Source organism: Battus philenor, unplaced genomic scaffold (genome assembly GCF_028537555.1).
Source record: "Battus philenor isolate CCGP_79_NKW_IND1 unplaced genomic scaffold, ilBatPhil1.0.hap1 SCAF_14, whole genome shotgun sequence".
NCBI lineage: Eukaryota > Metazoa > Arthropoda > Insecta > Lepidoptera > Papilionidae > Battus > Battus philenor.
The window spans coordinates 878,593-1,022,771 of NW_027181676.1; the positions used below are offsets into that span (position 1 = coordinate 878,593).

At 33.5% G+C, this 144,179-nt stretch overlaps 6 protein-coding genes across 6 annotated transcripts in view; 5 read left to right on the forward strand and 1 right to left on the reverse strand.

The window, feature by feature from the left end:
• The first annotated feature begins 7,669 nt into the window (after positions 1–7,669).
• LOC137918345 (organic cation transporter protein-like) lies at positions 7,670–37,482 on the forward strand. Its single transcript, XM_068761121.1, has 7 exons — positions 7,670–7,854; positions 27,130–27,331; positions 30,132–30,232; positions 31,075–31,229; positions 32,794–33,432; positions 35,249–35,430; positions 37,211–37,482. Exons 1-7 carry the CDS (start codon positions 7,697–7,699, stop codon positions 37,382–37,384), a joined length of 1,611 nt encoding a protein of 536 aa, XP_068617222.1. The 5' UTR covers positions 7,670–7,696; the 3' UTR covers positions 37,385–37,482.
• A 3,127-nt stretch (positions 37,483–40,609) lies between these two features.
• LOC137933861 (organic cation transporter protein-like) lies at positions 40,610–59,771 on the forward strand. Its single transcript, XM_068777937.1, has 8 exons — positions 40,610–40,693; positions 48,238–48,517; positions 50,612–50,840; positions 51,398–51,653; positions 52,494–52,816; positions 52,978–53,269; positions 55,500–55,681; positions 59,586–59,771. Exons 2-8 carry the CDS (start codon positions 48,288–48,290, stop codon positions 59,748–59,750), a joined length of 1,677 nt encoding a protein of 558 aa, XP_068634038.1. The 5' UTR covers positions 40,610–40,693; positions 48,238–48,287; the 3' UTR covers positions 59,751–59,771.
• A 1,469-nt stretch (positions 59,772–61,240) lies between these two features.
• On the forward strand, positions 61,241–69,007 carry LOC137918489 (organic cation transporter protein-like). Its single transcript, XM_068761311.1, has 7 exons — positions 61,241–61,449; positions 61,951–62,179; positions 63,397–63,652; positions 64,684–65,009; positions 66,230–66,521; positions 68,064–68,245; positions 68,846–69,007. Exons 1-7 carry the CDS (start codon positions 61,241–61,243, stop codon positions 69,005–69,007), a joined length of 1,656 nt encoding a protein of 551 aa, XP_068617412.1.
• Positions 69,008–75,335: 6,328 nt separating this feature from the next.
• On the forward strand, positions 75,336–86,314 carry LOC137918490 (solute carrier family 22 member 3-like). The gene is made up of 8 exons (XM_068761312.1): positions 75,336–75,571; positions 79,150–79,378; positions 80,755–81,010; positions 81,831–82,156; positions 82,727–82,735; positions 83,287–83,578; positions 84,027–84,208; positions 86,159–86,314. Exons 1-8 carry the CDS (start codon positions 75,336–75,338, stop codon positions 86,312–86,314), a joined length of 1,686 nt encoding a protein of 561 aa, XP_068617413.1.
• Positions 86,315–87,162: 848 nt separating this feature from the next.
• On the reverse strand, positions 87,163–107,769 carry LOC137918374 (organic cation transporter protein-like). Its single transcript, XM_068761156.1, has 9 exons — positions 107,695–107,769; positions 104,855–105,027; positions 100,289–100,529; positions 95,876–95,976; positions 95,280–95,428; positions 93,936–94,264; positions 90,704–91,013; positions 89,499–89,680; positions 87,163–87,659 (listed from the first exon to the last, which is right to left on the reverse strand). Exons 1-9 carry the CDS (start codon positions 107,719–107,721, stop codon positions 87,474–87,476), a joined length of 1,698 nt encoding a protein of 565 aa, XP_068617257.1. The 5' UTR covers positions 107,722–107,769; the 3' UTR covers positions 87,163–87,473.
• Positions 107,770–143,591: 35,822 nt separating this feature from the next.
• The window catches only part of LOC137918491 (organic cation transporter protein-like), a 14,052-nt gene continuing 13,464 nt past the window's right edge, over positions 143,592–144,179 (forward strand). The window contains exon 1 of the mRNA XM_068761313.1: positions 143,592–144,063. Within this exon, the coding sequence (XP_068617414.1) occupies positions 143,879–144,063 (185 nt within the window). The 5' untranslated portion in view covers positions 143,592–143,878. The remainder of the gene's footprint in view (positions 144,064–144,179) is intronic.

Sequence of the window (144,179 nt, forward strand, 5' to 3'; positions counted from 1 at the left end):
TATTATGAATAGACACTCTGATTTTATTTATTTGTATAGATTATATTAAATTACGAGTTAAGTTTAATTTCAAAAAGTAGTTTGACTTTAATTCTATTAAAAAGATTATGCTTCGGTAGGTCCACGTTAAATTACGTATTTTTTTCGATGATTAAAAAAGTTATAAAAAAGGTATGTCCACGTTATGTAAATACGACATATTAGATTTATCATTTTATCATTTCAAATCGATCCTAACGCATATGTATATAGTATGTATAATAATTTTCAATAAGTTTTTTGCGTGCCTGAAATTAGGTATGACTTTTATTAAACATATTTCTTTTATCGATATTTGTATATATGTAATGTTTTGTTATTATTATTAAATGTTGATTAAAATGTGGTGATAGAGAACCTTAAGTTTCTGGAGTAATGACATTGTTCAGACATCGCAACGTGGGAGTTCCACTCGTAAGGATTGAATGATGATGATCACTGAAAGATAGGCTCCATGACCTTAAGGCATATCCATCTTCTGGTTGACGTTCTAGTCGAACCTGATCTTCACTCCAGATTCCCGAGGCTTCACCAGGTGCCTGTTCACCGCGCTGTATCATGCCTAATGTCAGATAAACAACTTTCAAATCCATTAAGCTTTTTCGATTCCTAAATTGATTTCGAAGAGTAATTTCGAATTTTAAATATAAACAAAAACATCTCACAAAGGTATGCCATAATTATGGTACATGATGGTAATTATTTTAATTGCATACATTCCTTAATATTTCAAGTTATTTGCAGTTAAGCTATTTATTTTTGTATATATGTAAACATTTTGTTTAATATAGATCAAGGGTCGGCAAAAAAAGTCACCAAAACCAGTCAAAATTGTGTAAAAAAGTATCTACCATCTCTTTCTCTATAGTTCCTAATCTCTTTCTATCTCTTATCTATGATTTTTCAATTCTCTACATTTTATGAAAATGTAAATTTGGTGTGTCGTCTTGACATATGTTTCATTATCTAAATATATTTGGTATTTTTCAACGATACTTTAAGATTTACACGAATATAATGTTCATTTATAAATATAATTAAGGGTCAATAGTAGTGGTCCAAATATGGACCCTGATCCTGTATGTACGCGATGAATCATGCATGGACTTTTCCATTATTACCCTAGGGATTTGAAGGCATTGACTATATCCAGGCTTATCGATTAAGCCTCACCTTCCTTCATCGAAAGCCAAACTGGTTGTACGTTGGCATTCGTAACAATATTTCTCCTGAAGAGCCTATATTACCAGTTCCTACTACCAATTGGGTCTTTCATATAAAGTTTAATAGGGCTTACTCTTTCCTTTTCCTGTCTATGCTAATGTTCTGCAAACCTTTTATTATAATTCAACGCGCTTTCCACCCTAGACTACTGTACAGTAGACTATATGTCAGTCAATAACCTAAGTACAGTCAGTTACCTACTATTTATTAAATCATATATGTTGTCAGTCCACTTAGTGGGCAACCTACCCTTTTATCAGCTGAAAAGAAGTAGAAAAAACTCTTCTAACTCTAACAGACCGTATAACCATATATTTAATATATATAATAGATTTTTTATAAATAATTTTCAAACCAAATTTAGGATTGTCGTTGATTTATGGGACACACTTGATGTCAACTGTACCTTGTATATTATTTTGCCAATTTTTGCGAAACAATTGGACATAAATAGAATCTAGAGTTTTATTTGTATGAATACATGTTATTGTAAATTGTTTTCGTATTATGAAAAATTATTTCTTAAATATTTAGCTTTAAGAAATTATAAAAATATATGATTCTATCGCAATAAATATAATAATAAACTGCCATTCGCATAAAAATTTAACATAAATATATATAAAATATTGTATTTTTAGATGTATAATTCACGTCTAGATGAGTGTATATGCTATGTATAATTTATTACACACATGTATATTTTATTCAGTATTAAATATATATTTTTAATATGGTCCAATACATTTCATTGTAATTTTTTTTATAATAGTAGAAATATAAAGTCATCTCTTGTAACATATGTATCAAAAGTAACGTGAATGGTATCATATATCGCTTATGACATGAGTATCGCTGTCGCTTATAATTTGTGTCGTAAATATCGTGTGTATCTTTTATCGACTTGTTAATTATGTATCGATGTTATGTAATGTGAAAATGTAATGTAAATATGAAACCTATGTAAACTTTATAAATACGTTTATAAAAAAAATAATGTTGTTTCCCATATACACTTGTAGCGTTGTTCTTGCATTTGATGTTGACTGTACATATAAAGTTTGAAATGAAAATGTAATAATTATTATGTTACAGAAATTTTTTGTGTTTTATTTATAATTTAAGTTCGATATGATAGTTATTTTGGTGTCAGAACGTCCACTGTTAGACATAAGCCCAAGAAGACATTCCTTCCCACCGATGCTAACAAGGTTGTCTTTAAACCTTATAGGTTAGGCCCCAGCGGCCATTTTTTTATCCTTTTCGAGCTCAGTTTTTGACCTCTGTCTTGTCTGATTTAAGCGATGTTGAAGTATAAGATGGTTACATGCTTGCATATTCACTGCTCTTTTAGAAGTAAAAGGATCTAGTAATTTTAAATTAGATCTTAAAAAATCTTAGTAAAGCCGACTCCATAATTCATAGAGATTGAGTTTAAAAAAAATGTTTGAACACATCACGTTTCGATGCTGAAAGTCATCATCGATAACGCACATTGGTATGACAGCCAATAGTCTCCCGCTGCCTCGCCACGATGAACTGGCTTTGAATGACATTCGGCACTGACATATATAATATATATATATATGTATATATTTATGTGGGAAAGGTATTATATAAATACGAATTAAGAGTTGCTACACATGACCTTCTTTTAGAGGCAAAGGAAGTGCTCTTTTACCTTTTTTTTTAATGCTGACAGCGATTTAGCGCATCTATTGATTCTGGTAGCTCATTCCATAACCTGACAGCGACAGTAGTAAAAGATTTCTCCGTAAACAAAGTGGAATAAGCAGGCATAGTCAATTTCAAGTTTCCCGATGATCTAAGCAACTTATAAGTCACGTAAGAAAATAAATCTAGATTTAAGGCATAAGAGTAAGCGGGTTAAAAAGAAAAAAGAGAAGAGAAAGAATGCAGGTAAGAAAAGGAACAATATTTAGCCACTTCTGCATATGCAGTGGTAGTCGTGCAATGAAATGCACCGCCCGCCAGCCCGCTGATAAATGCGTATGCGGCAAACAATGCGAATCACACAACCGCCACCGCCAAATTACTCAACACGTGTTTCGCACCTCCACGGGGCATCTTCAGGAGTTATGTTACACAGATTAGTGCCAAACACAGAGTGCTATATACACGTGTTATCGGCAACCACTTGAGCTTGTTACTAAATTGAGAATATATATATATACAGATATATGTTTGTATATATATGTATGTATTTGTATGTACATACACCCTAAACTGCCTTCTCCTTCATGTCTCTCATCTCTATTCAAAGGTTGTCTGGTAGAGATCGCCTCGAGATATAAGACCGTCTCCTGTACCATATGAACTGTTTTTTTTTTCTCCGTTGTTTATTGTCTATGGTGTATAAATAAGTGTTAATAATAATAATAAATACAAGGATATTTGCAATCGTTTCCTTTTTAATAATCAATTAATAATTTAAGCGTAAGATAAGGAAAACGTTTTATTATTCAAGAACTACGAAGATATTAATGTATAATTTTTTATCTTTATTTTCCTTCGATAAGATAAAGTATTATTTAAATATTAAACTCAATTTTTTTATCTAACATCATCGAACCTTGGACTCGTATCTCGGATTTTAACATTTGAAAATCACTTTATATATATTTCTTAAATACGTCTAAATTAAACATCTTCGTATCTATGTTAAGGGTTAAATCATCCTGTATATAGTGTCCTTGCTACTACATTGTCATATAGTTATTTATTATTTTGGAGTGATTACTTGATACAAATCTCATTGGTAACAGGAGTAGAAGCTTTGAACGTTTTTGCCCACAAGTGAGTTATACATTCATCCCTTTAAGGCTTTTATATTTGCAATCGAACATCCTGTACTTAGATTATAATATGAATAGGAAAGCACATGAAAAAAATTTTAATTTTAAAATCTGATTAAGATGTAAATGTTGCATTGTCATATTTTACAACTCTACGATTTTTATTTGCGAAGTGTTGCCAGTCTAAAAAAATATTCGTTTAAAATATATACTAATAAAATAGACGATAGTATTAAAGAATTAAACATGTTAAAATAAAGGATAGCAGTAATAAATCTATGAGTTGGTAAATCGAGGCTTCGTTTTAAAAGTGCAAATAGCTGTGTTGACTTCCCGTGAGTTTTACTATGTCGTCAGTCTACTTAGTATGAGACTTACCTACGTCGGCTTATGGTCGCCATTCGAAGCTTCCAGACCCATCAGCAGTCATTCGCACGGACGATGTACACCATTCACTGCCACTTCAAATGTACAATTAATTTTTGCGTTTAAAATAAATAGTCACGTTCATCATAATCCTTTACAATCACTTTAACTCTTGAAAATATCTATGATTGATAAACATTGATAATCATAAACAAATATACAGTTATTAATGCAACAGTACTAACGTGTGGCAAACGCTTTGTATTTCTGGTTACTGCGGTATACACCAATACCTGACTTTGCGTCGTGGTTACGTCCAAAAAAACACGACGCAAATTGAAACGCCGCAAAGTGAATTAAGTTTTTCTATAGCAAACCATGTAAAGATCGAAGATAGGTTCCAGGGTCACGATAATACTACTTTTTAAAAAGAAAATTGAACAAAGTAAGCATTTAAAAAAACAAAAATATAACTCTGCCAATAAATAAATTGTAATAATATTAAACTTTTTTGTAACCAGAAACAACACGTAAAAAATTATAAAAATTGATAATTCTCTTTTAAAAAAAAGCACAACACACTATACTACAACACACTACGTAATTGAAACTGAACTCTTAAAATTATCAAAACGAAGTGAAAATAAAACTATATTCAAATTGCGTTGGTTTTTAATTAGAAAGGGAATCCCCGAGTTTTGATTGCATGGAGCAATTAGAAAAAAAAGTGTTGTCATCTTTTAGAAAAACAAAGAAAATTAAAAAAAAAAAATTACAGACTCGAACCCAAAACAACGCAACCTCGAAAATCTAACGACGCACAGTGAAAATTAGTACTAATTAAGCAGCGACGCAACTTCGAAAAAAACTTAAAATGATACGACGCAAAGCGAGGTATTGGTGTACTTCACAATGTTTAGGCCTAAGCGGCAAATCTATTCCTCGTGCTATGTCGCCTGCTTATTACAACTGCTTTCAGCACCTTTCAGCGACTTTCCAAAGATCGTCTGTACCTACTCCTTAGGATATTATTATATGACTCTCATTTTTGAGGACTTCTCGTTTTACGTTACAACTCGCGTAAATATTTTTTAAAATTTTATACTACTTTCTCCTTTCATTCTTCACAATCTCTTATATTACATTTTTCTTCCATACTTCATAATTTCTCTATCTTTGTTCACATTCAAATCGTCTCACGTGCATCACCTTTCTTCCATCATCTTCCTTCCTAGACGACAGTTTGTAGTATCACGGTTTTGACTAAATTTTACAAAATCATTTACATTTTACTTTTTCTTGTTTTATTACAGCTATATTATATCTTTCTTATTTACTAAACCTAAAAAAATATTTTGTAAAAATTATTTCCATTTAGTGTGAATTGCCTTCATTATCAAAAATCTTCTATAAAGATAGAGTAGTAAAGTATTTATTTTGATATTTTGGTTTTCGTCCTATGTCGTTGGTCCGCATCGTCGTCATTCGAGAATCTTTCGGCTCCAACGGCTATCCGATCTGCCAATTCTTCCGGTGATCCTGGTTCTTCGGACCTCCTCATTTTATATTCGACCTTACGATAATCCGAGCCTTCTTATGTTTATAATAAATAAATAATATAGCAAAAGTCGTTACATTAAATTTCAAAACCAAATAAAACGTTGTTGTATTTACTTTTTATTTCACATAACCTCAAAATGTAATTCTTAGACTTATTCAACTTACACGAAGCACGCAACACAAATGTTAATTTAAAAAAAAAGTTACTGCGACCATTAGGAACACAGAGTGGTTTAGGATTCTGACGTAAAGATGGGGCATATATGGGACATATATAAAATTACGATGTCAATACAATTGACAGTGTGATAATAAGATAAATTAGACAGTATGCAGTATATAGATCTTCCACGATATAACACATTCCATGTTATGTGGGGCATATGCGACCCTCGCTGCACCTTCCGTTCAGGACATTTGTAGTTCACATTGAAAAATAAAGGATTCTTAAACAAATGAATTGTAGGGTCGATTCTATATATATATATATATATATATATATATATATATATGTAAAGTATATGTATATATATATAAATGTAAAGCATATGTCTTAAGCGACTTTTTAAAATTAAACCACCCCACCCCATGCTACTTGAATGGAAAACCTTCAAAAATTGCCGTAAAATTATTTTAGTTGAGCTAGTAGGAGTAATGAGAGCATATTAAAACACATATTTTATTATCATAAATTTAACATAAACATGATTGTATATCGTAGCATTGTCGACACATATAATACAAAAAAAATAATAATTTTAATCTTCCACGACTCTTTTCACTATTCTGAATAAACTAGTTTTAAAAATAAATAATGAGAAGCATAAAATTAGCTGATTACTATGAATATAAATAGATCTCTTGATTTAATATAGAGTTGGTGTAAAAATTAAGTATATATATATATATATATATATATACATATTTCTAAACATATACAGTTTTCCCAATTTAATTCATAAAGGAACCAATTCGAAAGTATACAACACGAGTTTAATCCTTTCGTTTTTATATAAAATGTTACACAGTGGAGAGAGGGGGGAGCGTAAAAATTTTAGAAAGTGAGTTGGAGAATGACACGAAAAAGGTTGTTAATACCGGTCTTCTATCTCCTTTGATTTACAACACTTTGGTATGTGGATATATAAAAAAAATAAGTATATATTTACAAATAAAATAAAATTAGTTTTAAACGTACAAATTAAATCTAATATATAAAATTCTCGTGTCACTATGTTCGAACTTGAACTCCTCCGAAACGGCTTGACCGACTTTTACCAAATTTTACATGCGTATTCAGTATGTCTGAGAATCGGCTACTATCTATTTTCCATACCCCTAAGTGATAAGGGTGGTCCACACCTAAATTTTATTTTTAATTTTTTAGACAATTTTTTTGGTTTTTATTTTATTATGATACAGCATACAAAAATACATACAAACCTAAATTTTCACCCCTCTACGATCAACCGTTATCTTACATTTGTTAATTAAAAACTTAATTTTTTTTTGCAAAACAACGTTTGCGGGATCAGCTAGTATTAAATAATTTTGTAAGTGTCACGGCTTGCATCCCAAATGAGAGTTCGCGTATTGGGCTCACTCTGCCGATGCGGTCCGGTTTTATGTTTATCTGATCAGTTATCAGGCAGCCGCCGCACGCGCCGGTGCTATGTGACTGTCGGCAAGTCATGGGTAAAGGCGATGATGGACTGGACGCGGTGCTGTCCGAGCTGGGGCACTTTGGCCGCTACCAGCTGATGATATTCAGTCTTATATTGATACCAATTCTCTTTTCCGCCGTGTACAACAGCCAATATATATTCGCGGTCGCCGATGTAAATTACAGGTGAGCTTATTTTCTATTTATATTATAATATCAACATAGTACACATATATATATACCTACATATATATATCCTTTGTTTTCATCAATATGTCAAACGTCAATTTACTTCTTTTTAATAAACGTCAATAAAACTAACATTGCGTTTGGTTTTTATAAATATAACACCGTGTAAAAGTATATAATAAATTTTCTAAAATACAATTAATTAAATTTAATCTTCAAAGTATATTTTAATTATAAATATATGTATTTTCACTGTCTCCTTGATTTATATCACAGATCACATTTGTAAAATTATTTATTCAAAAAAACTGTCACAAGAACTTTTGAGTCGTAAATAAACATGAAATATCTGTAATATCTGTTTTAGAGAAAGCTTTCACCAGAAAGGCTAAGGAGTAGGTGGGCGAGATAGTTAACCCTTAATAGCCTAGAATTTCAATTTTGATACCAATCTTTTAAACCGAATGTTCACATTACTATTAGTATTTTTTTATAGGTTGGCTGTACGAATTTTACTGTTGTATAATATTCTTTCCAACGAAATTAAAAAAAAATCCATTTTTCCCTTCATCTAGACCCTCAAGCAAACACAATAATATTAGAAAATCACTTTCGTAAATCAGGCTACTAAGGATTAAGGCTTTTAGTTTTTGACCCCCTCTATTAGGGACTTTTCGTTCCCCCTATCATGTTTTTGAACGTTGACTGTTATTTCTTCTCCTTTTTCGTCCATCATGATTTCTGTTACTACACCTTCTTTAGTTCACATTTTCTTCTGTTCTCTTCCTTTCATAAAAGACAGTGAAGGTTTTGGGAAGTGGATGCAGGCAGTATTAGACCAGCCATCGTGGTTATCTTTGGTGGAAGTTTTTCTTTGCAGTAGGCATCTATCAGCTAATATCATAACAATGAACTACATTATCGATTTTATTATTTTTTTATATGAATTTGCGAAAATCAGTTCGTTCCCGTGCGCAATGAGATAGTTGAATATATTCTAGTTTATTACTTATTTAATTATTTGAATATAAGGCATTTTTATATCTATTATATAAAATTTCCATGTCACAATGCCAGTTACCGTACTCCTCCGAAACGGCTCGACCGATTTTTACCAAATTTTATACTATTCAGTAGTTTTGAAAATCGGCTACTATCTATTTTCCATGCCCCTGAGTGATAAAGGTTGTTCATCCTTAAATTTTTTTTTTAATTTTTTGACTAATTTTTTGGTTTTTAATTTTTTATGATACAGCACACATAAATACACACAACCCTAAATTTTCACCTCTCTGCGATCAACCCTTATTTTTTATTTGTAAAATAAAAACATTTTTTTTTGCAAAACAACGTTTGCGGGGTCAGCTAGTATTTTATAAATTTATAAAAGTTCTATGATACATATGTAAATGAATTATGATAATATAAGTTAGAAATTATAGAGGTTGGAATGTATATTTATTTTAAAGTTATTTATTGTTTACTGTTTCTGGAGACTTGGAAGTAACTAGTCTGTCGAAATTCAAACTTCTTTTTAGCTAATAGACGCCCAAAAGGCATAGAATTCTTCCATAGATCTTAACGATGACCAATCTTCATTCACTCAGTTGGATGCCCACCCACGTCATGTCTGCTGATTCTCATTCCAATAGGAAAAAATAACTAATTTAAATTATTCAAAATGATCATTTTATACAGAGTGAATGATGCAAATGTGTATAAAACATTTTGTTGACAAATATGTTATACATTCACCCTTTTAAAGATTTTACACCTATCAATAATCACTATATATATGTATATATTTATACCATTAGCATTTATAGTAAATATATATTTTCGGATTTTCTTTTATACGTTGTTTTCGGAGGTTACCAACCTCTGAAAGTCATTATTTAAAAGAACTACATAAGAGACATGGGAGATTTCTATCGTTGGTTAGATACATTTATGTACATTAAAAAAAAAAACAAGTAAAGTAAAGTAAATATCGTAGAGAAGAAACAATGAAACATACAATGATAACATGGTAATAAAAATTTTCAAACTTCGGAATATATATATTCTAATTCATTATAAAAATAGTTAGGGAAATTCAATACCGAACTGCATAACTCAAAAAGTTTTTTAAACCAGGGGTAAGCAACCTTTTTATTCAAGGCGAAATTTAAATTTTAAAATCGTTATGCGGAGCGCAAATAAAGTGTTATATTATTAATCAACAACCACTTTATTGATAATAAATGTTAGAATAAAAAAATGTAAAGTTTCAATACAAAAAGCATATTTGAACAAGTCGGTGGGTGAACTTGTCATATGTGTGTGATTGTTTTGGTTTAGTATGTACTACCACTTTATCAGGGGCGGCTTAACCTATAGTGCAGGGTGTGGAACGCACACGGGCGCCGCCGTCATACATTTCACTTCCATTTCGCTGTCCATAAAACTTAAAACACAAGATAAAACATGAACTATCGCGGTATTAGTTTCGCAACAGAGATGTGCTCCATGCATAAAAACAATGAGTGTTATTCTGCCGTCATAAGAAGAAAGGCCGTAACTAATACCGTACTGTAAGCTATACCTACTTATAAAATAGCTTGTTGGAATATGAAAAAACTTTCTTTGTTACGACGGCAAAGTTAATAGTTATAGCCGCAGAGGGGGTGGGGTCAGGCCTAGGGGGCGCCAGGGTTTCATTGCTCACGGGCGCTACACGGGCTAGAATTGCCCCTGTACTTTATTATAATAATTTAATGATGGAAAATTCGATGAAATAAATTAAACACTGTTGTATTTTATAATTCTAGAACTTTATTTATAGACAAAGATATTTTCAATGTTTTCCTTCCTGCTTCTCCGTTTTTATGATACAATAGACAATACTGCAGCAACACCTTCACCAAGGACAGGCATCGATAAGCAAAAAAATTTGAATACGAACAAAGTTTTCAAATAAATTATCAATTATTGAAAGTATTTAGATTATTTTAACAAGTACAAAGATATTATACACAATCTTGCGTCGTACGATTTTGATATATAAATCCATATCTTAATCTTAGGCCAGAAATTTTTGCAAATACACGTGGTCACTACCTGGAAAGATTACAATTGTCATGAATATATTTATTATGCGTGCAACTAAGTACAGTACCCGGTGATAAAAATTGCACATCGACCTTTGGAAAGAGACAATCGGCTAATATCGGCTTCGTATAGCGTTATTTCTGTTGCACGAAATACAAACAGTCTGGTATCTACTAGGAGCTGTTACAACAAGTATCATTTGCTTCTTTTAATAATTATTTTTATCCTTTGTTTAAAATACACCAATCTTTCTAGAAGTTCTCGATACAGGTTGTGGTAAAATAATATAAAAAAAAACATATCAAGTAACTGTAATAATTAACTGTATTTACCCATAAGATAAATTGTATATAAGATGCTGTTGTGATTCGCAGCTGGTAAAAGAAAGATCCGTATCAAAAAGCGGCATCCGTCCCCCGACTGTCTGCGGTCACTGAACGCGACAAAAAAAAACACATTGTAAACAAAACACATTAACGATATAAATTAGACTTTTAACACATAACTAATAATTCTTTTTAAATCATTACCGTTCTATGGACATTTAGAGTCATAGTTTAATAAAGAAAAGGACTAATATATAGCTACTTCCGCTATATAGCAGTAGTCGTGCAATAAAGTGCGCCGCCTGCCAGTCCGCTGATAAATGCGCGTGCTGTAAACAATGCGAATTACACACTGTGTTTGGCACTGGTCGGTGTAACATTACTCCCGAGGATGCCTCGTGAGGTGAAACACGTGTAGAGTAAATTAACGGTGGTAGTTGTGTTTCGCATTGTTTGCCGCATACGCATTTATCAGCGGACTGGCGGGCGGTTCACTTTATTGCACGACTACTGCTGCATAGCGGTAGTAGCTATATATTAGTCCCTTTTTTACTTAGGATGGACTACCGCAAAGTAACGCCTGAATCTATAAGATAGAGTTTAATATTACAAAGAGGTCTAAGAGCTAGAATAATAAAGCGTAAGAGAAAGTCTGTGATGAAATTTCTTTCATTCTATTTGATTTGATCACGTGACCGCCACGTGCTGACGACACGGTCATAAAGTGAATAATAGATGCAAGAAAAAGCTATTTTGCATTCTAAATACGAATTCATGATATTTTTAACCAATTTATTTATATTTGTGTTTATATATATATATATATATATATATATATATATATATATATATATATATATATATATATATATATATATATATATATATTATGGTAGTGATGTTTGGATCCTATGATCTTTTTATAGATGTTCCCCGTTTATGCTTCTTGTATCTCCCTCTCATATTGAGGATAGTATTTATTTCTGTTGTTTTCATTTCACTCTTCTCTTTCGTTCTCCACAATCTCTTTCATACATTTATTTATATTCCATTCACATCTTGTCTGTCTTCCATCGATACACCCTTTTGGTATATCACGGTACAGTTTTAATTTTGATTTCTATTTATTTATTTTATTATTATATTCTATATCATTTTAAATATTTTTAACCTGTGCCTTGGAGTTTGCGTCTATGACGATGATGTGATCAATTTTGTGCTTTTTAAAATTCTTCTCCCAGTTAAGCAAAACCAACGCTCCCATGACTTTAATGTCTGAAGTTTCTGAATGCCGGGATTTTTTTTTAATTAGAATCTATATTCCATAGATATTAGCATCCGTGCCTATGTTTTTATGATTACATTTAATATCTCTTATTTTTTTAATGCGTTACGTTTTTGCATGTAACTGTATTTACAGTCTTAAACTATTCCCTTATTTTTTTTCTTTTATTTGTTGCTGAAAGAAGGTTTCCTATCAGTTCTATTAAAAATTTATTGGAATGGCCTATATAACAATAAGATCTCAGCTGCCATCACCTGACCTATATGGCCTGCTCATTGTCACTTCAAGATACTGATTCGTTGGGCTTTTTCTGGTACTTACACTCGATCACAGATCTCCACATTCCTTATTTGATTTCGTAAATCCTGAACATGGACTTCACCACAAAGTATATAAATAAAAAGTTCTAGTGCGACTGTTTATTTATAAAATAAAAAAAAAAACACTTTTCTCTTGTAAGAAAAAGGCCAATATTTAGCCACTTCCACACATGCAGTGGTAGTCGTGCAACAAAGTGCACCGCCCGTTAGCCCGCTGATAAATGCGTATGCGGCAAACAATGCGAATCACACAACCGCCACCGCCAAACCACTCAATACATGCATCACCCCTCCACGGGGCATCCTCAGGAGCCACGTTACACCGACTAGTGCCAAACACACTTTTTTCTTGATCTATATATATAAATGAATGTTTGTCTGTATGTCCTTTATAGAATAGTAAACTATGCATTTTATCACGTGATGATCTGTAGCAAAGTTGTTGTGCATGAGCCCACAAAGGTTTCGAAGTTAGTATGATAAGTTTTTCAACAGATGGCGCCACTATCATTCCAATGAATTTCAAACGTCGCCGCGAATTTTCATTCAGGTTTAAATTGAAACTAGAACGTCGTACGAATTATGACGTATCTAGTTGTGGGTGACATGAGAATTTATGTGAATTTTGAAATTCACGTTCGGCTAACATAATTATCCCTTAATAGCCTAGAGTTTCAATTTTGATACCAATCTTTTAAACCGAATGTTCACATTACTAGTAGTACTAGTTTTTTTTATAGGTTGGCTGTACGAATTTTACCGTTGTATAATATTCTTTCCAACGAAATTAAAAAAAAACTATTGTTCTCTTCATCTAGAGCTAGACCCTCAAGGAAACACAGTCATATTAAAAAAAAACACTTTCGTAAATCAGGCTTTTTATTACTTCCACGCAAACGAAGTCGCGGGTCATAGCTAGTTATATTATTGAGGATAAAGAACTTATTTGTTTGTTATTGCCATGTGGTCGTACGCGCAACTTTGACGTCACATTTGCGCGTCCGTTTCACCTTGACCCTAACCAGTTTAACTTGATATAATCCTTAGCAAAAAATAAGTTGATTTGTTTTTTATATCTAAAACATAAATTAGTACATTTGTGTCAATAAGGTAAAACACAGTTGTATTAATTCTATTAATGTTATTAACAATGCCGAAAATACAAAAACCGTGAATACGGAATGGTATTTTACAAAATTTAGGGGATACGTTCATAGGTGACAATATTTAATGGAATCAGGCGTTACCTCGCGGAAGTCCATCCTAAGTAAGAAAAGGACCAATATTTAGCCACACAACACAGACTCTGTGTTTGGCACTAATCGGTGTAACATAACTCCTGAAGATGCCCCGTGGAGAGGTGAAACACGTGTTGAGTAATTTGGTGGTGGCGGTTGTGTGATTCGCATTGTTTGCCGCATACGCATTTATCAGCGGGCTGGCGGGCGGTGCACTTTATTGCACGATTACCACTGCATGTGGGGAAGTGACTAAATATTGGTCCTTTTCTTAATAGATGACAAATTGAAAAAAATATTTTAAAAACTCAATTTAATTGATGTTTTTCAACATTTTGTTTATATATCTTAGGGCTTGAACAATGGTTGGAAGAGTTTTGTAATTTTCTTTTGCTTGGCAGTTTTTGATGGCCTTCAACGCAGACTGACACGTAGCAGTCGCATTAGCAATTTGTTTTTTGAAAATAAGACTTCGTTCCCATAGATCAGAGTTCCCCAAACTTTTTTGTGTCGTAGACCTCTTGCCATGTTTCTCCATGTTAGGTAGACCCCCTACTTACCTGATATTGATTTCCTGTAAATTTCTAACTGTAGTGAAGTTTAGTGTTAAAAACTTAAAGTAAAAACACATGTTAATTTATACATTTACTAATTGAATTTAAATTAAAACTACTCGAAATAAAATTTTGTATCTGTTATATAAAATATATGTAACATATTAATAATTTTTTACTTCATACTTTTATAAATAATGTAAATGTTTTGATATTATAAGATAGTATGGTGTAAGTAAATAGGTACTATCAGTGTATGTGTTAAGATCCACTATCGTGGACCTCCATTTTCATTTCATGGACCCCCAATTTTTTTTGCTGACGTAGACCCCTTGTAGGTTGTCATAGACCCCTAGGGGTCACTTTGGGAATCACTGGTTTAAAGTAACCGTGTAAGTAACGGTTCTGTTATGTGTTCCTTCATAGGTGACACGACATTATGTGTCGTATACCCCATATGACACAAAAAAGTTTGGGGAACTCTGCTTCAAAAGTACTTTTAATTTATGTGTACTGCTACAGTAGGTACACCTAAATAAATAAATCAAATATCATTAGAGCCCAATTAAATAGAAATTACAATCACTTTGATCTCATCTTTAATAATATCCTTCAGCTTAAAATTAAGTTTTTAAAGTTACAAACGCACCGTGATCTTAGAAGTGCCCGCATTCAAACTCAGCTAGGGTTTTTGATGTGATTTTCATAAATCTTAACGCACACCTTACGATTCAATCGCGTCCTATTGGATATAAAAGCAATCAAGGTATATACACTTTATAGCTGATAAATGTGCTATACATTGACTTCTTTAAAACTTTTACATCTACTGCGCCTCCAGTGTTATTCAGCAGAGGCGCTTTCACTTTAATATTTAGTGGATTGCAGCGTGACAGCTCTCAAATAATCTCGCAGGACGATGCAGCATATATATTCGTTTATTAACATATTTATACAATGATTGACTATTAACTAAAGTTTACACATAATTAAAACTAATTAACACAAACTAATTTCTTCTTCTTCTTCTTGAAGTGCCTCTCCACCTAGTGGAGGTTGGCTATCAGCTTCCTGCTCTCTTCCTTATTTTTAGTTCTGCGTAATAGCTCAGCAGCGCTGGCGATTCCGGTCCACTCTCTAATGTTACGAAGCCACGACTTCTTTCTCCTACCAACCTTCCTTTTACCAGCGACCTTTCCTATCATGATAAGTTGAAGGAGATTGTATCGTTGGTGTCAAAGAACGTGTCCCAAGTAAGCGATTTTCCTTCATTTTACTGTGAGCATTAGTGCTCGTATATGGCCGATTCGTTTCAGAACTTCGACGTTGGTCACCTTCTGAGTCCAGCTTATGGACAGCATGCGTCTATATGTCCACATTTCGAAAGCCTCTATACGCTTACGAAGGTCTTCCTTTATGGTCCAGGCCTCACATCCGTACAGTATAATAGGCCAGATGTAACAGTGAAGCAAACGGGTTCGCAACTTGATGTTGATAATGCGACTACATAGCACTTTCTTCATCGCGTTGAAAGCGCCACGTGCAATTTCAATTCGTGTCTTTATTTCTAAGTCTCTATTCCAATCTTCGTTAAACCATGTACCCAGATATTTGTACTTTTGAACCATTTCCAGATTTTGGCCTGATACCGTGATGTTCGTGGTGGTGTCAGATGCGTTAGAAATGACCATAAATTTCGTCTTCTTACTAACTAACTAATTACGCTATGTTACAATGTACTGTATCTGAGAGAGATTGTCCCTGCACACGGTATCTCATTCTTAAATCTACTCGGGCTTATGCTGGTGGGAGAGATCGCCATCTTGTCATTTAGGCGAATCTCTCTCGCGGGGTTCCGGGTATGTACGTTCGTCGCAGGCCCTTTAAGTGCTAGGCGGGTTCCATATGATCAACACAACACCATCCGTAACAACATTTATGTTTAATCATCTTGAACATGGTGATCTAGTAATGTAGATGAAGGAAGGAGATGCAAGAAATAATATCTGCAAAGGAATTAATAAATGATAATGTGAAAGAATGAAGAGAATGTAGAATAAAAATAGAAAAGAAGACTAAAAAACTTGTATAACAAGAATTGTAGCATGTCCCATACAAAGAAAGACAAGGGTAATATAAAACAAACAAACACCCTGTATATACGTCTAATATCACTTCCGTCGAGTTATTTGAACCTTAATCTATCTTCACGTGATAAAACTTGAACGCATTGAATCGCAAATTCTTGTTTAAATAATGTCGTAACATTGTCTGTGCAAAGAACTTGTTTGTTTTACTCTAGACTATACGTCTACTGAATTAATAAGAAATGTAAACATTTGTTACTGCTATGTTTGGATTTTACTGGGTGATCAATAATTTAAGTTGCTGTAAAACTTCATAGACAGGACTAAACTAATATTATCAGCGATCTCAAGCTCCTTGGCTGCAGTAAAATCATAAATCTTCATCAGATGTGTCGGGGGGTCGAAAAACGTCACCACTTTGGAAAAACAGGATGTTAAACCCAACTTCTTTGTGTTCAATTCGCGTCGAGGTATACCAAAACGAGAAATAAGAAATGAACCAGTGAAAGCGGCAGCCCGATATCGACCTGAACCGCGCTGGAAAGTGTATTTAATAGTGATGTGATATAACAATAAGGAGATATCGAAAATAAAATAGAACAAATGAAGTAAATGAAAGAAATATATTTACATATGTCTGTTTAAAGTATGTCATGCAAAGGTTTCTTTTATGTTTTGCTTTTATGTTAGGTGATTGTTTTGATTATTTTAGACGCATAGATATATCTCATTCAATTAAAAGGAAAAGGAAATATATGGGTCTATCTACCTTTACTTAAAGTGCAAGTTTCAAGTCATTGATAGGTTCTACTTATAAAGTTTATCCCGGAATGTTTTATTAACGTAATTATTCTTTATTCACACCTATTTTGAATCACCTTATATAGAGTGATCACCTAATTTATTTTTTCTATTGAAATACGAAAGGTTGATGATTTCTGACAGTACAAATTCCACGTGTACGGATAGTAAACAATAAATAATTTATAACATAGATATAACAATTTTGAAAACGTATTTTCTTATATTTTCTTTTTGAAACTAATGTATAAGGCAAAAAAAAACAAGACAATAACTAAATCAATGATTAGATATATTTATTTATTTAATATTCTTTATTGTACACGATAAGATATATAATATACAGATACAATAATATAATAGAATAATATAAATTTAAATAATAGATAATTAATAATTTAAATAATAGATATATTTAAATTATTATCACATTGCGGTTAAAATGATGATAGTTACAATGGTATACTCGTTCTTTGTGTCTATTGTTTCGATCTAGCTTTATATAGAATTTTATTAACATAAAAATAGTATATGTATTCACTACGTAACAAAATTACATCATAGTCCGTAACCACTGGGTGGATTGAAGATATAAGGTCGCAGAAGGTCGCTGGGTACAAGTAGAGTTAGACCTGTCATCATTCTTGGGTGGAGGCCTATGCCATACAGTGGAAGTCCATCAGCTGAAAAGAAGAACAGAAGATTGGTCATTTGTAGTGTCTATGAGCAGGTTACATAGCGTGCAGAATAAATGATCACCGCCTTAACCCTTTCCACTCCAATGTCGAGTGTCACTCGACACTGTTTTTGTTCCACAAGCTCCACTGTCGAGTGATACTCGACATGGTGTAATACTTCTTTTTGCGGAAAATTTTAAAACAGGAAAGATTTTTGTTACTAAAATGTTTGAATCACGAATGAATGAAACATATTCTAGAATCGCAAGATAATATAATTCAATTAAACTTTTATCGATGCTACATAACAGCCTTGGAGTGGAAAGTGTTAAAATTCTGGAGTGAAGACTACGGATGGAAATGATCAGATGCTCACCAGGACAGATTAAAGTATCATCCAATTGAAGACCGCTTTCAACCCCTAATGGAAATCTATGGGGGTGGTTGAAAAAATCCGACACATGTCCACCTTGAGACATTCTATCTAATCTAATCCTTTGAGTCAATAAAACACCACATTACGATAGATTTGGACGGAATAAGGAAAGAAAAACTTAGTACAATTATATGTGGGAGTGAATCACGCAGGCGAATAATAGATGTAAATCTTTTTTCAAACACTTTAATTTTTCACGTCTTACATAGTTGACATCAACCGCCCGACCGCCATCTTACCCGAGAATCCCATAATCCATTCCTACTCTTCATTCATTCATCAATCAATCGCTCACTTCCTTTTCTCTTACGTTACGTTCCCACATATATATCTATAGCAATTGTATATATATCTTTAGTATATTTAATGGCAACAGGCGTTATTGCGGAAGTCCATCCTAAGTAAGAAAAGGACTAATATTTAGCCACTTTCGCACATGCCGTCGTAGTCGTGCAACAAAGCGCAACAGTGAACAGATGACTCTGTGTCTTTATCTGTGATATCAAATGGATTCAGGCGTTACTTTGCGAAAGTCCATACCAAGTAAGAAAAGGACTGATATATAGCTACTTCCGCTATGCAGCAGTAGTCGTGCAATCACTCGGTCACTCGGTGTTTGGCACTAATCGGTGTAACATAACTCCTGAAGATGCCCCGTGGAGGGGTGAAACACGTGTTGAGTGATTTGACGGTGGTAGTTGTGTAAATCGCATTGTTTGCCGCATGCGCGATTTATCAGCGGGCTGGCGGACGGTGCACTTTGTTGCACGGCTACGACTGCATGTGCGTAAGTGGCTAAATATTGGTCCTATTCTTACTAATATCTTTAGTATGTCAGATGCCCACAGAAAAACGATGGACAGATTAATAAATTTAGCTACGCTGTCAAAAATGTTTTATTCATCACAAAATAACACCTTTTAAATAAATTCTTGTCATGGTTATTAGATAAACTACCGTACGTTGTTTGTCATAAATATTATCTAAATTACGTGTTATCTTGTTAAGAATTTCAATATGCCACTTAGCCTAAATTTCAAGTAATTAACAACTAAATATGTTCTGTTTTCATTGATAAAAAGATCTTTTTATGGCCCTCGCTATGGGGATCTATTGTGGGACAGGGACTTTGTTTTTATTTAATAATTTTTTCATATAATGTTTGTATTTTTGCGCTCTTCTATCGTTCCTTCTATGATCTTTCATTCCTTTATTTTCTTTCTTTCTACAATTCTTCATTCTTTACATTTCTTGTTCATATTTTCTTTTATTCGATACAGTTCTTTCTTCTCCTCATACTTTAACTATTAAAATTTCTTTGTTTGAATTCTTTATCACATTTTTGATCTATTCTAGGTATACATTTTTATATGTAATATATTATTTACTTATTTATTTAATTGCCTATTTTTACAATTTTAAAAAAGATATCGTTAACCTGTTGAGTATATGTTATTTATTTAATTAATTTTTTTTATCATACACCTATCCCCCGATTTACACGGTAGATACGTTCCTGAGAAAAACGTATAAATCGAAAAGAAAAAATTTTCAAGTAAAAACCGAGCAAATCGAGAAGCTTGCAGAAAATGCCTAATTTTGCTATTGAACAGTTGTGATTCTTTTCAATATTTTTAGGTGTACATAGAAATAAAAATAAAATGCATTGACAAGTTAAAATATTTAATATATTACAGAAACACTGTTTTTATTTAATTACAATACATTAAACAGAAGAACAAAAAATAAAACCAAAGGTGTTTTATTATCCTTTATCGCTGTCAGAAATTACTCTCATTCTTTTTTTCGGAATCGAAGGTTCGAATTCTCTTTCATCACTCGAAGTTATTTTTGCCGATACGATATTTGGAGCAGAAATATTTACATTATGACAGATGATAATAAAACCGATTATTAACAATAGCTTCGATTTTTTTGGAAGATCTTTGTAAACTTCTTCATATTGAGCCAAGTCAGCACATAAGCTGGGGATTCCCCGTAAAATGTGTACACAGCACACGTGTTCAATCATAGTAGCATTTAGTAGAGTACGATAAAGACAAAAAAAACTTATTTTGAAAACCGTGTAAAAGCGAAAACGTGTAAAACAAGTACCGTGTAAATCGGGGGATAGGTGTAGTGGTTTTAGATATATCACTTAAGGGTAACGGGAGTTAAGCTTGTTCACTTGGCTGTTTAAGTGAAAATGAGACTCAAAGTTACTTTCGTCAGTTCTACTATTGTTTTTATAGAAGTCCCGGAGGCTTTTATGGCTTCATCTGAACTAAGTTCACGGAATGGAAGGGTGAACTTTTCAAAAAAAAATATTATCGGGCATTCGTTTCAGTTCCTTAACAATTTTTTTAATTATTAAAAATTAAGATGCATTTTTGTAAATTCATGGGAAATTCGTCTTGGGAGTCCCAGTGAGGCTGATCTTTTACGGGTGGAATGGGCTCTAGTTATGAAATGTTCATGAAGCAATTGCGCAACAACTTAAATTTGTTTATCTAAAACATTTTTTATACATCTTATACTCGTATATATCGGCTAACAATGTTGAGGGCATTCTTTATCTTTTAATCGCAATGCGATGCAGAGATAAAATATCTAGTTCACGGACCCTTCCACTCCGTGAACTCAGTACGGATGAAGCTGTCAAAGCCTTAAGGCTAACAGCATTAATATCTTCAGAAACAATACATATAGAGATAAATTATTAAAGGTAGGTAAAACAAGTATATTTCCTAAAAGACAAAAAACAAAATAAAAAAGGTGGAAATTAATAGGTAAAATAATCACAATTAAACAATATATATAAATATACCATAATAGATAGAATAGATAAATATCTATTATTTATGTAAATAATATATCACAATTATCGTGATAATTGCGCCAGCTTGATAAGCAACACCCTCCGAACCTTCGCTTTGCGTAGTGATTTCTGAACATCCTGATATCGAGGGGGAGCGCGTTCCAGAGAAGAACACATTGTATTGCGAAGAAGTGAGTAAAGTCAGGTACTATGTACAACCCGTTGCCACCCCGCCTGGGCAAGTGGTACAGGAAATATAGAAGCAAAAAGCCAGGTGATAATATTCACACGAAAACACTAAACCTCCCGGGTGTGGACACGAAGACGTCGTGCGGGCCGGGGCACCCTCTCCCTCTTCGACCATCCCATCCCTTGGAAGGACTCGGAATACCTCGGAGTCACCTTCTACTCCAAGTTATTCCTCCGCCAATATCTTCCAGATCAGGTCTAAAGCCGGTCACATCCTCAATAGGCTTCATCCCCTAATTTGCTCTTCAAGCAAAACTTCCTCTTATCATCCGTGAGACCAGTCTGTATTTTCGCTCTCAAATCCAAAATCGTTTCACCCGGATACCCACCAGAGTGGAGTGGTATCAGTGTAACTGAGATCTCCACGGCGACGTCAAACCGCCAACGGTCCAAGAGGCTTGAGTAGACGTCTTCTCACCCAAACCCTCTTATAGCGAGTGCTTCTTGCTGTTCCCCCTGTACCTAAGAATATTCAAAGAGAGGTCCCAAAGACGTACTCCACATCCCCATCACAGGGTTCGCACAGAACACGCACCACATTACACGCACTGTAGACACTGCAAGCGCTAACAAGAAGTGTGAACAAAATTGTCCGAAGAATTATTACTTTTAACAAATGCCTTGACTGCAAAAGACAGATGTACACGCAACCATTGCCTGATAGAAAAATCAGCAGAGTCAGTATATCTAACGACAGCCTTACCTAGTACCGTCATTTAGTTTTTAATTATTCCCATTTATAATATACACCTGTCACTTTTTATGTATATGTGAAAAATGTATAAATTATTTAGAGCATTCTCTTCAAAAATAAGAATATAGAAGTATTGTATTTATACCATAGACATTATTAAATCGATTTAAAATTCTGACTGACATACGAAATATGTCAGTGCGATATATATATGTTTATATATTTAAAGTTTAATTGTGAATGCCGGAGGAAGTTTACGGGTTGTATATTCTCAGCATTCTAGAATAATCTAGAAGATTTTTATGTATTGAAAAATAAAAGTTATAATTCTTCTAAATATAGCATGAATGAAATATATCCTCGTAGTAGATAACGCGTCTTCCAATTCGTGTAATAGAAGATTGTTGGTTGGTGTTCATTTGGACTGTTGTGATGGGTGTGAGTGAAATGGCAACACAATGGCGCTACCACACGCTGACGCCTTATTACAGGAGTTAGGATCATGTGGAAGGTATCAGAGAAGAATTGTCGCCTTCATTATGGTGGGGATATTCTGGCACGGAACACGGACCACACAATATGTCTTCAATGCAATGGTTACAGAGTACAGGTGAGCGGTAGACAGTAACTATCTTGGATTATAGAAAGAGTTTCAAGGATAAGCTATTTTGATGTTGAATTGTCTGCCATCTTACATGTGTACTGTTCAAATATATATGTGCATATTGTGGAGAGGGCTTATTGATAGCATATTGTGGAAAAGACTCATAGGTAAGATATTATGGAGAGGACACGTTGGTAACATATTGTGGAGAGGACTCATAGGTAACATATTGTGGAGAGGACACGTTCGTAACATATTATGGAGAGGATTCATTGGTAGCATTTTATGGAGGGAACTCATTGGTAGCATTTTATGGAGGGGACTCATTGGTAGATTTTTATAGGGAGGATCATCTGGGACCATATTGTGGAGAGGACTTATCGATAGCATATTTTGGAGAGAACTCATTGGTAGCATCTTATAGAGAAGACTCATTGGGGGCATATTGTAGAGAAGACTTTTAGGTAGAATATTATGGAAAGAACTCATTAGAAGCTTCTTATGGAGAGACTCATTGAAACCATATTATGGAGAGAACTGATTGGTAGTATATTTTGGAGAGGCCTGATTGGTATCATATTTTGAAGAGGACTTATTGGTAAAATATTATACAGAGGACTCATATTGTGCGAAGAACTTATTCTTAGCATTTTATGGAGAGAACTCGTTGGTAGCGTATTGTGAAGAGGGCTCATAGGTAGCATATTATGGAAAAGACTCATTGGTGGCATATTTTAGATAAGACTTATTGGTAGAATATTATGAAGAGGAGTGATAGGTAGAATATTGGGGAGAGGACTTAGTCATAGCATTTTGCAGAGAGGTCACTTTGGTAGCATATAGTAGAGAGGACTTATAGGTAGCATATTATGGAAAGCCGGGCATTAATCATAAACCATCTAATAACTAATAAAAATCAAAAGTTTTTAAGGTAGTAATAGTATCTACTATACCTACCAAATTAATATTTTCTCTTGTCATTAACCATGAAACAAATGATTGACAATTTGATATGTTATCTGTTAACATACATACCTGTTGATATCCAAGATGATATCTATTTGGAAATCACATCATTGACAGCGTCTTTGATCTTATCTGTTACATTGTATCAAAGTCAATTCAAAGTATTTAGATGATCGGAAAGTAATGTCGTTTCTGTCGACATATTTTATATAGTAACCGATTGATTTTTATCGCTGCGGCATGGAAAATTTGTATACTAGATATCAAAAGGTTTTTGATAACGAAGGTGAATTTATTGTTGATTAAAAATAAAAACTTGTTAACGATGTAGTCGAGTGAATTTAACTTAAGAAAGAGATTTTACTTTACGGTACAACTAATAGATTTATATAACATTTAATAAAATAAAATTTTACAATCGACCTCATGGTCGAGATGATAAGAAACAATTTTTACTCTGTGTTTGGTACTAATCGGTGTAACATAACTCCTGAAGATGCCCCGTGGAGGGGTGAAACACGTGTTGAGTGATTTAACGGTGGCAGTTGTGTAATTCGCATTGTTTGCCGCATGCGTATTTATCAGCGGGCTGGCGGGCGGTGCACTTTGTTGCACGACTACCACTGCATGTGCGGAAGTTGCTAAATATTGGTCCTTTTCTTACAAACAATTTTTAATTGTCCATTCATGTCTTTCGCATTTTATTATTTATATTAAAAATATTTATGCGTGACTGTACATCGATTCATTATATAAAGTAAAATTTGAATATAAAGGATAAAAAGGACATGCAATGGAGATGTTGAATATAATAGATATCTACTTAATTTTAAGTCTAAGGCTATATCTAATATATAAAATTCTCGTGTCACGGTGTTCGAACTTGAACTCCTCTGAAACGGCTTGACTGATTTTTACCAAATTTAATATGCGTATTCAGTAGGTCTGAGAATCGGTTACTATCTATTTTCTATACCCCTAAGTGATAAAGGTTGTTCACACTTAAAAAAAAAATATTTTTTTAACGAAATTTTTTGTTTTTATTTTTCTATGATACAGCATACAAGAATACATACAACCATAAATTTTCACCCCTCTACGATCAACCCTTATTTTTTATTTGTAAATAAAAATATCAATTTTTTTTGCAAAACAACGTTTGCGGGATCAGCTAGTTACTAAATAAACATAAGTACAGTCAACAACACAATGCATATAGATATATGTATATAAAATAATAATATGAATTGAATACACGATACAATGGCAGACACCAGCTCGGATGTCTACCATCCAATCAAAGGACGACAAATTCCATTGACACTTCCTCTGGCCGCTCGTACAAGGAAAAGGATAATGCGCCTTGACACGGTTATCCTGATCAGGACGAGACTAGATACATAAATTATTTACGTCCTTATTTTGGTCTATTTTTAGATTGCCTCATTTGAGCCTTACGTCTAGTTTCAAAAAGGCCAATTTATTTTAATTTGTAATAAATCTATTGTTAATCATTGTTTAACCTGATTATATATAATACTAATTTTAATTTAAACTTAATCACCCGTTAATGGTCGATCATCGAGGTTTCCTTATTAATCTCTCGTTAATCGTTGTTTAACTTGATTATGGTTGCTAGGACACCGGAAAGCATAATGTTAACTTTTAATTGTAATTAATCTTCGGTTAACGAGCGTTCATCAGAATATCAAGTTTTTCGTAGCATTTTGACTTGGATGTGGTGAAAATTGTGACGATCTAATTAGCGAATTGCGTAGATTAATCGTTGATTAAAAACGCGTCTAATTAACAATGAGGAAAAAAAACTAAATAACAATTAAACGCCTTCAGATATTATATATTATTATATATCGATTGAAATATGGATTAGTCTCTATTTATATATGTTCATCAATGTGTGATAGATTTTTATCTCGTCACTGATATAAAAGTGACTTTGTTAGGTTAGTAAAGCGACAAAGCCATATATAGAGACAAATAATATCCCTTGACGTAAAACATAATCTTAATGTTTGATCACGTGTTAAACAATGACTAATCAAATATTTATTTATTTTATTTTGAACAATTTACATAATGTTTAATTATTTGTTCACTAAATTTGTTCAGAAGCGTGACAAAAGATAAAAATTTAGGCATAATATATATATATATATATATATATATATATATATATGTAAATAAGCGCGCGTTTGTGTGTGTGTTTTTGTACGAGTGTTTGTGTGTGTATGTATTTGTACCTACACAAACTCAAGAGATTAAGAGGAAAGAGGCTTTAGTTTGAACGTATGTAAAATTAAAATAAAACTTGATACAAATGATAAAAAGAATACGCAACGAAGATTTGAATGTAATATATTATATGCTTATTACTTATGTAATTGTAACGTTGTAATTGGCGAGCAAATGTCTGTAGACGAAATAAACGAAATAGTCCAGTGGATTGGCAAGTAAAATTGGAATTTGGAAGGTTACATAGCGACATACCCGAAGGCTTCTGCTGTCTTAAGGTTTTCAAGTAGGGACCGCAGGTAAGCAAGTACATCGAGGACATCCTTTTATTTCCTTAGAAGACATTGAATACTTTTAAGCCTTTCTGTTGAAAATCTATAGGAAGGCTTATGTCCACTAGTGGACATCCTAAGGCTGAACCAAGTGAATGAAAGATGATAAACAAAACGGGCGCTTTTTAAATAAGGAGTTTATATTAACACGTTCACTGCCGGCCCAATTTTGAAGAACTTTCAGCTGGTGCGGCTGAGGTCGAATCAGCCTCAAGCTGAACTTCCTAGTAGTGCGGTTGAGGCCTTTTCTGCCTCATGTTCATCAATATTTTTTTACAATATTGAGTCAATGCTTCGCAGACATAAAGAAAGCTATATTTGTCTTTGTCATACCTCATACGGTTGAGTGTAAACAGCCGCCGCACTAGAGAGAAAACACGAGTTTTACGCGCCGCACCAGTGCAAAGTTTACCATGAGGCTGAATCGACCTCAAGCCGCAGTGAACGTGTTAATTAGACATAATTACTAGGATAAAGTTTTGTAAGCTTTCATTTTTAGAAAAATTTATATAATTGTTTCATAATTTTTCTGTACTTTTCAGGTGTATGGTACCAGAATGCGAGACATGGCCTACGCAGTACCCCATGGGCGAGTGGGAAAAGTGGGCTTTCCCCGAGAAGCGTGGTCGGTGCGAGAGGTTGAAGCCGATTGGGTCGGGCTGCAGTGAAAGTACCTTCGACCCTGTGAAGACGGTGCCTTGTGATCATTGGGTCTATGAAAACAATAACAGCATTGTTGCTGAGGTAAAAATAAAGCTTTCGCAGGATTATCAACAATATGCCAGTTGATAGACAATTACTGCAAGGTATAAGCATTCACCAATGATCAAACTGCCCGGTCTTGAACTTGACCAGCTAGTATGACTAAGTAGAAGTCGCCTCTTTGGATTATTCCTCTCCTAAGCCCGTCCATCCATCAGGTTCCTCAAAAGGATCTCCTTCTCTGGTTAAAGACTTCATTCCACATTTACTTGGTGGCTTTCTTTTTCTTTTCACGTCTCTTGGCACCGATACTGTTTGGCTTTATTATTTCTACAGACGTGACCTGCCCAATGTCACTTGAATAGATTGGCATTTTTAAACGGTTTTATTTAATTCGACCCGTACGAAATTTATTTGGATCAAAATTAGAAATTGAAATTTAAGCACCTTTCCGTTGTCAGATTGATCTGAAATTTGGTACACACATTTAATTTAGATGACATTACAATATAATAAAATCAATAACATTATAAATCTAAGATGGCCGCCGATACAAAATGGCGGATTACGTATTTTTCCTTAACCTCCTCAATATGGGTATCAAATGAAAGGGCTACACTAGTAACACACGATGATTATGTCAAAATTTAAAATTCAAGATGGCTGCCGTTCCAATGTGGTGGACTATGTACATATTTTTCCACAACCACCACAATATGGGTATCAAAAAAACGTTCAACTTAAAAGTTTTTAAATGTATTTATTCCTTTTACACTTATTATACTAGGTTTTTTCCTGATGGTTGACATTGTTGACCTTATTAAACAGTTTTAGGTTGACCATGTATCTTTCGACCTTACGATGGCAGATGGCAACTCTGTTTTGATCATTTTTCCTCAATGATCACGTCTGACAAGGAAAAGTCGTTATTTCATAGTGTTTTTTTTCGTGCTGTTTATATGGATTACATTATTCTTTATTATTTCTAATAATCCCCAGTATTTTTTTTAGACTAGAGTTATTATTCTAGTGGATAGTAATCTAAAGTTGCATGATTGACAAATCAGTTGATGGCATAAAATTAGTTATATCAAATTGTCTTGTTAATTTCTTTTATTGATATTGATTTTATGAGTCACAGCTCAAGACGAGATCCCCTCGTGGGGAACCATGAGCTTAGTCACTCTAAGAGCTCGGCGGCCTCCCAGTTCGTTAAAATAGTAACATATAGCGGCCAGAACCGAGGGTCCACCTGGAGCATGGTCGAAACCATTGCCTTTTAAAATAGTTGAACACACCCTTGAGCATCGTCGTCGAGTTGCCAGCTTATCGGTTTTTAATCGGATACACTTTGGAGAATGCTCGATGGCTCTTTTCGAACTGATTGAGCCATCTCCATTCCTTTACTTCTAGGCGCAGGCAAAAGTTTCATCGATAAGTTGTTGACACACCCAAAAGTCGAACTAAATGGTTTGACAGCTCGTTTTTGGTGAGAGTCGCCAAGATTTGGAACGACCTGTCTTTGGCGCTTTTAAGAGTAAAGTGAACAGGTATCTTTTGGATGGGCGTGTACCACCTTCGTCTTCATCTACACTTTCCATCAGGGGAGATGGAAGACAAACGTCTAATCCATTATATTAATTAAAAAAGTCTTAGACTGCAAATGTCATTTGGGCAGAGATGAGAGTCCAGTCGAAAAAAAATCTGTCTATCTTTTTCCACTTATTTATACATTTATCATTATATTATTCATTTAGTCCCTTTTATAAAATAATAAGTGATCAAAAACTTGGGTCAGTTTGTGTAAAAAATGTAAATTAGTTATTTAACCTTTCAAATCCATTTCATCACATACAAAGTAATTCCCGTCTGATAAAAAGTCGAACTAATCTTTTTCCGGCACATTTGATTCGATTTTTATCTCCTCAATTGTGTCATAACGATGTCTCCTCATTGACACTTTGAGTTTATTGAATAGCCAGAAGTCGAACGGAGTCAAATCTAGCGAATACTGTGGTTGCGTTCTTATCGCTTGTGTTTTTGTCGCTTTTTTTTCCTAAAAATCAAGCGTTTTAGGCATCAATCGTTTACGGTAATTGAGACATATAACATTCTTTAAAAAGATTTGGATTGAGTCAAATGATATTACAACTCTGGAAAAATAGAAACTTGGTAAATGTCACAAACAGTGCTACCAACCTAGGAAAAACATACCTTCTTTCAAAATGCCCGGGAGTTTTAATTGACAATTTCACCTTACTTTTTTATTCGCAGATATATACAGACGAACCCGCTTCACGTAGCTTTTACTCAGGCCTCGTTTTATATATAAGCTGACTCTATTCCTTGAAATTCTAAAATATAAAATTTCCATGTAACAATGTTAGTTACCGTACTCCTCCGAAACGGCTCGACCGATTTTTACCAAATTTTATATGCGTATTCAGTAGGAATCGGCTACTATATATTTTCCATACCCCTAAGTGATAAGGGTTGTTCACCCTTAATTTTTTTTTTCAAAATTTTTGTTTCTTATATGATACAGCATACAAAAACACATACAACCCTAATTTTCACCCCTCTACGATTAACCCTTATTTTTTATTTGTTCATTAAAAATTTTATTTTTTTGCAAAACAACGTTTGCGGGATCAGCTAGTAATATTATAAAAGCCTTATACTTCTGGAGATATCGTGATGACACAGTATAAATTAGTCCGCGTATTCTAATGATATTATACGTATATATTACAAGAGTGAACGTCCATCGGCTGAAAAGAAGAAGGAGAAAGAAATACAGATAAAGAAGTTGGTAATGTAAAAAGAGTCTGTCTGGTTACAGTTCGACCTTGGCTGCGAGGAGTGGAAACGAACCACAGTGGGCACCATTCACAGCGCCGGAATATTCATGGCTTTGCCGCTCACCGCCTACGTATCAGATACGTAAGTATATAATTCTCCTTCTTTGTGTAATTCCAGACCAGAGTTCCCCAAACTTTTTTGTGTCGTAGACCCCTTGCCATGTTTTTCCGTGTTGACTAGACCCCCTACTTACCTGATATTGATTTCCTGTAAATTTCTAACTGTAGTGAAGTTTATTGTTAAAAACTTAAAGTAAAAAACACATAATTTATACATTTATTAATTGAATTTAAATTGAAAATACTCAAAATAAAATTTTGTATCTACTATACCAAATGGCAACACTTTTGTTTCTAATTGCGCCATGCCATCAAAACTCGGGGATTCCCTTTCTAGCTAAAAATCAACGCAATTTGAATACAGTTTTATTTTATATAAATAAATTTATTTATATAAATATATTATATATATAACATATATTTATATAAATAAATTTATAGCTTTTTACGTGTTGTTTCTGTTTACAAAAAAGATAAATATTATTTCAAATTATTTTTTGGCAGAGTTATATTATTTTTGTTTTTTAAATGTTTACTTTGTTCAATTTTCTGATTCTTTTTGTTGAAGGATCTTTACATGGTTTGCTATAGAAAATCTTAATTCACTTTGCGACGTTTCTATTTGCGTCGTGTTTTTTTTGGAACGTAACCACGACGCAAAGTTAGGTATTGGTGTATATTAGAACATTCCAGAATATTGAAGCTTCTGCGGCTATCTTTTTTGCTCTGTCATCTGCCCAATACCATATCAGCTTGACCAAACTAAGCAAAGATGCGTAGAAATGTTTGCAAGTGTAGTTTATATACAGCGTGGAAATGTATGTGGTTGTAGGTCTTTTGAATTTTCGTGTCATATGTCCACAGATTCGGTCGTCGAGTCGCTTTCATAGCGACGGGAATGAGTCCAGCCATTGTCGGAATCATCAGGTCTTTCTCTCCGAATTACATTTTCTACATCTGTTTCGAGCTCTTGGACGCAGTTGTGGGGGCCGGTGTTTATACCACGGGCTTTGTTCTTGGTGAGCTTAAATATGTTTATTTATTTATTTACTACTACTACTACTCCGCTAGCTCAGTGACCCAAAGTGGGTCTTGGCCTCCGAAGCGAGAGACTTCCACTTTCCTCTATCTTGCGCCATCGTCTGCCATTGGCTGACATTTATTTATTTATTTATTATTAATAGTTGATAATCTATAATAGTAATATATTTGTATCCAGTTTGATAAAAGCTAGAATCAAATTTTATATATAGGTACAAGGTGAATGTACGACTTAGTTAATGTCAGGAATTTGCTGGATCAACATCGTATGACTTTGTCAATATTTGAGGGATACATTTGCCTTGTAGTAGTGCAACCACCTTATGATGTGATGATAAAGAATAAGATAAATTAGCCAAAGAATATTCGCCAGTGTGAAAAGTATATTAAACGAATATGGAAATTTCGTTCAAACTATGTTGTAACTAATTAATAAAAATATAAATCTTAATTCATTGATATTTTCTAGTAAACCTTCTGAGCTGATGTCTTATTTAATGACTTTAAAATTTGGACTTTTTACTAAAGAGTTTACACGAGAGAGATAAAAAAATATATAAATTGCGGCTCTAGGAATACAGAAATCAATAATAAAGTTTTATTTGGAAACGTTTTTACATATAAACTCAACTGTACCTCGAAATCAGGCTTCGTGTAACTTTCGTGGTGCCATACTGGTCAAACTTGATAAGGACATATTAATCCTCTTTCTAGTAACAGTAATAAATAAAAATATATGTAATTATATCTCTGGTAATGATGAGCATTAAAGAGAGTTTTGTATAAAATCATGATTGCCTCAAATTTAGCTCAGAGTCCAGCTTTTGCGGCTTTCCTATCTATGATGATTCCCTATTGGCAAAAATGGACAAGGGCGTCTACTACCCTTCCTAGCAATAGTAATACATTAAAAATATATGATTATCTCTCTGGTATAATGGTGAGTATCAAAAAAAGTTTCGTATAGAATCATGATTTGCCCAATTTTAGCTGAGGGACCAGCTTTTATAGCTTTCGTATCTTGGGCGATTTTCTATTTGCGAAACTGGACTACGGCGTCTACTATTCTTCCTAGTAATACATTAAAAATATATAATTATAATTTTGGACATGCTGGGCATCAAAAAAAGTTTTCATAATTTTCCCAACTTTAGCTCAGGGTTAATTTTTTTTGGGTTTCATAAGTTGGGTAATGCCTTATTTGTAAAACTCGACCAGGGCGTCTACTATCCTCCCTAGCAATAGTAATACATTAAAAATATATGATCATATCTTTAGAAATATTGGACGCTAAAAAAGAGTTTTGTATAGAATCATAATTTCCCCAACTTTAGCTCATGGTCCCGCTTTTGGGTTTCGTAACTCGGTTGATGCCTTGGCAAAACTCGACTAGTCATTTACACCCTTCTTAGTGATAGTAATTAAAAAATAATATGATTTCAGCTATAAAAATGGTGGGTAAATTTCTGTAACTTTAGCTCAAATGCCCTACTGGAAAAAGTGCTCTAGTGATGGTAGCTAATAATAAAATTATATTTTCAGCTCTGGAAATGGTGGGAATCAAAAAGAGAGTATTGTGTGGAAACATCATTTCCTCCACTTTTGCTCTGGGTCAGGCTTTGGTGGCTGTCATAGCTTGGGCGGTGCCCTACTGGCGAAACTTGACCAGGGTCCTCTACGCTCCATCTCTGCTCTTCTTTCTCTACTACTTCGTGATAGAAGAAAGCGTGCGTTGGTTGCTCAGTAAAGGCAACAAGAAGGAAGCTGCGAGGATTATATTCAAAGCTGCTGCTATTAATAATAGGAAGTTATCACCGGAGTCTATTAAACAGCTAACTGAGGATTCGCCAGAGGATACGAAGACAGAAACTGCGGAAAACTCTCAAGCTAAACCAAAGTCTATAATGAGACAAGTGTTCAAATCAAAGGTGTTGATGTGTCGATTGTGTGTCTGCGCTTTCTGGTGGGTCACGGTCACCTTCATATACTACGGACTCTCTATCAACTCCGTCTCCTTGGCGGGGAATAGTTACGTCAACTACATCCTAACCTCGCTCATTGAAATCCCTGGGTATGTGATGAGCGTGCTGACCCTGGATCGGTTCGGCAGGAAGAGGTCCATCATGACAGCGTACTTTGTCTGTGGGATCTCCTTGGTTAGTCTGCCGTTTATTCCGCCATGTAAGTTGTAACTCTTTTTTTATTTTTACCTTTATCATATGTTAGATATAGATAATCTGTATCACGATCGGAAAAAGTTTATTTATTTTAAACTAATATCTATATGAAATATTAATAACAGAACTTGAATAAAAGAAGGTCATTTAAAAGTTTTCATATATAAAAGTAAAATAGGCAGACCTACTCGCTAAATAGACGATTCCGTTATCTATATATCTTGTCTATAATATTTCAAAAATTTCATCAACGTTGATATATATATATATCATAAAAAATCAAATTAGAAGTAAAAATAAGCGTAAAATAAACTACAAAAGTAAGTAATGTATTTTTAATTAATACCGTTTATTGTACACATAAGAAAATAAATATATACATAGTTGCATAAAATGAAAAGTACAATGAGTGGTTTTACACGAGGCAATTTCTTCTAGGCAACCGTAGTAGGAAAATATAAGTACAAAAAGCGGGTAATTATTATACGTAAAAACAACTGCAAAAATAGTCATATACATACATTTATGCATATATATCTGCAGTTAATATATTATAATACATGACTAGGTAATAAATATAATAAACTTGAATCGAAACGAATAATAATACAGAATTAATAGATAAATAATCAACGGTCTAGTAAATATATCTCAACCATATTCTTAAAAATAGGTAGTGAGTTAGCACGTCTTATATTTAGCGGGAACGCATTCCACAATCGAACGGCCTGTGTGGTAAAGATTTGGCCATGCGCCGGCATTTTAAACCACAGATTCAAAATGATACAATAAAATATTAGTATATCTAAGTTTTATCTCATAATTCATAAATCAGCAATAGTAAATTAAATAAAAAAGATTTTTAATATTCGTTTTTTAGGTTAGAAACAGTAACATCAAACAAGTTTAAGTCCAATTCATGTGTCAGTTCGTTCAACAGACTGCACGCTTATTTATGTATAATATATGTGATTTAATTTTATTTTTCTACAATACGCTCCTTATAATATTTTTGTTAAATATTGGCTACTTAATTTAGTTTTTTTACGGTTAAATATTAACAATAATTATACAAACATACATAAGTTGTACGTGATGTAGAATAGCGCTATCTAGTATGAAAAAGTAGAACTTCTAGCATCTTTTGTTGATTATGCTAGTTACACATTCATGTGGGAAATTCCTTTATAATTTTTCGATCAAAGTTTGTACCTTCTTAATGAGAAATTTGAGCACCAACAGTGGGAACATAGCAAAGATGAGGGAACACTGAATATTTTGGAAGAAATATTTTTCTTGTTTTAATTAAACTTTTTTAAACAATTCTTCTCTAATGTCGGTAACATATATTATATTTTAAACTCTTTTTCACATTAGGCTTAACATGTGCGGCATCCGGCATTAAATTTGGCATATTTAAAATATTAACTCCGTTAAGACAATACTGTATAAAATCTATTTTTGCTATAAACCTGATTCAAATCCATGTGCCATATCAAATGCCGGATGATATAACTTTTTGTAAAAACCATGTCGGTTTGTATTATATTCAATGGTTACTTTAAGGAACAATATATCTTTTTTTCTTGAAATAAAAATATTAGTGGTGAACACGAGCTGGTAGACGTAGTAGTACATCTACCTTCACTAAGTGTATCTATGGCATGGTCAAGGTCGAGAGAAATAGGGATAGAAACTGGATGCGGGTAGCAAAAGACGTGGTTATCTGCGAGAGAAGCCTATGGCTGGGGGGGAGGGGGCATCTATCTGATACCCTTATGATGATGAATCCTTAAAACATGCCTGTTCATTTTCCACAGCGATGATATGGCTGCAGACATCTTTGAACCTGTTCGGGAAGCTCTGCATCAGTATGGTGTTTAGCAGCATCTACGTATACACGGGAGAGCTATATCCTACAGGACTCCGCCACCGGATGATGGCAGCGTGTTCTATGGCAGGCAGGATTGGTCAGATGGTTGCGCCTCAGACTCCCCTATTGGTAATTTTCAACTCTCTATCATTTACTATTAATTTTCTTTGTATATATTAGAATATTGCTCTGTATGAGACTTGAGTCGCTATGTTTTATATTAACACGTATAAGACAATTTCTCTCTACTATGTAGGTATATACTTCAAATTAATAATATTTTGTTGCTCTGAAAAAAATAGAAACGACCTTTAAAGTTAGATATTTTAAGTTATCACTTCAACATCTCAAATACCAACTGCTTTACCGACCGCAATGGACGCCATCATAACAACATTGTTAACAGCGCCATCTATGTAGTGTCAAGGTTAACAGCCACTGCTTTACCGACAGCAAATAATCGCGGTAAAATACAAAATGGAATTATTAAAGAAACCAGTTTCTTTACATATATATATGCAAAGTAAAGATGTACACACAGTTAACACTAGATATAAAGCTATACAGAAAAGGCACTACGCAAATTAATTCAAAAATACTTAATATGGAATATAAAAAAGATTGTGTTAAAAAATCGGTCATGTTTCACAGACTGTAACAAAACCCCGGTTTGACTTGTATAAAGGTAGTGCTATGTTTATGGTGGGATTTGAAGGTAATTACTAACTACCACCATCACCAATAGGTAGAACCCATTCACAAGTGAAGGCGACCGTAATATATCAATAGAAAGGGTGTGATCTTTCATTATGGTAATGCATACTTAATACGACACACAAATTAACCATATCAGCAAAACTGCAGTTTAGCTGCAAGGAAATGATTCATCTGCCAGCCTTGACATGAGCATTGGAAACCTAGCGGAAGAAGACAGACCTCCGATCGTCCGATCACGAGGTCTTGCATATAATTTAGATTTTGTGCAATAATTATATGGGATTTCCACTGCTCAAAAAACCAATTTCCGGGTGATGAACAGTAGCGCCCTCTACCTACCGTAATATCATACTGCGATCGCCAACTCGCCTGCCAAGCATGGCGATTATGGTAAATCTCTCCATAGATATTTGGGAGGGGGGAGTTATGCTTTCCCACTGGAAAGCATAACTCCCCCCTCCCAAATATCTACCCCAAATCCTCTCCCAAATATCGACCCCACTGGGGTCTCTGGGCTGAAACGATGACAGCCTTGACCTTAAACCTTTACATTTCCATCTGATCTTTTGAGAATTCTTAAGGCTTTGACAGGTTAACATACATCAGATTGCCAAAGCTACTTTAAGTGTTTTTGGATCAAAATTTCTGCAGCAATGATATCATGTACCTACAAGAGGTCATTAAATAAAAATATCTATATATAAAAGTTAAATGTAAATAAAATTCAAAAATACATGTCGCGAATTTTCACATATAATATGAAGAACCTTTTTCCACAAAATATCTTTATTGACGCAATGTATTGTTATTTTTATTTCAACCAACGATTGCATCAACCGTATTTAACAGAAGCGCTTTTTACTTTGAAGTTTAGTGGACTGTAATGTGACACGTGGGGTTAGTTCTGAACAGAAATTCCCACGACAATACAGCGAGAAAACTCGTTTATTGATTTTGATTTATATATAAACACTAATTTATGCAATAACTAACAATTAAATAAAAACTGAAACTAATCGAAACTCTTGAGACGAGGGACGGGGGGCGCGGTTCTGTGTACGGTCGGCGCAGACCCACTAGTTGCGAGACGCAAGGGAGCGGGTTCGTTTACATTCGCTCAGTGCAACGCTAGCAGTCCGTAACACAACTAAATAATAATTCAGACAATTCAATCAGTTTTTTTTCTTTTTAGATGACATACATGGCATCTCTCCCGTATCTCCTATTTGGAGTGATGTCCGCCTGTTCCGGATTTCTGATGATACTCACTCCAGAGACCCTTAGTGTCAACCTGCCGGACACTATACAGCAAGCAGAGAGTATCGCCGTCAAAGAGAAGAAAGTTACAACTCTCACTGTAAACTGAAAGGTGGTCACCGTTGTGAGAGACATTAGTGCTAAGTTTGTACAACTGCGCTGTAGTCTTGATTAGGTTAAGTTTTTAAGTTGTCTGAACAAGTCAGTTTTAATAAAACATTTTTATTTATAACATGTGAAGTTTTTTTTATATAATATTCCATTTTATTTTCGGGTTTTGCCTGTATTATTATATTTAAATGCCATTTAAAACGACTATCTCCATAAATTTCTGTATAATTCGTTTGCGTTAAGAATGACGCAAATTATTGTCCGTCGGACTAGCGACACCTGGTGACCGATAAAATAGTTGAACACCACCGTTTCATACTAAATTATATTTTCAATAGTTCACGGTGAATTTGACTTTAAAAATAGAAGTGGTTTGAGGTTAGGCCTGCGGGCAATGATGATTATTTGCATATTTTAACGTGAATGAACTAAGGAGTGTTTTGTGATGATGAACATTTAAACCTAAAGTATAATATATATAATAAATGTAAATCCTTTCGAAATTACTAGTAATCGCTGAAACTTACGTGTCCTTTGTAGTTTGATAAAATATAAACTTTTAGGTAAACTGGTGGGATGTCGGTTTTTTCATGGAAATATGACTCTGTGTTTGGCACTAATCGGTGTAACATAACGCCTGAAGATGCCCCGTGGAAGGGTAAAACACATGTTGAGTGATTTAACGGTGGTAATTGTGTAATTCGCATTGTTTGCCGTATGCGCATTTATCAGTCGGCTGGCGGACGGTGCACTTTGTTGCACGACTACCACTGCATGTGCGGAAGTGGCTAAATATTGTTCCTTTTCTTACTTCGGATGGACTTCTGCAAGGTATCGCCAGATTCCATTAAATATGGAAATATTACTCCGCGATCGTTAAGAGTTAATTTTTTATCAGTTACTATCCAGTCAGCTACCAGTTTTTGCAGCAACTGTAGTTAAAAACAGTTATTTTAATGACCCTGTTTTTAAGGGATTCTCGTACTGTTCCTATCTTGCATACACAGACATTTTTGTCGTCATTTTATTTGCGTTCTTATCTTTCTTCCTTCTTAATGTAATTTATTCATTTATCTTTTATTCTAAACAAATTCTTTCATTCCTTTCATTCATCGCCTCAATTTCGTCGCATTCCCATGGAATACTACATGTTTATAATTTATTATGTCTGGCTTTATTTTCATTAATTTATTTAATTTTCGTTATTCTTACATTTACATTCATTTATAATTTAATTTTCGCTTTAATATTTACTTTACATTTATCACACACAGTATTTATCTAGACTAATCTTATAAAAAAAATTTATACCTACTTGTTCCTTTTAATAGTCTCACCTATGACCCATCTGCGATACTCTAGAAAGGTCCCGCGACTCTCCTCGTTATCCATAAGTGATGCAATGTTTACTTTTTTAATGGAATCAGGCGTTGCCTTGCGGAAGTCTATCCTAAGTAAGAAAAGAACCAATATTTAGCCACTTCCGCACATGCAGTGGTAGTCGTGCAACAAAGTGCACCGCCCGCCAGCCCGCTGATAAATGCGTATGCGGCAAACAATGCGAATCACACAACCGCCACCGCCAAATTACTCAACACGTGTTTCACCCCTCCACGGGGCATCTTCAGGAGTTATGTTACACCGATTAGTGCCAAACACAATGCTTACTTGTTGGACCCGTTGCTGCAACCGAAGCTGGTAATTCGTTCATAGCGCACCAAATACAAGACAGTAGATGATCAGGTCACATAGGTAACTTAGACAAATATAAATTGTCCCTAATTCGATCATCTTCACCGTCATTATTATCAGCTCTGCCTAAGGACTTTCACATAGGCCTTGCCTTTTTTTATATTTCCCATCACTCCTAATCTGTCTTATTAAAACATTTTTCAAGACCGATTATGTGTGGTCTGCATCCAGTGTTTTACGATGATCATAACTAGGTCTTCTGTTCGTTTTTTGGGGTCGTGTCCTTCGCTGCGCTTGTCAATCCGTGGTCTCAAATCCAGAATCTTAAGGTCCTAGTAACCATTTGTTGTGTAAAACCTTCTAAACCGTCGGGCGTGAGCTCCCCTCCCCTCTAAGGGGGACTGAAGACTTAGTTAAAGTTACGGGAAGTCGCTGAACCCGAGCAGTGTAAGACTGATCATCGTGGCAATCTTTGGGGGAGTGCTATACCTTGCAGTGGGCTTCCATCAGCCGAAAAGAAGAGAAAAGAAGTAGAATCCGTGAAGCCATGACTTACATTCGTTCGTTTACGGATCTCCTCGTTCCTAATACTATTCTGAAATTTGATTTGTTAATTGACTTTGAGCTTGCTTAATAGGTCCGAAGTGAAAGACCACGTTACGGTGCCATAAAAACTGGTGACACACGTTGGTTTTAGACCTTCGTCATAAGGTAGTGAATTAATCCATAGATATAGTAGTATAGTTGCCCGAGAAAGTCTAAGAGGTTAAGTGTAGGTGATTTAGATTAACCAAACGATCTATTCTTTGAGATACGTAGGTGACCTTGGATCTTGCCTGCATCTCCTTATTTATGAGCATAGCTATCTGCATTGTTCTCTGGGTAACGTTGAGCTTTTTTCACGAACTTAATTTCTATAAGAAAGTAAATATTATGTTCCTTCAATGCTCTGCTATCTATATCTAGATAAAACTGTCAATGTCAACCTTGTAGTATTGTAAATGACTAAAAAACGCCACATGTAGCCGTTTAATTGTGGAACGAATTACCGCTTAGTATAAGACATGCTAAATCACTATTTTTAAGAAAATGACTAAAAAAATATTTATTATTAGACCAATGATTATTATTCTTTCAATTTATTTATTTTGTATTCTCTGTTTTTTTTCTTTCTGACTCAAATGCGATCCAAGTCAGTTTGATTTTTTTATTTATTATTGTACTTATTATTATATTATATCGTATGTATTACAAGTATGTATATTTTCCATACTATGACTGTTTGAAAGAAATTTCCTCCTGTAACCGCCCATTGTACTTTTTCTTTACAATTTTGTTACTATGTATATATGTTCTAGAATGCACATTAAAGAATATTAACAAGCTAAGTAAAAATACTTGAATGTTAACAATAAATACATGTGCATAATAATTAATTGTATCGATAAAACACCTGTGTAAATTGTGTAAGGTTGATTTAGTAATATTATTTCATTTATTCACGTTTCATTTTGTATAAGTTGAGCATACGGCATAGTTCATCAAGTTTATGTCAGTGAAATTACGTTTTTCTTTAACAGAAGCCGATAATAGACAGTTATCTAACATTGTAAAGGTAAGAAGTGTAAATATTAACACATTTAATTATAACATACAGTTTAAGTACGTAATAAGTGTAAGGAATACATTAGAAACTGATAACAATATAGCGAACAAACCAAAATCCCCGGTACACTAGTAGCGGAATTCAAAATTACATTTAATCTGTTTATATGAAAATGAGTCGACATTTTTTTGGTCACGAGACCACTTAATAATAAATGCACCGATTTCATTCAACTTCTTTTTATAAATCCTACATCGAATACTTTATACAAGTTTTTTATAAAAAAAATTGTAATTTCAGAAAATATAGCGACTATTGTAACTTAGCGCTATTGACAGTTCACTATGAACTTCGCGCGTTTGACAGTTTGTTTTAAATTTCATCTGTGTGACACTTCAATATGAACTTCGCACGTTTGATAGTTCACTATGAACTTTGCACGTTTGATAATTCAATATGTCTTTTGCGCATTTAACATTTCACTATGAATTTTCCTCATTCGACAGTTCACTATGAACTTCGCGCTTTTGACAGTTCAACATAAACTATGTGCAATGGAAAGTTGATAGTAAGCATTGCATGTTTTACAGTTCACTATGAACTTCGCACGTTTGACAGTTCACTATGAACTTCGCACGTTTGATAATTCAATATGTCTTTTGCGCATTTAACATTTCACTATGAACTTTGCGCATTGGGCAGTTCACTAATAACTTCGCGCGTTTGACAGTTCAATATGAACTTCGCGCAATGGAAAGTTCCTAATAAACATTGTGTGTTTGACAGTTCAATATGATATTTGCATGTTTGATAGTTCACCATGTATTTTGCTCGATTGACAGTTCACTATGAACATCGCGCGTATGACAGTTCACGCGCTGCAAATTTGTACAGTTCATTATTAAGTAAATATTATTCATTTCATATTTAATCATTAAATAAAACAATACCTTTGAAATTGATTATTATATTTTGTTAAGGAATGCGACTGGCCAATAACTTCTGCAGCCAGAAGTTACAAATAAAAAGTGTAAAAGTTTTCTTAATAGGATGCGATTCGAGCGTTAGCCTTGATTCAAGGCTTTAGACCCAGTAATCACTTGGAAGGTTCCCGTAAGTGATCTAGGAGCTAGGATTCATTTCCTGGTATATAAAGTATCGGTCTAATATATGCCTCTGTTGTGCCCTACAAGCATAGTTTAATGATATATATATTAACACCCCTCAGCGCTGAATCACGTTAAGTTTTTTGATGATATGAGTCCACGGACTAGCAGCATTTCTTCGTGACAAAATATTTAAATGATTATATAGTATTTATTACTAAATAAAAGAAAATACTTGGTTGATTTTAATTATATTGGAATTAGAATATGAACGACGTCACACTGGGCTGGTCAACGACCGATACGTTCTCTACTTTAGGTTCGTGTCCCAACGATGGGAAAGATATATTACTTATAGTAATTCTTTGAACGCTCTTGTTATATAGTGATTTTAGTTACAATACTTTATGTATACAATATGAATGAAAGTTGGTATAAAATGTATGTATGTGTATACAAATGTATTTCTCATTTGTCTGTGAAAAGTTTTACATCTATTTTTGAACACCTGTATAAAATGATCACCTTGAAATATGTTGAATTTTCTTTCGGAATACAATAGAACTGTTTGTGACAGATATAGTGTAATTTGAATTTTGAATATGCTTTTTCCTTATGTCGTTTATTATTTCTGAAATTACTGATATTTGAACATGTAAATGTGTTATAAATTAACATCTTTAAATATTTAATACGTATATAAAAATCATCCTGTATTAACAACGACAAATTTAATTACACCACGTGTCAATATAAAGGATATATTATCAACTGACAGGAAGGAATATTTAGATAAGATATAAGAGATAAAAAAATAAGTAATCCGTTGTAAATTATTAGAACGCAATAATGGGTTTTAGGCGAAAGGTGTCCGGTAATTTGGTGGCGTCATGTTACTATCACATTGCATTAAACGTAATAAAATTTCATACACTGAAAGAAAAGTGTGATAAATATTTTTTTAATCCTAAAATGCTTTCATCCGGTGAACAAATCGAACGATTCAAAATAAGAAACATCCTCTATGTTGTACTTTATGGTTTGGTTTTAAACAAATGTTAAGGTCAGTGATTCCCAAAGTGGTCTATATCGACCCCTAGGGGTCTATGACAACCTGCAAGGGGTATACGTCAGCGAAAAAAAATTTAGGAGTCCATGAAATGAAAATGGGGGTCCACAGACTGGACATCATTAGCCGAGGAGCTTTAAGATTAACCCTTACAAAATCGACGCCAAATGTTGATAATTTATTATTATAGCATCAGGTTCATCCTTCTCACAAAAAATATTGACTTATTGCTGATATTATTTTATTTATAGTTTATTTTATGTTTATTCAATGTTACGTATAATTTACATAACAGATACAACATTTTATTTTGAGTAGTTTTAATTTAAATTCAATTAATAAATGTATAAATTAACATGTGGTTTTTACTTTAAGTTTTTAACACTAAACTTCAAAATAAATATCAGGTAAGTAGGGGGTCTACCCAACACGGAAAAACATGGCAAGGGGTCTACGACACAAAAGTTTTGGGGAACTCTGGTTTAGGTATTTAAGTGACGAATTTTAAAACCTTTTTTTTCACTATATAATATCCTTACACGTTTTTATTATACAATATACAGGCTACAATTTATAGGGCTTCGCAAAAGATATCTATGGGGGATAATAGCCACGCTTGGGAGTTGGTTTGGCGATCATAGTGCGGTACTATGTTACCCAGAGCACGCTACTACCCATGCTCTGGAAACTTATATACTTATATATAACTAAGGCACATATCGAACCTGTGATATAAGATGGCTGGTCTTAGCATACTTATATATAAATATGATACATATATATATATATATATATATATATATATATATATATATATATATATATATATATATATATATATATATGTGTCATATATATATAATCACCCCTAAATTCTATTTTTAATTTTTTAGACATTTTTTTTGGTTTTTATTTTATTATGATACAGCATACAAAAATACATACAAACCTAAATTTTCACCCCTCTACGATCAACCATTATCTTACATTTGTTAATTAAAAACTTTAATTTTTTTTGCAAAACAACGTTTGCGGGATCAGCTAGTATATATATATATGTATGTATGTATATATATATATATATATAAAATAGATTTGACCTTTGTGTGTTGCCACTGATGATATACGGGATCAGAGACGTGGTCACTTACGAAGGACTTCATCGGAAGGCTCAACGTCAATCAGAGAGCAATAGAGAAGGCTGTGCTCGAGTTGAAGTTGAAGTGCGGGGGGCATATCGCTCGTGCAAATGGCCGTTGGAGCCGAAAGTTTGTTGAATGACGACCAGGGGCCGGTTGACGCGGTGTGAGTACACCCTTCACCAGTTGACCGACGACATATTTAAGCAGCGCAGTACCCGATTGTTGTGATGACTTTCACGGGAGGTCTATGCCTTTTTTTTATATGTCCCTCGCTATTGGGGCCCTCTCGTACCCCCTATCTTTTGTGGGACAGGGACTTTTTGGGCAAATTTATTACATTTCACAGAATTTTTTATTATTTACTTTCTCTTCTTTCATACTTCACATTGTCTTTCGGTCTATTCTTTCATTCTATACCTTACAGTAGGCGTCTAAAGGCTGAAAAGAAGAATAAAATATTAAATATTTAATAGAATCAGGCGTTACCTTGCGGAAGTCCATCCTAAGTAAGAAAAGGACCAATATTTAGCCACCTCCGCACATGCAGTGGTAGTCATGCAACAAAGTGCACCGCCCGCCAGCCCGCTCATAAATGCGTATGCGGCAAACAATGCGAATCACACAACTGCAACCGCCAAATTACTCAACACGTGTTTCACCCCTCCACGGGGCATCTTCAGGAGTTATGTTACACCGATTAGTGCCAAACACAGAGTGAGCTCTGTCCGTTGCCGCTTTGTTATTTACATAACAATTTTAATAACTTAATTTAAATTTAAATTAAATTTGATAACAATCTTGTTTGTCCAAAGAGTAATAAATTGTTTATGTAGTTTCACGTGAAATGTCGATTTCAAAGCGTTCGACATACCAAAGATATCAATGGTTGTTAGCAAATATTTTGTTTACACCTTACACAACGCAAACAAAAGATACAGTTCGTTTTGAATTGAGTATAATATACACTTTGAAACTGAACACACAAGTATACGTAGGAAATATTTGTGTCTGTATAAATATTAATTATAATTCAAGATAAAAAAAAACAAAATAGATTTTTAATAGGAAATAGAAAAAAAAATTTAAACAACTGTTTTAAACACTAACGACATCTTTTCATATACTTTATTATATACTTTTATATACTTTATATATACTTTTTTATCTAACATAGAGCAGTAGAGTGCCAATAATAAGGTAAGATAATTTCTTTTCAATTATACACGAAAACTTTGATTTAAACCAGAGTTCCCCAAACTTTTTTGTGTCGTAGACCCCTTGCCATGTTTTTCCGTGTTGGGTAGACCCCCTACTTACTTGATATGGATTTCCTGTACATTTCTAGCTATAGTGAAGTTTAGTGTTAAAAACTTAAAGTAAAAACGCATGTTATTTGAATTTAAAATAAAAATACTCAAAATAAAATGTTGTATCTGTTATGTAATATATACGTAACATTAAATAAACTATAAATAAAATAACATAAGCAATACATTTTTCACTTCATGGGTACTTTTATAAATAATGTAAATGTTTTTATATAATAAGATAGTATGATGTAAGTAAATAGGTACTATCAGTGTATGTGTTGAGATCCACTATCGTGGACCCCCATTTTCATTTCACGGACCCCCAAATTTTTTTTGCTGACGTAGACCCCTTGCAGGTTGTCATAGACCCCTAGGGGTCGATATAGACCACTTTGGGAATCACTGATTTAAACGAATACTACAAAAGTGGGCAATGGTAGCTCAGCGAATGTATCATAATGATATCAAGAGATCCCAATTTGATAGTAAGTTGAATCAGATTGTACTCCCGTATCCCAAACTCGTCAACTTAAACCTACGAGTGTATCTAACGCGCTCTGAAAAAAGCCTTTAAACTCCTTCGGTATTTATCTCTCTCAAATATAAAAATATCAAAATAATACAGCTTTCTTTTGTACCAACAGCGTTGGAAACTTCGTGATCTGTATTAATTGATTTATTATTTATTTATCTATATTAAACAGACATTAGCGTCCGTGCCTTTGTTTTTAAACGGTTTTATTTAGTTCGACTCGTACGGAATTTGTCTATTTGGGTCAAAATTGGAAATTGAAATTTAAGCACCTCCCCGTAGTCAGATTGATCTGAAATTTGGTACACACATTTAATTTAGACGACAATACAATATAATAAAATCAATAACATTATAAATCTAAGATGGCCGCCGATACAAAATGGCGGATTACAAATTTTTTCTTAACCCCCTCAATATGGGTATCAAATGAAAGGGCTACACTAGTAAAACACGATGATTATGTCAAAATTTAAAATTCAAGATGGGCCCGTTCCAATATGGCCGACTAGGTACATATTTTTCCACAACCACCACAATATGGAAATCAAAAAACCATTTAACTTAAAATTTTTTAAATTTATTTATTACTTGTAATATTTCCGAAATTTTTCTTTTGCTAACATTTGTTTATGTTACAGTGTTTATTAAGTCTCTTAAACTGTGTACTAACTTAAATCATAAATTATTTCAAACTAATTTGAAGTTAACTAATTATTATGATTATTTTAAATAAATCATTTGTGTCTTGTTACGTTTTCACGACTTCCTCACAAAGTCCAGGTTTTAAAATTACATTTCGTGCTACCACTTTCTTATTCCTAGTCCATATTGGCATCCTCAGGTTGTGCGCCAGTATCTGTGCGGCGGTTGCCGTATTCACATCGATGAATCTTGCGATCGCATCTTGAGTCTCGTCCGTGCAATACACGCACGTGTGTAACGTGATATTGCTACCACATGATGAACACTATTATACAGCCAGAGGGTGTCTTTTGTTCGATGAACAATAGTGACCGTCCGGTCTTTAGCTCCTGAGTGGATGTTGTGCATCCTTGAACCAATCTTTGTACCGTAGCCTTGGCTAATGGAAACTTAAGTAAGAAAAGGACCAATATATAGCTACTTCCGCTATGTAGCAGTAGTCGTGCAATAAAGTGCAACGCCCGCCAGTCCGCTGATAAATGCGCATGCGGCAAACGATGTGAATTACACAACTGCCACCATTAAATCACTCGACACGTGTTTCACCCCTCCACGGGGCATCCTCAGGAGTAATGTTACACGGATTAGTGCCAAACAAAGAGTGCACTACACGACTACTGCTACATAGCGGAAGTTGCTATATATTAGTCCGTTTCTTACTTAGGATGGACTTCCGCAAAGTAACGCGTGAATCTATTAAATGGGAACTTGTTAATTGGCTTAGGTGTGAGTCAGGTACAGAGTGTTTCTCTGTTTCGGGATATTCTCCACAAAGTAAGGACACCTACTCAGGTAGTGCACTACCTCCTTGGACGAATATATGCATTTGCTGTCAATTTATGTATTGTAAAACATATCCCTAAAATCAATGGTTCTAAAAACAATAAATAATGATGAAATAAGCGTTCAAAATTTTAATTGTATATATACTTCAGACGCTGTACTGTCAGAAGTTAAAAGCGTGTCGCGTTACAATACAAAAAAATGATATTGTAGCGCTTCCACACTTGATTTTAATAAATAAATCCCTTACATACGATTATCTATAGTATTTAGTGTATATTATAATCAATTTTTAATAATATACAAACGCCATTGTACACGCGAGGCCAAATCGTCCTGGCAATCGAAAGAAGGTACATGGCTAGCTTTCTTTACATTCCCATCGACAACCACATCTGTCTCTTAAAGAGTAGAGTCCAATATCTGTTAATTTTTTTAACGCTAAGTATTCTACAATGTACATTTGTGAACACCCCGATCAATCTATATATATGTTCTTTATCTATTTTTATGTTAATAAAAACAATAAACGTTTTATTATACGTAAAATGTAAATATTTTAATATCAATAACATGTTTCTAATGGCATAAGCCGAACATTTTGTCTGTTATGTAACCTTCTATATATTATATATTATTATTTTGGATATCATAATAGAAACTTTAGGTGTTAATTCTGTGAAATTTGAATTGATCTATCGTATTCGCAGTTTTATCTGATTTAATTGTTGTTTAAACTGAACGAATCTGAATATTCTAACACGTGAGACGGATGCCTGGTGTCTTGTGTTCCTTTATCAAAACGGTTATAAATTTAATCTACCTATTGGCAATATTTTGATAGTTTATCTGTTATTATCACCGCATGCAAATTAATAAAATTATAAAAGTGTTTCATTCCATTAGAGTCCACCAATGGAAGCGTAGCCTTCTCTGGTATCGAAGGCATTCGTAAGATGACAGAAGATTCAAAAATATCTGGTGAATCCAAAATGGATTCCCAAATCAAAACTGATCCAGTGAAAGAAGGGATGGAGAAGCCGATTGATTTGGACGATGTATTGGTCAACGAACTAGGAGCCTTTGGATTATTTCAACTGAGGAACATACTGCTTGTAGCTCTTCCTATAATTGCTTCAGCGTTCATGAGTGAATATATATTCTCGGCCGCGGCACTACCTCACAGGTAATGATTATCAAATTCTATACATTTATTTTAAAAACTCTTAATGTTGATTCTAAAACAAATAAATATAATAATGTGATTAAAAAGTATGGTGAAATTGTCATTTAAAACCGACAGACAATAATCGCTGATGGTGTTGGAATATCATTTTGAAGGACGTTTTGTGTCTAAAACACAAGTCTGGATTGAATGATGTCACAATGCATTGTCTAATAGATTCATGCGTTACCTTGCGAAAGTCCATCCTAAGTAAGAAAGGGACTAATATGTAGCTACTTCCGCTATGATGCAGTAGTCGTGCAATGTAGTGCCTTTCTTACACTGCATTAGTTCTTCACGAGTTTTTTTCACGACTTTTTATCAAAAACTCAACTCATATAGTTCCACAAACATATTTATCTGATTTGACGATTTTTCTTACTATGTTACATTATTTATTATTTCGGAAACCATTTTAAAATGTAGTGTACCGTACATTATTGATAGCAAATGAACTGTAAATTTGCATCTTTAAAGTTTATAAAACTTTAATTTATCATCCTGTATAGCGCAGTGTTAGATATCTATTGATAAGATGCACAAATGACCTTAATTAAGTCGTAAGAAAAGAAACTGAATAAAAACTGCTTCCTGTCGGTGTTATTGGAAATTTATAAAAACTTCCTGCCGGTCATATCGGAAATCTGCCGAGGAAATCTACAGTTTATGACGTCAAGCGGCCGAAATGATATATATGTATAGTGTGTGATAAAAAATTAAGGTGATTTAAAAATGAATTGTCATTTAAAACTTACTGGCATACGCAATACGGGTAATAGTTTTTTCCAAATATGTTCAACTATCTATAACATTCGCTGAGCGTCTGTTAGTCAAAAGGACTAATAATCCCCGAGTAGCAAGTGTTTTGGACAAATGCTTCTAATTTATTCAAAGCAAGTGTTTCGGTAAAATATTTCAATTTAGTTAAACGTCAAGGGATTGGTAATAAAATGGCTCAATTTTATGAATAATAAAGCGACAAAAAGTCGACTAATATAGTTCCGCAACCATCGTATTCATTTGATTTACTCCATGTGACTTCTGGCTATTCTGCAAATTTACAAATCCAATGCGAGGGATTGAGGAGAAAAAAAAACTATATCTGTGAATGTCTTGAAGGCTTTACTGAAAAAAGACTATTCCAACTGTTTTGAGGACTGGAAAAAATGCGTTTTATCGTACAGGGATTACATTGAAGTGGATTAAATTGATTTGGAAGTACAAATAAAGAAATTTTATAAACAATTGCACCTTACTTTATTCATCACAGTATTACATTAGTATTCTTCTTCTCCTCTTCTCTTCTTCTTCTCTTAGTATAATAATTATTATTGTTATGCATATAGATAAGATACGTATATATACTACATATATATATAGTATGATTTGTTATATCTATTTACCTACATCATATTAATGCACATTCACTTTATGACATTACTTTTGCACCACGTGTATGTATAAAATCTTTAAAGGGGTGAATGTACTGCCCATTTACCGTCAAATAATTTATAGTATTACATATAATAAGTAATTTAGTCATAGCATAATAAGAAAAGAGTTTCAAAATTGTCTCAAAATCGGTTTTATTAAATGTAAAAATTAATTATTGTTTATTATCTGTCGCTATAGACTTTGTACAGTCAAAAGTTATCGGCCTGTTGAATTGCAATAGAAAAAATATATAAATAACCCAATATTATATAAATTTTTTAAAATTTAGCTGATAGATGCCCTATACATTATTCCTTTTAAATATTTTACAAGGTGCAAAAGTAATGTGATAATGTAAACGTGCTTTAGTTTATATACATATATATATATAATATATACATATTATATATATATATATATTTATACTTTTGATTATTGACAAACTAATTCTTTAAATATTTACATTATAAATATATAATTACAGTGACATTTGGTTCTATTTGTAAAAATTAAAGCGCGTTCACATTGTGATATTACTTTTGCACCACCTGATATAGCCTATAAAATAGAGAGAAGATATTATTTCTATGATTAAAAATAATAATTAATTTATATTCGTAGATGTCAAATACCAGAATGCGGTGAATATGGAAAGGACTTCAAGTATGATACGGAATGGGTTTTGGATGCTATTCCAGCAACTTCTTCAGGGTTCGCCAGCTGTGAGAGGTTTGCTCCAAGGGGTGGCAATGGTAGCCTTGACGTCTGTCCAGCGGACCTGTTCGATCAACAGAACACCATACCATGCGATGGCTATGTATACGGAAGGGATAATTCTGTTGTATACGATGTAAGTATTAAAGATGTACTTGAAGTATATTCTTTTTCAGTAACTAAACAAGACTGTAAAATTTTGAGACATTTTATTAATCCAGTGTATGGGAACATTGGTAAAACAAATGAATGTATCATTATCACTTCAGACTACGTTCACTGTTGGGCATAGGCATCCCACATACACTTCGAATAGGAAACGATCGGAAGTAGCTTCTATGCAGCGACACCATAAAAATGTCATATGTACGCATGTAGGATGTAAGTGGACGTTGTTTCAGCTTATAAACGCCCACTGCTGGGCATAGGCTACCTATATTTATGGAGGATATACCATAATCGCCACCCTTGGCTGTCAGGTTGAATAACACAGTGTGGTATTATGGTACAAGGAGTACACTGCTGCCTATATATGGAAACTTGTTTGGTATTGGCAAACCTAAATAATTCAATGATCAAACTATGAATTATATAAGATTGTTACCACGGAATCAAACTTATGACAGCTGAGCCATTATTACTCCCACATTTGTATATAAAAGAGAAGTTTATTAATAAATTGGAACTTTTCAGTTCGATTTAGGCTGTCAGGAATGGCTTCGAGCGCTTGCGGGAACACTGAACAGTGTCGGAACGTTACTAGTTCTGCCGATCACTGGATATATATCTGATAAATACGGTCGCCGTATGGCACTTGTGATAAGCGTTTTTAACTTGGCACTCTTTGGACTCATACGCGCATTCTCCGTGAACTATGCCATGTATCTCGCATTACAACTCTTGCAAACAACACTTGGAGCCGGAACTTTCAGTTCTTCGTATATTTTTGGTAAGTTGTTTACTGAACTTCTGCAATTTTCAGTTGTTTATTGGACACAAATTTGAGTATTTATATTCAAGTGCACAAAAACAGAATCCCGTGTGAATGAAGATCTAAAGATAGTGCGAAAGGAGATGGAGAACGAAGTCATAAACACTCTTATATAAAGTCAATGTTTATTTTTTTTAAACAAAAAATTTTGTTTTTATCTCACGATGCCTCTTATTAAAGTATAATATAAGTTATAACAAAACATCGCAATGTTCAAAAACAATGGTCTTTTAACAATGTGTGTGTTTGTAATGACATACGGATGCGAAACTTTTGAGAGGAATTTTGCTGATAGATCAAGTCAGAAATAAAGAGATCTGTAGAAGAACTAAGACTATTGACGTAGCTTAAAGATTTATTCGTCTAAAATGGCAGTGCGCGGGTCACATAGCCCGATGAAAGAGCTATTATTTAGAACTTAAATTTGATTCTAGTTTCTGTTAATTTGGGCTTTATTGTTATTCTTCTCATCTAATACCAGCGATCACTTTAACACGTTCACTGCGGGCCCTTTGTCATACCTCATACGGTTGAGTGTAAACAGCCGCCGCACTAGAGAGAAAACACGAGTTTTACGCGCCGCACCAGTGCAAAGTTTACCATGAGGATGAATCGACCTCAAGCCGCAGTGAACGTGTTAAATAGACCAAACTGAAGATAAACGTAAACATAGAGTCAAAACTAGCAAAAGATGAAAGCATCAATAGAGTAAGAATTAGATATGGCCAATAAATAATACCATCTTTTATTGTTTGTATCCGTGTTTTATTATTTCAGTGAATCATTAAATAATTTCAGCTGCTGAACTGGTGGGACCACAGTATCGTGTTATCACCAGCGCGTGGTCATCATCGATGTTCGCCGTAGGTCAAGTGGTAGTTGGTGCTATAGCATGGGGCGTTCAACCTTGGAGATACATGATAATGACTCTCCACATCCCCTGTTTCCTGATCATTATTTACTTCTGGATTCTTTCTGAGAGTGTGCGCTGGTTACTATCGAAACAGAAGTATGCAGAAGCTCGGGCTGTTTTAGAGAAAGTTGCTAAAGTTAACAAGACATATATTAGTGAAAAGTCTTTGGAAGGATTGTTGAACCCACCGCCGCCACCTATAGCTCCGGTATGTTTATTTACGTTATGAACGTATGAACGTCATTATCGCAATTCTTTCCTCTACTTCTATCTTCTTTTACTACTTCACGCTTTTCTTATGTTATCTTCTGTGATGTTATTTTTGCTTTCATAATTCTAAAAGCTAATTTTTTACTTTTTCGCTTCTAGGATGAGACAAACATGATCAAGGCGATAATAAAGTCGCCTGTTCTTCTTCGTCGAGTTTGCACCACACCTATTTGGTGGATCACTACAACTCTAGTGTACTATGGTCTTTCAATCAACTCAGCGAGTCTTTCAGATACAATCTACCTGAATTACATCCTGATCTGCGCCATTGAAATTCCTGGCTTTATCACCGCTGTGCTTATACTTAACAGGATCGGCAGAAAGGCCACTTTGTCAAGCGGATACATGTTGAGTGCAGCCTGTAATATTGCATTTGCCTTCATTCCAACTAGTAAGTATCTTTGTTTTTTTATTTAAACTAAATTGCAGTCTTATTTAAAAATCAATTTGTATCGATATATATGAACGACAATCTGTAGGAATATTTTACTAGTATATACAAGGTATATGACAAACTATACTAAATAAAAAATTTCAAGAACAATACAGGCAATCAATCATTAAGACAATCTCTATAATAACATAGGCAATACATTTATATGATCTCTCTTAACAACTTATATGAGATATTGCTTTTAACAATAAGCTAGCGACCAATGTCTATGTATTATATTGTAATACTAGCTGATACCGCAAACGTTGTTTTGCAAAAAAATTTATGTTTTTAATTTACAAATAAAAAAATAAGGGTTCATCGTAGAGAGGTGAAAATTTAGGGTTTTATGTATTTTTGTATGCTATATCATATAACAAACAAAAGATTAAAAAACATAATAAAAAATTTAGGGGTGAATAACTCTTATCACTTAGGTGTATGGAAAATAGATAGTAGCCGATTCTCAGGCCTACTGAATAGGCATATAAAATTTAATAAAAATCGGTCAAGCCGTTTCGGAGGAGTACGGTTACTAACATTGTGACATGAAAATTTTATGTATTAGATATTTAAGAAGTTTGTTATACAAAACAATCCTCTTACAGCGTACAAAACTTACAAACAAGTTTCACTTACTACTATAATTATAGTATTGTAAAAATGATTAGAATAAAACACTGTGGGATTTTGTTGTGGGCTCTTTCAGATGTGCGTTTAAAACATTCGTATAAATTTATTTTAAGTGTCATTATAAGCCAAATTTTCAGTTGAGATATTCTTTCGTTTTCAAGATTATCATTGCTAATGATCTTCTCCTCTTCGGATCCTTATTCTCTTTGGAGGGGCTTCTGTCCTCCTTGACACAGAGAATTTTTTAATTTTGTTATACTAGGCCACCTGTTTCTGTATTTCGTATTGTGAACAGTATTAAAATCGCTGGTTAATATCTAGCGAATTTGGTTTGGTCAACTGATAGTACCACGACTATGTGCCAACCATTTTGCCGTTCGTTCAATAAATAATCTGTATTTATTCATTTTAAAATTATAGAAATAATACGTTAAATGTTATCCTATTCATCTGCAATACCACGCCTCTAACATATCGTAAAAAATTGTTATTTTTTTTTAAGATTAAATAATCTTTTTATCTTAAAAAATATTATAATTACCTGATATAAGTGATATATAGTTTCAATTTACCGATAATGTAATCTAGTTATTAAATAATTTGACGTGAAGTATTTTTTTTTATCTGGCTTAGTTGTTATCACAAAATTGATACCGTCCAGTTATGTGTTATAAGGACAATAAATATTGATGTCATGTTCTAACCTTCAATTCAATGTTTAGAAAATATAATATCATAATCCCAGCTGCCCACAGCTGGACATAGGATACGCCCGTAGATTTCCAATAAAACCTTTACTATGTTATTATGAGTATATATAAATAGGTGGTAACATTGTATAAGGAAAACGTGTAAAAAATGCTAAATATTATCTTTTGATAAAAGGATGACATGCATTAAACGTTGTAAGAGCAATAAACAAAAAAAGAAAAAGAAAATGTAAAGTTCAGATATATATATATATATATATATATATATATATATATATATATATATATAGGCATATGTATAAATATGTATATATATATGTACATATATTTATATATATATATATATATATATATATATATATATATATATATATATATATATACACATTTAATTGACTTCTGTTTTAAAAAAGGAGTTAGTTAATAAAGGTAAAGTAATATAAAGTATTATTTTTATTTATAAGAGCATAGATATTTTCATGTTCTCTTTCACTAAACTACAAAACTGTATATAATAAAATGGAATATAATAAAATGGAATATAATAAAAAATAGTATATAATAAAATAGTAAATATATAACTAAACAGTAAGGAATTTAGTTACACTGATAATTAAAAAATCAAACATTATTTATGTATGGCAGTAAATATTCCGATCTTTTTAAATTGATGGCAAAATATTAAAACTATATTTTTCTTGAAACATATTTTTATTGTAGTACATATACTAAACAATGGTACAATAGATTACTTTTAATTTTCGACTTTTGTACAATCAGTGACGTCATAAATTCTTTCTTTCTAAAATGGAATTTGAGATTTATACTCAATCACTACATTTCAGATTTGAACGTACTCCGTCTGATAATATACCTGTTGGGCAAGTTTGGTATATCCGTGGTGATGACATCTATGTACCTGTTCACCTCGGAGTTGTATCCAACGCAGTATCGGCATACGCTTCTCGCCTTTTCTTCTATGATAGGCAGGATTGGATCTATATGCGCTCCTCTGACTCCTGCTTTGGTGAGTGTTAATATTTTTAAATTCAACGCATTACTTCTATCATCTTCTATTGTTATTTTCTTTCTATGTTTATTATCAAGTGATACTTCTAATGTTTATCTTCTTTTAAATCTAATGTCTTCTCTAGTAAATTGTTTTGCTTTCACTTTCCTTGATTGTTAGCTTGTGATATTCACGGTTTAAGTACCTTTTGTAAAAGTAAATACAATTGTAATATATGAATTCAATGTGGGTTGATGTAACTCGCCATGTTTCAAATTTTTTGTCCTAATATCTTATATATTCCTGCGATGTTTTCTTCAACCGTCAAATGACAGGTAGCATTATAGTTGAAAAAGTCTTAAATTTTTGTACAATGAACCAGTTACTAACAATCTAAAGCGACTGTCTAAATAAAAACTGAGATAGATTTTGTAATTGATGTAGGTGTTTACTTAAAAGAACTTAATTAATAATTATGAAATAGTCGTAAATTAGCAACTATATCTGTGATCAGTGATGTGGTAGTTGAAACAAATCTGTGATGTCTTGGAAATGCAGAAGAGGGTTGTGAGAGGAAGTCTGAACGAAATACAAAGAATGTAAAGAGTTACAGATATTGTTAAGAAGTAAAGATGATGAACAAACTTAAATATGACTAAAGAAGAATTAAATTTAAAAGCAAAATTAAGTAAAAAAAGGTCTCTATCCTACATGTAGTGGTGAACAAAAAGGGGAATCAGTATAGTATTCTTGGATAGAATAATATGATTTTTAATATTAATTTTAAATCTCTCCAGTGGCAGATCTGAAATTGGTTATGGGATTATATTATACATACGTATACCTTTTATAATAAATTATTTATTTAATTTTTGTAGACGAAAACAAGGAGTACATAGCTTATTTTTATGTCTTGTATTAACACAGTATCTATCACTGTTTTTAAACGGTTTTATTTAGTTCGACCCGTAAGGAATTTGTATATTTGGGTCAAAATTAAAAATTGAAATTTAAGCACATTCCCGTTGTCAGATTGATCTGAAATTTGGTACACACATTTAATTTAGATGACAATACAATATAATAAAATCAATAACATTATAAATCTAAGATGGCCGCTGATACAAAATGGCGGATTACGTATTTTTCCTTAACCCCCAATATGGGTATCAAATGAAAGGGCTACACTAGTAAAACACGATGATTATGTCAAAATTTAAAATTCAAGATGGACGCCGTTCCAATATGGTGGACTAGATACATATTTTTCCACAACCACACCACAATATGGGTATCAAAAAACCGTTTAACTTAAAAGTTTTTAAAATGTATTTATTTTAAAATAATTTTGAATGTTTTTGTAGTAAAACAAAACATTATAAATATATTGTGTCGCAAATGTAAGAATATCAGCTTTTTTAAAAAAAACTCGCAAAGAATTCCCAGCTCCCAAGCGATATGCCTACACTACACTTTTTTGGATTACAAATGTTGACTCAATATCTGCCTGAGTAACATGCCATAATAGTCGTTTATTGTCTGACTTCTCAGTCCACTGGCAAGAGAAGACATGTCTGCCTTACTGAAGTTTACTGTGTATTTTTTCACTTAAGTGTTTCTCTTATTACTTCATACATACATACATCGATTCAGCTTATAGACGCCCACTGCAAGGTATAAGCTTTCCCTAAAGACATTTATGGGGCGATTTACCAGAATCGCCTCGTTTGGTAGATTTGTTCGCGATTGCAGTGTGATATTATAGTATGCAAAAAACGCTGTCGTCCATCCTCTGGAAGCTTATTTATGAGCAGATGAAATCCTATATAAATAATTCACAAAGTGTTAATTATAAGATTGTATCTCGGGAATCCAACCTGCGACCATTGTAACGTTGCATGTTTACAAAATGTTTAATAAAATAATGGGGTAATGGTGTAAACTGCTGTGGCTGGTGCGCGGGCGCATTGGAATTTTTGTTATAAAAACCAAGATCCGCTGAACCAATAGCAAGCTCCCACGACCCCACGCCACTTGAGATGCATCGTGCCCCGCATCGCGCTAAAATTTATGGGACGTTAACTTGCAACGTTACACCATATATACATACACTAACACAGGTCTTTCATTGATGTAATGGTTTTACAAGATACAACCTCTAACTTGGGAACTTATGGGAACTTTTGTATTCATACGAATTTATATTTTTAATAGAGATGTTAATTTTTTTTCATCTAATATATTATTTGGGTGATAGCATTTGTTAATTTTCTTTTCTCTATACGTAATAATCTTGAAATACACCTGCTAGATAAACTGTCAATGTTGAATCTTATCATTATAATTCTTTTTCACCTTCATCGTCGTTAATAATAATCATTTTTTTTGTGTGATTTGTAATAACAAAAACCAGAATATAAATGATTATTCATATACTTGATATATTTAGATACTTAAATTGACAAGATTAATTGTTAAACATTTCAGAGTTATATACATTTTTAGAGAGATAGATTATGTCTCTAATTTCCCTCATTTGACAAATTTTCTTGTAGTTGTCTAAAGGCTGTAGTTCCGGCCGACGCCGACAGATGGCGCTAGTTGTTAGTAAACAAAAAGGGCACTGCAGATGACTCGACAACGATAAGACATATAAACACGTTTGACATTATTTGCTTCTCTGAGGAAGTTAATGGTTCTTTTTTCTCGCAAGTTCGTCTTTTATGATTGGAAATAAATGACAAACTGGTCAAAATCATCTAAAAAATGTGAAAAAAATCTTACGTTGGATACCAACTCGCTACGGGACCAACGAAATGATTATGTCAGATTGTTAAAACTCTACGATCTTAGACGATATTTGTTTAAACCACGTGAATGCCTTCACATATTGCCCAAGTTGTAAAGGCGGTTGCCTTATGCCTCAACTATTTAGGATATAGCTGCAGTCCCCAATTATTATAAACACGCGAGGTTTAGATCGCGCTTCGCTCTGGGCTAGTACAGTATTCGGATCACTCCGAATCCATCGCCAAGGTCATGTTATGAGGTTGGATAAAGGGCGCTGAATAATGCTCTCCGACGTCCAGGTCTCTGATTGCAGATGAGGAACTCATATGTTCTTTACCTATCTATCTCAGCAGCTTCCTTCTGAAAGATTACTTTTTGCAGATTATACCAGTATTAAAAGCTTATAATAATGAACACAACGGAAAACAATATTCACATTCCGTTTTGGTATCAAGTTAATTGGCGAAATATAAAAGTATATAGGCCCTTGTTCTTTATAATAGATCAAGTTATAGTTTAGAATCTTGTTTACATTTAGCTGTGAAATTCACGAAATTGTACTAGAAAAGGCGTTGTCGTTGCGAGAAAATTGGTACTAATATTTAATTTTTAAACGGTTTTATTTAGTTCGACCCGTACGGAATTTATTTGTATCAAAATTAGAAATCGAAATTTAAGTACCTTCCCATTGTCAGATTGATCTGAAATTTGGTACACACATTTAATTTAGATGACAATACAATATAATAAAATCAATAACATTATAAATCAACACATATACACACAATATACACATATAACAGTAACATTAAGATGGCCGCCGATACAAAATGGCGGATTACGTATTTTTCCTTAACCCCCTCAATATGGGTATCAAATGAAAGGGCTACACTAGTAAAACACGATGATTATGTCAAAATTTAAATTTCAAGATGGTCGCCGTTCCAATATGGCGGACTAGGTACATATTTTTCCACAACCACCACAATATGGGTATCAAAAAACCGTTTAACTTAAAAGTTTTTTAAATGTATTTATTTTTTCACTAGAAATTCCCAATAAGAAAATGTAAAAAAGAAATTACCCTTATTAGAACTTGTACTCTTGATGTGACTTTATACTTTAATTCCAGATGGTGTACTGGGAAGGAATACCTTCGATGATTTTTGGCGTCATGGGTTTATTATCTGGATTATTGGTTCTCACTCAACCGGAGACGTTTGGCACTAAAATGCCAGACACACTAGCGGAGGCGGAAGCTCTTGGTACACCGGAATCAAAATTGCCAAGTCACTAGTGATTTTTGTAGAATGTAATGTGATTTTAAAATGATCATTATCAATTTTGATGATCAAAATGTTATTTTTGAGTCGTTGATTTTATATTTGTGAGACTATTATGTGTTGTAATGATGTAATTTTGATGATTGATGAAGATGATTTTATTTATAATATTGTTTGTAAACTTGTAACACTATTAATTATGTTGTGATGTTCCGTTATTTATTTATTGGTACTTTATAGATTAAAAATAGTTAATAACTATAAATAATATGTTTTATTTATATCACACTTTATAAGAATTATTTATATAATTTTTTAGGCTATAGATTGTTCATTTCTAATCTACTGTAGTTACATTCAAGACAGAAATATTCAAATTATTTTATTATTATTCAATATATTCGGATTTATTCATTTAATACCATAAAAAAGAAAATTATTATGATTTTTAAAATAGTTAACATTTTTAATTTTTTTATTAAACGGTTTTATTTATTTCGACCCGTACGGAATTTGTTTATTTGGGTCAAAATTAGAAATTGAAATTTAAGCACCTTCCCGTTGTCAGATTGATCTGAAATTTGGTACACACATTAAATTTAGATGACAATACAATATAATAAAATCAATAACATTATAAATCTAAGATGGCCGCCGATACAAAATGGCGGATTACGTATTTTTCCTTAACCCCCTCAATATAGGTATCAAATGAAAGGGCTACACTAGTAAAACACGATGATTATGTCAAAATTTAAAATTCATGATGGACGCCGTTCCAATATGGCGGACTAGGTAAATATTTTTCCACAACCACCACAATATGGATATAAACGGTTTTAATTTAAATTCAATTAATAAATGTATAAATTAACATGTGTTTTTACTTTAAGTTTTTAACACTATACTTCACTACAGATAGAAATTTACAGAAAATCAATATCAGGTAAGCAGGGAGTCTACCCAACACGGAAAAACATGGCAAGGGGTCTACGACATAGAAAAGTTTGGGGAACTCTGGCCTAAATCTTGCAATGGCCATCCTGAGATGTGTGTCGAAAGTTAAATTTATTACATATATTGAACTAATTATAAACTTAAATTCTATTGAAATATAGTTGTAAAATCTGTGTGGATTAAGGATAAAATAACATATACTAATCTAGGATATGTAACAAAAATTTGGTACCTTGTAACTTATGTCTGCATTCACATCGAAAAAACTAGGAGGTCTGTTCTCAATTTTTAATTAAAGATGTCCAAAAACCCTTATCTGTATTGATAAAAAATTGATTTACGTGCAACAATTGTTCATTGCATTTGAAGATAATGATAAATATTTAATAAGCTTGAGATGTTTATAATCAGTGTTAAGCATTCTTTGCTTACTAAATAGATAACGCTATCTGATACGAAATCACATCCTAACATACATACCAGAGTAAACGTAAATGTAAATCAGTCTGATCGAGTGAATAGGTTTCTCAAAACAGAGTGCAATATAATGTCACAAAACCAGAACACAAACGGAGATAGCTTTCGTGAACATGTAACAAAGATAGAAAAAATTATAGATCTAGATGATGTGCTGGTTAATGAACTTGGTCAATTCGGATGGTTTCAGTTCAAAAATATTCTTCTAGTTTCCGTGCCTATTATGATGTCGGCGTTTATGAGTGAATATATATTTTCCGCAGCTTCTATACCTCACAGGTATGTTCAGATGTGAAAGTAAGTCGATCCATAAGTGAAATTAGTGAGAGTAGTGGTAAAATATCATCACTCTCTTCTATCTCATTTACGAAATCTATTATTTCATAGGCAATTAAAGTTTTACTAGATTTAAGATAGCAGAATCCTGAAGACGTTTTTGTTTAGATGTCTTTAATTATGTTAAACTCTTTTGCTACCTTTGCTGCCTTCCCCAAAGATCGTCAATAAGACTGGACATTCCGTGATCGTGACTATGTCGTCGATACACTCAGTGAGGGTTCTACCGTTGTCAGGTGTAACAGCTTGTGGTTGCCACGCGAGAACCTCTTGACCTCAACAGCCATGTTAAATCCGACAATCAATTCTTCGAGCTACGACAGTGACTTACATACATATCACTAATATAAAAAAAAATTCTGAGTTTTTCATTAAAAAAAATATTTACAAATCGACAAACATGATATTTATTTTTTTATTTCTAACCATTCATAAAATTCACAGATGTAAGGTCCCCGAATGCGGAGAAGATAGTAACAATTTCACGTTTAATCCGGAATGGATTTCCAACGCAATTCCAGAAACAAGCGCAGGTTTCTCCAGCTGCTTCCGGTTTGTTCCCACAGGAATAAACGGCTCCTTGGATTACTGTCCTGATGATGCATTTAATACAGATCGTGTGATGGCATGTGAAAGTTTCGTCTATGATAGAGATAATTCTGTAGTATATGATGTAAGCAATTTTAAAAACTATTATCATTTTTGTATTTAAAAATTATTGATTCGAGTAGGATTATCAATTGATTGTAGGTAAGCTGATATGTGTCGTAGGATATCCGCTTTCAAGGTAAATAGTCGACCTCGTTTAGGTTCAGAAGACCTTGGATTTTAACTGATCCTATTGGGAACATATGACGGAGATCTGTAATCAGCAGTGGATATACTATCGCTGAAATGACGATGAAGCTGTTCATAATAGTGTTGTATTATAAAACATTACAATCTAAAATCCTGGGTGGTATTCCTACCTCATTTTTTTCGTTACTTGATACACGTATGACGTTGGCCCAGTACTTTAAAAGCTACAAGGTGTCTTATGCTAGCATATTTGAAAGCTTATGGGACAGCGACAGATAAAGTCGATTCGAAAGCAACCCCGATATTTTTCAGATAGGTTGGATTGTAAATCACTGAAACCCATGGAATTTTGACACGTAAAGAGAGTTAAGTTGCAAAAATATAGATACGAGACAAGTATATGTAGAAAGAGAGCGATAGTATGATAGTAAGTTTGAATATAAGCGTTAACTTGATTATGAAAGTAAGTATAAATGTAAACATAAAGTTAAACGAAAATTGAATTTGATAGTATATACAAATGTAAGCAAGAACTTGAACATGAACTTGAGCATCAAGGTGAGCATGAAAATACAGATGAACATTATAAGAATGTAAGCATAAACTTAAACAAAAAATTAAGCATGAAAGTGAGTACGAGTGCAAGAATAAACTTGACCGTGAACGTGATCAAGAACATGAACATTAACGTAAATAGGAATGAAAGCATGAACTTAAACAAAAACTTAAGCATGAAAATAAATGTAGGAATGAACTTGAGTATGAACATGGGCAAGTACAAGAGCTTGAATCCAAATGTGAACATAAGCATGAACTTGAACTTAAAATTTTATCATAAATCTAAGTATAGACCCATATACAAGCTGATATACAGACTTAGAATAGATTTTAGTATGAACGCGAGTATAAATGTAAGCAAGAACTTGAACATGAACAAAAAGAACATGAACCTTTGTACATGACCCATAAACTTAATCATAATTGTACACAAACGTGAATACTGATAAAAATATGAATACAAAAGTAATCAAAGTAATTAAGTTCATCGCCTTCTCTTTTTAAATTTAATTCTTTTTTTAAAAATTGTTACAGTTCGATCTAGGTTGTCAGGAATGGATGCGTGCGTTGGCAGGTACACTGAGCAGTGTCGGCACTTTGCTCGTGCTGCCTGTAACAGGTTACTTCTCTGATCGGTTCGGACGGCGTCTAGCGCTTGTGGTCAGCATATTCAACGTCGGACTCTTCGGTCTTATCCGGGCTTTCTCCACCGACTACGCTATGTACTTGGTGCTCCAATTGTTGCAAACTACCTTAGGAGCTGGTACCTTCAGTTCTGGTTACGTTTTTGGTTAGTAAAATTTTATAAATGTAACAAACAGTAAGCGTCAAATTTTGAGACATTCTCCTTTATGATAAAACCCTACAATCTGTAATACAAAGCTCTATACCATTGACTTTTGTGCTCATTTCAACATCAGGTGGCACTTCTCACTGGGCCAGTATCCTTCAACCTGTGTGACCAAAAAAGAATGTGTCATAATTTATGTAAAATACTGTGATTTAGGAATGTGGATAAAGGAAGAAATGAGATGTAAGAAAGAAGATCTGCAAGCGAAGAAGGAATGGAAGAAGCGTTAAAGGAATAAATAAAAGATATTGTGAAGGATGAAAGAGAATGTAGAGTAAAATATATAAACTTATTTTATCCGAATTTGTAACGTCCCTGCTTCACACAAGACAGGCGGAACGAGAAGCCACCAAAGATGGGGAAACTCTTTGACCTAAATATGATTTTAGTTATTTTTGTGCAGTAGATATAACTTCATTTAAATCGCCAGTCCTTCTTTTATCAACATATAAGTTAATATTAGAACAATAGATCATCATAGAGAAAAGTTTCTTATGCAAAACACTTTGACATGTACATGACCAATATAATAACCATGTTTATATTCATTAGAAACTGATTTGCAGACAACCGTGTACTGTTTTTACATGTAATTCTTGTGTAAAACCTTTGGATTAAAGCAGGCTTTCAACTGGTCCAATAAGATATCAATAGAGGAGGTCTATGTTTGGATGAAAATATGGATGAAGTTGTGATGATAGAATTAAAAATACTTAAGCAATCACTTACCCTTACCTTTTAGATTAAGGATGTTTGTGAAAATGAACACAAAGTGCACACAGAGTTTGTTGGGCTCTTACTAGATAAGGGAAATTGAAGTATGATATCATAGAGGAGATGAATTTGATTGTAATTTCTATTAAATTGGACTATATGTAAATCTTTTCATGATGTATACGAGCAATAGAACCCACGTAGGTAGTTATATCAATAAATGGAACCTGAATTTAGAATTTTTTTCTACATTTCAGCCACAGAACTTGTTGGACCTAAATATCGTGTAATAATCAGTGCACTTATACCGTCATTATTTGCTGTTGGTTTAATGATATTGGGAAGTGTTGCGTGGGCGATACATTCCTGGAGGTACATGATACTGGCACTACATATCCCATGCTTCCTCATAGTTTCATACTACTGGTGTTTGGGAGAGAGTGTCCGTTGGCTTCTATCCAAACAGAAGTACGATGAAGCAAGAGCAGCTTTGGAGGATGTAGCAAGGGTCAATAAAACTAGAATCAGTGAGAAATCAATGGAGGCTTTATTAAATCCACCAACGCAAGTTGTTAAAACCTCAGTAAGTATTATATAAGTTACCATATAAACGCCATCTTCAAGATATAGGTCTCCAAAGATCCAAGTCATGCGCTGACCTTGACATCGGTCAACTTAATTGGGGGGGGGGGGGAGGTGTACCTAGCTGCGCCTAGAAGCCCGTCGTCACCACACCATCTTCAATGGCCTTTGGCTGTACGAGTAATTGGCTCCTCCCACTACCACTTTGAAAAAAAAATCAACAATTCATTTAAAGCAACAAGAGACGTTTTCAACGCACGAGGCAATCTTTACCAGACAACCTTTAGATTGGGAGAGACATGAAGTAGAGGGCAGTTTAGTATGTACATACGTACATATACATACATTATTATACACACATACATATATACAAACATACTTATATATACACATAAGCGTATCTATATCTTTATTTACGTGGGAACGGTATTACGAATAAATAACAAACTACACAATATCCTATTTTTGAGGCCAAGGAAGTTCTCTATTACAATATTTTTTAAAGCTGACAGACCTTTAGCGCATCTAATTGGTTCTCTTACTCCATAAACTGATAGCGACAACAGTAAAAGATTTCTCCATAAACATAGTTGAATGAGCATCTAATGGATTCAGGCGTTACTTTGCAGAAGTCCATCATAAGTAAGAAAAGGACTATTAAATAGCTACTTCTGCTTTTCATGTAGCACCGATTAGTGCCAAACACCAAGTCCGGTGTTTGGCCCCAATCGGTGTAACGTTACTCTTAAGGATGCCCCGTGGAGGGGTGAAACACGTGTTGAGTGATTTAACGGTGGTAGTTGTGTAATTCGCATTGTTTGCCGCATGCGTATTTATCAGCGGGCTGGCGGCACTTTATTGCACGACTACTGCTACATAAAAAGCGGAAGTAGCTATATATTAACCCTTTTTTATTTAGAATGAGCAGGCATAGTCAATTTCAAGTTCTCTCTATCTCTCATCTAAGCAACTTATGTAAGTCACGTAAGAAAAGAAATCTAGATTTACGGTAAGAAGGAGTAAACGGGTTAAATAAAGCGAAAGGATGCAGGCATTCCGGCAACGTCGAATCTGCAACCACTTGTGCTTATTACGAAATTGAGAATATATATATACACATATAGATATGAGTGTTTGTTACACCCTAAACTGCCCTCTCCTTCATGTCTCTCATCTCTAATAAGGATAATTATTTAACAATGTTTTTAAAACTATTCACAGGAAGGTCCAGGACTGATAAAACAAATTTTCCGTTCACCAATACTTCTACGTCGAGTTTGCACAACTCCAATATGGTGGATCGCGACTACATTTGTATACTACGGACTATCTATCAACTCCACCGGGCTTTCGGATGCAATGTATCTAAACTTCATTCTAACATGCGCCATTGAGATCCCTGGAAATTTTGCCGCCATCATTATCTTGACAAGAATCGGAAGGAAATTTACTCTGTCAACTGGCTTCTTCCTCAGTGCAGCGTGTAACATCACTTTTGCTTTCTTGTCTGCTGGTTAGTGAATTTAAATGTCTATATCTTCACCATCATTCCAGTCTAAAAACGCCCACTGCAAGGCATAGACCTGCCCCAAAGATCATCATAATTGCCGATCTTGCACTGTACGCACTTAGTGGTGGACCTACTGATGCCGCGTCAACCAGCTTGTGGTCAATAGAGAACCTTTCGACCCCTGCAGGCCACGGTTGTACGAGCAATGTACCCGTCCACTGCCACTTCAGACGAGCTATATACCCCGCCCACTGCCACTTCAGACGGTAATGTACCCGACCACCGCCACTTCAGACGAACTATGTATCTCGTCCACTGCCACCTCAGACGACCAATGAAATTCGCTCACTGCCACTTTAGACAGTAATGTACCCGACCACCGCCACTTCAGACGAACTATGTATTCCGAACGCTGCCACTTCAGACGAGAATTTCTGTTGTGGAGAATATTGAACAAAAATATAGCATATACCATAAAGCAGTATTTTCCTACCTTTTTGGTGCCATGCATCACGTCAGCCATTCTAATAATTTTTATGTTAAACGAAAGAGTTAAGCTTTTGTTAAGTATAAGTTCAAGCAACAAAATAAACTGGAGATAGAGAAATGAAATATAAAACTAGCATTGAAAGAACTAAGAAGAAATAATAAAAACCTAAAATTATGTTACATAAATAAAATAAAAATTGAAAACTGTGATAATTCGTAATTAATTAGCATTTTAAATAAGAATTTAAAATAGTACAAAATAAATATAAATTATGGTAAACAAATGTGATAAAACCCGGATCTGCGATATTTGTGAAACGAGACGAATGTAGTGAAGCGATGAATGAACGGAAGTATTAAAAAGAATGATAGAAAATTGTAGAATGAAAGAAGAGGAAAGATAGATCATACGAAGAATGATAGAAGAGTATAGATATAAAAGGAGAAGAACAACCTGTCCTAGAACAAGAGTACGAAAGGTTCTCAGAAACAAGGGCCATAAAATCTTTGAATTGACCCAATTAACAATCAAATGACTCCCCTGTAGGCTGTCAACGTCAATTATAAATGTAAAACACATTTTTGTTAATAATCACAGTTTATTGTTACAATATAAAGTGATCATTTTTAAATACCTTACATCAATTTATTTATTACTAGCTGATCCCGCAAACGTTGTTTTGCAAAAAAAATTAAAGATTTTAATTAACAAATGTAAGATAAGGGTTGATCGTAGAGGGGTGAAAATTTAGGTTTGTATGTATTTTTGTATGCTGTATCATAATAAAATAAAAACCAAAAAAATTGTCTAAAAAATTAAAAATAAAATTTAGGGGTGGACCACCCTTATCACTTAGGGGTATGGAAAATAGATAGTAGCCGATTCTCAGACATACTGAATACGTATGTAAAATTTGGTGAAAATCGGTCAAGCCGTTTCGGAGGAGTTCAAGTTCGAACACTGTGACACGAGAATTTTATATATTAGATTTATCATTGCGAAAATGATATATGCTTTCCTATAGGTTAAGATATAATGATGAAATTTGTGATTAGATTTGTACGTGGTACGGCTACTGATATATCTGCTGGGTAAGTTTAGTATATCGATGGTGATGACGTCAGTTTACTTGTTCACGTCGGAACTGTATCCGACGGAGTATCGGCACAGTCTGCTTGCCTTCTCATCCATGATCGGCAGGATTGGATCAATCAGCGCGCCCCTCACACCGGCGTTGGTAAGTCAGACATTTTGTTTTATATATTCCATTGCATCAGACTATATTTTGTTTGATGTGATAATTTATTTTATGTTTTTATACAATACATGTATATATAATACTGTGATCAAAAAGTAAGGTGAATTTGTTCATAAGATGTCAATTCTTTATTTATTATTCTAAATCAATTTTATCCCTTTCAAAGTAATCCTCGTTCCATAAATCACAATTATACCAACGCTTTTTCCAGTCTGAAAAAGTCGGAATAGTACAAATTTCATTGTACATTTATTTTTTTGATTTTCTGTACAGATAAATATGTATTTATAAATGTTTTATCGAATGTGCATTACTTTCAATGATAATTGATCTTTAGTATATAAAAAATTATTTATTTTATTTATATATACATACATCAAAAAAAAAAGGAAAAGCTCGGAAAAACACTGTAAATTGACTTTTCCCGATATTACTATTTATAATGATTTTCTCTGCATACACACACACACACACATATATATATAAATAAATATATATGTGTGTGTGTGTACATATCTGCAAAGAAATTAAAATAATATAGAAATATATATGTCTATACGTATTGTATTATAATTTCAGATGGAATATTGGGCTGGTATACCTTCCGTGATGTTTGGCGTAATAGGTATAATCGCTGGATTGCTGATCTTCACTCAGCCAGAGACCCTCGGAACTAAACTGCCCGATACCCTCGCCGAAGCGGAAGCGCTTGGAAAACCACAGTCCAAACTCTTCAAGTAGCCTAATATAAAATTCTTCATTCTTTTAGAAGTTTTATTATCATTAAAAATCCTTGCATCCAACTTTGATTTTTACATATCAAACTTGACCTCTGCGGTAAAACCAGGAGTGTAAAAAGAGCATTACCATCATGCTAGCCGATAGAAGCTTTTTTTTGTTTCGGTGGGGGAAATCTTCCGGTGTTCAAGATGCCCTGCCTCTGGGGGGAGGACAGGGGTATGTGGGATTCCTACTCACTAAAACCCCCCGGTGGTCGCCCTCTGCGCTAAACGAGGGACCGCGGTATCTCCCGGTCAGGGATCGCCACGCGGTCCTCCCTCGCGCCGTGCTATTTTTCGATAGCCCGTCCCAGGGTATGCGTGTATACGCTACCCCCGAAACCCTCGTGGTGCTATCACGATGGTTCGAGACCACGTCGAACCATCATCCGCCTTAGAGTCGCCGAAGCTAGTGGGAATTTAGGGCCCCCACCCTAAACTCCCGCGACTCCAGGCCTCGTTTATGGTAGGGGAGCACCATTCACCGGAGGGCCGTCGCGAGGCGCGTCCCTGCGCTGACGGCGAGCCGATAGAAGCCTACTGCAAGGCGTAACCCTCTGTATCATATCGCCATGATGATGGAGCCTGTATCCTTATCAAATCCTATTCATTGGAATTAAAAGAACTGGTGGGTTCTGCAGCCTTAAGGCTTTTAAGTGAAGACCACGGACTCGCAAGCCCAAAGGGGAGCAGACCATCGTATTAAATCTGTTGGAAGGCGCTTGATAAGGACAACTTCCAACCTTTGGAAGTCTATGGCGGAGGACTACATCCAGCACAGGGCATTCAGGACATACAGCAATTGGCTAATACCAGAAAATTCATAACTTAACGCCATGCTCTTTTAAATGAAATTTAAAAAGTTCTCAAAATTTCGATCAAATAACAACTCTTGAATGCTATACTATTTAATTAGTAATATATTTTCAATTTTAGATTTTAAACTTAGAAACGGAAAGTCTAAGATATATATTGAAACCATTTTTATATATGATCTCACTCCTGTGAAGGATTTGTTGACTTTTGGTAAACTAAATTTACCTGAAACAAGTTTATTTTCATTTCTTATATTTATCATATGTTTGTCACTATTTTTATATGAGATTTGAAATTACATATTATGATTTGTTAATTTTAGTTAAAAAACATAATATGTACATAATGACAGTATCTTATTTATTGTATTTATTAATATATTAATATATGTATGTAATATTGAAAATAACTTTTATGATAAATTTCTTATCACATTAATTATTCTTTTACCGAGTAGATATTTTGACTGCTCGTAAGAAATATAGATACGTACTAAGTTACTGGTTTTACTAGATATCTTTATTCTGCCGAGTACTGATAATATATCTCTTTTCGACTGCTTCTAATGCCAAGGTTTTCAATTATATGATATTATTTCTTTTAAAGAGACTATGAAATATATTTAAATTTAACAGCAGAGGAATGGAAAAATCTACCTTCGTCGTTGTTTCCAGGAAGCTATAACTTGGTAATCTCGTCAGACCTTTTTAGAATTCTGCAAAATGATAATAGGAAAAAATAAACAAAAAAAAACAATCAATAAACAAGAACAATGTAAATAATACACAAGAGTGATAAAATAGCTGTGATATTAGATATGTCAATTAAATGTGATATAGATAGTAAAAAAATAAATACGAGTTAAAAATAAATGAATTATTAAACAAATGATAAAAATATTAAACGGTAAGTTGTAGAATTCTGGGAAGAAGGCAAAGGAAGTGAGAAATATGGAAGGAAGGTGTAAAAAGGTATAAATGAAAGATATTGAGAAGTAGATTAGAGGAAAGAATGTAAGACTTGAGAAGGAAGAAAGATGAGTATAGAAATAAAAAAAGTATAACATAATTATGATAAGACTTTCAGCTTTTCATAATATTTATAAAAAGACACACACAAGAAGCACGTGTTATAAACTATTAAAAATACTAATACATCTACAAATTATTAGGTCTGTATAACATTCAAAATTTGAAATAATGCAAAATTGAATTTAATTATATCAAGCAAATGTATTTTCGATGCGTTTTGGAACGCTACTAAATTACCAATCTTATTAAATTTGTATAGGCTTATAGAGGGGATAATGGAGGTTCTACAGCTTAAAGAAAGATAATGTTGATTTTATAAACCTTATATGTTGCTTATCACCAATTAAGTCTATTAAACAAAGGAGGTAATATTCATAGATAATCGTCTTTTTTTAAACATTTTATTTATCAAAAAAACTTCTTAGCTATTAATTAACATACAAGTGTTTGGAATAACCTGTTTAAGTAACATATCAAGTTGTTGAAATGTATTTGAGTGAGTGTCTTCCCGTGACTTTGTCTGTAATATTTGTGGAAAAATCAAAGGAAAGAAATTTCACATCATCGAGCGACTGCGAAACATATTCTTCGAAAAATCAGAACTAGAATATGGAAGTGTATGAATCTTGTAGGAATGGAGAAGAGAAATGAACAATACATCCAACTCTGTTATCAAAAAGTAAAGTGAAACTGTCATTCAAAACTTCTGGACATTTGGAAGGTATTTAATTTTTTTTCTTAGGTTACTGACTGTCTATAGCAGAGTTCCCCAAACTTTTTTGTGTCGTAGACCCCTTGCCATGTATTTCCGTGTTGGGTAGACCCCCTACTTACCTGATATCTATTTCCTGTAAATTTCTAACTGTAGTGAAGTTTAGTGTTAAAAACTTAAAGTAAAAACACATGTTAATTTATACATTTATTAATTAAATTTATTTAAGTTTCTTTTTTCGTAAGGAGATTGGTAACAGCGCTGAACCCCCTTTCTTCTTCTTGTATAACTAATGTAAATGTTTTGATATTATAAGATAGTATGATGTAAGTAAATAGGTACTATCAGTGTATGTGTTGAGATCCACTATCGTGGACCCCCAATTTTCATTACATGGACCCCAAAATTTTTTTTCGCTGACGTAGACCCCTTTCAGGTTGTTATAGACCCCTAGGGGTCGATATAGATCACTTTGGGAATCACTGGTCTATAGCATTTGCTAAGCGTCTATTTGTCAAAAGTTAGAACATAATTTCGCTTAGCTGAGACCATTTTAAAGAATGCCTTGTGTCTCAAGCACGACACTTTAGGCGGTTGGTGACGAAAAGCGTCAAAAACTTGATGATGATGATATCGTTCCACAACCACTGTTGCCTGATTTGACTTTGTGTGATTTTTGGCTATTCAGTAGATTTAAAAGACTAACGCCGTTTCGATACGATTTAGGAGATTAAAACAGAATCGAAGATGGTCTTGAAGACTGTACCAGAATAGTGATGTGACCAAAATAACCAAAGACTTGTTGGTAGCTTTAGAAAGTAATGCATTAACGGTATGTTTAATGGAATCAGGCGTTACTTTGCGGAAGTCCACCCTAAGTAAGAAAAGGACCAATATTTAGCCACTTCCGCACATGCAGTGGTAGTCGTGCAACAAAGTGCACCGTCCGCCAGCCCGCTGATAAATGTGTATGCGGCAAACAATGCGAATTACACAACTGTCACTGTTAAATCACTCAACATGTGTTTCACCCCTCCACGAGGCATCTTCAGGAGTTATATTACACCGATTAGTGCGATTAGTAGCAGTGTTTGGCATTTATCAGCGTGCACTTTGTTGCACGACAACCACTGCATGTGCGGAAGTGGCTAAATATTGGTCCTTTTCTTACTTAACGGTATTTATTTTCCGGCTTTGTGGAGGAGCGGAGAAGGATGTCTACCTACAAGGTGGACAAACACTGCCACTTGGACCCGATTTATATCTGTTACCTTCCTTAGTCTATAGATCTGAATATTCAAAATTTTCTAGTAATTGTAAATATTAAATTTAATAAAACATTTCTAAAATATATACATTGTTTATTTTTATATTTGATACTGGTAGTTCAATATCTCGTGACAGTACGAATGAAGTAACAATAGATATTTATATGTAAACTAGCTGATCCCGCAAACGTTGTTTTGCAAAAAAAAATTAATTAACAAATAAAAATAAGGGTTTATCGTAGAAGGGTAAATATTTAGGGTTGTATGTATTTTTGTTTGCTGTATCGTAAAGAAATAAAAACAAAAAAAATCGTCAAAAAATTAAAAAAAAAAATTTAAGGGTGAACAACCCTTATCACTTAGGGGTATAGAAAATAGATAGTAGCCGATTCTCAGACCTACTGAATTTGTATATAAAATTTGGTAAAAATCGGTCGAACCGTTTCAGAGGAGTTCAAGTTCGAACACCGTGACACGAGAATTTTATATATTAGATAGTGTTTAAATGAACGAACAGACATCAAAACTCTTGTATACGTTAGTTATATATAAAATGTAGTAGTTTTCCCGATAACGAGAGTAACTGAAGCGAAACATTCAGAATGAGGAATTAGAATGTGTGAATTTTTTGTGTCGTGCGCTTGGCAACAGAGGTTGGTGCTTTTTCAAGGGTAAGTAAATGTAGAGAGATAAACATTTTATAAAATCTTTTATTTGTGGCGTCTATTTCAATTTACTTACACGTACGTATTATTTACAAATGATATATACACTTTAGAAACATTACAAGTATTGTAAAGGATGTTACACTTTCGTTAGAAACACTATACGTATTATAAAAGATGTATACAATCTATGTATCAAATATGATTTATTTTACATGAACAAAAGTAAACTATGATAAATCGGATAAAAATATGTTAGTTGTATTTTGTACTTCACAGTCCCTTAAATTTAATGTAATTTTTAAGTTATTTCAATTTAAACACAGCAATGATTAACTGCGGTCATATAATAAGAAAGACCTGATATTAAGATACTTTGTGGTCAAAATTCACGAACGTAGATCTTATATCTAATATATAAAATTCTCGTGTCACGGTGTTCGAACTTGAACTCCTCTGAAACGGCTCGACCTATTTTTACCAAATTTTATATGCGTATTCAGTAGGTATAAGAATCGGCTACTATCTATTTTCCATACTCCTAAGTGATAAGGGTGGTCCACCCCTATTTTTTTTTTAAACAATTTTTTTGGTTTTTATTTTATTATGATACAGCATACCAAAATACATACAACCCTAAATTTTCACCCCTCTACGATTAACCCTTATTTTTTATTTGTTAATTAAAAACTTTAATTTTTTTGCAAAACAACGTTTGCGGGATCAGCTAGTATTGTATAATTATGTTCAATTATTGATTTTTTGGGATTTCGTTCAACTCTTATCATAAGTGAACAGGATATTTACTTACACTGTAATTTTTTCACATAATTTTCCGAAATAATGTTTCGTTATTCTCAATGTATTCCATTCTTTCCTCTAATTTCCTTCAAAATATATTTTATTCCATTCCATACTTTACTTCTATACGTTGTTTCACTTTCTTCGATTTCCCTCCAGGTTTCTATTTTTTATTTATTATTCTTATTTCTTTGTTCTTTAGCTTTTATACTTTTATTTACAAGTTATTTATTTCTAATTTATATTTAATTTCTGACGATCCTACATAATTTATCTTTCTAATATCACAGCTATTTAATTACATTTGTTCATAATTTTCAATCTCCTTATTTTTTGTTATTTATTTATTATATTGTTTTTCCAATTACCTCCTTGTAGAACATCAAAAAGATCTGGCGATATTTCTCTTTACTCACCAGTCTCTTTTACTCTAGGCCGCGTCCGTTGCCAATTAGTCCATACTCGCGTTCCCCTTCGTCCCCGTGTGCGTTTGTGGTTTCATGTTTTCTTTTACTCTTAACTCTAAGGGATGTAGGGTGTCCGTTCTTGCGACAGTCTCGAGGACGGATCATAAGTCTGAGAATCGAGCATAATTGTGCCAAGTCGCTGACCACGTACGCTGTTTATTATTAAATACTCTAAATGAGTCGGATATTTAAAAAAGATCTTAAATTCTCAAATAACAGACCATTAACGTAACCATTGAAACTTGTTGACCCAGCCCTGGGCCACGTTCGATACATCATCGATGGAATCGCTATAGGCGAAAAGTCATCCAAGTATGATTTGTTTTTAGATTTATATTTTATATTTGTAATATTTATCATAATCTATTGACACAATACTATTTCTACATGTCGAAATCAAAATTAATCTGAAAATTTCTTTCAGATCATCAAAAAATTGCAAATATTTCACGTGATAGACAAAGAGATATATTAACCTGAAAGTGTGCGAAGATATTTGAAGTGTATAAAGAGATATAACTAAAGTGAAAATGGCTAAAACCAAAAAGAAAGATATACGTAATAAACATAAGAATGTGATTAAAGACAATAATAATGTACCAAAAAGTGTAACAGACAAACATGTCGATCTTGATTATGTGCTGGTTAATGAATTGGGACAATTTGGAAGATTTCAGTTCAAAAATCTACTTCTCGTTGTGTTACCTATTATAACTTCTGGATTTCCAGGAGAATATATATTTTCTGCCGCTGCTATACCTCACAGGTTTGTCTAATTTAATTTCTTAATCATCTACGATCATCGTCATCACCATTATAGCTGTAGATGTTCACTGCATTTAGGCCTCTTTCACAGATTTCCAAAACGGTCGATTGATAACGTTCTGGATCTATCGTCTTTCAAGGTTACAGCCTGTAGACAAACATTTCTGTCTTGTAGCTTTTTAGAATAGACATTGAAATATATTTGAGTAAGCGAATTCCGCGACTTACGAAACATATACTTGAAAAAATCAGAACTAGAATATGGAAGTGTAAGAATCTTGTAGGAATGGGTAAGAGAAATGAACATTACACCCTAATCTGTGATCAAAAAGTGAAATTTTAATTAAAAACCTGGACATTTGGAAGGCAGGTAATTTTTCCTAGGTTGGTGGTATTTTAAACAATTTCCGCATTTAATTTTTTTGTGGATATAATTGTAAATTGCATATATATTATCTATTACTGTGAAATTGTCATTTAAAACTTGCGGGAATTAGGAACGCAGGTTTTTTTCCTATGTTGGTAGAACTGCCTATAACATTTACCAGGCATCTATTTGTCAAAGGTAATATCATTTAGCTCAGTCTAAATTATTTGAAAGGATTTTTTATGTCTCAAATGCATCTAGTCTTGATTGGTCGATGTCATACTGCATTGTTTCTTCGCGACATTTTTGCCAAAAAATCGACTCATATCGTTCCGCACCCACTATATTCACTTGATTTGGTTCCGTACGACTTCTGGCTATTCAGCAAGACCAAGGATGCTTTGATACGATTGAGGAGATAAAAACCGATTCGAAGAAAATCTTGAAGGCTATACTAGAAAAAGACTATTCCGTCTATTTGGATGATTCGAATGGAGATTAAAATGATTCGGAAGAATAAATAAAGAATTTACACTTATTTAAACAAAAGTAAAATGAATTTAAACAAATTCATTTTACTTTTGGATCACTTGTACTATTTAGAATAAAAACCGTAGAAAGTATTATTAACATTACTTATAATCAATTAGAAAGGTAAAGATATTTCTGTCATAAAATTTTTCTTTAGTTAATATCTAAGGATTCTTTTTTAATTTATAAAATGATATGTATAATAAAATAGGCATTTTAAAATTGCTTATGAAGAAACAAAGAAGGTAACGCTTTGTTTCTAAATTAAAATGTGAAAAAAAAGTTAATCATATTTATCAGTTGTTCTTGAATTTTTAAGGTTATCAACACGTTTAGTGCTTCATTTATATTTATATTATTGTCTTGAACTTGTATTTCAGGCTGGTTATAAAACAATGAAGTTGATGTTAAAAGGATTCACCTACATTCCATATTTAAATTTCGTTCTTTTCGTTTTAATATGAATAAATTTTGTTGAAAGTGGTCGATAAAGGCATATTCACAAATGTATACGAGTATTTATAATTTACATAACACAACGAAAGCGACTATATCTGTGATGGCTTCGAAATTCAAATCGGCGTTCGAATTTCAATTTGAACGTGCAAGAATATCTGTCTTTAAAGTAATGTGGCTGTACTGGCCTGAAGTACCAATCGTGATTCAATATTAATTTAGACATTTGATCGACATAAGCCAGCAAGGAAAGTTGTAGTGGCAGTGACTAGAGCACTTAGGAGTGAGTAGTTTAGGATTTAATGGAATCAGGCGTTACTTCGCGGAAGTCCATCCTAAGTAAGAAAAGGACCAATATTTAGCCACTTCCGCACATGCAGTGGTAGTCGTGCAATGAAATGCACCGCCCGCCAGCCCGCTGATAAATGCGCACGCGGCAAACAATGCGAATCACACAACCGCCACCACCAAATCACTCAACACGTGCTTCACCCCTCCACGGGGCATCTTCAGGAGCCATGTTACTCCGATTAGCGCCAAACACAGAGGACGACTACCACTGCATGTGCGGAAGTGGCTAAATATTGGTCTTTTTCTTACTTAGAGTTTAGGAGTGGAGACCAAGGACCGGCAAGTTCGTCAAGTGATAACTTAGGCTGGGAACGCTTGAGGAATAGGAGGTATATGGATGGTACGACGGCATTGACAACGCGGAAATTCTTCCCGGACGCCGTCTCAGCCTATAGAGTGCTCCACAGTATCGAAGTGGAAGCAGTTTTGGTCCAGCTCTTTACGGGGCACGAGGGATTATTAATCATTATATATATTCCCGATTAGGTTTTTGAAATTTCTTTTTATCAGTTTACATTCGAGTTATCAAAACTGCTCTTTTATATCAGTTTTTTTTAATTAGATACACAGTAGCACGTTAATGGGTACATCAAGTTAAAGATATAACTTTAAATGTAATGTTAAATGTATATTTTGTAAATTACTATATAATGGAGGTAATATATACTAAAATCTAAAGCAACTTAGTTTAGGCGTTTGTTGACATATTTTATCATATTTTACATGTACCTAGTTTTGTTTATTTAAAATAAGTCATCACCGTCATATCAGTCGATTAAAGTCCACTACAAGGCACAGGCCTCCCCCCAAAGACCGCGTTTATCGGTCTTACGCTTCCCGCAAGTCCATCTCATCAGTTACTACTCACCAGGCTTACCTTTTTTTTTTGGTTTCGGCGGTGGGGAAATTTTCCGGACGTTCAAGTTGCCCCGTCTCTGGGAGAAGGACAGGAGTATGTGGGATTTCTACCCACTACCCCCACCCCCCGGTTATTGCCCTCTACGCTATACGGGGGACCGCCGTATCACTCGGTCAGAGATCGCCACGCGGTCTTCCCTCGCGCCGTGCTATTTTTCGATAGCCCGTCCCGGGGTGTGCGTGTAAACGCTACCCCCGAAACCCTTGTGATGCTATCACGATGGTTCGAGACCACGTCGAACCATCGTCCGCTTAAGAGTCACTGAAGCTAGTGGGAGTTTAGGGCCCCCACCCTAAACTCCCGCGACTCCGAAAGCCTCGTTTATGTTAGGGGAGCACCATTCGCCGGAGAGCCGTCGCGAGGCGCGTCCCTACGCTAACGGTGTCGTCTCCGAGGGGGATCTGTCCTCTGCCGATCCCTACTTATCGGGCTTACCTAGTCTAACTTATCAATACTGCATGGTGTGTGTGCTTGTTTCTATATTCCTGGATCTCTTACTGCAGTACATAGCTTTTCAATGGTTTCATTTTTTACTTCTGTTTTTATGGGTCTCTCGTCTTTCCCTACCTTGGGTATTATAATCGTAAAATTTGCTTTCTCATCTTTTTCTTTCTCAATTTCATTCATTCATTCATTTTTCATTCTTTATAGGTTATTTCATTCCTTTCATTCATCACCTCACGTTCGTTGCCTTCCCACTAGAATACTACAGGTTTATTCCTTTGTTTATAATTTAATTTTTACTGTATTATTTTTACAGTTACACAGTTTTGTTTTTTTGTCCACTTGTTCCTTTTATTTTGTCCTATTACCCTTGTAGTACTCTATAAATGACCCGCGTTTCTCTTCTTTTCCATAAGTGATGCGATCCTTTCTCCGAACTCTTGCTGCAACCGAAACTGCTTAGTAAGAGTTCCCATTGTTGATATTTATGATACATTTTCTTTCTTTTCAGATGCGAAATATCCGAATGCGGTGAGAATACAACCAACGCCATCTATAATCCTGAATGGGTTACAAACGCAATTCCCATATCAAGTACTGGCTTATCGAGCTGTCATCGATATGCAAGTATATATATGAACGGTTCTCTGGATTATTGTCCATCTGAAATATTCGACCAAGGAGTTATTACTACATGTAAAAACTATGTATATGAAAGAACTGATTCCGTTGTTTATGACGTGAGTATATACTCGTATGTCTTTGAATACATTGTCAAGTGTGAAGTAGGCTTTTATTTAGGATATAAGATACAACTTAACCTTCCATTAGGATTGTGGTCGGGATTGTCGACAAGCGTGACATTTTTAGTAGGGTCTCCTTGCAAAGACGTTCACCTTCGTCGACTAAACTCACTCAACCCCATTTTAAATACTAGGAACATTGCTGCTTTTAAAGCCAGTTTTAGAAAATGAAATGAATGAGCCGTTTTTTTTTCTAATATTCCACAGACTGGATGCTGATCCATGCCTTTATTATAACAATATTTTTATTTGTTTCCGATTTTCATTTTCGCATTTCTGCATCTGAGTGTTATCTAAATTAAGTTAAATCTTAGGCTTTTAAATCATTGACCCACTAACACCGAACCCCACCTCTGAGAAAAACTCGCCAGTTTTGAGATTCCTAATGTCTTGGCTCCGGTTGTCATAAACTCAACATTTATTCCTATATCCCCAAGATGGGGCAGAGGGTGTCCACAGTACGTCGTCATCCCGAGCGGTCTTGATCCTCGTGCTTTACTTCGCTCCACGTCACTCCAACTGCCTTCACTTCTGCAGTGATCGTCCGCCAGGTTTACTTTGGGCGGCTACGTCTTCACTTTTCTTGAGGATTCCATTCTAGGGCTTGCCTCGGTATGTGATCAGGGTCCCTTCGGAGCGTGTGGCCTATCCAGTTCCACTTGCGGCGTTTGATCTGCTGGTCGATCGGCATCTCACCGCAGCGTTTCCAGAGATATACATTGGAGACTTTCTGAGGCCAGTATATACCGAGAATACGTCAAAGACAGTTGTTAACGAAGACTTGGTCAGTAGTAGTTGTATGGAATTGATGTTATATACTACCATTTACCTATTTTAATGCTATGGAATATTGTCTTCTCCTTTGGTCTAATGAACAAAAAAGTTGGTGTTGACTCTTATGTTATTGTATTACTCTTATGTTCTCATTTTTTTAAGATTTGCAAAAATGATAAATTTAAATAGTAAAAAGAAATAATTAATTATGTGATCATTTAAGATAAGTTTGCCTTCATTGTTGAAGATGGTATTATTTATCATGCTGAATTCAGGAAAGAAGATAATGTAAGAGCGTATATAAGCAGAATAAAAAAGAATAGAGAAAGAAGTAAATAAATTACGGATAGTTATTTTAAGATGATATTGCATGTGTATTGTAACATATTAATAAAAAGATACTAATCTATTTTAGAAAAAACTGCATCAATGAATTTAGATATAACATATAACTTGTAATACATATAATGTAATATAGTTTTGTTTACAATTATAATTAACTTTTGGAGCAACAATGTAAGTTAATTGATTGATTTCAGTTCGACCTCGGCTGCCAGGAATGGATGCGAGCTTTAGCTGGTACCCTAAACAGCTTGGGAACTTTACTGGTGCTGCCTATAACTGGTTACTTTTCCGACCGATACGGAAGGCGTTGGACGCTTCTAGTGAACACATTTAACGTCGGACTATTTGGTGTATTTCGGGCTTTCTCAGTAAATTATCCGATGTATTTGGTGCTGCATTTATTTCAGACAGCATTTGGTGGTGGTACATTTAGTACTGCTTTCATTTTTGGTAAGTTTCTAAATTGTTTCTTTCTCTAAAAAGTTTGTTAGGCTTTTTATTTCTCATGCTATTAAATAATTTCTTGCAACCAAAGCTTCAAGAGCTTGTCGCATATCTAATGCTAGCAAGGAGGACGTATAAGAAAATTTCCCAAGTAAAGTCACATCGAAGAGAGGCCACGTTGAGTGACCACCTTGAAGTCCAGATTAGTTACTTGGTAGTTTTTTTTACTACCAGAGTAGAGTCTTCTTTTTGCAACTCTACAGAAACACTTGGTGAATGAAAGAGAAATATTGAAGAAGAATTGCCAGTGGTTTCAAAAGTTTAAACATGTGTTGAAGAATGTCTTCAGTGTGGTTATTGTCTAATGGATTCAGGTGTTATTTTGCGGGAGTCCATCCTAAGTAAGAAAAGGATCAATATATAGCTACTTCCGCCAATGCAGTTGTAGTCGTGCAATAAAGTGCACCGCCAGCCAGCCCGTAACATTACTCCTGAAGATGCCCCGTGGAGAAGTGAAACGCGTGTTGTCTGATTTAACGGTGGTAGTTGTGTAATTCGCATTGTTTTTATTTATCAGCGGGCTGGCGGGCGGTGCACTTTATTGCATGACCACTACTGCATTGGCGGATTTAGCTATATATTGGTCCTTTTCTTACTGTGGTTATTATTTCCAAATACGTGAAAGATATCTAGACGATATATTTTTAAAAAATAAACTACATTTCTTCTTTTGTTTTAATATATATATTTTTCTAAACATAATATGTGTTTGTATGTTTGACAGAATTTGTTTGGAATTAAAAAAAAATGTTAATTTTGTTTTTAGCTACTGAATTGGTTGGACCGAAATACCGCGTGTTGATGAGTGCGATTTTACCATCTGTACTGTCTTTAGGTTTAATCATATTAGGAGGGGTAGCCTGGGCTGTGAATTCCTGGAGAGTAATGATTCTGATTTTGCACGTTCCGTGTTTCCTCATTGTCTCATACTATTGGTTGTTAGGGGAGAGTGTTCGTTGGCTTCTGTCCAAACGAAAGGTAGAAGAAGCAAGAGTGATTTTGGAAGAAGTGGCGAAAGTAAACGAAACTCAAATTAGCGAAAAGTCAATGCAGTCGCTTTTATATCTACCTTCACATGTAACTCCTTCACGTGTGAGTATATTTATTAATATTTTTTATAAACGAAATACACAGTTAAATTATAATATAAAAAGTGTAACCTTTAATCCAAAGGCTTTAATTCATGTCCGAACCTCAGAACCATTGCGGCCCGCGAGCGTGAATTCACGTCTGAGTAACTTTTTGATTTTTTTTAATAAGATAACAAAGCCTATATTCCTTACTGGTCCTTTACGATTGCAATACTTATTGTTATAGTAAAAATCTTTTATAATATATTATTACCATCAGTTTAATTTTTAATCTTTAATGGAATCAGGCGTTACCAAGCCACTTCCGCACATCCAGTGGTAGTCGTGCAATAAAGTGCACCGCCCGCCAGCCCGCTGATAAATGCGCATGCGGCAAACAATGCGAATTACACAACTGCCACCGTTAAACCACTAAACACGTTTTTCACCCCTCCACGGGGCATCTTCAGGAGTTGTTACACCGATTAGTGCCAAACACAGAGTCTCTCTGTGCGGAAGTGGCTAAATATTAGTCCTTTTCTTAATTTTTAATCTGTTATATGCATGAGTTTCTGATATCAAGCACTGCTAGCGTAATGAAGTAATGGCTGCGGGCATCAGGCGAGAACTGAATTCTTTGTTGGGGGCCATTTAGGGTTAACAGATATGACTCAGCGAAATAGCAAGTAGAAGTGGAAATGGGCAAGTAGAATAGCGTTCTGCACAATTTTCCAAGCTGTTCTAAAGATGAAATGGTGATAATGATAACGTTGATGATGATATTTCATAACGACAGAAAGTTTATCAACACATGCTTTTTAAAAGTAGAAGCGATACAATTACGAATTTTGAGTCATAGTAGCTTTGGCAGGTAACAGGAACTTAATTTTGGAGATATTGGAACTATTAAAGCTGTGGTCAATGAGGAAATACGTTCCAAGAAACAAGCAAATGAACTTGTAGCAAACAGAACAAGAATAAAATTATAAGATAATGATTAAATATAGGCCTCCCTGATAGATTATCAACAGAAAGGGTTGGAAGGCTAAAACCTAAGTTGTCTACCTTCTTTGTGGGCGTCCTACGGTGCACTTGCCAGCCAGTGGGCTCAGAAATAATTCTGTTAGTTTTACATCATTTAAATCTTTGCAGGACACCATAGGATTGATCAAATACATCTTCCGATCACCTGTTCTTTTGCGAAGAGTTTGCACGACACCTTTCTTATGGTTGGCGTCCACTTTCGTATACTACGGCTTCTTCATCAACTCCACGGGGCTATCAGACGACGTGTATCTAACATTCATTCTGACTTCTGCTATCGATATTCCTGGAAATGTTGCGGGAATTTTTTTCATGGCAAAAATCGGTAGAAAAATATCATTGGTAATTGGATATTTTTTGAGTGCTGCCTGTAGCATCATCTTTGTTTTTCTTCCTAGTGGTAAGTTAACTGATAATTTAAAAGCCAGTTGTTTTAACTCTTGTAGCCAACAAGGCCACAGATAACCTATATTATGTTATTCCAAATGATTAACATACTAAATATACAGTATGATTGCTTACAGATGTGAAAGTTTCAAGGGTTGTATGTATAGCTCAATTACTTTCAATTATAAAAATCAACGGTTTCTAAAATATTAATAAAGTATATATATTAAAAATTAAAATTAATTATAGTCTACTATCTGTCCCTGCATAAATTGTAGTACCAGAAGTTATTGGCATTTAAAAAAATTGAGACAAAAACAGAGTAACAGAGAAAGAAACAAAAAATGACATATGACTGGAAATAGATGTAAAAGCTAAAACGATATTTGTTATACATTCATCAAAGATATATCCTTGATAAATTTGATTATTAATTATATTTAATATCATTGAAATTGCAGATCTCGATGTATTACGTCTGGTAATGTATTTACTGGGTAAATTTGGCATTGCAATGGTACTGTCCGGACTGTACTTGTATACATCGGAACTGTATCCTACGGAACACAGACATAGCCTGCTTGCTTTCTCGTCTATGATCGGAAGAATTGGATCTATTTGTGCTCCTCTAACACCACCTTTGGTTAGTATTATAAATTGCTTAAGAGCACTATCCCAGGGATTTATAATTTACGATCGTTGACATGAATTTTAATCTCCACAAATGGCCTGAAATGTTGGTTGGTTGTTATTTTATGTGACCCCGTTTTTTCAGATCTCTAGTTCACCCCTACATTTAGATTTTGACAACAAGGGTAAAGGATTTTTCATTTACGTTCTATTTTATTCTTCCTTGCTTATTATTTTCTTTTGTTCATCGCCTTTCGTTTTTACATATCTGTCAGTCTTTACTTTCTTTCCATTTAGTTCAGACTTCCTCTTACATCCTTTTTCTGTATTCCCAAGATATCACAGGTTTGTTTTCACTATCACATTATTTTGCTATCACAGACTTAGTTATTGGTTTACGACTTACGTCCATATCATATTTTTATTCATTTTTTTTTGTATACACCTATGATAATTAATAACTTCATATCGTTTTTAATTCTACTGAAGGTTTGGTTGATTATCCCTCATTAGTAAGGATCATGACCTTTCTAGACAATTCATCGCACACTACGTTATTCCATCTGTTTCGGTCTTCGGCGGTGTATTGTTTATTACTTCAGCTACTGTTGTACTATATCGAGCGTAGGTCGAACATAATCGGGCTAGCATATGCTGCTGCAGTATCGTGGTCTCCATCTATCAAACTTGATGGTAATCAAAAGATTTTTCAAGTTTTACCACTTTTACTGGCTACTTGTCACAGTAACTTGAAAACAAATCTATATTTGAATTTTAACACTTCCAGTGCTACCAAAAATTGTGATTTCGAGTCAAAATCCTACAGGTTCTTAGACAATTATCAAATAGCATTGTATCATAAATAGAAGGGTTTTTTTCTACTTTCTCTCTAACATAGAATATTTTAAGACTAATACAATACAAGGAAACTTACTATGGTACATTTATTACATTTTCATTTCGGCTATGACAAAGTTAAAAAAATCAGTCGTAGCACCAATATAGTGAGGCGCTCTTCTTGTCTGAAATTTAGAAACAGCTGTCTATAGAATTAGTCTGGATTTATATTGATCCCTTATCATTAATTAAACAGGCTTAGAAAACATTAGATCAGACTCATATAATATCTATAAATTAAATAGTATCACAAAATATTTGAGTTGTTCCTTTACTCAGTCTTGAATATAAATTTAAAAGTATATTATAAATAAATGATTTTATTAGAGTTTTCAGTTCATTGAATTGTGAATTTTGGGTCATTATAAGGGATGATTTCTCATGTACATGTCGAAAATTGTTAAATTTCATTTAAAATGAGTAACTGTTCAGTTGATTTCTCAGATCAGCATTCCGAGCTGATGGTAAAACTAAAAGTTCAATAAATTTAAAAAACTTTTAAGTTAAACGGTTTTTTGATACCCATATTGTGGTGGTTGTGGAAAAATATGTACCTAGTCCGTCATATTGGAACGGCGTCCATCTTGAATTTTAAATTTTGACATATTCATCGTGTTTTACTAGTGTAGCCCTTTCATTTGTTACCCATATTGTGGTGGTTGTGGAAAAATATGTAACTCGTCTGCCATATTGGAACGGCGTCCATCTTGAATTTTAAATTTTGACATAATCACCGTGTTTTACTACTGTAGCCATTTGATACCCGTATTGAAGGGATTAAGGAAAAATATGTAATCCGCCATTTTGTATTGGCGGCCGTTTTATATTTATAATGTTATTGATTTTATTATATTGTATTGTCATCTAAATTAAATGTGTGTACCAAATTTCAGATCGATCTGACATCGGGAAGGTGCTTAAATTTCAATTTCTAATTTTGATCCAAATAAATTCCGTACGGGTCGAACTAAATAAAACCGTTTAAAAATTCATGTAAATGCTTACTCGAATAAAAGAATTTTGAATCAGATTCGAATTTCAAATATACTGAAGTCGGACCTTTCAGATGCTGTACTGGGAAGGAATACCATGTATGATGTTTGCGATGATGGGTTTAATAGCTGGTGCGTTGGTGTTCACACAACCGGAGACACTCGGAACTAAATTGCCTGACACATTAGCTGAAGCTGAAGCACTTGGTAGAACTGAATCGAAGCTTTAATACAAAGAATCTCTTAGGATATAAGAGTTAATAATACTTTGTCTGTGTTTTATAAATCTTTATATTTTTAAGTAATTGTTGTAAATAAATATTTAATAATGTTACTATTAACTGTTCAAATTTTTTTTATTCTAAATAATAATTCCAAATGAGTTTGAAGTGTTGAATTAGATTTTTAGGATATAGTTTAGATTGACGATCTATGACTTTTTTAAGTCGTCGATGCTCACTCAGGATGCTAATTATTGTCGCGGACTTTATAAGACTATATTTGTAAAGAGCAACTGTTGAGTTTCTCGCCGTTTCTTCTCAGCAGAACTGCCTTCCCGGTGATAGCTTCCTGTAGGGACAACAATGCCCACATTTTATGCTGATCGACGATTCGAAAGTGCTTATAACAAACTATTCTAATAATTGTTGACTTATTGGAGTTTTGTCGTTGATTTGTAATCAAAAATAAGAATATAAATGAAAGTTGGATAAAGTACAGCCTATTTGGTAATATTGAGATTGAGGTAACGCTCTACGAAGCGAATTTGCCGATTGTCCCTTTCCAAAGGTCGATGTGCAATATTTATCGCCGGGTGCTGTACAATAATTGGACAATTAAATAGATATAAAATAAAATAGTTTGGTAGACGTATTTGGCTTATATTTGTACAAATACAATAAAATTTATATTATGTTTGGTTTATTTAGGCTTCACTTGAACATGTCCATAGTATCTTAAGTTAAAGTTACATTAATGTAAGTGTATAAGATAATAAGTAATATGTTAAATAAGTTAGTTTATTAAATTGTATATATATACGTAAAATTATATCACTTTCACTTATATTCTATCACAATCGTCTCTTTTTAAGTAACCGCCCTTAAAATACACAAATATATAAATAATCGATTAGAGATTTCTCCTCTCTAAGAATATCTGTTGTCATCTTTGGTATATCACCGATGCTCATATATATTCTTATTGAAAGTTTTTCATTCAATTTTACGTAATTGTTTCAAGTTATTACTTAGTTTTTATTTCAACACCACTTACACTACAATCTCAGAGATTCTTGAAAGGTTCCGTGCTCAATAGTGTCAAATTTGATCATCGGGTGATGACGTGGCTTTCACAATGTGGATAAATATCCAACATCTGTATTCTCCGCTAGGAAGTAGCCACGCCCTCCAGCTGTTCCTCACGAGGATCTGGAGCTTCATCAAGCTTCTCCGCTTCATCTATCCTCTCAGGTAGCGGCGAGTGGCTGGTGTCGGGTAGTAAAAGCGCCAGCATAGCTGGACCTAACGCCACCAAGGCGAACAATATACTGGGCAGACCTGACATGTATTGGTCCTGAAAAAAATTAAATATTAAATTTATCATCTTAAATAGAGTAATTGATTTGTAATTATTAAATTTGGCTTTTCTTCTTGGGATGTATACTGCTGTATTTAGACCCATATTTAATTACTTCTAAAATCATTTCTTTTCTTTTTCTGTGGTTTTTTATTCAAGAATCTTAAGTCATCTGGAAACTATCTGTGCTGTGACGTGTTCACTGTCACTTCAATCTGAGAGGCTATACTGATAATTATTTTTTTTATAGTGGCCACACACTTCTAATCTAAAGCCGCTGAAACCTTGTACCACCTTTGTTTTCTTCTTATTTTCAGCTGGTGGATGCCCACTGCAATGGCCTCAGAGATCGCCACGATGACCGGTTCTAAAATGACCGCAATCAGCGACTTCCGTGACCTTGGCTACGTGTCAAGTCCATCTAGTGAGGGGCTTACCCAGGACACGTCTACCTGCTCGTGGTACTGCAACCTTTCTGCTCTAGAGCCATCAGTTGCACGAGCGACATGCCCCACCCATTGTTGTTTTATGTCATTAATTTTTTATGTCATAATTATGCATGTTTTCCATTTATTAGTCTAATACAGTGATTCCCAAAGTGGTCTATATCGACCCCTAGGGGTCTATGGCAACCTGCAAGGGGTCTACGTCAGCGAAAAAAATTTGGGAGTCCATGAAATGAAAATGGGGGTCCACGATAGTGGATCTCAACACATACACTGATAGTACCTATTTACTTACATCATACTATCTTATAATATCAAAACATTAACATTATTTATAAAAGTACCTAAGAAGTGAAAAAATTATTATATATGTTTATAAAATTGTGTAAGTTGTAGGATGTTGGACATCATTAGCCGAGGAGATTTAAGATTAACCCTTATAAAATTGACGCCCAAATGTTGATAATTTATTATTAAAGCATCAGGTTCATTCTTCTTACTATAAATATTGACTTAACTTATGGCTTTTGTTATTTTATTTACAGTTTATTTTATGTTTATTTAATATTACGTATATTTTACATAACAGATACGAAATTTTATTTTGAGTGGTTTTAATTTAAATTCAATTAATAAATGTATAAATTAACATGTGTTTTTACTTATGTTTTTAACACTAAATTTCACTACAGTTAGAAAATTACAGGAAATCAATATCAGGTAAGTAGGGGGTCTACCCAACATGGAAAAAAATGGCAAGGGGTCTACGACACAAAAAAGTTTGGGGTACTCTGGTCTAATAGATGGTATTTAGCATGATGGTATAACTTCTTTTATTTAAATTCATCTCTAAAGTCATGCGTAACATTATATTTATAATTAGTTTTATATAAATTTCGTATCTAGTATATTTATAATACTTTTATAGTTTAAGCAATATTTGATACAAAATATTCTATGATTTCGTTCTAAATTTAAATTAACTATAACTATTAAATACTATTTTCAATATTATTATGTAAAGTTAAAAAATTGTAATATTTTCTTTGTATGGTATCTAAAATTAATGTTATACAGGATGATTGTTTACATGTTTATAACTTTAGCACCTAATTTCAATTATGTTGTACCAATTGACCACTCTGAAACTCTTTTAGAGACCAATAACAGACAGTAACAGACAGCTTATCAATAATTAATTTAAATACATAGTGATCCAAAGATTAATAAAGTTTTTTATTATATTTTCATAAGGAAACTATCGAATTTATATGGGATGTACCATATATAAATTGTTAGCAAATGATTTATACATTCATCCTTTTAAAATTTTTACATTTATAACCAAACATCCTGTATATATGAGAGTGGGGAAAACATTTGATCTTACCAAGAGTGGGGCTTGTGGTGCAAGCACAGAGCCTAAACGTCCAACTGTGTTGGCGATATTGGTGAGTGAGTTTCGCGACGTGGTGGGGAACACTTCCATCGTCACCACCAGCATCGAGAAGATTCCATAGCTGCTGCACATCTTTCCAGCCAAATAAAACATTATGGACGCCCACCACATTGCTGTGAAATTAAATATCAAATTTAATGATTTTTTTTAAGCAACCCTACGACAGTAAAGGGATCTAAAAGTAATAGATAATACAGGCTGGAGATATATTGCTTTAAACATCGCATCAAAAAAGGTTTTAGTTTGAAACTCTTTTCACGAGATTATAAATAAAAGAACGCTATCAAAGAGGCACCTAATTTGGCACTTAACTCTAGATATTAAGAAATTTGAATCTTTAGTGTTATTGTCATGTTTAAATATATAAACAAATAAGTTTAATGCAAAAAACTAGACTACACCAAATACACTAGAAATAGTAGATAATATATACAGATATAGATAGATAATAGAATTTTAATTAAAAATAAGTTATTTTGTGAGAATCATGAAGTTAGGTTGTCTCAAAAGAAAGTATATATTCGTTTGACTTTTTTTTGTTTGAATCGCAAACCTTTCCTAGCTATATATACAGTAGATTATTCAAATAACATTGATCCATTAGAAACAAATGTCACACCCTTTAAATAAGAAAAAAATTTCTCAGTCTAACTAAAAATCATTAAAATTGGTGTTCAAAAAAACTTGATTGGACTCCTTTGGAATTTATCATGAAGGCAGGTTGATTTTCTATGTCATATAAACTGTCTTTACTTGTATAATAATAGACAATCATATCAAAATGGCGACTATCTCGGAAATCGCATGTCAAGCTGTCAAAATTTTGCTGCTCTGTTATATGCTTTTTTTCCACGACTATAACACCTTGCAAATTAGAGTAGAGTCAAAAATTAAACAGATTAAAAATTAAATAAATAATATTTTGTCGATAGATAGGTGTTCTGTAAAAAGTTTTTAATTTTATCTTTATATTTAAAAATTGTATTAAACACTAGGTCAATTGACGACATAGTTTAGATCACCGGAATTCGCTTGAAAATACTTCAATTTGTGCATATTAATGTTCAATAAACATAATACTAAATTACAAAATATAAACTTTCTTTTGAGACAGTTAATTTTATAGTATATCTTACATTTAGGCACAAAAGCTGATGCCATGAAAAATATCGCACACAGACAGTACGCGACGCAGATCGGAGCCTTTCTCCCGAATCTCGTCAGGGTAAGCGCCGTTATAATCCGAGTGGGCACGGCCACCAGCATCATAGCGGAGTAATTCAGGTACTTGTTCCCGGAGATGTTCGTAGAGTTAATAATAGCACCGCTGTACACGAACATGCAGCAGAAAAATATGACCGAGATCAACGCAATGCGGAGAACGATCTTCCTGGAGCGAAGAATAGAAAATATCGGCGGAGGTTCCTCTGAACGTGGCGCCACCTTCTGAAAATAAAACATTTATTGATGTTAACATTACCTTATACAGTACGATAGTAATAAGATAGTCACAATACAGGTAGATCGAAGCGACAGTGAAGTGAAATCCAAGGAGAAAGTTGAAGTAGTGAAGCATCAGGTAAGTAGACTCTCTGCGGAGACTGTTCGATCAGAGTGAAGCGAACTCTACAGAGACAGTTTGTAAGAAAATGACCAATATTTAGCCACTTCCGCACATGCATGTGCGGAAGTGCCTAAATATTTGTCCTTTTCTTACTTAAGCTACGTTACGTTAAAAGTAACAAATATTAAAAATTTCTTTATCCGAAACTAAAACGTTTATGCCCTAAACATGGTACGGGAGAACGTAAGATTATCAAAAAGTTGGAACATTAAAATCAAAAGTTAATAAATTATGGCACCATGCAAGTAGACTATCTGTAAAGACAATTCGATTGGCAAAGCAAAAATGAAGTGAACTCTATAAAGACAGTTCAATTGACGAAGCATCAAGCAAGTAGTTTCAATGGAGACTGTTCGATCAGAGTGAAGCGAACTCTACAGAGACAGTTTGATCGGCGATGCACTATGCAAGTAGACTATCTGTGAAGACAATTCGATTGGCAAAGCAAAAATAAAGTGAACTCTATAAAGACAGTTTATTTGACGAAGCATCAAGCAAGTAGTTTTTATGGAAACTTCGATCTGAGTGAAGTGGACTCTACGAAGATAGTTAAATTGGCGAAGCACCATGCAAGTAGACTATCTGTGAAGACAATTCGATTGGCAAAGCAAAAATAAAGTGAACTCTATAAAGACAGTTTATTTGACGAAGCATCAAGCAAGTAGTTTTTATGGAAACTTCGATCTGAGTGAAGTGGACTCTACGAAGATAGTTAAATTGGCGAAGCACCATGCAAGTAGACTATCTGTGAAGACAATTCGATTGGCAAAGCAAAAATGAAATAGACTCTATAAAGACAGTTCAATTGACGAAGCATCAAGCAAGTAGTTTCTATGGAAACTTCGATCTGAGTGAAGTGGACTCTACGGAGATAGTTGAATTGGCGAAGCACCATGCAAGTAGACTATCTGTGAAGACAATTCGATTGGCAAAGCAAAAATGAAATAGACTCTATAAAGACAGTTCAATTGACGAAGCATCAAGCAAGTAGTTTCTATGGAAACTTCGATCTGAGTGAAGTGGACTCTACGGAGATAGTTGAATTGGCGAAGCACCATGCAAGTAGACTATCTGTGAAGACAATTCGATTGGCAAAGCAAAAATGAAGTGAACTCTATAAAGACAGTTCAATTGACGAAGCATCAAGCAAGTAGTTTCTATGGAAACTTCGATCAGAGTGAAGTGGACTCTACGGAGATAGTTGAATTGGCGAAGCACCATGCAAGTAGACTATACGTGAAGACAAATCGATTGGCAAAGCAAAAATGAAATAAACTCTATAAAGACAGTTCATTTGACAAAGCATCAAGCAAGTAGTTTCTATGGAAACTTCGATCAGAGTGAAGTGGACTCTACGGAGATAGTTGAATTGGCGAAGCACCATGCAAGTAGACTATACGTGAAGACAAATCGATTGGCAAAGCAAAAATGAAATAAACTCTATAAAGACAGTTCATTTGACGAAGCATCAAGCAAGTAGTTTCTATGGAAACTTCGATCTGAGTGAAGTGGACTCTACGGAGATAGTTGAATTGGCGAAGCACCATGCAAGTAGACTATACGTGAAGACAAATCGATTGGCAAAGCAAAAATGAAATAAACTCTATAAAGACAGTTCATTTGACGAAGCATCAAGCAAGTAGTTTCTATGGAAACTTCGATCTGAGTGAAGTGGACTCTACGGAGATAGTTGAATTGGCAAAGCACCATGCAAGTAGACTATACGTGAAGACAAATCGATTGGCAAAGCAAAAATGAAATAAACTCTATAAAGACAGTTCATTTGACGAAGCATCAAGCAAGTAGTTTCTATGGAAACTTCAATCAGAGTGAAGTGGACTCTACAGACACAGTTTGATCGGCGAAGCACCATGCAAGTAGACTATCTGTGAAGACAATTCGATTGGCAAAACAAAAATGAAGTGAACTCTATAAAGACAGTTCAATTGACGAAGCATCAAATAAGTAGTTTCTATGGAGACTGTTCGATCAGAGTGAAGTGGACTCTACAGAGACAGTATGATCGGCGAAGCACCATGCAAGTAGACTATTTGTGAAGACAATTCGATTGGCAAAACTAAAATGAAGTGAACTCTATAAAGACAGTTCAATTGACGAAGCATCAAATAAGTAGTTTCTATGGAGACTGTTCGATCAGAGTGAAGTGGACTCTACAGAGACAGTATGATCGGCGAAGCACCATGCAAGTAGACTATTTGTGAAGACAATTCGATTGGCAAAACAAAAATGAAGTGAAATCTATAAAGACAGTTCAATTGACGAAGCATCAAGCAAGTTGTTTCTATGGAAACTTCAATCAGAGTGAAGTGGACTCTACAGACACAGTTTGATCGGCGAAGCACCATGCAAGTAAACTATCTGTGAAGACAATTCGATTGGCAAAGCAAAAATGAAGTGAACTCTATAAAGAAAGTTCAATCTATTGAACTGTTAAGACTGTTCGTTAAGCGAAGGGTAAGTGAAATGGACAATCTAAGAAGAGAATCCGATCAAACTCTTCACAGAGACAGTTAGATTGGCAAAGCGACAATGCAACTAGCATAAAAATACCAGAGTGACCTATCAATAGTACGAATGCCTCCAAGTGATTTACGTACCACCGTTTGGCAAAAATAATATTATAAATATGGTATTTGAATAAATACAATATTACCTATTAATTTGAAGGTAGTTATTTGTCACTTGTTCTACTACATACGTAGAATTAAAAACTATAGCCTTACCTGATCAGCTTTGCTTCTTTCTTCAGTAATGTTCGTAAGCATAGCCTTTGCTTTATTAGATAGAGTGATATTGTTTATCTTTGCAACCTTATTCAGCACCCTGACAGCCTCATCTTTCTTGTTATGAGCCAGGAGCCATCGCACACCTTCATCCACGAGGAATATATAGAACACAACCACCAGAAGTGGTGCATAGATTGCTCTCATCATGTATCTCCAGTAAGGTATCTTCCACGCTATAAGACCGAAGAATGCGCCTCCGAAGTTCGAGAGGATGTCTGATATGCATGAGTACACTACCCTGCTGTTCTGGCTGACGGTTTCTAGAGCTGGAAAAGTTAGGGCTATTAGTAAGACCTGGGTATGAGCATTGGTACTATAAGAGTAAGGAGATTTAGGAGACTGTCTGTCGGAATTAAAAGTAAAACACGGGTGGAGAAAACAAACTGAATTTTATTCGCCGAGACCGTGTATGGAATCAGGCGTTACCTTGCGGAAGTCCATCCTAAATAAGAAAATGACCAATATTTAGCCACTTCCGCACATGCAGTAGTAGTCGTGCAAACAAAGTGGAAGTTGTCACTCTGTGTTTGGCACTAATCGGTGTAACATAACTCCTGAAGATGCCCCGTGGAGGGGTGAAACACGTGTTGAGTGATTTGGCGGTGACAGTTGTGTGATTCGCATTGTTTGCCGCATACGCATTTATCAGCAGGCTGGCGGGCGGTGCACTTTGTTGCACGACTAGCACTGCATGTGCGGAAGTGGCTAAATATTGGTCATTTTCTTACTTAAGCTACGTTACGTTAAAAATAAGAAATATGAAAAATTTATTTATCCGAAACTGAAATGTTTATGCCCTAAACATGGTACGAGAGAACGTAAGATTATCAAAAAGTTGGAAAATTAAAATCAAAAGTTAATAAATTATTTAATATGTAAATTAAACTTTGTATTTAAAATGTATTAACGTATATCATTTTAAAATGTAAAAAGTAACGTGGTAAGTCAATTATAAATAAATATTCTATTATTCTTTGGATCGCTATTTTCATAATGACAAACACATGTAAATTATTTAAAAAAATCGGTAACATAAAAGTACCTTGGCTTATTATCAACTTATTCTTTTCTTCGTACTTAACCTTTGGTAAAGCCGTCTTAAAACTCCTACTTATCATGAGCAATAGTTTTCCAATCATTACTTTATGTAATTCATAAAATTAATAAACATATTTACATACTTTTAAATTGTAATTTGATTATTGGAATATGGCGTAAAAAAAAATTAATCTTCAAGCTATAATGGCACTGTGAATATTAAAACATGTTGATATTACTTACATAAGACCAAAGAAGCATTTCCGTAACCCAAAGCAGTCTCCAAGAATTCCATCACCAATAACATCCAGTAGTTGACGGAGTAGGATTTGAGGATCCCGGCCGCGCCCACCATTAGCGGAGTTGCCACTATGATAACTTTTCTTCCATATCTAAGGGAAATACAGTAAATATATATATATATATATATATATATATATATATATACATATATATACCTATATTGCTTACCATTCGCAAGTTACTTGTTTTTGCGGTGAAGAAACCGGAAGAAACTCTTCAGCAATACATATTTTTATAAAGTTTAACAATACAGATTTAAATAATAAAATTTACACTATATCATCTATTTAGCGACATCACTACCAAGGATTCTTGTCATTTAAAGAATTTTGTAAATGTTAGTCCAATAATATTTTTTGGGAACTTATTAAAAATCTGATTCCGTTTATAACAAATGAATTAGAAACTTTTTGCTGTCAATACTTCGGTATAGACAGTTTTTCACGGTACCTCGTAAATACACTATGCACATCCCTTATTTTTTAAATTAATTATAGTTATTGTATACGTACAAAATATTAATTTTAGAAACATACCTGTCCGAAATAACACCGGATATAATAAAAGAAAACACGAGTCCAAGGTTATGCACGGTGCCGATAAGAGTTCTCTTCCACTGCTGGCAGCCCAGGTTGAACTGAAACAGAGAATATAACCTTATTTCATAAATTTATTATAATGGTAGTACAGAGGCTTCGAAGTCAAAGTTATCTAGCATTTCTGGTAACATATTTGAGAAAGTGTTATAAATAAATTTGCATTTTCACTGAGAGAAATATTAAAGATATTCAAATATTGACTTTTAATTCTCAATACGTATATGCAATAAATTTATTAAAGGTAGTTTTATTTTTGGATTAAATGGCAACACTACTCGACCCTGTCACTCTTTTGTGACAACTTCCGGTGAAAGGAATGAGAGTGGAGGGGTTGAAATAGCGTTTTGATTATTGAGTCGGGAGCTCGGTCACTCGTTCGATAACCATCGAAGTGATAAGTTGTCTAGTGTAAACTATGCTAATTGGCCTATAATAGTTTCAAAAGTGTATTAATAATATTTACTGCGCTGTTAATTTGAGTTTTTCTGATATATATGAAAATGTATTCCTGTAATATATACGCTACAATTAACAAAAGAAAAACCTAGTTCTGTGTACAATTATTTCAGCAAAATAAGTAAAAAAATGCAGAAATCAGATTAATCAGTAAACATGAACATAATATTATAAACATTCAGAAAAAACTGCGGAAATAAAACTGTATTTTTTAGAGCAGTACAGTTGTACAATAACAAGATACCCTTCACTTTGGAGGAAGGGCAGGGTCGTATGGAATGGGTGGTTGTATTCGGTAACTTAGGAAGATCAGCCGGATTTCCTACGGAAACAGCTGCTCCTCCAGCATCCTCGCTATACCATAGCAATACAAGACCAGCACGCTATAGTCCTTCTCGGGTTTAAGTTCTGTTTACCTAAGATTCAAGTAGAAAAATTACCAATATATAGCTACTTCCGCCAATGCAGTAGTTGTCGTGCAATAAATTACACAACTCGATACGGATCTCAACACATACACCGATTGTACCTATTTACTTACATCATACTATCTTATAATATCAAAACATTTATATTATTTATAAAAGTACCTATGAAGTAAAAAAATTATTATATATGTTTATAAAATTGTGTAAGTTGAAGGATGTTGCTATTAGCTATGTGGTCGCAATACATTTTGAACTTGTAAAAACCTGGGAGTCGCAGTCTCGTGTTTATTTAATGTTACGTATATTTTATATATACTTTTTTTTTATTTTGAGTAGTTTTAATTTAAATTCAATTAATAAATTAACATGTGTTTTTAACACTAAACTTCACTACAGTTAGAAATTTATAGGAAATCAATATCAGGTAAGTAGGGGGTCTACCCAACACGGAAAAACATGTCTACAACACGGAAAAACATGTCTAAGGGGTCTACGACACAAAAAAGTTTGGGAAACTCTGCTGTAAATTATTTCAGATAAAAAAGCACTCACTGGAAATAACATATTCGCTACCAGACAAATTTAACATAAATTGTACATGCAATATTGTATTATTTAAAGTAAATAGTACCAGGAGATCTGAGGCATTTCATTCCAACAAAGTTGAAAAGTAATGTAATCTTGTATAATTCAAACAAACTGCGCAATGTATTGATTGAAATAAAATCTATAGGCCCTTATACTTAATTGATATCAGTAAAAAAAGTTTCAGCTTCCTGTGTTGACGTTATAAAAACATCAGAATGGTATGGGCTACTAATTAAAACAGCCATGGTTTTTCTTTCGCCCCATTTTCCATTGAACGACTTCCAAGTTTTTTTATACCAGAAATCAACGAATAAAGCAAAGGTTACATCTGTAATCAATTGATGCTTCCTTCAATACTAACAACAAAGCTTTAAACGTATTGACGTTGCCTATTGAGGCAATTATTAATTTCTAATCTACATTATAATGGGGTTTTTAAAACATAAGTCAAATCTAAGACTGATAAGTGATTTCAAAAAGATGTTGTAACATGTCAAATTTAACGAAGAAATGTATTTAAAACTAAAAATGTCCATATCGAATCTTTTTTTCGAATTCAGATATGAATTGCCCTCATTTAACACCATTGTATCTTTTATTGTTTAAATATATAGAGATATTAATTTGGATCAATGAAACTCTAAAACTAAAATAGATGACGAGATAAACAAAATAGATGAAGTAATTAAAGAAATAGATAACGCGGTGAATAAAGCAGGTTTTATAATGCACAAAATAGATAACCTGATAAACAAAATAAATGAAATAGTTATTAAATAGTTGAAGTAATTAAAGAAATAGATGAAGCGGTGAATAAAATAGGTGCGGTAATGAACAAAATAGGTAACCTGATAAACAAAATATAGAATATGAATATGAAACAGGTAACAAAATAGATGAAGTGATCACTGAAATATATGAGGCAGTAAACGAAACGGGTGTCATAATGAACAAAATAGATAACTTGAAAAACAAAATATTTGGAATAGTTAACAAAATAGATGACTTTATTCTTAGAAAAGATAATGTGATTATCAGAATAGATGACCCGACGAACAAAATAGGTGAACGAACAAAATAGATAACTTAAAAAACAAAATATATGGAATTGCTAACAAATGACTGAATTATCAGAATAAATGATGTAATTAACAAAATAGATGATGACATTAACGAACTAGCTGTGCTCATTCAGTAAAATGTGATTGTAAATTTGAATTGTTTTATCTACATTCGTAGAGGAAGTCGTAGTAGACGTATTTCCAACAATATGTTTTACAAATAAATTGTCAAATCTTACGCTTTGTACTACAACGAAAAGGTAAATGATTTCAGTATCAGTGGTTTAGATTTTAAATTTAAAAAAAGAGTTTCCGTTGAAAAATCAAATTAAAATGTCCAACGTTTAAATCGTCCCATGAGTAGTTTATACATAAATACACACATTAATACACGACACGCCATCAATAATGCATGCGTAAATACCGTAATTCTTACTAATCTACTAGCAATTTGCTCTTGTGTGCGACAATTTTACAACCATGGACTTGTTCGACCTTGAACTTGTGTCAATGTTAGCGCATTCCATGTATGTATATTTCCCGTTTGTAATAACATAAAATATAATGTTTTTTATCACGGAAAATACAGATGACCTTATAAGATAGTCAAAAGGATCTGGATACTTCCAACCGATTATATTGGAAATCAATATAGAAGTAGAAATTCTAGCAATGGAGGTCGTACGGATGGATGATGATGTTGATAGAAACTATAAAACATATAATCTTCTTTTTAGCTGATGGATGCCATGATGTAAGAAAAGGACCAATATTTAGCCACTTCCACACAAGCAGTGGTAGTCGTGCTTCTGTGAACTTAAACCTTCTTATATGGCCTGTCGTAAAAGACTATCAGATAAATTTGTCAATAAGAAAAGGACCAATATTTCGCCGAGGACCAATATTTAGAGTTATGTTACACCGATTACTGCCAAACACAGAGTCTAATCGGTGTAACATAACTCCTGAAGATGCCCCGTGGAGGGGTGAAACACGTGTTGAGTGATTTGATGGTGGCAGTTGTGTGATTCGCATTGTTTGCCGCATACGCATTAATCAGCGGGCTGGCGGGCGGTACACTTTGTTGCACGACTATCACTGCATGTGCGGAAGTGGCTTTATATTGGTCCTTTTCTTACTTAGGATGGACTTCCGCAAGGTAACGCCTGATTCCATTAAATACTGATGGATGCCTACTGCAAGGCACTGGCTTCCTACAAAAATCGCCGTGATGACTGGTCTTACTCCTGCGATCTTACCCACGCCATGTCTGCTGGTTCGTGATCGCACTCGACAGCCTTTCGGCTCCAATAGCCATCAGTTGCAAGAGCGATGTGCCCCAACTACTGCTAATTCAAACGAGCGATTCTTCGAGCTAAGTCGGTGATCTTGATTCTTTTGCGGATTTTTTCATTTGTGATTCAATCTCGCTGCGAAACTCCCAACATAGCTTTCACCGTTGCTCTCCGGACGACCTTCTTATAAGGCTTTCTAACGTTTAGTTACTATCTAATGGATTCAGGCGTTATTTTGCGCAAGTCCATCCTCAGTGAGAAAAGGACTAATATATAGCTACTTCCACTCTATGTTTGATACTTATCGGTGTAATATTACTCCTGAGGATGCCCCGTGGAGTAGTGAAACACGTGTTGAGTGATTTAACGGCGGTAGTTGTGTAATTCGCATTGTTTGCCGCATGCGCATTTATCAGCGGGCTAGCGGGCGGTGCACTTTATTGCACAACTACTGCTGCATGGCGAAAGTAGCTATATATTAGTCCTTTTCTTGTTTAGTAACTAAATAAATTGTAATCCCACCTCCGCTGTGATACTGTTGTAGTCTTCATATACTATTTTCTCGCATGGAACCGTCTTCTTCCCATCGAACAGGAGCGGAGAACAGCTTCCATTATCCATCTTCAAGGAACTCCAAGTGCTTTCATCATAGGAACTGTTATTGCTTGGTCTTTGGCAGGTTTCAGACTTATTCGTCAGCACTGAAGTTACCCAGGAGGCGTTGAACCTGGAGTCAATCCGGTCACACTCCGGTACATAACACCTGGAAGATTAATGATTTTTTTTTAAAAAGAGCTTACATTAAAAATACAAAAGAAACAACACATTACTCGTTTTTAGGTAGTTCTATATGGACTAGATATATAATTAATAATTAATACTGTTGATACTGGAGTCGAAGGTGTTTGACTAATGTGTGTTGCCGGTGATGAAATACGGATCCTAGACGTGGTTACTTACGACAGGCCTTAAAGTAAAAGGCGAAAGATTTGTACGTTTTGAAGGGAAACCAGACCGGCGATGCTGAGTGGGTCATCGGCGTGGAGGGCCGTGGCCTCTTTTTGTGAGACCGTCATGGTCCAGAAAGAGGCAGCCGAACGGGATCGGCAGAGGACAGATCCCGCTCGGAGACGACGCCGTCAGCGCAGAGACGTGCCTCGCGACGGCCCTCCGAGGAATGGTGCTCCCCTACCATGAACGGGGCCTTCGGAGTCGCGGGAGTTTAGGGTGGGGGCCCTAAATTCCCATTAGCTTCGGCGACTCTGAGGCGGATGATAGTTCGACGTGGTCCCGAACCATCGTGATAGTACCACGAGGGTTTCGGGGGTAGCGTATCCACGCATACCCCGGGACGGGCTATCGAAAAATAGCGAGGCGCAAGGGAAGACCGCGTGGCGATCCCTGACCGGGAGATACCGCGGTCCCCCGTTTAGCGCAGAGGGCGACCACCGGGGGGGGTTTTAGTGGGTAGGAATCCCACATACCCCTGTCCTCCCCCCAGAGGCAGGGCATCTTGAATACCAGAAGATTTCAGGGTGTGGGTGGGGTATATCGCTCATTCAACTGATGACTGCTGAAGCAAGGTTGTCGAGTGCTGGTAGGCCCACTACTTAGTGGATAGACAACATAGTTTAGATCGTGGGAAGTCGTTGCATGCAGGTAGCGGACCTATGGCGCTCCAGGTCACTATGGTGATCTTTGTGGGAGGTCTATGCCTTGCAGTGGGCGTCCATCAGCTAAGAAGAAGAATTAGGAAGTCTACCCTCAACTCGTCCTATTGTTTAAAACTTCCAAGATACGCGCCATCGGACATTTCACACATCGGTGGGCTTATGTGTTACCGCTGATATATATTATATCGTCAATTGTTTAACATAATACCAATGTGTGTTACAGGTGATGATTTACGGCATACTCGTAGAAACGAGGTGATGTCTCTGTGAGATATGGATAGAATCACGAACGAGGAGACGAATGTAACTAACAGACATAGCCTGGAGGGTAAGCAAGTTGAAGAAGCATTGAGAAGGTCACATAGCGAGGAAAATAGATAGCCGCTGGAGCCTTAAGGTTTAGGAGGGGAGACAGAACGATGAATGAAGAAAGTCCAATTGCAAGATAGGTGACCAGGTCCTCGGAAGATGCCACTCAAGATACACACACAAGAGTGAGGCCGCTGCACAGCTGTGAACATCCTACGCTTGAAATGATGATTAGAAAATAATAAATATTTTAATATATTTATATATTTCTCGCTATCGCTTGTTATTATTAAGCGAACGTAATAAATATTTCATTAAATGCGTCTAACATTGCTAATGAATTATTAACGGTGCGATTCTATGAAAAACCAGGACACGTCATGGATTCCATGAGAATTTAAAATATAGTGTTATAAAAGGTCGGCCAGAAACTTAACAGTTGCTTTTTTAAATGAAATTTATTAATTTTTCACGTATACATTATAATATCAAGCATGTAAATGAGTCAACAAACTAAATTCCACACATTTATACCAACTAAAAACATTTCAATGTTATAGTAAGAATTATTTAATAATGTACTTTTAATTTTAGACAAAACGAAAAGTCTGAGATATCTCGTGTAAATTTATTATATACACGTACACTACTACCTATGAATTAAAAACCAAATCAAAATGAAAACAATTCCATATTTAAGAGTATTTAAAAAAAGAACAGGAAATGTGACTTTACTAACTGCGTCATTTCTTACCGTTCACAATTATGTTGTAGAAAATGGCGGATTGTTTAAACTGTAAATGCATTGCACTCATGTACGCATTTACAATGAAATGTCTAAGCATCTATTATCTAGTAATAAATAAGCATTTATAGAGAAGAATCATTAATAACCAACAATCAATTGTAAAATCATTTAACCCTTTCGTTACTAGCGCCGGAATTAGCCGGCATTCATCTTGTAATGTGGGCTTCTGTGTAGATTCCTGTTTTAAGATTTATCACAGCCAAATAAATTACTAATAATTATCCTATCTTCTATTTTAAACGGTTTTATTAAGTTCGATCCGTACGGAATTTGTTTATTTGGGTCAAAATTAGAAATTGAAATTTAAGCACCTTCCCGTTGTCAGATTGATCTGAAATTTGGTACACACATTTAATTTATATGACAATACAATATAATAAAATCAATAACATTATAAATATAAGATGGCCGCCGATAGAAAATGGCGGATTACATATTTTTCCTTAACCCCCTCAATATGGGTATCAAATGAAAGGGCTATACTAGTAAAACACGATGATTATGTCAAAATTTAAAATTCAAGATGGACGCCGTTCCAATATGGCGGACTAGGTACATATTTTTCCACAACCACCACAATATGTGTATCAAGAAACCGTTAAACTTAAAAGTTTTTTTGAATGTATTTATTTAATTAATATACCGGTAAAATCTTCAAACACGAATGAGAAAATTCGAACATCACCTTACCGCCATGCAATGTGCACATTTCACAGCGCTTATGCCCGGTACAGAAGCGTCACTTTGGTGAAACGGACTATGGTAATGAAAGGGTTGAATGCAAGCTTAAGACGTCTTTTACATTAAACATGTATTGTGTCTAAGTCTGTTGTTTATATTATCTGTGACATGAGTTCTATATCACAGATTCTGTCAAAGTAAGTCGGGTACTCCATTCTAATTACATTAATCTTTAAATAATCTGTTTAAAGAGGTCAATATTTGTCTCACAACATATAATAATATTTTGTAAGTAAATATATATAGGACTTCCATAGTGTATTTACAAGGCACCGTAAAAAACTGTCTGCATCAAAGTTTCGCTTGGGCAGCGACTTGAAATAAAATAATGTAGCAACTAATATGTAATTGAGTATTCCAAATTGTATTGTTAATATATATAAATTTTAGCTGTATTTACCCATAAGAGAAACTTGTGTAAGAAAAATTGTAAAAAATTATAAAACGCTGTCGTGCCTCGCAGCTAAGAGAAGAAAGATCCGTATCAAATAGCGGCAACCCTCTCCCAACTGTCTGCGTTTAGTTTAAGCGAAAAATAAATATTGTAAAAAAAAATACTAGCGATACCAATTAGAATTAAAAAAAAGTATCGACAGCAAAAAGTCTCTAATTTATTTGTAAAACAAGATCAGATTTTTTATTAACATTCCGCTAAATTATTAGACTACCATTAACAAAATTCAAAACGCATATGAAAAATAAATTGATGGAAAAAGCTTATTATTCAATAAACAAATATTTAAATGACAAGAATCCTTGGCAGTGTGATGTCACGATATCAGATTTTTTAATAATATTCTGCAAAATATTATTGGGCTACCATTATCAAAATTAAAAACGTATTTTAAAAATAAATTCACAAATTTTCAATAAACGAATATTTAAATAACAAGAATCCTTGGCAGCGATGTCGCCTGATTGTTTTGATTTCATTTAGGCTATATCTGATAAAGTGTATATGTATAAATCTGTATTAAACTTTATTAAAGTATGTGTTGTTGTGTAGTTTCTTCCTGCTTCTTCTACACAATTACAACACTGCGACGCACAGTGATGTAAAAAATAAATAGATAAGTTAATGATCTATAAGAGTTCTGTTAAGATTTCAAATTTTAATGAAACTTTTAACTATATTAGAACCGTTACATGGTTGCTTTAACACGTTCACTGCGGCTTGAGGCCGATTCAGCCTCATGGTAGACTTTGCACTGGTGCGGCGCGTAAAACTCGTGTTTTCTCTCTAGTGCGGCGGCTGTTTACACTCAACCGTATGAGGTATGACAAAGACAAATATAGCTTTCTTTATGTCTGCGAAGCATTGACTCAATATTGTTAAAAAAAAATGATTGAAACATGAGGCAGAAAAGGCCTCAACCGCACTACTAGGAAGTTCAGCTTGAGACTGATTCGACCACAGCCGCACCAGCTGAAAGTTCTTCAAAATTGGGCCCGCAGTGAACGTGTTAACACTGTAATATACAATCTCATATTTCAATGTTAAATTTTAAATTTAAACAAAATAGGTTAAGCAAAGGGTTAGATGGATAAGTTAGATACCTGTAAGACACTTCAGATGCTGTGAAGACGTAGTTAAAGTTGCACATGTTGAGGAAGGAGTCCCGGAAGGCGAGGAGGAATAGCAGCAGGACCTGGTACTTGCCGAAGCTGCCCAGTTCGCTCAGGATTCCCTCGAGGTTAAACTGACCGTCGCTGCCGCTTTCCTCAACCATCTACGATAATTAAACTTATTGTTAATGCAAATAATTAATGAGCAGGTCCACATAAGAATTGCTCGTGTGGCTCTCGTGCAACTGATGGCCGTTGGAAAAATTTTCTTGAAGTGAGACTAGGAGCAAGTTGACGCGCCGTCAATAGGCCTTCCATTGGATGGATATATGACACAATAAAGGTCGCGGAAAATCGCTTCATGCAGTGTAAGAATGGCCGTTGGGGGAGTTCTTGCTTTCCAGTAGGAAAGTTCAGAATTGGCTCCTAAATAAAGTATGATGATCAAACTCTATCAAATCTTCAAACCACACCAATAAAGGTCATACAAATCAATAGCATCATCATAATTATCATCATATCAGCTTATAGATGCCCACTGCAAGGTAGAGATTCGGACTCGATCCGACCACGCTTGGGAGTCGAAGTGACTGTCCGGCCAGTTTTTCTTTGATCATAAGTATTCCGATTTACTTGGATCTATATTCCATAAAAATTAGCATCTATGCCTTTGTTTTTAAATTTCCGTTAAATTTTTCCAAAAAAAATCTTTTGCTTAAGTTTTTGCATTTTAATCTATTTACTAACTTATATCGTAATTAAAACTAAGTTGAAGTTATCTAATTATTATGATTTTTTCTTTTAATCATTAGTGTTTTGTTTGTTTTTAATAGTATCCTAACATTGTCTAGTTTCTAAAATTACAGTTCGTGTGAACACTTCCTAATCCCGACTCCATATTGCTAACCTCAGGTTATGCGCTAGTGTCTGTGCGGTTGCCGTATTCGCCACATCGATGAACCTTGCGATCGCATCTTGAGTCTCGTCCGTGCAATACACGCACGTGTAGGTCGTGATATTACACTGCTATACAGCCCGAGGGTTTCTATTGTTCGACCGACAATGATGACTGCATTACTCTTTCTTATTTTTCATCACTCTTTAGCAACTGAGTCTCGTGAACGGTGAGTTTTATTGAACCTGCCTATGTATCGAAGCCTTCGCTAATGAGAACTTTCCAGAGTAAGTATTGCACCATCTTCTTGGATGAATATATGCCCTAATATTTTTAAGTTGTCAAGAAAGGCGAGTTGACATTTCGATGCTTTTGTTCTGGTTTTAATCTAGCAGATGAATTTTATTATAAAAAAGAGCATGTTCTATATGCTAATTTTGACATCGAATAAAATACAAGAGAAGATATCCAGTTTCTCGAGGCACGAAAAATAATCGGCGGTCTTGACTTAGTTACATATGATAGTTGCAAATAGAAGGTTGCGAAAAAAAATACGATATTCAGGTGACCTTGAAAGTTAAGGGAAACATAGTAATTTTAATTGTATATTGATATTCACAACAGTAAATACTGCACAATTCAGTAAATATAATAAGATATAGCGGCTAGAGTGATACCTTCCGAGTTTTGCGACTTTAGCGAGGTTTATACTAAAGGCCCTTCATGCGGACTCTGCAAAAAACCATGGTAACACATATATAAGATATGTATATATATATATATATATATATATGTGATTATCTAAAAATATTTTAATGATGTTATTGTTGAGGCTTGCTCAACGAATCCGCTGGCTTGGTCACTTGGAGCGAATGGGATCGGATCGGAGCGTGAAGGTAGCGTACCTGGAAAAACCGAGGGGTCGAAGACCAGTGGGTAGACCCAGGTATCCCTGGATCGATCGCGTTGAGGCAGACTTGCGCGAATTGAATGTCAGCCAATGGCAAACGATGGCGCAAGATAGAGGAAAGTGGAAGTCTCTCGCTTCTGGAGGCCAAGACCCACTTTGGGTCACTGAGCTAGCGGAGTATTTGTAGTAGGAGATGTTATTGGAATTAAATGTAGTTGATACTCTAATGAAGCTAGCTTTTGTCGGACTCTACGAAACTGTAGAGCAACTGTTGAGTTTTGCCGCCGACTCTTCAACAGAACTGCCTTCCGAGCCGGCGGTAGCTTCTTGTAGGGCTAACAATGCCGACAATTTTTTATATATTTGACAATTTGTACCAGCCTATTTAGATGAAGAATATTTTGATTTTATGTAGCCCAGTGAATTGGCAATTTGAAATGGCAGAAAGCAAGCTTTTGTGGCCATGTGATTCTAGACTGAAGCCTTTGGACTAACAAACGCATAGAAGGACATCCGACCACAAGGTAAAAATCCATATAAAGTAGAAATCTATGGAAGAAGATGTTGATACTACATTGTAAATATAATCGCTTATAAAAATTCGTCCCTATTTCTGTTGGTAATGACTTCACTTATTTTATTCTCGTTTTAATTCTAGAAGTTTCCTGATACTTTTTAAAATGCTCTTGCGGAAACAAACGAAGATGAATGCGCAAAAATTTGCAAGTTTGACAGTTCACTATGAACTTCGCGCGTTTGACGTTTCAAACGCTGCAAATGTATATAGTCGTTCCACATGTGCATGGGTCAATATTTATCTATGATAAAATTCATTCAACGAATAAAGTGATCACTTTGAAATATATTAAATCATTGTTCCAATTGGAATAAGACGATAACTTTTGGCTGTAAAAAGTCTGTCAGAAATGCCAATATTAATTAAAAGAAATAATTATTTCGCTAATAATTGCATCTTCGTGGTTACGTGCATTACAATATTAACAGGGTGTTTTTAATCTTACTAACCTTTCCATTTGAATCCTTTTTCAACATCGCTTTCACTTGTTCTTAATTGCACCAACTATCTTGATCGCATTATTCCTCAAATCTGAAACGATAATTTTGATTGTTAAGATTCCATTGATTATTAATAAGTACTCAAGAGTAATGCTGTATTACAATTACACATATGAACAGTAAATGTAAATGAATATAAGATCTTTAGACTAGCTTTGAGATTTGAGATAGAGTTTAGATGTATATTTATATATCTTCAATATAAGAGATTTTTACCTATATTCTGACTCACTTGAGCGAGTAAGGGGCAGTATATCATTGTCTTCGTCTCAGTCCATAGTTGCCCAAGGCATTGACTACCCCCCAAGATATTTAATGGGGATATACAACGATCGCTACGCCTGGCAGGCTAATTCGCGATCGAAGAGTGGTATTATGGTATATAAAGGACGCTATCGTACATCCTCTGAAAACTACAATTAATGTACCGAGTGTGAAATATATAAGATTGTAAAGCTATGATCAAACCTGCGACTTAGATCGTTAGTCTAGATCAGTGATTCCCAAAGTAGTCTATATCGACCCCTGGAGGTCTATGACAACCTGTAAGGGGTCTGCGTCAGCGAAAAAAAATTTCTGGGTCCATGAAATGAAAATGGGGGTCCACGATAGTGGATCTCAACACAAACACTGACAGTACCTATTTACTTACATCATACTATCTTATAATATCAAAACATTTACATTATTTATAAAAGTACCTATGAAGTAAAAAAATTATTATATATGTTTATAAAATTGTGTAAGTCGTAGGGTGTTGGTATAATAAATTGGTTTTATTGGTATAGTAGATACAAAATTTTATTTTGAGTAGTTTTAATTTAAATTCAATTAAAAAATGTATAAATTAAAATGTGTTTTTACTTTCAATTTTTAACACTAAACTTCACTACAAGTAGAAATTTAAGGTAAGTAGGGGGTCTACCCAACACGGAAAAACATGGCAAGGGGTCTACGACACAAAAAAGTTTGGGGAACTCTGGTCTAGATCCTCTATCGCCGAGTAACCACTGCTCAAGCTGCGTATATATCATATACTATAATATATAATTTTTATATAATACAGTGATCAGAAAGTAAGGTATATTCTGTTTATAAAATTAAAATTCTTCATTAGTTCTTTCAAATGAATTTCATCGTCTTCAAAGTAATCTCTGTCGAATAAAACGCACTTATACCAACGCCTTTTCTAGTCATCGAAACTATCGGAATAGTTTTTTTCTGATAAATCGTAAAATACTTTTTTCGAATCGGTTTTTAACTCCTTAGTCAACGGCGTTCCCTGCATTGATCTTTTTAGTTTGTTTAATAGCCAGAAGTCGTACGGAGATAAATTAGACGAATACGGTTGTTGCGGAACTATATCAGTCGAGTTTTTGACAAAGCAAAAGCAAGTATTGACAAAGTTTGACAAATTTACCTACCTATTATTATGCCCGGAAATTTTAAATGACTATTTCACCTTAATTTTTGATCACAGTAGAATATGCCACAGTCTAAAAGTAAAGCTATCTTTGGTTAATCTAATATATAAAATTCTCGTGTCACGGTGTTCGAACTTGAACTCCTCTGAAACGGCTCGACCGATTTTTACCAAATTTTATATGAGTATTCAGTAGGTCTAAGAATCGGCTACTATCTATTTTCCATACCCCTAAGTGATAAGGGTTTTTTAGACATTTTTTTTTGGTTTTTATTTTATTATGATACAGCATACAAAAATACATACAAACCTAAATTTTCACCCCTCTACGATCAACCCTTATCTTACATTTGTTAATTAAAAACTTTAATTTTTTTTGCAAAACAACGTTTGCGGGATCAGCTAGTAACTATATAATAAAAAAACGTAAAAAAAAAACCTAATGCTGCAATGGACACTTACATTATAAATTTCAGAGATAACGCACAAAGTTAAAGACAAGTTTTAGTAAATTCACCCAAAAGAGGTCACAGAATCCGTCAAACCCAGCCAGCAGACAAATCGAAGTGGAACTGGGTTTGTAAACGTTTTAATCCGATATCGGGTTTGTTCTAAAATAGTTTATCTAATTCAAACTTAACACACATTTCAAACGTGACTTGCGATCTATTGTTCACGAATACTAAGCTATTTGTCGCGGATTCACCTATGTATATATATAAATATATATATATATATATATATATAAATATATATATATATATATAAGTAAATTTATATATATATGAATGTGTATTTAACTAAAATAAAAATTGATAATGTTAAACTAGGTTACTGGATTGGTGATGGTCATAGAAGTTAGTTACCATAGCATATGATGACAGACAGACATAACATATGTTTATGTGTATATATTCATATATATGTATATATATATATATAGTATATATATACGTGATTCTTTGAGACTTTTTTGTTAAAAACTCTACTCATATCGTTCCGCAGCTGCATTATTCGCTTGATTTCTCTTCGTGCGATATCTGGCTACTCTATCTAGAAGAGACCATTGCTCGGAAAAGTGGTTGATGATGATAAAAACCGAAACCAAGAAGGTGTGACTGGAAAAAGAGTTGGCAAAAGTGCGTTTTATTAACCATGGATCACTTTGGTGATGAATTAGATTTGGAAGAATAAATAAAGAATTTATATTTTATAAACAAATTTAACTTGCTTTTCGATCACTGTATGTTTTGTTATATTTTTTTTCTCTAACATATTTTTACGATATCATAAGTAATCATTAAACCAAACAAGATTACCTTCAAGAAAAACTAATACAAACCAACAGACAAGTCAACCCACTGCAGTAATTCAATAGTATCATAATAAATGTATTGAATTTTTATCACTAATTAAAGTTTATTTGACCCCAATATTGTCTGTTCGGTAGAGTATTCTCCCATGTTATACTGATCCAATATAGGTATAGTTAGATGATTTAATTTAAAAAATCTTTCAAATTTGTAAAACAGGGGCAAGCAACCTTTTTAATTTAATTTTTTATAAGCTATACATAATGTTACACTTAAGTAAGAAAGGGACTGATATATATAAAATGTAACATGGAAAGATAGACTATTAAAAAAAAACAATTTATATAGAGATACAAGAAGCGGTGTTATCGCTCGAGGTAACCTGTACCAGAGATTCCTTTTCTTCGTTTTAAATCTATAATTAAAAGTATATCTCTAATAGATTCAGGCGTTACCACACGGAAGTCCATCCTAACTAAGAAAGGTAGTAATATATAGCTACTTCCGCTATGCAGCAGTAGTCATGTGCCAGTCCGCTGATAAATGTGCGTGCGGTAAACAATGCGAAACACAACTACCACCGTTAATTCACTCAATATTTAAACTTTGTAGCGCTTGTGTAGCGATTTCAAATAAAATAATTTTTAATTTCAGTGAAAGTCATAAATTATATATATATCTGTTATTTTAGTTACTGGCAACATACTATTTGGATAAAGGATATTTTGATTTTGTTTATAGTTCATATCTATATAGTCAATTTGTATAATTAAAATGAAGAATAATGTCAATAAATTCTGGAATATTCCTTATTTTGTTCCTTTAGGAATATCATTTCTACTTCTAATCATTTATACAGATGGCACGTGTAAGTCAAGAGAATAATGAAAAAAGAGCCAAATTAGATTCATACTGTGCTCTCCGAATAAAGTCATTCTTTAACTTAAAGGCATATACATATATATATATATATATATATATATATACTGCATATATATATATATATGCAGTATATATATATGTACACCGCACAGGCAACAACATAGGACTGTACAACTGCACATAGACAAAAATTGATAAGATCCTTGGAATATTGGATGATTCTTCCAACTGGTTCTTAAGGAAATCAATGGTAGAAGTCCATGTCTAGATTTCCTACGACTGAAATTTTAATAATTCATGAATCGAAAACAATTAGTAGCTGGCAAGTTGTCAAAACTACAGAACGTGTTTCATGCGCATTTCAAAACAAAGAGTATATTTTAAGCTCTGAACGTGACACGTGCATTTTGACGTCGACTCTCTCCGTCTTTGTCTCGTACAGTTTGTAAACACGAAGCGTTGTGAGTACTACGCCTTTAATATTTGTAAAACTGTCTATATATTCATATAAGGGTATCGGGAATACATCAGATATATTTCTCCACTAATATTACCATCCGTAACTTTGTTTTTACATTTTTTAATTTCCGAAAATGTCTTGTTTTTCTGCATGTTTACTAAGTCTCTTGAAGTATATCTTATCTTAAATCTTAGGCTCTTGAACTGAACCGCTCTGTGCCACTAACACAGGACCCAACTCCTGTGAGAAGTTTTGAAATGCCCAAGGTCTCGGCTCCTGTTGTCATATACGACCAGTTTATATTTTAATAGCTGATCCCGCAAACGTTGTTTTGCAAAAAAAATTGATATTTTAATTTACAAATAAAAAATAAGGGTTGATCGTAGAGGGGTGAAAATTTATGGTTGTATGTATTACTTGTATGCTGTATCATAAAAATATAAAAACAAAAAATTTCGTTAAAAAAAAAAATTTAAGTGTGAACAACCTTTATCACTTAGGGGTATAGAAAATAGATAGTAGCCGATTCTCAGACCTATTGAATACGCATATTAAATTTGGTAAAAATCAGTCAAGCCGTTTCAGAGGAGTACAAGTTCGAACACCGTGACACGAGAATTTTATATAAAATATTATTTAAATACACGAGAATTTTATATAAAATATTAGATTATAAAAACACGAGAATTTTATATAAAATATTAGATAACGGCCTCTATAAATCCCAACTAATTCTCCTTCTCCTACTATCGTATCCCCCCACCGGCACGACATCCATTCTAAACACAGGTTCAACTTCCTTTTCTTTTCTTTCTACATATTTCAGCAAATTAGATACGCGTGAATTGTAACAGATGTTCGCCCTGGGCCCTGTTGAAAAGAAACACCGTCTTTTCTCTATGTATCTTCAGGGTTGGCCTATCACTTTGGACAATTTCTCAAGATACAACCTTAATCATGGCACATAAACATTTCTGGTGGAATTACAGTAAACAGTGATATACGGATTTTATTTATATATAAACTATCTATGTGTAATGATATTAAAATCATGATAAATAGATTACATACCTATTCTTTATAGTTAGAAAAAACTTTATGAATCTCCTTGGTGAGTGAATTAAAAAATTACCTCTAAATGGTGCAATGATCCTATTATTATATGAACTAACACACACAGAAGGCATGACTTCCCCCAAAAATTGCCATATAAAGCGAATTTACATATCTTTATTCCACCTAGTTAAAGTCAAAGTCAAAATTGTTTTATTACATTAGATCAGTGATTCCCAAAGTGGTCTATATCGACCCCTAGGGGTCTATGACAACCTGCAGGGGGTCTACGTCAGCAAAAAAAAATTTGGGAGTCCATGAAATGAAAATGGGGGTCCACGATAGTGGATCTCAACACACACTGATAGTACCTATTTACTTACATCATACTATCTTATAATATCAAATCATTTACATTATTTATAAAAGTACCTTGAAGTAAATGAATGAAGTAAAAAATTATTGATATGTTACGTATATTTTACATAATAGATATAAAATTTTATTTTGAGTAGTTTAAATTTAAATTGAATTAATAAATGTATGTGTGTATAACATGTGTTTTTACTTTAAGTTTTTAACACTAAACTTCACTACAGTTACAAATTTACAGGAAATCAATATCAGGTAAGTAGGGGGTCTACCACGGAAAAACATGGCAAGGGGTCTACAACACAAAAATGTTTGGGGAACTTTGCATTAGATCATTACAATCATTTTAATAATGCGTCATGAGAAAAACTAACAAGAAACTCGGTCGTTTTTAATTAATATAAACCAAAAATTTTTTTCTTTATAATTATAACAATTTATCACTACATATCTTTATCGTGAATATATTCCAGAGCAGTGTTTCCCAAACGTGGCCCACGACCCACATGGCAGTTTGTTAAAAGGAGCAATTCGAAATTATTCGACACGAGTTTAACCCTTTCTGTTTGATATATAAATATATATGTTACATAGTGGGACGTAAGAATTTAAAAAAGCAAGATGGAGTACGACATATAAAACACAAAACAACAAAGCTTCAAATATGTACTGATATGATAAAAGCCCATTATAAACTCAGAAGATTTTTTTTGTGGTCAATTTTACGAATTTTCTTAAATATATTACATGATAATATATTGAAATTACACGCGTTGTAATAGCGTACAAAGTAACTATTTTTATCGCTACACCTTTTTATAGGTCTGTTTGTTGTTTTTTCAATTTACAATTATATGACAATCTTTAATTAACTCCGAGGTTTTTAATCGAGTATTAATATTAATAAAAAAATTAATTCAACAAGACATGATATACATGTCTTATTTACGTCAAGATTAGTCTACCTTTCCAGATTATAAATATCTAGACCTGTGAAAAATAACCTGAAAATCACAGACGAACTATATGTTTTATAAAATAATTTATTTAATACATATATATATAATACATAAATGTTCTTTAACCATTTTTTTAATTAACATTAGAACCTTTCTAACTATTGTATTTTATTTATTTATTAACACTTTTTGTACACCATTGAAAATAAATATAGGAAAAATAAATACATTTAAGTTAAACGGTTTTTTGATACCCATATTGTGGTGGTTGTGGAAAAATATGTACCTAGTCTGCCATATTGAAACGGCGTCTATCTTTAATTTTAAATTTTGACATAATCATCGTGTTTTACTAGTGTAGCCCTTTCATTTGATACCCATATTGAGGGTGTTAAGGAAAAATACGTAATCCGCCATTTTGTATCGGCGGCCATCTTAGATTTATAATGTTATTGATTTTATTATATTGTATTGTCATCTAAATTAAATGTGTGTACCAAATTTCAGATCAATCTGACAACGGGAAGGTGCTTAAATTTCAATTTTTAAATTTGATCCAAATAAATTCCGTACGGGTCGAACTAAATAAAACCGTTTAAAAAGAAACAATCGATGTAGTACAAGAGACGGTCTTATCGCTAGAGGCGATCTCTACCAGACAACATTTGGATGGAGATGAGAGACATGAAGAAAAGGGCACTTTATGGTGTACGTACATACATATATAGAAACATACCAATACAAATAAATATATATATATATATATATATATATATATGTATATATATGTATATATATATGTATATATATATATATATATGTGTGTGTGTGTGTGTGTGTGTGTACTTTTTATCTTGGATTATATTTATATGCAAAATTGCTCGAAAAAAGTTTTCTTAACTCTATGATATCAAGACTTAGGTATACAAAATTTTTTTTTTACTGATTTTAAACAGCCTACTTCCGCAATGTTAGTTGGGTCGTTAGACGTTGTCCATTTGTGGGGAAGACCTATGCCCAGCAGTGGAATATAACTGAATTGATGATGTGTTTTACATTGAGAATATCACACTCATTTGTAAAATCGGTGACCAATACATATATCGTATTGTCACAAAGGCAAGCGTCAATATATGTAATGTATGTAGTCACACAAAATGTTTAGAGAAAGTTTCAAGAAGTTGGTATGACTAAAATGTATTTAAACGAGTATCCAATTATAGTTTTGTAACAACTGCAGAGGTTTTATATTGCAGTTGGCTTGCAAGAAAATTGACTGTATATTTAATTTTAAACTTTCAAATATCAAAATTATTACGTACTAGAATGCCTTATTCAATATTGTTGACGAATATAAAAGCCGATACTGGGGGAATTCTAGGTCAGTCTACATCCTGAAGAGACATTATGATTATTTTTATTTTACCAGTGGCGTAGCTAGGGGGTGGCGAGCGGGGCGGCCGCACCAGGCACCACAAGTAGGTGGGGCACCAAAGTTGAATTTTTTTTTGAATGATGAATAATAAAATGTTAAAAGATAAATGAAAACCATAAATTAAAATAAATAACATAAAAAGAATATCGAATTTTACTATTTTTGTGCTAAAAAAGTTGTTAAATAATATGAACATTAAAAAAAAATAAACGGTTACAAATTATAATATACACAGTGTTTAAGCCTTTCATTCGCAAAACACACAAAGTGTTTTTTAAAAGGGCCCTAAATGACAAAATAATAAATTATTACATTATTGCAAGATTATTTAATGATAAATAGATTAAATAATCTTGCAATAATTTCAATAGAACATGAACTAGTCGACACTATTGATTTTGAAAATGTGATTAATGACTTTGCAGGCCAAACAGCGAGGAGATCTAATGTTATTTTATATATATTTATTATTATTTTGAACCAAAAAAATATATTTTAACTACATTCTGTTCTGAATTTTGAAATTATTTAGACTCTTTAGGGGAGAGGGGGGCACCAAGCCCCAAACTGCCCTAGGCCCCAAATACCATAGCTACGCCACTGGTAAGAACCATAGAGAAAAAGGTTCTGTGGGCAGAATCGCTGCCAGTTTTTTGCGCGTATTTCCATCTGCATTTCCATATCTCTAACCCATGATCAAAGCACTATTTTTAAATAAATAAATAAATAAATAAAAAGTATTTACCTAAACGCCCGAAGTGTTGACTCCGAATGAAATCCGTGCAGTGGTTGTCAACCTTTTTATATCACACCTAACGTTGTTCACAATCTCACATAATCGTACATCATATAACCGCTTACACAATTTCTATGGCTATTGTAACCTATCCATGAAATACTGGCAATTAGCTAGCGTTAAACAAACATAACTAGTATAATGCCTCCGTTTTATTGTTATTTATGATTTTTTTATTCGATCTTTCATATGCATAATGCATAGGTATAAGTAATTTATATATATATTATTTATCTATTAATTTATAACGAAAGAAAATATATTATAAAACGTAATTATAGCAATGTATTTTTGTATGATAGATCTTTTTTTTTTATCTCGTACCTTCCCTTTTATATATAGAGACAGGCGCAAATTTTTCATAATAATATATCCAAGAATAATATTTAATTTTCACGCTCTTTTATCCATCTAAATATCTTTAAACTAGTTCTTTTCTTTATTACAGTAACAGTCACATTCTCTTTCATATCTTTCGATGCCTTGTTACCTTTATATATCTCCTATCATCCTTCTTTTTTCTTTCTGGAGACTCCTACTTGACAATCTTTATTTTTACGCGTATTTAAAATTTGGTGGAACAGTAACATTATATTCATATGTGATTACATTATATAATGTGATAACATTACATTATATATATATATATATATAATGTAATGCTATACATATATATATATATATATATGTATGATTACTTTTAACACAAATTGTTTCCTGTATGTTCTTATATACCAGGTAACGCGTGATTCTATTAGATATGTTTGTATATGTTTTGCTCTCACCTTCTGGCAATAATCCAGGAAATTCAGTAGGGGAAAATTCCGAATGAAGTTTACCTGAAGTAGCAGTAGACAGGCTATAAAGCGCAAGAATCAATGGCCGCTGAAGCCTTATAGTTGTGGAGTGGAAACCATTCATTCACAGTGTACAGACGACCTTGTGAATGTTGTTCTAAGACATTCGATACAGGTCGCTTCCAACCAGTCTTATACGAAATCTATGGGGATCGCCTAAAGATGATTTTTTTACTATTAAGATGTACATTCAAAAATAAAACAATAATTTTGTGTATTTAATTTGTGAGTAAAATTTAAATGAAAATTACGAAAGGAAATTCGAATAAGACTTACGAAACGTAAAAGAAATAACCTTTACCTTTCATACTCTATTTAAATTTGTTTCAAATCAGAGAAAATCTGTCACTGGAGAAATTTTAAATCAATATTTTTTATATATATATTGTTGTAATGGAATAGACGTTTGTCTTCCATCTCAACTGATGGAAAGTGTTGATGAAGACGAAGATGGTACACGCCCATCCAAAAGAAACCTTTTCACTCTACTCTTAAAGGCTCCAGAGTTCAACTTATCAGGTAAAGTAGACCCAGGCAGATCGTTATATATCTTGGCGTTATTATGTACATGTTCTTCTAATAAACTTTTCTTATTATTGTATTCAAGAATACTATACTGATGTTAATGCGCGGAATTAAATCTTGTCGGTGTTCACTCCGGAAGCTAATTATTGTCGTGGACTCGCTGTAAAACTACATTTGAAAAGAGAAACTGTTGAGTCTCTCGCAGGCTTTTCAGCTATACTGCCTTCTGAGCCGGTGATAGCTTCCTGTAGAACTGACAATACTCACATTTTATATTGATTGATTTGAACATGCTTTTACATTCATGAACAGCGTTTTTACCTTTTCTATAATAAAAAGTAAGTATGACGAAAATGCTACTTATTGCTCTCCATATTAAAAAGGGCTCCGACCGAATACTACTGCGTAAAATCAATTGAACTTATTCATCAACATAAAAACAAAGCCTTACTATACCAGCTGTCAAAACAAATGATGACAATGCGACTTAAATGTGAACTTAGGTTTGATACCCCTAACGACGTTACTTTCCGTACAAATCATTATTTTCAATCTTTAATTTGAAAGTAATATCACGTTTTTTTAAACGGTTTTATTTAGTTCGACCCGTACGGAATTTATTTGGATCAAAATTAGAAATTGAAATTTAAGCACCTTCCCGTTGTCAGATTGATCTGAAATTTGGTACACACATTTAATTTAGATGACAATACAATATAATAAAATCAATAACATTATAAATCTAAGATGGCCGCCGATACAAAATGGCGGATTACGTATTTTTCCCTAACCCCCTCAATATGGATATCAAATGAAAGGGCTACACTAGTAAAACACGATGATTATGTCAAAATTTAAAATTCAAAATGGACGCCGTTCCAATATGGCGGACTAGGTATATATTTTTCCACAACCACCACAATATGAGTATCAAAAAAACCGTTAACCTTAAAAGTTTTTAAAATGTATTTATTTAAATTGAGAACGACTGTTGCTATATCAGCTTTTAAAGATTTCACGAGTTTGAGTGAACAGAGAGCAGATAGCGTTTAGACTGAACCTATGTACTAAAGATCGAAGGCTTCTCGGGAGCTTTCGCTCAGGTCTATACTTCGGACCTCTTCATTGAAATGTTAGTGGTGTCAAACTTGCTGACGTCACACATTTAATATTTAAGATAAGATAAAATAATCATTTATTCTACATTGAAACTTTCACTTTATTGATCGACAATTTTTTTAAAAATATTTTTTATTTTTGACTCTACTCTGCTTCGCAAGGTGTTTTAGTTGTGGAGAAAAAGCAGGAAGAAAGTCAATAACAACACATCTTTTAATAAATTTTAACAATAGAGATTTATACATATATACTTTATCGGATATAGCCTAAATAAAATCAAAATAATCAGGCGACATCACTACCAAGGATTCTTGTCATTTAAATATTCGTTTATTGAATAAAAAGCCTTTTCCGACAATATTCTGATATATCATTTTACAGCGATGCAATAAGATATATGTTTACTTATCTTTGAATATGCAAGAACAGGTATATAAAAACTTATTTATGATCTGATTATACTAATACAAAGAACCATATTTCCCACCATTAGTATATCAAAGAAGGCATTAAAACACCATAATAAACTAGAAAGTCATAAATTTACACTAAATAAAATATTTGCTTGCAATTACCATAAAATATAATAATCAATGGTTTCAGAAACAATAAGGCATTACAAACAAACAACATATAAAAACAAAGTCCTTGACTTGTGTAACTAATAATGAAGTAACCAAAAATGCTATAGAATCGAGTGAAATGAAATTTATTAATGTTTTTTCGACACATTAACATCACTGTTTACTTCTGTTCTAATTTTTTAACATCGCCTTTACAAAAATTTTTCAAAAAAAAGGTTGACGATTTGTCATTAAAATTTTCATGTACATTCCTTATTCTGTTCTTATCATGTTTATTTTTAATTTACATTGTAATTTGTATATTTTCTTATTCTAATGTGAATGTGTGTGTGTAAAAAGTACAGAGTGAATAATTTTTTTTTTAAATTGTTAAAAAATGTTGCACACCCCTGATTTAAGGTATATCACTAAATGTGTACATTTCTGGTATAAATTTATAGACATCTATATATATCTGTATCAATTTATATATTTATATGTCGGGGAAACGCGCGCCCAGGTCAAGTAGGTCTTCGATTTGTTATCACATAACCCGGCACGAGTCCTCGCGTCTTTGAACTCTTCCCTCACACTTGTTTGAGTCATTACTCAATTAGATAAAACATTATGGCACACAGAAGTCATGACCTTTGACTTTTCTTTATTTTCATCATCACCTTCGGTGTGCAGATGACACATGCCAGCTTCTTCTCAAGTCTCTCTAAGGTTCATTAAATTTTTCTGCCTTTACCTGCTCTTTGTGGCCTGAAAAGCTTTCGCCTCCAACGGCCACCAAGTAGACGAGCGATATGCTCCCCCATTCCACTTAAAACAAGCAGTTCTTCAAGCTTCGAACTCCAATCATTACCCTCGTCATTGCTCTCTAGTTTTATAAGTAATTTCTAATGAAATCAATCAGGTGTTGAAAGATGCACTGGTCATGTAATAAGAGGTTTCCTGGCAGAACGGCATTAACCGCTGTCTGGTCATCAGGTACCAATGATTCAATTTGTATCATATTAATGAGAAAGTAATAAATAATATAACATATATAGGTAATAAATTTGTATATAAGATACAGAGCTAATGATAATTGCAAATAAAATAGAGGTTAAATTAATTATAAGTAAATAAGTTAAATATAGAAAAAAGAGACAAAAAAACAAGCTAAACCATCGTGCTTGATGCCATCTATTAGACATATAAATGTCATTTATATATAATCATGATATTAAAATTAAGATTCACATAAAGCAATGATAAGAGTTAAATAATTTTATATACACCAATACCTCACTTTGCGTCGTAGTTACGTTCCAAAAAAACATGACGCAAGTTAAAACGCCGCAAAGTGAATTAAGATTTTCTATAGCAAACCATGTAAAGATCGAAAATAGGTTCCAGGGTCACGTAAACACTACTTTTTAAAAAGAAAATTGAACAAAGTAGACATTTAAAAAACAAAAATAATATAACTCTGCCAATAAATAAATTGCCAAAATATTTACCTTTTTTGTAACCAGAAACAACACGAAAAAATTTAAATAAATTTATTATCCTCTTTTAAAAAAGCACAACACACTACATGACAACACACTGCGTAATTGTAACTGAACTCTAAAATTAGCAAAACAAAGTTAAAATAAAACTATTAAAATTGCGTTGATTTTTAGTTAGAAAGGGAATCCCCAAGTTTTGATGGCATGGCGCAATTAGAAACAAAAGTGTTGCCATCTCTTAGAAAAAAAAGAAAATTTCAAAAAAATTAAAGACCTGAACCTAAAACAACGCAATCTCGAAAATCTAACAACGCACAGTGAAAATTAGTACTAATTAAGCAGCGACAGAACTTCGAAAAAAAGACAAAACGCAACGACGCAAAGCGAAGTAGTGGTGTAGTAAGTAGGATATTAAGAAAGAACAAACTGTAAATGAGATAGAACAAGCTCTCTGCCGTTTAAGTTAGAGGCCTATGGCGACAATAAATAAATAAATGAATTCAATCTGAATAACGTTTAAATAAAAGTATAAAATTTGATTTAAAAACAACTAAATGTTTTTATCTTAACATATCAGACTATCTATACAAATATATTTTTACGTGCGTATGAATGCATATATAAGGTATATATAAAAAAAATACATTTTTAAAATTTTAATCTGTCAGTCTGTTTATTCCGGTTTATCTCTGAAATGGCTGGACCGATTTTGACAGGACATATACCAGCAGGTAGCCGAACGAAGGACGAAATTATTTAGTGCATTAGAATTATCAGAAAACAAAATTTGGCTCCAAAGATCACGTAAAAATTCTAATTTTACAATTATTTTGCAACCATCATCCTAGTGAAAGAAAACCTTAATATAAGAGTGTATCCACACCTCGTTAGTAAAAACAGGTGAAACGATAAATAGAAGGAGTAAGCAGAATGGAACTGTAAACTACTAAACAAAAACACAGACAGAATGTGTTTTACTGTCAATATAGACAAAAATATGAAGAAAACAGAAACAGAAAACTTATTCAAAGTATTAAAAAAAGCTAAATATAGACTACAAGGGTCACTAAAAATATAATTTTAAAATACCATCAATATGATAAGCCTAGTGAGAGAGCACCTTAGTATAAGGATGTTTGCACACCTTTGTGAGTAAGAACAGGTGAAACGATAAAGAAGAAAGGTAAGCAAAATAGTACTGTAAACTACTAAACAAAAACACAGACAAAATATGTTTCACTGTCAATATAGACAGAAATATCAGAAAACTTATTCAGTGTATTAAAAAAGCTAAATATAGACTACAAGGGTCACATAAAAATTATTATTCTACAATACCATCAATATGATAAGCCTAGTGAGAGAGCACCTTAATATAAGGATGTTTGCACACCTTTGTCAGTTAGAATAAGAAGATAAAGAAGAAAGGTAAGCAAAATAGTACTGTAAACTACTAAACAAAAACACAGACGGAATGTGTTTCACTGCCAATAAAGACAGAAATATCAGAAAACTTATTTAGTGTATTAAAAAAGCAAATTATAACTACAAGGGTCGCTTAAAAACTATAATTTTACAATACCATCAATATATTGATCCTAGTAAAAGAACACCTTAACATAAGGATGTTTGCACACCTTTGTAAGTTAGAATAAGAAGATAAAGAAGAAAGGTAAGCAAAATAGTACTGTAAACTACTAAACAAAAACATGGACGGAATCGTGTTTCGCTGTTAATACAGAGAATAAAATCGTTTACGTAATTGTAAATATCAATTTGTAAGACAACTTGCGTCAAGATGGCTCATGAATTGTGTTTTATTGTTAAAAGATCGAGCATTCGTTTATCTGAATTGACGTGCAACGCATCTAACTGACTCTTTATGGACAATTATATATAGATATCTATTTATTTTATTTATTTGAGGATTATATATTCAAAATTAATCCAAAGTGCAATGGAAAATTAGTATAGATAAGACAAAATCAATGTCTAATATACGTTTTGAGCTTACTCTACTTGTAGTTGTTGGAGGTGCTACGCTCGAAGCTATAGATTATATAAACCTAGCATAAATTGTCCTGCTTGGTGACTCCAATATCGAGAGAAGACATCACTTGAATCCAACTATGATAGTCAGGGAAGCTCCGAATGTCTGAATATGAAGGTCTTTGATCAATTTGTGTTGCCAGTGTTGACAAATTAATCTTAAATATTTAATGGAATCAGGCGTTACCTTCCGGAAGTCCATCCTAAGTAAGAAAAGGACCAATATTTAGCCACTTCCGCACATGCAGTGGTAGTCGTACAACAAAGTGCACAGCCCGCCATCCCGCTGATAAATGCATATGCGGCAAACAATGCGAATTACACAACTGCCACCGTCAAATCACTCAACACGTGTTTCATCCCTCCACGGGGCATCTTCAGGAGTTATGTCACACCGATTAGACTCTGTGTTTGGCACTAATCGGTGTAACATAACTCTAAATATTGGTTCTAGGCTAAATATTGGTCCTTTTGTTACTGACAAATTTATCTGATAGTCTTTTACGATAGGCTATATAAGAAGGTTTCAGTTCACAGAAACAATGGAAAAAGCATAGTTGGAGCGTCTAAAGAACCAAGGTCACGTAGCTCGAAGAATTGCTAGTTTAAAGTGAACTTTGGTAATACTAGTCGAAAGGATCTTAAATTGACTGGTAGGATTAACGGTATAATCATCTTGACGATCTTTGAATATTTATTAGCTAACATGAATAAATAAATAAAATCATTTTCAGCAAAAGATCGATGACTAATACATGCGCGTGCGTTGACTTCTGTTTTCAATACAAACGTTTCAATAAAATAACCTCACAATCACCTGTTATGACTCAGATATAATACGAAGAATTATATTTTAGTCATTTAAAGTCACACAATCAATGTTGAATAAATTATTTTTACTCATACAAGCTACACGAATAAACTTATTTGTGGCTATATATAAATACATAACTAAAATTGAAAAACCTATTTTTAAAATAAATCAGATGGTTAAGTAAATAGATAGTAGCGACATCTATTGGAAAATTATAGTAATAGGTGTAAAAGCATAAAAGGAGTGAAGGTATAGGCCATTTGGAAGCAAAAAATATTAAAACTATTGCATCTATTACCAATGATCTTTTGTAAAATGATCACACTGAAATATTTAACATTATAGAAAGCATTATGTTTTAAAACTAAACAAATATGGAGTGATATTTAAGGGACATATTTTATTAGATTTGCAATTAGACTTGGCTTGCATACCACGTGTTTATATAGTAAATTGTAGTTTATGTATTGTTGGAAATTTTAATACGGAAAATTATGAAAACGAAAAATGAAAATCTAAAATTGCGAAAAGCATGACAAAGGATGAAAGATGAAGCATAAATATAATGTGAAAAGACGCCGCGAGAGTGAAAGGTGATGTGATTTCATTCCATTTAATATTCTTTATTGCACATTGACAGCTGTCATTATATCGTCGTGCCAGTTTGAAAATCTATGAACGTAACAAAGTATAGAAGGAAATGAAAAATAATGTGATGTGATCAGAAGTAATATATATATATATATATATCCAAAAATCAAGTGTTTCAGAAATTATAAACGACAAATTTAATGCAAGTAGTATATCTATCATTTTTTAATAAGGTCACTTTATACAAAGTGATCGGAAATAGTTGTAAAGCTTCATAGATTATTGCTGATAATATATTCATCCCTTTAAATCTTTAACACATAATAAATCATCCTGTACAGCATTATAGTTTATTAATGAAATAGCTGTATCGATATACTTCGTACTACCAAAAGGTATTATTCTGTAGCAATGGCAATGTAAAAATTAGGAAATACAACGTACTGTATCTCAATGAATTGTATTATCTATATTGTAATAGTTACGTATATATTACAATTGTGTTTAAACAATTGAAATAGTAATTCCTTATCAGTGTTTATTTTTTTTTTTTCACTTCATTCCTTATACGTTTTCCTGGATTGTTTTTTTTATTAGGATCTATATTTCACAGGCATTAGTTAGTTTAATATTTACGATTTTGAATGATAGTGTTTACTCTCTTGATTTATTTTAACGACACCATAACAAAGTCCAGGTTTTAAAATTACGTTTCGAGTGATCACTTCCTCGTTCCTTCACCATATTGGCATCCTCAGATTGTGCGCCAGTATCTGTACGGCGGTTGTCGTATTCACATCGATAAACCTTGCGATCGCATCTTGAGTCTTGTCCGTGCAATACACGCACGTGTGTGACGTGATATCGCTGTCATATGATAGACACTGTTACACAGCTCGAAGGTGTCTGTTATAGACGATGGAACTTCTTTAAACCTATCTCTATATTATTTGTGTTAATTCAATTTATGTTATGTCGTATTTATATAAATATGTTTTCAATAAAGGCCGGCCAGTTCAATAGGCAAAACTAAATTTTGAAGTTATCCAATCATTCCGATAGATGGCGTTGTACAGATTTACCATAAATCTGACACAGTGTGATTTTTCAAATTATTTAAGACTTCACATCTGTCAGTTTTATTTTTAATTCTCGGATTTTGGATGCATGGGTCCTGAATCGACCAAAGTATCAATGATTTTGTTTCTGGCTTTATCCGATTAGTATGGAATGTGGAATATAATATCACATGTCAAGCTAGAACTTTTTAGTTTTACTGACGTCAAATGTTTGACGGTAAATTATAACAGCTGTCTATGTATACTTAAATAAGTGGTTTGATATACTCTGTGGTTTGCTCGAAAAAAATATTTTGCTTACTATTATTTTTTATTATTACTTTTTAATTCTATTTTTGCTGATCGTAATACGAGTATATGACACGATCGATTTAATTTATATAGGAAACTATAGATATATGTGATTGTATCAATCATGCACCATCGATTATCTATTTGCACGAAAGGGTTACCATTTCCTGATCAATTTCACTACCAATAAGCTGCTTAATTGGCCAACAAATAACACATTCGAAATACTATTTTCCGGCAATGTAATTATTGAACTAATGAGTCATACAGGCACAATAGTTAGGGGTCTAAAATTAAAATTTGTGGGTTCTATTTTAAGTAGACACAAAATTTGATTAAGCTATGAAGAGAAAGTAACCAAAATTGCATAGCTAATTGGCAGTTTGAGCGGCAGCGGCCACGCCAACTAGCGTGTAGAACAGATAGCCACTGAGGTCATGATGTTCTGGGTCTTGATGTACTGGGTACCAGGATCTAGTAAATGACGTACCCCGATAAAGTGGACGGACAACCTTGTTCAGGTCGCCAGAAAGAGCTAAATATATGCCGCCTTTTTTGCCAGTTTTTTTATCCCTTATATTATTTTGTTTTAGAAAGTAGATTTTTTGCAGTCGAATCTTCGGTATAGCCAGTTTTTAACTGTATATATAAAGATAATAAATTCATTAAGAAAAAATGAAACGTAAACCTTGTTAGAGAGGCATATGTATATAGTCTGTGTGCGATAACTTTAATTTATTTACACTACAATGTAACGTCAATTATTATAGATATCTATAATGAAACATTACGTGTAATTAATAGATTAAATAATTTTATTTTTCATTTTAAGAATTAAAATTGTTCACGTAATTTTAAATATCGAATAAACAGACAAAAAATTACTTTTTAAAAATATATAAGTCAACTTTTAGAAGTGATTCGTAATTTGAACTCTTAAATCATTCACTGTACCTATTTTTGAACGCAATGCATACGTCATTATCATCATTTCAACAGAAAGATGTCCACCTAAGCCTCCCCCATAGGTTTCAATACAGCGGACTGCATCTAGTGCAGCATTTTCCAACCTTTCATGTGCCATGCCACCTAAACCTTTCTAAAATTCTTGCGACTCCCTATGTAATATATTTATTTTTATACTAAAGCGAGAGTATTAAAAATGAATCCACTTTCGAATTGGCTCCCTTAATTAAAATGCCATGTGGGACGTGGACCCCAGCTTTGGGAAACATTGTTCTATACCTATTTATAATAATCCTATATAAAATTATCGCTGTGAAATATATTTCAATAATTTGTTTTTTCTATTCGGACAGACAGTAAACAAAATATTATTTTAATATGTAGTAATCCGTTTTGAAAACGCTTTTTCATATTTTAATATCATTATATTATTTATTACTTCTGTATTTTATAATAAGCTTTTCACTTTTTAAACATTTACCCAACCCAATTAAAATGTATATAATTTAAAAAAAAATTACATGAAACTACGTCACTCATTTACATATTACATAACTATAGTATTAAAATATATAATATCAACGATCCCGTAACTAACTATTGATAACTTTTCACATTATTATGTATTTAAAATCGAAATTAGCATAAACCATTGTTTCGCAAAGTTATTTTCACATCACTACACTAATATAAAAATGAACTTGAACGCATTCGTCACTATGTATTTAAATCACCATATATTTCATCATTGCAACCTTTATATACCGTTGGATATAGGCTTTTATCATCATCCTAAAAGGTACGCCGTTGGATATAGGTTTCCCCCATTGACTATTGCGTTACTGTTTATTAAAAAATAATCAATATTAAACAGTACGTAATTATGAAACACTCTCTTTTTTTTTAAATAAAATAAAATAATTTATTACTTACAATTGGAATATTTATTTTAAATCACATCACTATATTTAAAAATAATTTGTTACATGAATATTGTATATAAATAAGTATTTAATGTTTATTTTAATATGGTAATTGTTGTACATCACTAAGCCAACTTTCAATCCGATGCGTGCAATTCAAAACGAATGACAGAACTCCACAGAGTATAACGCTATTTTTTCGCGCCTTTTTTTCGCTTTTATGATAAACAACACATTAAGCGACATCAGCGCTTGAAGCGCTTCGTAACATTTTGTTAATAAAACAATAAAAGCGCTGCACAGCTAACGGTGCTTGTCCCGTTATAATTGCAAGATATCTTTTATTATTTTCTTCCTGACATCGGTTTAATGGCCGATGTATTTAATAAATAATAGGCACTTCGACAACAAAAATAATAATGAGCTATATCGTGCTATTTTATTTTATTTCTTTCATTATTTGCATTACATTGTTATTAAATTTAAACATATGTAATCTGCAAACGTTACAAGCGAAATATATTGTCTTTATTACTTATGAATGTAACATCTGTTGAAATATTTACTTTAGTTTGAAAATTTTAATTAGTCATTTTCAAGTTCTTGTGTCCGGAATATTAAAATAAACATTTATAAGAATTGTATGAAATGTTTTTTCATTGTTAAAAATTTATTATACTGTATTTTCGTTGTTGCTATTTTTAATACAGGACAATAGACTAATATATTTGAATTTGTAATTATACAAGTTGATTTGTTGTAGACACTTCTTACCTAAAAATGACGAATCATGGTTTTTAACTAATAAACAAGGTAATGTTAATTTAAAATAAAAAAGCGTTTTCTAAACATTATCTGTCCATGCAATGGTAGTTCAGCGGTAGAAGACCTCGATTCGAATTCCAGGATACAGTGTAATAATTGACACTTTATGCATTATTTATATAGGATTGTCACTGCCCACAAATAAGTTTCTAGAGGATGAACAGGTGCGTCCCCCGGGTGCTATAATATCGCACTCCGATCGCCAACCAGCCTGCCAAGCGTGCCCATCATGATACATCACCCCATAGATGAACCCTATAGGATACATAGTTTAGAACAAATGGCTGATGGGATCTTAAAGTTCTGGTGTTTAGGAAGAGCAAGGATGGCGAAAGACCTCCATCTATAATGTGAACAGAAGAACTTCTCCAGGAAGACGCTGAACCCAGGCCCCCTCCAACCAGTACTATTGGAAGTCTATGGAGTCGCCTATATAGCCAACGTATCGATAATTTTATAATGGCGGCAAAATTTCTGTTTATGTTTGTCGAGTGAAAAAAAAATCTACTCTTTTTTCTTAGTATAAAAACAACAAAAACCCGTGATAATGAGGTCAGCGGAGAGTTTTGAGAAAGTTATTTCGGATCTTTAATTTTATTTATGTTTTACATAAATAAATTTATCAACACTTAGATATAATCTATAATAATGAATGGAATGTATAAGTTAACAATAGGTAAAGATATATAAATTTATAATTTTATTCTAAGCATTTGGCATGCCTATTTAAAATAATTAAATATACAGATTGTTAATATGTCTGTATATACGTACGAGTTATTTTTATGACGTAATGCTACTGATATCGACGCAATTTTGAAAAGGAAAGCTGTTCGTATAACTAAGTTTCGAGAAAAAATACTATGTATATCTATCTATCTATATATATATATATATATATATATATATATATATATATATATATATATACTGCTTCAAGAGCAGCTGCGTCCTCGATATGCCATAATACTACACTGTGATCGCCAATCCATCTGCCAAGTATGGCGATCATGGTATATCCTCTTTAAGATATCTTCAGGAGAGGCCTATTCCCTGCAGTCGGCATCTGCGGCTTCTCATGATCTTTACTATGTCGTCGGTCCTATCCACGCATGCACCTGCACGTGGTCGCCACTCAACAACCTTTATTTAGGTTCCATAAAATTAGTAAATCTTTTGCGGGCAACTGCGTACGGTATTAAGGAAAGATTTTTTTCTTTCGTAGTGTTTATAAATTAAGATTTAAATAAATTTAAAGTTTATCAAACTTAAAATTGTTGAAAAATCTTAAAACATTGTAAATAAAAAGTATGTTATTTAATAAATCTTATAATACAATAGTTTTTATTTGATCGAATTGTTTGGAACTTGGTTTTTTTAGTCATTTACATGATTGATATATTTAAAAATTATGAAATTTCACTTATAAGAGCAACTGTTGAGTTTTTTACAGGCTCTTTCTGACAGATCAGCGTACGGAGCCGGTGGTAGCGACAATTCAAAAGTACATTTAAATGCCTACTCAGTAAAGATATTTTGAATTTGAATGTTGTTAGTTCCTTTGGCGGTATTTCTTGAAACCAATTTAACAGACTAAAAATATACTAAATACATGTCAGCACCAAAGAACTTAAATATTTTATGGAATCCGGCGTTACCTCGCGGAAGTCCATCCTAAGTAAGAAAAGAACCCACCACCAGCCCGACTTACGAGAGTGGCTCACTCTGTGTTTGGCACTAATGGGGCTGGTGGTGGGCGGTGCATTTCATTGCACGACTACCACTGCATGTGCGGAAGTGGCTAAATATTGGTTCTTTTCTCACCAAAGATCTTTCACAAGTCCTTCGTAAAATCTTCCACTAACTCGATGGATCTGTTCTCACGCACTGCAGGTATATTATGATAATAATCTATGTTTTAAATAATATCACCCATTCTATTCGTCGATTAAGACGATAGTTTTATTTACTAGGTGACGGTGATTATCGTAACAATAAAATGGCGACCATACGTAAATGTTTGTGTCAAACGAAAATTGTTTTTGTATTAATATGACAAGTTGATTTATTTTTCACAGGTGTCTATACTCTTATATACAGGGCGATATGTTCTAGACCAGTGATTCTCAAAGTGGTTGTCATCGACCCCTAGGGGTCTATGAGAACCTGCAAGGGGTCGACGTGAAAAAAAATTTGGGGGTCCATGAAACGAAAATGGGGGTCAACGGTAGTGGATCTCAACACATACACTGATAGTACCTATTTACTTACATCATACTATCTTATAATATCTAAACATTTACATTATTTATAAAAGTACCTATGAAGTATATATTTCATGTTATTTTATTTATAGTTTATTTTATGTTTATTTTATGTTACGTATATTTTACATAACAGATAAAAAAAATATTTTGAGTAGTTTTAATTTAAAATCAATTAATAAATGTATGTAACATGTTAACTGTAGTGAAGTTTAGTTTTTAAAACTAAACTTTACTACAGTTAGAAATTTACAGGAAATCAATATCAGGTAAGTAGGGGGTCTACCCAAAACGGAAAAACATGGCAAGGGGTCTACGACACAAAAAAGTTTGGGGAACTCTGTTCTAGACGTAAGATCTTAAAATAGCTATATATAAATATATATATATATATATATATATATATATATATATATATATATATATATATATATATATATATATAATCAAAGGTTTCAGAAATAATAAATAACTTAATGGTAATATAGTAAGAAAAGTGTTTTGAAAATACGAATTTTGTATTTGTTACAATTAATTATTTTTTAATTTCTGTCCCCGAATATATTCCATAAGTTTTAAAACGTTTTTTTTTAAATGTTTTATTGTAAAAGCCTGAACAAAGATGTCACTTAATTTAAATCATACGTGCTTTATTTATATATATTAATATATTTAAACCACTACAAATATTACCAAAAAAATATAATAAAAATAAAAAATTAAATAAAAATTAATAAAAAAGGATATTTTGAAAATATAAATTGTGTCTGAATCTAAATAGTCGGTTAAAACTGTTTTACCACGTAATTATCTGTTCAAAAGCACCGTGTACCTTATCCGCACCGTGAATTGCCACGTAAATCTATTAACGAAAGGAAATGAGAGAAAATTCGCTGAAATAAAATTTTTAATATTTACGACTGCATTATCGGTTTTACGCTTTACGTATATTTTCGTTTACTTTATTAACACGTGCACTATTCGTTTCTATGAATTTTGAAATTTTATTTACTCACTTCAAAATATACTTGAACTTGAAGACTTGCCTTTGAAATGGCGCATTAAGGCAAGTACCTCTAAATCGACCCACATTACTTTCACGCTTAGAAAAGGAAACTGCTCACCCGTACGATTGGGTAATAACACCTTACCTTTTCCCGGACGTCACTTCAGCCTACCGCGTGCTCCGCAGTGTCGAGATGGATACGGTCTTGGCCCAGCTCTTCACGGGTCACGGGGGGTTCTCTGAGTACCTTCACAGGTTCAAGCTCAAGGAGGACCCCTCGTGCTTCTGTGAACCGGGCGTGGGCCAGACCGTGGTCCACCTTGTGGCCCACTGTCCGGCGTTCGGAAGACGGCGCGCAGATTCCGAATGCCGGATGGGCAAAAAGATAGAAGAAAGGAATATCTCGGCCACCATGCAAGACGAACGAACGACGACGAAAGTATGCTTCCTCAGCTACTGCAGGAAGGTGGTAATAAATACTATACTCAAACCTGTGTGGATGTACGGGATCCAACTCTGGGGAAGCGCTTGTAACTCCAACATAACCATTATACAAAGGCTACAAAATGGCATATTGAGTACCAAACGCTCCATGGTTACTCACGAACTCTGAAATCCACGAAGCTCTGGAGATCAAAACAGTAAAGGAGGAGATCCAGCAGTCATCAAATCGACTAGACAAAAACCCAAATGATTTGGCTTCCGAATTGACTTGCATCCAGTACAGGAAACGTCTTAAACGCCATGACGTCCAGAGACTAGACCCTCGATGGTGAACTAGGAGTGTCCCTTTCAAAGCTATAAATACTCAACAAATCCGCTTATAGTCCTGGGATTGGTCGCAGATGAAATAAGGAACACAAAAAAAAACTTTAAAGAAGACAGGGATCATTATCAACAGTAGTACTAGGTGCAGTAGATTTTGATACTTGAACATTGAAGTCAAAGTATCAATAAATGTAAATTGGTTTTTACCAATAACATTTTTTTAACAAATTACTCTTATTTAATTTTACAAGTGTAAATTTTGATTAGATTAATACGAGATGTGGTCTTTTATAAAAGATATAGCCCGCTATAGCGGGCCTTATATGAAAGGAGGTTAGAAATAAGGAGATACGTAGAACGAAAGTTGAAATTCTTATTTGCTATTTAATGGACTGTTTTAAAATAAAAAAAATATATTAATAAGGGTCTTTAATACATATTTATGTACTTTATACAATTCTTTTATGTAAACACTTTGAACTGTAGTATTTATATCCCGCCATCGTTCTTTACTGCGTATAATCATGAAACGATAGAACCTTCTCGTTGAATAAACCTCCTAAAGACTCTAGTCTCTCTCTCAACTCTATGGCCAATGTTACTAGTGAAAAAATGCCGCTGAAACGTGGTCTCTACATTTGAGGGTCATTAGCAAGCTTAAAGGGACTCAAAAAGCTATGAAGAAGCTAATCACGGATTTGCTAATAATCCTGACCAATGAAGAGTATAGCAGCGCATTGGTGAGTTGAAGTGGCAAGGTCATAGCCGCCAGGACCCTGGCACAACCTTCTGAATGCAATGGGAGGTGAACCAGACCGTGGTGGACATCGTTGCCGACTGCCCTCTGTTTGGAAGACTCCACTGATGATTATGATGACGAGATAAGGAAGATGATCAAAGAAAGTAGCATCACCACCCTTATGTGCGTCGACAAATATCACCTTTTATTTCTAGAACTCTCCAAAAATGTTGTAATATTGATCATAGAACAGAATAACACTCAGAAGTAAGTTAAAAAGGATCTATAAAGATCCCAAGTCACGAATAAGTTTAATGTAAGTGTTATAAATAATAAAAGTTATTACAAATAATTGACTTATCACTGTGACAAGGTAACTGTGGTCTAGGAACGAAGATAAAGGAAGGAAGGCGAGACACGGGAGGCGATTTGAATGTGAAGAAAGAGATCGCGAAAGATGAAAGGAGAAAGTGAAGTAAAAGAATGAAATGAAAAAGGCTGCACTGCTTATAATGTTCCTGCCTCACATTTGGCAGAGAGAAATTAGAGGTCCTCCAAAAGGGGGGTCAAAAAAATGTTTTGTTGAGGTCTCCGTAAGATTCTGGATGTAGATTACTTCCTACCGTTCCATCTTCTTACATCTAAAACTATGATGAAATACTGCATTATCTATATAATCGATAATATTCTTTTTTATTAGCAAATCAACTAGGTATTTATTTTTATTACGAACAATTGAATTTCCTTATACTTATAATATTCTTTTATAATTAAATCTAACTGTATATTGTCCGAAACGTCTTAAATAAACTTTCACTATTATCTGTATGTCTGCCATTTAAAAAGAATGTTTTAACATAATGTACATGCATGTATAATCAGATTCAATAGTGATAAGAAATGTTTCTACTCGTATGTTACAATAAATTTGCATATGCATTTATAAAGTATAAATCCATATGAAATTTTATTCAATAAATGACATTTACTGTACCCTGCGAGAAATATTGCACATCGACCTTTAGAAAGTGACAATCGGGTAATTTCGTAGCTTCGTAGAGCGTTATCTCTGTCGCACGAAATACAACCACTGACAAAACGTCACATAGGTAGTGTTAGACAGAGATAGTGGTCTACAAAGCCGAAATTAGCCGATTGTCACTTTCCAAAGGTCGATGTGCAATATTTATTGTTGGATACTGTATATATACGGTATTTTTGGTTACAGCCGAGGGCGGGGGATGGCTTTGAAAAGGTTGAATGCATAACTTAGTTACTTAAGATACACTCTATTCAAAATGGTTTTAGAAATTAAAAAAAAATAATGATGATATAATAAGAAAAATCGTTTTAGAAATCAGATTTCTGTAACATATCGATAAATGTATATCCCTACACATATATGTTTGGGCGAAGCCTTTGTCTATGCATGTCTATGGGTTTGAAAATTCATTACTTGTAACATACATAGGTTATAAATTTTTATCTTTATTAAATCCGAAATGAAATATGAAAAATGATTAGTCTAACATATTTTAGAATAATCACTATATACAGGGTAATTTAAAATAGATACAGTTATCGCTCAGCGGTAGAGGATCAATCTTATATAATTCAAAATTTGTGCATTAATTATATAGGATTTTCACTGCTTACAAAAAAGTTTCCATAGGATGGACAGCAGCGACCTTTGCGTAACATAATACCACACTACGATCGCCAAATGTGAAGATTGGTGATTATGGTATATCCCCCCTAGATCATTTTGGGGGAGGCCTATGCCTTGCAGTGGGTGTTTATGGACTGTAATGACGAAATTTGGTAAATTAATGGCAGTAGGAAAAGTACACACACACACACACACACACACATATATATATATATATATATATATATATATATATATATATATATATATATATATATGTTGGGTCTATTTTTCCTGATAATTTGAAATCTAGAGCCTTTAAGAGTAGAGTGAACAGGTTTGTTTTGGACAATGGTGTACCACCTTCGTCTTTATCAACACTTCACTGTCAGATGAGAACTCCGGGTGAGATGGAAGACAAACGCCTATTCCATTACAACTATATAATTTTTTTTAATTACCATGAATGTATTATGTAGGCACAGTTAAAATACCTATTAAAACCACTTTCAAGAATTCGCGGCCCTGAGGCAAAAATAGCTCGTATGGTTCTTTTTTGCAAAATAAATATATTATATATTTTCAATATCCGCACCTCTACCCCAAAGCATCAATCTATAGGGCATAATGTTATAAATATAACAAATATATATGTATGTATATCAGAGTTACTTTTATGATCCTAATGGTATAAGCTTCAGCACTGAACCCAAGAGAATCAATGTGAGGCTTTCGTTGCAGTTTACTATCTATTGTAACACCCAGGTCAATCGTAGTCTTCTTTATATATATATATATGCATTAAATTTTCGTGTCACGGTGTGCGTGATTGAACTCCTCCGAAACGGCTCAACCGATTTTCGTGAATCTTAGCGCGCATATCGGGCAACATCTATTTTTCATCCCCTAAATGTTAAGGGTGGTCCACCCCTAATTTTTTTGTACACAAATTTTTTGGTTTTTATTTTTTTATGATATAGCGTACAAAAACACATACTACTTTAAATTTTCACCCCTCTACGATCAACCCTTATTTTTTATTTGTTAATTAAAAACTTTAATTTTCTTGCAAGACTTTGTGTATATATTAACCTAAATAAAACATACTTTTATCCTTTATAACGCTTTCGATTATAAATATATCCCCGTACACTTATAGTAGATAGTTATTTTTATTAAACTAAATATATGTGTCCTAGAAATAACATACATGGCAAAACAACGTTTGCGGGATCTGCTAGTATATATATATATATATATATATATATATATGGTCAATTTCATCCCTCCAAAGACTACCTAATTCGATATATGTTCCCCCATAAATTTTCTTCTTCATCTTCACCGTCATCATTTCAGATATAGTATGTCAACTGCTAGAAAATAGCCTCCGCCATTGATTTGTAATAGGACCGGCTGGAAGCGAATGAATACATATATGTGTGTGTGTGTATATACACATATCTGAACGTATTTATATATTTAATCTTTATAAAGAATACATTTTTAAATAAGATAGTTGTATTAAATTTAAAAGTGTCAACACATCACGTAAATTGTTAAATACAGTTTGATTGGAAATACATGTAAAAGCTGTGCTGATTAGAAAAAGGAATGTATGTCTTAAATCTCAGAAAATCGCAATCATCCTGTATAAAATGATTAGTCTGCAATATATTACAATATTTTGTCTATTGAAAATGCCAATAACTTCTGGCTGTACTGTCTCCAAGGACAGATAGTAAATAATAATTGATTTTAATATTACATTTATCCATTACGTTATTTTTTATTTTGGGACCTGTAACTATTTTTTAATAGGTTGTAGTATATATTAATTCACAGTAAATGAATTATACATTCACCTATTTATATCTTTTACACATATTTTCAATCAATTTATTGTATAGATATGTTAATTATTTACTCACAATAAAAATTAAATTGACAATTAATACAAAAATTGTCGTATACAATAGAAAATATTTAAAAGTTAAACAAAAAGTCCTAAGTTTTTTTGTTTATTTATCAAACTACATCCTCTTTTTACCACTTTCCTGTACTTTTCATAACAAAAGTCGTTTAGATGCGCGGGCAAAATTTTCAAAATACTAATAAAAAATTCTTTAATAAATTCTAGACAATAAAAAAATAATTAACCAAATAAATATTACTTACGAAACGTACAGAGAAATTCAACGATCATGCTAAGAATGCGATATATCGACTATAGTCCGCGGCGTAGACGTGTCGCGCGCACACTGACGGCACACGTGCGACGCCTGCTCGTGTGCGCATCGCACTGACCGCTTAATCGGATTCCGCAGATTTCAAATTTCGAACCCCATTTCTTTTTCAAATCAAACGGCCAGTCATACCCGATCTTTTACAAATCAAATTAATTTTAATAAAGCAAACGGTTTGAATCTAATTCATTCATGCGTATACCGTAACTCAAAACAATCGACGTTTAAGCAATTATAAATATACATTGAACTTTCACACGTAGAGCGACAAAACTAAAGACGGGACAGATAACAATAAAGTTTGAATTCTCGGCAAATTAATAATCAGTCAAGACATGTCCTTGCTAACTTGTACACTATATATGCATGACCACCTTTAATGTCTTTTAAAGGTAAATGAGAGAGAGAGTGAGTGACAGAGAGATCATAAATGCGAAGATTCGCATTATAAAAGTTCATCGACAAACTCGAAGAATTACTTGAAGTGACAATGATAGGAGCATATTGGTCATGCAATCAACCGTTTCAAGTGGCTATCACGAATTGGTAGGCGAAGGGTAGCTCTTCCCCCACTAGATGGTTCGATATAGTCAAAGTAACGTAAAAAGAAACGCGTTCAATACAATATTTGCAACAAAAAAGTCCGCGAAAATACAAAACAATGGTCACCCCACGCCACGCAGCAAGGCGTTCATACACACTGACGAGTAAGCAGCATTGTTATGAAAATAACCGTACAATGTCCGCCGTGGAGTTCCTCCGCGGGAAACAATGTAGCCTCCACAGATTATATATCGCCCTATCGTGTTTCGGGTGATTAGTCGTTTATCTGTTACGTAATAAACAATTAAATGCCAGTTAGGTGAAGAGGGTGATCACTTTCACTTCACTAGAAGAGTACAGATAGCAATAAGGTTTAAATTCTATTTACTCTTATTTCTACAATTAATACAGTGATTAAAACAATGAATTGAACCAGCTTATATACACCCTCTAAAAGGTATACGTTTAAACAAGTAAAACAGTGTAATAGAGTAAGCATAAAACTGTAATATAAATGTGAAATAATGTAAACAAAATTGTAAAATAGAGAAATAAGGCGATGTTTGAATGCGAATTAGAACGAAGGAGAAAGATAGAATGAATTATGGAAAGAATGAATGGAATAATAGATTATGTGAAGAATGATAGTAGAGAATGAAAATGAAAAAGGCAGTAAAAAAAAATTAAAACAACAAACGACCCTGTCCTACCCAAAGATAGTGGAACGAGAATAAAATAAATACATTTAAAAAACTTTTAAATTAAACGATTTTTTGATACCCATATTGTGGTGGTTGTGAAAAAATATGTTCCTAGTCCGCCATATTGGAACGGCGTCCATCTTGAATTTTAAATTTTGACATAATCATCGTGTTTTACTAGTGTAGCCCTTTCATTTGATACCCATATTGATGGGGTTAAGGAAAAATATGTAATACGCCATTTTGTATCGGCGGCCATCTTAGATTTATAATGTTATTGATTTTATTATATTGTATTGTCATCTAAATTAAATGTGTGTACCAAATTTCAGATCAATCTGACAATGAGAAGGTGCTTAAATTTCAATTTCTAATTTTGACCCAAATAAATAAACAAATAAATTCCGTACGGGTCGAACTAAATAAAACCGTTTCAAAAAGGTACAGGCTTCCCACAAAGTTAGCTGTTATGGCCGGTCCTGCGCTGCTCGCATCCAGCTATTTCTGGCGACCTGAACTTTGTCTTCGGTCCTCCTAATGGAGAGTCTACCTATATATATGTATGTATAGCGCTCAGGGCGATCACCAGGGGGTTTTAGTGGATAGAAAACCCACATTCCCTGTCCTCACCTCAGAGGCAGGGCATCATGAACATCCGGAAGATTTCCTCCAACATAGATATTAATTTCGTTTTATCCACCTTCATTTTAAGGTCTATTTGTCAGGAGACTATACTAATATCTTCATCTCTTTCAATATAATTTTTCGAGAAACTTCTTCTAATTTCTTGCGTGATATATTTTAGGGAGTAGATACAACATAGGTATTAACTTCGATTTGTCCACTTTCATTTTAAGGTCTATTTGTCAGGAAACTCTACTGATATTCTCATCTCTTACAATAGAATTTTTCGAGAAACTTCTTCTAATTTCTTGCCTGATATATTTTAGGGAGTAGATACAACATAGGTATTAACTTCGATTTGTCCACTTTCATTTTATGGTCTATTTGTCAGGAGACTCTACTGATATCCTCATCTTTTTAATTGAATTTTTCAAGAAACTTACTTTAATTCCTTGCGTGATATATTTTAGAGAGTAGATACAACATAGGTATTAACTTCGTTTTGTCCACTTCATTTTACGGTCTATTTGTCAGGAGAGTCTAAACTAAGAAACTTGTTTTAGTTTCTTACGTGATATATTTTAGGTATATATCATAAATTGCTTCTTATAAAAGAGTTACCAGTTTTACACTGCATTTATTTCCAGTACTTCTTCTTTGTCAATCACCGCTGTTCTGTTCTGTTCTATTCCAGTAATAAAGTTGTATAAATAGTTTTGTTTTATATATATATATATATAAAACTGAGGTAAACACATTTGTCCCACTAACCCGGAAACTCGTGGTCACTACACAAAGGAAAGCGACGTGATCGTGGATCGTACAAACGTCTATATGTCATGCACATTCATTATGTACATTCCCGCAAGTAATTATGATGCTTCTATATATAGTAATAGATAATATATTCGCGTACGATCTGCTTGGGTAAATTATTGGTTTGAACTTACATATCATTACTGTTCACTATATCATTACCACGGAATCTTCTAGAACATGTGGTATAATTTTAGTTTATGTTGATTAAATCTTTTTGGTAGAACAGGGATGAGAAACACGTGGACATACATAGACCAAGTATTTATAAAATTGAATTTATTTAATCAATTTTCTCTGATATTGCCATAAAATAAATAATAATAAAATGATAGTATATACCAGGGGTGGCCAAACTGCGGCTCGCGAGCCATATTTTGATTACTTTTGGTTACACTTGATTGTCGAATTATTTCAATATTTAAATTTTTATAACGTATGTCTACTTTGGGAATCTAAACAAATAACTGGTGTGAATAATAATTGTTATTATTCCACAATAATTAGCGAAATCCAAACACCGATCATAATTAACTAACCGGCATCTTAAGTATTATTAGGAGTGCTGTCATATACGTGTGTTATAATATATATCTTTAATTTATTTGTACTTTAGTTTAACTAATTACAATAAATATGATTTTTGTATAAAAACATTGTTTTGCGTTTTTTAAATGCGTCTCGCAAAAAAATTCAAATTTCGAAAAATGGCTTGCACTGTCAAAAAGCTTGACCAACACTAGTATATATACTAATCCGAAACAAATAATCATAAATTTCTATAAAGACTGTTATACATGATTAAAAACTGCTAATGCTACTTCATCGATTTAGGTTTAAATGAATCAGTTTGGATAGAAAAAACAGCTAAGAACTTCTTAAAAAATGTAGTAAGTTCTGTACTTTCCTTGTTTTGAACATTGAATTAAAATATGTATGTGATGTCAATGCATTATTATTTAATTTTTAATTCAAATAATAATCATTTCATAGCCAAATTTTTAAGCTACAAAAAAAATTTTAATTGTTTTATATTATTTTATTCCGAGCTAAATTAAAAATAATTGAAGATTCAAGCAAGGCTTTTTAAATTACGAAGTTATATATATGTAGTTAGTAAATATATATATACGTAGTTTCAAAATAATAATATAGTTTTAAAATATATATATATAAGTAAATAGTTTTAAATTGATTACTAATTAAAAAATTGAAAGTACAATGTGTGAATCGCGAATTAGTAATAAGGCGATAAAATATACAGTTCAAGTGTGATGCAAACATTGGTTTAATTTTCATTATCGCGTTGTATTTGTCACGTTAAATTTCTATAAACTCGATAGATGTCGCTGTAATAAATTTATTAAAAATTGACGTTTTATAATTTTCGAATCTTTTTCTTTATTTAAAAAAATTACAGAAAACATATTACACACGTCTTGAAAATTATAAAATCACGTAAATAAAAGACTTTATTGTGAATACGCGTGTACACCAAAATTTCAATTAATTTCTTTTAAGCTTTTTTTATTAAATATATACATTGAAAATTATTTCCTTTGTAATAGAATATATATAAAATATCAAATAACACTGAATAGAGAGAAATTCAGTCGACATTGGAATGACATTTTGCTGACGGAATAAGACGGATGATGACAAAAAACTTTTTACACCGAAAATAAATATGTTTTGTTATTGTCTCTAACATTGGTTTATAACTTCACAAAACCCATTATTTTATGCCATTTCTTAGCCCAGTCTTTCACTGCTGCCCAAATGGCATTTACAGGCAACTGTCTGCAGCAATGAAAGCAGCCTGTAAAAAAAATACTTTTTGATTTGTCGTTTGACAGTTTGTTATCTGTAATTTTCTGAATTTAAATTTAGATACAAATCGTCCGAACTATAAGCAGGGTAGTGAAAATTGAACGATTTTTACAATGACATTTCATTTGATTACAGAAAAATCAGATAACTTTCGATAAATCCTGTCAAGACGTAGAAAATAGTTTTATTAATATTCAAAATAGAATTTGACAAATAATACATATTATTTAATTATAAAAAAGCTTATATGTACATACATTAGTAAGAAAAGGACCAATATTTAGTCACTTTCGCACATGCAGTGGTAGTCGTGCAACAAAGTGCACCGCCCGCCAGTCCGCTGATAAATGCGTATGCGGCAAACAATGCGAATTACACAACTGCCACCGTTAAACCACTCAACACGTTTTTCACCCCTCCAGGGGGCATCCTCAAGATTAATGTTACACCAATTAGTGCCAAACACAGAGTCTAGCTTTTGCGAGGAGTAACTTTGATCCACGACCCTCAATTTTGACTCACCACCACTCATCACCACTGCATGTGCGGAAGTGGCTAAATATTAGTCCTTTTCTTACTTAGGATGGACTTCCGCAAAATAACGCCTGATTCCATTAAATACATACATTAGCTTCCTGAGTGAGCAGCGACAACATTTAATTCCACGCATTAACATCAGTATAGTGTTCTTATATAGAATAATATATTTTTATTTAATAATATATTTTAGCAGGTGTTTTTAAATGCCTTCTTCCGTCCTTCATGTGTGGACGTTACAATTCGGATGTAAAACTTTTTTTCAGATTTATTTATATTCTTATTTCTCCTTTCTTTCCTCACATTCCTCACAAATTATTTGGTTCTTCTCGTCCTGATCTTTCACACAAAATAAATTAATTTGCAAACTGCAACCAGAGCACGCATTTACTCCTAAAACTATCGTAAACGCAAAGACAACAGTAGAATTACTGGCTTCCGAATACAAATTAGAACGAATATTTGAATTCGAAATTCGAACGCACAAGAATTATTTTAAACATAATATTGTTACCGTAGTGGCCAGCGATAAGATGCGTTCATAAATAAGCGCTATAAGATTGATTTTAAACTTCTCCAGTGGGAGAGCTGAAAATGATTTTGAAATTTTATTATTGTCGTTGCAAGAAAAAATGTTGTGAAACATTTATTTATGTAATATCTTTTCCACCTTAAATATACAGATATGTATTTATGTATTTATGTATTTGTATGTATGTTCACTCTAAACTGCCCTTTCATTCAAGTCCCTCATCATCCAAAGGTTGTCTGGTAAAGATCGCCTCGAGCGATAAGACAGCCGCTTATACTTTTATAGCAATTGTTTCTTTTTTAGTTATTATCTATTGTGTACAATAAACCGTAAAATAAATATAGAAGCATTTTGAGCATACATCCTCTTTCTTAATTAGGTTGCGCATTAAACTTCTTCGTATGTTCTAGAACCTCGATCGAAACAGTTCTGAATCACCTAGTTTCATCTGATATTTAATTTTGAGCACGGTAACCTGTTGTAACTTGATTAAATGAATTATAATGAAACACTGGATTTAAATGCATCAGATAAACGTACTGTAATGAATAGATCATTCTGGAGTGTTTAAGAAGTGCACATAAAACCTCACCTTACTTTAACTTTAAAAAAGAGATTGGGAATTTGATAGGAATATATCTTTTGCCGAAAGTTGAGACTTGAGATGACGTATGTAGTTTCCGAAGTGGGTGTATTATAAACATGTTTATTTTGTAATTATCTGTTTTATTTTTATTACGTTCATTTATCTTTTCTTCTCAAAGGTTACTAGCATTAAATGTCATCGGCAGTTAGGTCGCATAAGACGTACAATATAAAATAAATATTTCTTAAAGAGATCATAGAACATAAATTTGTATTAAAGTTTAGATATAATGTAAATCTGACAACGATAAGATTTTATTAGCTAATCAGACAACGCAGAAACTATCAAAAATTATCAACGTCGGGGCTGACGGATTGTCTAAATATAAGTGCGAACTATTAATTTTCAATTCGCGTATCGCTTCTAAACGATAATGACATAAGTGTATAAAAGTGAAGTTCGTTTCTCGTGAAGCATTAAAAGGTTACAAAAATACAGGATGTCATCGGAAAAAGTGGAATCTCAGCCTGTCAAGTCTGTTGATCTAGACAGTATACTGATCGAAGAAGCGGGACAATTTGGACGATCTCAGATTATAACGATTCTTCTTGCATCGATTCCTGTCATATTTGCTGCTTTTGCATCAGGGGAATACGTATTTACTACAGCCAGAATACCTACAAGGTAAATCATTAAAATTATTTACGATTTTTTTTTGTGGTCCCCGCTATTGGGGACCTCTCGTTCCCCTATCTTGTATAGGACAGAGACTTTATATTTCTAATAATTTATTCATAAAT

Coding starts and splice junctions, on each gene's coding strand:
- LOC137918345 (XM_068761121.1), top strand. CDS start 7,697: ATGGGTAAAGGCGATGATGGACTGGACGCGGTGCTGTCCGAGCTGGGG. Junction 7,855..27,129: donor GTCGCCGATGTAAATTACAG/GTGAGCTTATTT, acceptor TGTACTTTTCAG/GTGTATGGTACCAGAATGCG. Junction 33,433..35,248: donor TCTGCCGTTTATTCCGCCAT/GTAAGTTGTAAC, acceptor CATTTTCCACAG/CGATGATATGGCTGCAGACA.
- LOC137933861 (XM_068777937.1), top strand. CDS start 48,288: ATGACAGAAGATTCAAAAATATCTGGTGAATCCAAAATGGATTCCCAA. Junction 51,654..52,493: donor CAGTTCTTCGTATATTTTTG/GTAAGTTGTTTA, acceptor AAATAATTTCAG/CTGCTGAACTGGTGGGACCA. Junction 52,817..52,977: donor CGCCGCCACCTATAGCTCCG/GTATGTTTATTT, acceptor TTTCGCTTCTAG/GATGAGACAAACATGATCAA.
- LOC137918489 (XM_068761311.1), top strand. CDS start 61,241: ATGTCACAAAACCAGAACACAAACGGAGATAGCTTTCGTGAACATGTA. Junction 63,653..64,683: donor CAGTTCTGGTTACGTTTTTG/GTTAGTAAAATT, acceptor TCTACATTTCAG/CCACAGAACTTGTTGGACCT. Junction 66,522..68,063: donor TTTTGCTTTCTTGTCTGCTG/GTTAGTGAATTT, acceptor ATTTGTGATTAG/ATTTGTACGTGGTACGGCTA.
- LOC137918490 (XM_068761312.1), top strand. CDS start 75,336: ATGGCTAAAACCAAAAAGAAAGATATACGTAATAAACATAAGAATGTG. Junction 79,379..80,754: donor CTGATTCCGTTGTTTATGAC/GTGAGTATATAC, acceptor GATTGATTTCAG/TTCGACCTCGGCTGCCAGGA. Junction 84,209..86,158: donor CTCCTCTAACACCACCTTTG/GTTAGTATTATA, acceptor CGGACCTTTCAG/ATGCTGTACTGGGAAGGAAT.
- LOC137918374 (XM_068761156.1), bottom strand. CDS start 107,721: ATGTTGAAAAAGGATTCAAATGGAAAG. Junction 94,265..95,279: donor AAATGCTTCTTTGGTCTTAT/GTAAGTAATATC, acceptor TAACTTTTCCAG/CTCTAGAAACCGTCAGCCAG. Junction 87,660..89,498: donor CACCACAAGCCCCACTCTTG/GTAAGATCAAAT, acceptor AATTTTTTTCAG/GACCAATACATGTCAGGTCT.